Consider the following 138,838-nt stretch of genomic DNA (forward strand, 5'->3'; position numbering starts at 1 on the left):
TGCCAACACACACGCACACGCACACAGAAGGAGAGGCAACAGGGAACCAGGCCGCGCCGCACAAAGAATGACACGGGGTGCAGCCGCCGCGCCGTGGTTTCAAACTACCCGCAGGGCTCCAGTGCGCAGGCGCTTCCACCGCGGCCCCGCCCACAGCCTCCGGAGCCTGCCCGCCGGGCACGCCCCCACTGACGTCATCCACGGGCGCCGGAAAGCGCGCTCGCCGCGCGCCGCCGGCGCTGGGAAAAGGAGGTTGGCTTCCGAGCGGCCTGGGCTCGTGGAAGAAGGCCGCAGGTGGTCGCGGCGGCCGTTTGGACGAGCGGAGGGCGGCACGATGGGAGACGAGATGGACGCCATGATCCCTGAGCGGGAGATGAAGGTGAGAGACTGACCGGGGCCTCCCTCGCTCCCCCCCACCCGGGCGCTTCGCGGGAGCGCGGTGCGCGGAGCACCCTCGAGACCCCCAACCCCGGGCCGGGCGGCCGCGGACGCGCCCCTGACTTGCCGGAGCCACGTTGGGGTGGCGGGCGTCGTCGCGCCGTTAGCTGACCCCTGTGTGCCGGGCAGTGCCGTGGAAGTCATCGCCAGGAAGTTGGTGGGTCCCGAGCTCCCCTGGACAGGGCTGTCCACCCAGCCAGCGCGTGCGGGGCTCTCCTCGTCCCTGACAGGCTGCTGTGGGCGGTGCAGGCCTGCCCAAAGACCCTGCAAAAATGGGTTCGTGGGGCGAGGCGGCCCGGAAGTCACCCTCAAGTCCGGGACTGAAGCGAGGGCCGAGGTCCCGCGCCTGTGCTTGTTGTAGATGTCCATGCCTGGCTCTGTTGTACCGCGTGACCGTACGCTACGCAGAACGTGGTGGGGAGGAGAGGGCTTCATTGTTGCAAGTCCCTGGGGCTTGAACTCTGGGCCTGGCCACTGTCGCTGAGCTCTTCAGCTCAAGGCTACCACCCTACCCGCTTGGGCCACAGGCCCACTTTCACGCATAATTTAATGCGTTTCGTTGTTCTGTTTTCTTTTCTTTTTTGAACACTTTATTTTTTTTTTTTTATCAATCTAAGGGCTTGAACTCAGAGTCTGAGCAAGGTTTTCTCGAGGCTAGAGCTCTACCACTTGAGCCACAGCACCACTTCTGGCCTTTTCTATGTATGTGGTACCAAGGAATTGAATCTGGGTCTAGACCCATGCATGCTAGGCACTCACTTTACCACTAGGCAAAACTACGGGCCCTTTATTTTTCTATTTATTTTATTTTTTATTGTCTGGGTAATCTATAGAGGGGTTACAGTTACATTTGCCAGGTAGTAGGTGCGTTACTTCTCACATATTGATATCCTTTCTCATGTTTTTTCCCCATTTCCCTCTCTTTCCCCGTCCCCCTTGCCCCCAGTATTTTCTTTTCTTTAAGCTCAGGGCCTGAACATTGTCCTTAGGCTTTCTCTCAAGACTAGTGCTTTACCACTTGAGCCACAGCACCACTTCTGGCTTTTTTTTTTTTTTTTTTTTTTGTGGGTCATGGAGCTAGAACTCTGCCTGGGTGCCTGGCACCATCCCTGAGCTTTTCAGCTCAAGGCTACCACCCTACCCTTGAGCCAAGCCTCACTTCCCATTTTCTAGAGGTTAACTGGAGATAAGAATCTCAGGTTCTTTTGTGCAGCAGCTGGCTGGCTTTGAACCTTGATCCTCAGATCTCAGGCTCCTGAGTAGCTAGGATTACAGGCGTGAGCCACCATGCCTGGCCACTTCTGGCTTTTCTATGATAGGTATGTGATACTGAGGAACCAAATTCCAGTCTTCATGTGCTAGGCAAGCACTCCAACACTAGGCCAAACTCCTGGCCCCATCATTGTTCTGTTTTCATCGTTGTACATAATCATTTTCACCCATATCCAACCTCCGTCCTTATTAGCTAATCCCTCCAATCAGTACCCACCCACAAGTGAGTTTATTATTTTCATATGTACTTGCAATATATTTCAAAGTTATTCTACTTTTTTTTTTCTGTACCAGTTTTGGGGCTTGAATTCAGTCACTTGTGTGCTTGCTTAGTTTTTTTCTGCTGCTAAAGTATGGAACTCTACTACTTGGTGTACACCTCTACTTTTGTTGACTGATTGTAGGTATATATCTCATAAATTTGTCTGCCACGGCTGGTGTTGAACCAGGATCCTCAGATAGAATTATAGGCATGAGCCACTGATGCCTGGCTCACCCTCTTTTTTCTCTCCCTACATCTCCTCCTCTTCCTAAATATTAGCCCCTTAGTTCAATTCATAGAGAATGAGTGGTTTTAAACAACAGCTAAAAACGATTTTCAGCAAGACTTTAGGCACTCATGTGAGCAACGGATCACAAAATGCACATGGGGATGGTAATTGGTACCACGTTTCACAGTGCTTCTCTCTTCCTTTTTGAGTGCTTCTGCTTGAGGGAACCACCTAAATGGGATGTCCCATATCCCTTGGGAAGCACAAACTAAAGGTGACAGTTTCCCTTTGAGTTACTAACCATACTAGAAAGAAAAGCTCTTCTGAGCCTATTTATCCAAGTAACCAAGACCAGAAAGGATAGTTGGGATTATCATAATGAGAATCTCAAAAAAGGAAGTTGGAGGAAGTCAGCAGAATGCTAGGCAACATATAAAGCATCAGGTACAGAGTTTGAGTCCTGATCTTGTAACAACAAAAAGGAGAATCTCAAAAAGACAAAATTTTGACTCTGAGGAAATCATACTGATGTCTCATCTGGAAAGTTGTGTGAATTGCTCCTATCATAATCAGTTAGGAATGAGAATATTTCACTTGGGGGCTGGGAGTTTGGCCTAGTGTAGAGTGATTGCCTAGCATTCATGAAGACCCAGGTTTGATTTCTCCGTACCACATACACATTAAAAAGCTGGAAATGGTGCTGTGGCTCAAGTAGTTCTAGCCATGAAGAAAGACCAAGGACAGTGCTTAGGCCCTGAGTTCATACCCAGGACTAGCAAAAAAAAAATATATATATATATATATTTCACTTGGTCTATATTAAATATAGATTGTTAGGAGAGGTGGCTCAAGCTTGTAATCCTAGCTTCTTGGCAGGCAGAAACTGAGAAGATTGATTCCCTTCTCCCCCAATGAAAAAGGTGGGAGTAGTGGCATGCACCTGTCATCCCAGTATCTTGGGATATGAGAATAGGAGGATCACACATAGGTGATCTGAACAAGAAAAAGGTAAGACTTTACTTGAGGCCAGATGCAGTGGCTCATGCCTATAATGCTAGCTACTCAGGAGTCTGAGATCTGAGGATCGTGATTCAAAGCCAGCCCGGTTCAAAACCAGCAAGGGCACGAAAGTCCCTGAGACTCTTTTTTTTTTTTTTTTTAATTTTTTTTTAAAGTTTTTTTTTTTTAATGATGTACTCTTTTTTTTTTTTTTTTTTTGAGCCTCAGCACCACTTCCAGCTTTTTTCTATGTATGTGGTACCGAGGAATCGAACCCGGGTCTTCATGCATGCTAGGCAAGCACTTTAACCACTAGGCCAAACTCCCAGACCACTAGGCCAAACTCCCAGCCTGAGACTCTTATCTCCAATTAACCACTAGAAAACCGAAGTGGCACTGTGGCTGAAGGGATAGGGTGGTAGCCTTGAGCTGAAGAGCTCAGGAACAGCATCCAGGCTGAGTTCATGCCCCATGACCAGGAAAAAAAAAGAAGAAAGGTAAGCCTTTACTTGAAAAATAAAGAATGCACAAAGAGCTGGCATAACTCAAATGGTAGAGCTCGTGCCAGGCAAGTACAAGGCCCTGACTTCAAACTCAGGTACTGCTGCAAAGGAAAACAAATAGAGAGTTAAAGGAAATTATAATGTATATTAGAGACACTGTGTGAAACATACCATAAAGTGCCAGTGTACAAAGTAAAGCCCATTAAGAAAAAAAAAACTGTCTTTGGCTTTTACATTTTTATTTTAAATGGATTCATTTTCCCTCCCCGTTTTTTTCTATCCTATGTGTGAACTCAGTATTGTTCTTGCTAGGCAGGTTACACCTCCAGCTCTATTTACCTGTTCTTTAAATAGGACTTCCCTTTTTACCCAGGGCAGTCTGGACTCTGACCAAATAACTAGGACAGCAGGCATATGCCACCATGCCCAGGTATTGTTTGAAATGTTGTCTCATTGATCATGATTCTCCCAGTCTCTGCCTCCTGAATAGCTGGGATTACAGCTGTGTGACACCAAACCCAGCTGGCTTCACATTCATTCCACTAAAACTGTCATCTTAAGAAAGATTTGGGGGCCAGGAGTTTGGCCTAGTGGTAGAGTGCTTGCCTAACATGCACCAAGACCTGGGTTTGATTCCTCTGTACCACATACATAGAAAAAGCTGGAAATGGTGTTGTGGCTCAAATGGTAGAGCTCTATCCTTGAGAAAGCCCAAGGACAGTGCTCAGGCTCTGAGTTCAAAACCCAGGACTGGCCAAAAAAAAAAAAAAAAAAGGAAGATTTGGAGTTGAAGAAAAATAGTGCTCTATAGTACAGGTCAGTCAAGTGATGGGTAAACTTATGAAATCTTTTTACCAAGAGTCAGTACACACTCAAAATTGTTGAAAATGTGTAGATGAATTTGTAGAAGCCAGTGTGAGTAGGCATTGGGAGGCCAAGGAAGGCATTCACTTCGGTTAAGTCTGAAAGTTCCAAGGTACTAAGGAATTGGAAAGTGCAGGAAGTAATATGTCAGAGGGGAGTGGGCAGCATGTGGGAACGAGCATTCTGAACACAAATTCTTGGGCCATGCCGTACCTGGTTCTGGAGCCTGTAGTAAGGATTTTGGACTTGAGTTTTCAATACTGAGAAATTGGCCATATCCATTTCTTTTTTGGTTGGTTGTGGGGCTTGAACTCTATCTAGGCTTGGGCGCTGTCCCTGAGTTCTGTAGCTCAATGCTATTGCCCTACCCTTTGAGCCACAGCACCACTTCTGTTTTTCTAGTGGTGAATTGGGGATAAGAGTCTCATGGACTTTAGTGCCAGAGCTGGCTTTGAATCACGATCCTCAGATCTCAGCCTCCTGAGTAGCTAGGATTACAGGCATGAGCCACCACACCCAGCTAACCATATCCTTTTCTAAAATAGGATTTTATTAAACATTTGATGCAAGAAAGCCCTGTGATTGTGTAGCCCTATACCAGGTCATGAGGCAATGTGATACCATGGACCAGGACAAGACTATAAATAAGATGTGGCTATGTGGTGATGCTGATGAGAAATACAACTAGGAATTCAGAAAAGGAAAAGAAGCTGGATTCAGCCAGAAAGGCTTCCACAGATTTTTTCTTCAGTATTTCATTTAACCTATTAACAAACATTATGCCAGGTGTTGCCACAGCACTGGAGACAACAAAGATAATCAGTTGCCTGGGGTATAAACATGTCTTCCTTACACTGAAATTGAGTCCATGGAATACAACAACAAACATTAATTTTGTTTTTAATCTCCAAAATAGGATTTTCAATTTAGAGCATTGAGGAAGGTAAGAATCTTTGACACCCCTGAAGAGTTGCCCAAGGAGCGCTCGAATCTGCTTGCCATATCTAACAAGTACGGTCTGCTCTTTGCTGGAGGAGCCAGTGGGTTGCAAGTTTTTCCTACTAGAAATCTTCTTATTCAAAACAAGCCTGGAGATGACCCCAATAAAATAGGTAAGTTCCTTGATACCTGTTGTATAGCTGACATAGGGACATGGTGACATCAAATGGCTTTTCCCCCAAGGCATCTAGTGTTAAAATTGCTGAGGTCCTGAGGTAGACTCTGAGGTGATTAGGGCCTGGTAGGATGCCAGAAGTTTTTTTAGGTTGTCTCTGCTTCTCTGAGCTCAGAGGAAAGAATTAACCAATATTTTTGCTCTGTGGAGCTTGAGCTCTTTGGCTCTCTGTGAGAAACCTCTCTGTGGCTATTTACATTTTTAAGATGGCATGGCAGAACCTTCCAGGAAAATGGGAATGTGTAGTAGCAAGAATATTTTCAACAAAGGTAACAGTCACAGTTGCCCCTGTTGCATGAGGAAGAGTCCCTGAAAGTGCTTCACTATATATCTATAAGAGTAAAATTCAGCTGGGTACCAGTAGCTCATACCTGTAATCCTAGCTACTCAAGAGAACTGAGATCTGGGGATTGTAGTTCAAAGCCTGCCCAGGCGGGAAAGGTGGTCAGACTATCTCCAGTAAACTACCAAAAAGCCAGAAATGAAGCTATGGCTCAAGTGGTAGAGCAATAGCCTTGAACAAAAAGCAGCTCCAGGCCAGGAATTTGGCCTAGTGGTAGAGTGCTTGCCTAGCATGCACGAAGACCCAGGTTCAATTCCTCAGTACCACATGCATAGAAAAAAGCCAGAAATGGTGCTGAGGCTCAAGTGGTAGAGTTCTGACCTTGAGAAAGTCCAAGGACAGTGCTCAGGCCCTGAGCTCAAGCCCACAACTGGCAAAAAAAAAAAAAAAAAAAAAAAGCAGCTCCAGAACAGCACCCAGGCCCAGAATTCAAGCCGCAGGACCTCAAAAACAAAAATAAATAAACAAAAAGTGAGATTTATTTGCGTGCTTAGGCATCTAGGGGCCTATATTTATAAGAAGCAAAAGTTGTGACTGTAGGTTTTGTCTTTTTCTTTCCTCTTTCTTCCTTCCTTCCTTCCTTCCTTCCTTCCTTCCTTCCTTCCTTCCTTTCTTTGCTTTCACAAAAGTTGATAAAGTCCAAAGCTTGCTGGTTCCTATGAAATTCCCAGTTCATCACCTGGCCTTGAGCTGCGATAACCTCACATTGTCTGTGTGCATGATGTCCAGTGAATACGGCTCCATTATTGCGTTTTTTGATGTTCGTACATTCTCAAATGAGGTAAGCAACTGACAACCTGTACTGCCAGCATCAGAACCAGAGGAGATTTCTTCCTATGAGTTAAAATTTGAAGTTTCTCAAGTTGACCCTTGAAGTCATTCTGTAGATTAAAATAAGCATGAAAAAATGGTTTCTGGGAAGTGGTGCTGTGGTTCAGTGGTAGAATACTGACCTACTCAGTGCTCAAGAGACTCAAGGACAGCATCCATGCCCTGAGTTTAAGCCCGACAACAAAAAATAACAACAAAATGTTTCCTGTAGTCGAGTATGGTGGCTCACATGTAATCCTAGCTACTTAGGAGGCTGATATCTGAGGATCTCAGTTCAAAGCCAACCTGGGCACTGTAAAGCCAAGACATTCTTATTTCCAATTAATCACTAGAAAATGGGAAGTGGGGTTGTGGGAGTGATAGCCTTGAGCTGAAGAGTCAAGGACAGCATGCAGGCTCAAGTTCAAGCCCCATGACCCACCAAAAAAAAAAGAAGAAAAGGTTTTCTGTAGAATCATAGGCCTTTGAGATTGAAAGGTCTTCAGTAAACTATGTGGTTTACTGCCTGTCCTGAAGTGGTGTTATTTGTCCTTTACAAGGAAAATATGTTTAGGTAACCTACCAAAGGCCATAGAGTTAACAGACAAGGTGAGAGGCACTGTGTTTTGGTCTTTGATCTGCTGTTACTGTGCTTTTTATGGAGTTTAAGAATGGTACTAGACAATAATTTTGAGTGTGAATACTGATTGTGTGTTCTGTACTAAGTGTTCCTTCCCCATGCCAACCATAAGATCACTTAGTAGATAGTTATTTTCCCTTGCAAGTAACTATCTAGGAAGCAGAGCCAAGATGTTAGTGTTGTATGTACTGGCTATGGAGTATCCTACATGGATGCATCTCCCAGCCAGGAATTCTTCTGAGCAATTAATTGCCATGCTCCAGTATTGTTGAAATTTGTAGCAGATTGCTGTGACTTAAGAAAACTTGCAGATTCAGTTATTCACTTTTAATATTAAATGCCTATGTTTATTAATTTATTTTTTAATTTTTAAAATTATTTTGTTTTTGTGCATTTACTTTAAAGGCAAAACAGCAAAAACGCCCATTTGCCTACCACAAGCTCCTGAAGGATGCTGGAGGCATGGTGATTGATATGAAATGGAACCCCACAGTCCCTTCCATGGTGGCCGTTTGTCTGGCTGATGGCAGCATTGCTGTTCTGCAAGTCACCGATGCAGTGAAAGTATGCGCTGCTCTCCCTCCCTCAGCAGCAGTCACGTCAGGTGGGTAGTAAAGACGTTCACTCTATAACAAGCAGTGATGTTGTCTGTTTACAAATTAACTTCCGCTGGGCGCCAGTGACTCACGTCTATAATCCTAGCTACCCAGGATGCTGAAAGCTGGAGGTTGTGGTTCTAAGCCAGCCGTGGCAGGAAAGTGTATGAGAATCTTATCTCCAATTAACAGCCAGAAAACCGGAAGGGGCACTGTGGCTCAAGTGTTAGAGCCTTGAGCAGAAGAGCTCAGGGATAGTGCCTCAGCTCAGAGATCAAGCCCCATGACAAACCTTAGAAAAAAAGAAAGAAAGAAAGAAAAAGAAAAATTAATTTCTGGAAGTAAAAGGAATGGTTTGAGTGGGGAATTTTTTGCACAGAAGGGAGGAGGATTTCTTATTTCCATAGTTACTGTCTTTGAAGCCAAACTATGATATGAGTTAATTTGAATGTGCTTAAGTTATCTGGGAAAGAAAATACTTTATAGTGAAAGAGCTCATTTAGAATTAGTTGTTTCTGAATCTGAGGTGGAAGTCATTTTTACCTTCATGGGAAAAGCATTAGAAAAAAATTGAACCAAGATATTTCTAGACATTTGCAAACTCTCTCCATTGTTATTATGGCATCTAACGATCACAGAGGTTTGTGTGCTACACTCTACTCAAAAATCCTTTGTAGCTTCAGTGGCACAGTGACAAGTCATGATTCACTTTGCTGATTAAAATGTGTCTTCTCTGCTCCCTTGGCTCCTCAGCCTCTGCACTGACAGAGGGATGGGAAATGGTGACCATGAGACTGTCAAGTGGCTTAGTCTCACCACCTTGTTCCATTTTCTTTTATCTAAACAATGACCTTCCCTTCTTCCCCAGTGTGCTGGAGCCCAAAGGGAAAGCAGTTGGCAGTGGGAAAACAGAATGGAACTGTCGTCCAGTACCTTCCTGTAAGTCCATGCCTGGCTCAGAATGTCTTGTGGTGTTAGAGCGTCTTTGCTATTGTTTTCTTCCACCCTCCCACAAGTACTATGGTTTGAACTCAGAGCTAAATATACATCTTACCACTTGAGCTATGCCCCTGGCATTATTTTTTTCCCCCTATTGAAGAGTAGTTTGTGACTAGAGATGCAGCTCAGGTTAGAGTGCTTTCTAGAATGCATGAGGGCACTAGGTTTGATCCCTAGCACTCAAAAAAATTAAAAGTAATTTAGGGTGCTGGGAATGTGGCTCAGTGGTAGTGCTTGCCTAGCACATAAACAGAACCACATAAACAGGAAAGGCCAGAAGTAGTGCTGTGGCTCAAGTGATAGAGTCCCTGAGCACAGAGAGGCTCAGAGACACAGCCCAGGCACCGAGTTTAAGCCTCAGGCCTGGCCAAAAAAATGAAAAAGGTAATTTATGCTGGGCACTAGTTGCTCATGCTTGTAATCTTAGTGACTCGTGAGGCTGAGATCTGAGGATCATGGTTCCAAGCCAGCCCGGCAAAGAAAATTTGTGAGATTCTAATCTTTAACCACTAAAAAAAAAACTAGAAGTGGAACTGTGGCTACTTCATTCTCTTTGTTATCTATTTATTTTTGACAGTCCTGGGGTTTGAACTCTCAGGGCCTGCGTGTAGTCCTTGGACTTTCTCAAGACTAGTGCTCTCCCACTTGAGCCACAGCACCACTTCTGGCTTTTTCTATGTATGTGGTACCAAGGAATCTAACCCGGGTCTTTGTGCATGGGCAAGCACTATGCCACTAGGCCAAACTCCTGGCCTCTACTTCATTCTGTGCAATAGTTCATGATGTAAATTCTCCACAATCCATCTGATTATTGATGATCTTCTGTAGTACCATTAATTTTGCTGCTATGGATCCTGTTGTACTGAAGATCCATTATCTTCTCTGCAGTGTCTCTGAAAGTATGCTCTAGAATAGGACCTTTGGAACAGATAGTTTTCTTGTTTTGTTTTGTTTTGTTGGGACTGGGTCTGTTTGGCTTGAACTTACTATGTAATAATCCAGGCTAACCTGAAATGTGTGATCCTTCTTCTTTAACCTCAGTGATGGATTACAGGCCTGTGTATCACACATGCTATATTCTGTTTCAGATGACAGTTTCATTGGTTTAGGGATAAGAGTCCCATGGACTTTCATGCCTGGGCTGGCTTTGAATCATGATCTTCAGATCTCAGCCTCCTGAGTAGCTAGGATTACAGGTATGAGCCACCACACCTGGCTTATGTTTATTATTTTTTTTATTTCAGACTTTACAAGAAAAAAAAGTCATTCCTTGTCCTCCATTTTATGAATCAGATCACCCTGTCAGAGGTATGTACCACTGCTTTCTTTATTGGTTGGTCTGTCATGCTTTGCTGTGTATAGTAAAAACCATTCAAATCATGTGATGCACCCTGTACATATGGTGAGCCCTGGTGCCAGCCTACTGAATGATGCCACTGCATGATGCTACTGTACATCAGCTGGCTAAGTCCTAGTGAACTCTGCACACACCTGTGTCCCCTATAAATGACTTGAAATCCATCCTGACTTTATGAGATCTCTTTTATATCTTGTCCTCATTATAATCCAGCAAGAAAGAGCTATAGCTTTGAATAAATCTGGGCCTCTTGATTATATCTTCAGTTATACTGGTCAGTGAAATCTGGACCTCTGTCAAGCCTGTAATATTTTCAGTATTTACCCATTGCATGTTAACCTTTAGTACAACAGGTGGCTATTCCATTGTCAGGTGCATATTGTTCACCCGGTGGCTGTGATTTGATTACTGATTGGCGGGGCTGGGTCTTCTCAGTTCTAGATGTGCTCTGGATCGGTACCTATGTCTTCACGATTGTATATGCCGCTGCTGATGGCACCTTGGAAACATGTCCAGATGTGGTGATGGCTCTACTTCCGGTAAGCACATGACAGAATCATCTCACAGTGATTTCGGGCCCCTTCTCATGTCTGTGATGGTGCAGATTCAGGTGTAAGGCCTCAGGGCTACACGTGAGCTGGGGACCCAGATCGTGATGTCTATTTGAAGCAGGTTCAGATTTTTCATTATCAGGTAAGAACTGCGCAAAGAAGAGTTCTTTTGTTAGTTTGTTTTCTGGTACTGGGTATGAAAGCCACAAGGCTTTCATGGTCAGCAGGTGCTCTGCTCTGAGGTACATCCCCAAACTCTAAACTGTGACACTTAGTTAAAGTGACGAAAAAATTTTAGAGAAGCAAAAGAATATCTTGATTTTTGAAATTCTTCCACTTTGGGCTGGAGGCATGGGTCAAGTGGTCTTGCATGCATAAGGCCATGGGTTCAATGTCCAGCACCACAGAATTACTTGATGTACTTACAAATGTTTAACATATACAGTATATTAGATATTGCTATAAAGCTGAGTATGCAGAGGTGACTGAGGAAAAGGCTTTGCTCTTGAGCCCGCCCCATGCCGATGCATGTTGGCTTTGGTGAAGGTCCAGAGGCATGAGGAGCAGCATGTGGGGCAGAAGGGACTAGATGCACTGTGGATGTGGTCACTGTGGCTGCGCCCCAGGCGTCACTGGAGCAGGGAACCAGATGGGAGTGAAGGAATGAGTCAACAAGATGCAAAAACCATTACGAAGTTACAATGGCATCTAAAAAACAACTGTGCATGATTAACTTTCAAAGTCCAGAAAAACACTTTAAAACACGGGGGAAAAACTATAAAAAGACATCTTGGGGGGCCAGGAGCGTGCTTGCCCTGGCATGCATGAAGCCCCTGGGTTCCATTCCCTGGTGCCACATACATAGAAAAAGCTGGAAGTAGTGCTGTGGCTTAAGTGGTGGACCACCAGCCCTGAGAAAGCCCACGGACAGTGCTCAGGCCCTGAGTTCAAGTCCCATGACTGGCAAAAAAAATTTCTTGGGCCAGGAGTTTGGCCTAGTGGTAGACGGCTTGCCTAGCATGCATGAAGACTCAGGTTTGATTCCTGGCTACCACATATATAGAAAAAGCCGGGAAGTGGTATTATGGCTCAAGTGGTAGAGCTCTAGACTTGAAAAAGCTCAAGGACAGTGCTCAGGCCGTAAGCTCAAGCCCAGGACTGGGAAAAAAAAAAAAAAAGAAAGAGAAAGGAAAAAGCCATCTTAATTAAAAAAAAAATCCTTTGAATCCTATCACTTAGAAATTACTTGATATTTTAGAACAGTGCCACCTTGTTTTAAATACTTAGTAGTACGTTGAGATCTTTCTCTTATTTTTATGTTATACAGGGGCTTGTAATTGAGGTTGGGGTGCTGACCACTTCGCCTTTTTACTTAAGGCTGACACTAGCATTTGAGCCAGAGCTCCACTTCTGGGTGTGTGTGTAAATGTAAGCACATGTATGTATGCACGCCAGTTCTGGAGTTTAAACTCAAGGCCTGAGCGCTGTTTCTGAACCTTCTTTGCTCTATCACTTGAGCCACCGCTCCACTTCTGGCTTTTTGGGGGTTCATTGGAAATAAGAGTCTCATGGACTTTTTTGCTCAGGCTAGCTTTGAACAAGTCTTCTGATTTCAGCCTTCTGTGTGTCTGGAATTACAGGCACGAGCCACCAACGCCCGGCTATGAATTTTTAGTGAGCTGTGTAAACATTGCCATGGTCTCTTTTTTTTTTCATATTTTTTATTGTAATTAATAGAAGGGTTACATTATATTCGCCAGATAGAAGGTGCATTACTTCACAAACATTGATACCCTTTCTCATGTCTTGGTCCCCATTTTCCTCCCCCCCACCGCCAACCCTCATCTTGTTTCCCCCCTTTCCTATCCAATTTCAAATAACCAAATATGCGTATATCCAATATATCAGATAACAAAGTGAAATGCTGTAACAATATGAGATAACCAAGGGACAGCAAAAGAGATGAGGGATAACATAGTACATTAAGGACAATAATCACTCATTATATGGCTTTTTTTTTTATATCCTAGAGTCCTTTCATTTAGCGTCTTACTGTATGGCCTTATGTATCTAGGTTTTGCTCTGTTGCAAATCTGCTAGGAGAGCCCAAGGTTTCTACTGATTAGTACAAATGAGGGAATCCATTGAGCCTATGTTCCTTTGAGTCTGGCTTACTTCACTTAATATGATTTTTTCTAAGTCTTTCCATTTCCTTACGAATGGGTTGATGTTGTTCTTTCTGACAGCAGCATAGAATTCCATTGTGTATAAATACCACATCTTGTTGATCCACTCATCAACTGAGGGATATCTGGATTGGTTCCATATCTTTGCTATGGTAAATAGTGCTGCAATGAACATCATTGTGCTAGTGGATTTAGAATGCCCTTGTTTCTGGATGGTTGGGTAAATGCCAAGTAGTGGAATTGCTGGATCACAGGGGAGCTCTATGTTTAGTCTTTTGAGGAACTGCCATACTGCTTTCCATAGTGGTTGAACAAGTTTGCACTCCCACCAACAGTGTAGTAGTGATCCCTCCTGGCCACATCCCCTCCAGCATCTGTTGTTATTAGTTTTTTTGATCCTGGAGTGAGGTGGAATCTTAGAGTTGTTTTGATTTGCATTTCTTTTTTTTTGGTCAGTCTTGGACTTGGGCTCAGGGCCTGAGCACTGTCCTTGGACTTTCTCAAGGCTAGAGCTCTACCACTTGAGCCTCAGCACCACTTCCAGCTTTTTTCTATGTATCTGGTACCAAGGAATCAAACCCGGGTATTCGTGCATGCTAGGCAAGCACTCTACCACTAGGCCAAACTCCCAGCCCCTGATTTACATTTCTTTTATGACCAGAAATGTCGAGCATTTCTTCATGTGTCTATAGGCCATTTTTGTTTCTTCTTCAGAGAAGATTCTTTTTAAGTCTTTGGCCCATCTTTTAATGGGATGGTTGTTGCTTTGGAGATTAGTTTTGGAGTGATTCAATTTTTTGAGCTATTGATATATTTTAGATATGAGGCCTTTGTCTGTTGTATGGCTAGTGAAGGTCTTCTCCCATTCTGTAGGCTTCCTAATTAATTTACTAGCTATGTTCTCTGCCATACAGAAGCTCTGCAGTTTAATGCACTCCCAGTTATCCAGCCTTTCTCTAATTTGTTGTGTTTCTTGGTCCTTATTGAGAAAGTTTCGACCTGTGCCAACGAGGCCTAGTGTGTCTCCTATTCCTTCTTGTAAAGTTTTCAGTGTGTCAGCTTTTACGTCAAGGTCTTTGATCCATTTGGAGTTAATTCTAGTGCAGGGTGACAAAGAAGGATCCAACTTTAGTTTTCTGCAGGTGCTTAACCAGTTCTGCCAGCACCACTTGTTGAAGAGGCTGTCTTTCTTCCATTCAATTTTTTTGGCTCCCTTGTCAAAGATTAGGTAGCCATAGGTCTGTGGTTTAATATCTGGGTCCTCAGTTCTATTCCATTGGTCTTCAGGCCTGTTCTTGTGCCAGTACCAAGCTGTTTTGATAATTATAGCTCTGTAATAGAGTCTAAAGTTTGGTATTGAAATTCCTCCTGCGCCGTTCTTTCTGCTAAGAAGTGTTTTTGCTATACAGAGTCTTTTATTATTCCATATGAAATTTTGGATTGCCTCTTCTATTTCTTTAAAGAATGACATTGGGATATTGATGGGTATTGCATTGAATTTTTAGATAGCCCTTGGCAAGATTGTCATTTTCACGATGTTGATTCTTCCAATCCAGGAGCATGGGAGGTTTTTCCATTTCCTCAGTTCTGCTTTAATTTCCTTTTTCAGGGTTTTAAAGTTTTCATCAAAAAGGTCCTTTACACTCTTAGTTAAGATAATTCCTAGGTACTTTATTTTCTTTGGGGCTATGGCAAAAGGAGTTGCTTTCCTGATTGTTGCCTCGCTCCTCTCACTGTTGGCATAGAGGAAGGCAGTTGATTTTTTAAAAATATGTTTTTGTTTTTATTTTTGCCAGTCTGGGCTTGAGCTCAGGGCCTGAGCACTGTCCTTGGTCTTTCTCAAGGCTAGAGCTCTACCACTTGAGCCTCAGCACCACTTCCAACTTTTTTCTACGTATGTGATACCGAGGAATTGAATCCGGGTCTTTGTGCATGGTAGGCAAGCACTGTACCACTAGGCTAAACTCCCGGCCCCAGCAATTGATTTTTGAGGGTTAATTTTATACCCTGCTAGCTTGCCAAAGTTTTGAATCAGCTCAAGGAGCTTGGGAGTGGAGTCTATAGGGTTCTTCAAATACAGAATCTGCCATGGTCTCTTTTAGGTAAGTTGTACCCATTCATACCACCAGTGGTACTTACCTAACATGACGTCAGCACATAGCAGTGTCATCTTTAGTCTTTTTTTTTTGGCTAGGCCTGTGCTTGAACTCAGGGCCTGGCACTGTGCCTAAGCTTCGTTGTTCAAGGCTAGCACTCTACCACTTGAGCCATTGCGCCACTTTTGGCTTTTTCTGTTTATGTGATAGTGAGAAATCAAACTCAGGGCTTCATGCATGCTAGGCAAGCACTCTACCACTAAGGACATTCCTAGCCTTGTCTTTAGTCTTGATCAGTCAGAGAGAATGTCTTGTTTTGGTAACTGTTGAGTTCCTGATAAGTTTGAATTTAAAATCTTGATCTTAGGGATTTTTATTAAATATTGATGTTCACGTATGCTGTAATAAGCTTTCTATGAGACTTCTTTCATTTTGTATTGAGCACTTACTCTGTAGGCTTAATAGATATATTTTACAAATGGAAAAGTGGCTGGGCACGGTGGCTCACGCTTGTAAAGCTGGCTACTAAGGAGACTGAGATCCATAAGATATAAATAGGTTTTCTCAATTCTTAATAAGATTTTCTCCTAAAACTCCATTTTACATTTGAGATGAACTATCTGTGATACTAGAGAAATTGTACATGAGCTATTTTTCTCACTGTGTTTACAGAAAAAGGAAGAGAAACACCCAGAGATATTTGTGAACTTCATGGAGCCCTGCTATGGCAGCTGCACAGAGCGACAACACCATTACTACCTCCACTACATTGAGGAATGGTGAGTGTAGGCCCTCCGCGCTCTCAGCTCGCCCCCCTGGACTGGGTCTCACGAGGGGAGCACGGCCGAGGTGCCCTAACACCTACTCATATCTTCTGATGGCCGCTTCTGTTTCCACAATCTTGACTTAGGTAGAATATGTACTTTCTGAAAAAAAGAAAAAATTATGTATTTTGCCAGGTAATTCTGGCTCATTCTTGTAATCCTAACTATTCAGAATGCTAAGCTCTGGCTTCAAAGCCAACTCAAGCGGGAAAGTCTGTGAGATTGTGATCTTCAATTTACCTCCACACGTTGGAGGTGGAGCTGTGGCTCAAATGGTAGAGAATGCTAGCCTTGAGTGAAAAAGCCGAGGGACAGTGCCTCGGCTCTGATTTCAAGTTCCAGTACTCTCACACACACGTACACACACACACACACACAAATCCACTTTTATCAGTATCTCCAGTGATGACTCTGGAAAGTACTTACATTTAAAGGTCATTCTAGAGGTTTCTTGCTAGAACAGCTTAAGCTTCCTCCTTTTGGCTAGGTTTCTCTGCTTTAGATGTTCTATTTGTTATGAATCTGACTTAATCCTGTCATGTGTGTCCCTTTACCCAGGTAGGCAATGGGCGAATTCCTCAGGCCTTTACCCAGGAAATAGAAAGCTCGGGTGTACATCTAGAATCTTCTTTCTTCAGTCAGATAGGAAGCCTGGCACTGTCAGGGATTACCGTAGCCCTGGGCTTGACTGTAATTGTCATCTCATTGTATTCCCAAGGGACTTAGTGCTGGCAGCATCTGCAGCTTCCACAGAAGTCAGTATCCTTGCCCGGCAAAGTGATCAGGTAAAGTTTCCCTTTGTCACTTTTCTGTTGCAGGATGCTTTCCTGAGAATGATTTGCAGGGATTGACTGTGGCAGAGATTGAGGCAAGACCTCATCCTTATTCCTGGGTTTCTGGGTGAGAGCAGAGCCGACAGCATGATGCCTTGGACCAGAAGGCATGGCTGTTGTAGTGGAGATATGTGGGTGTCAGTGGAGGTCCTTCAGTAGCTTAAAAAAAACACCCTGTAGCTGGGTTCCAGTGGCTCACACCTGTAACCCTCTCTGCCTAGGAGGCAGAGATCTGAGGATTAGGGTTCAAAGCCACTCATTGAGAAAATCTGTGAGATTCATCTCTTGTTAGCCACCAAAAAAGTTGCAAGTAGAGCTATGGCTGAAGTGGTAGAGAACCAGCCTTGAGGGGAAAAAAAAGATGAACAGTGAACGTCCAGTTCAGGTCCTGAGTTCAAGACCCAGGACCAGATCCATTTGCCACCTCTGACAGGTGTACTTGGCTACTCAGGCTTTGCCTGTTCTCTTTTACCCTCTGTGTACAATAAACTATCCTCAGTTACGGAAGAGAAGCCCATGGAGATCTTGTCAGATCATAATTGGTCACAAATCAGATGCTCTTTAGCTTATGATTTGTTACCCAGTAAACTTTGTTTTTTGTTTTTTCATATATTTTTATTGTAATTAATAGAAGGGTTACATTATATTCACCAGATAGAAGGTGCATTACTTCACATACATTGATACCCTTTCTCATGTCTTAGTCCCCATTTCCCTCCCCCCACCCCCAGTAAACTTTGATAAGTCGAAAATGCACGTAGGGCTGGAAATGTGGCCTAGTGGTAGAGTGCTTGCCTAGAATACATGAAGCCCTGGGTTTCATTCTTCACTACCACATACACAGAAAAAGCCAAAAGTGGTTCTGTGGCTCAAGTGGTAGATTGCTAGCCTTGAACAAAAGAAGCTCAGGCACAGTGCCCAGGCCCTGAGTTTAAACCCCAAGACTGGCCAAAAAAAAAGGAGAAAGAAAGAAAGAAAATGCACTTACTACACTGGAATACTGAAATGCTAACTAATAAGTATTAGGAAAACTGTGTTTTCCTTGTAGTCACCAAGCAGGGGGCTGCAACTCACTGCTGGTCTTCCCTGGGGCATGAGCATCAATGGATCTAGGTAATTCAGAGCCTGGTTTTTACTGACTGCTTATCTCTTTCGTCATGGTAATGGTACAGACCAAGAGAGATGTTCTTTTTGTCTCTCCTATTTGAATGGTGCTGGGAGGCTTCTATGCAAAGCTCTAGCCAAACATTTATTTGTTTATTTTCCAGATTAATTGGGAATCTTGGCTACTGGAGGATTCTAGTCGAGCTGAACTGCCTGTGACAGACAAGAGTGATGACTCCTTGCCCATGGGAGTGGCCATAGATTATACCAACCAGGTGGAAATTGCCATCAGTAAGTGGCCTGTGCCTGGGGCAGCAAGGCTTCCTCATGGATATCAGCGCTCGGGAAGGCATCCGGTGTATGTGCATTCAGCTTTGGCAGCTCCTCTCACCCACAGCCTGAGTGGACACTTGCTGATGAAACCACAGCCAGAAACTGTTGTTCATGTACACACGTACCTTAGAATATGGCTAAATAGCTAATATTCAGTGTCATAACTTGGGTTCTCTAACCATGCCAGTTCCCCACTGGCTGCCAGGGAGTGCTACCCTAAGCTGGTACCACATCAGTACTTGGTTGAGGCCTCCGCATGGGGCCTGGCATGTGCTCTGAATGCACCTTCTCCCTACAGAAGTGTGACCTTGTCCTGGCCAGCTCAGCCTATTTGTTCTGGTCCACTTGTTCTAGATTCTGATTCTTCTAAAATCCCAGCTGACAAAACACAAAATTAATATTCAAGTGGGTGAATATGAACTACTTTGGTCTTTTTCTATTCTACTGTTGTTTTACAGGCATTTGTTTTCGTAGTAAATCCCAGCATGTCTGGAGACTTCTGTCTTGGTTAGGGATGTGCTGAACCTGCCTCCTGACAGAGGAAGCATGCTTGAGCATCCAGAGGCCTAGCAGGGTGATGGGGATTTGATAGTAACAGACTTCTTAGAAAAATTTATTCCGATCTGCATCAGCCCACAGACTCTACCGTTAACATGAGACCTTCAAAGCCCTTGTGCAGGGCATCCTTTACCTTTTGGGCCCAGGTCCTTAAATCGACTTACTTCCCTAATCATCCTTGTTTCCCTTTTTAACAGATGATGAAAAGACTCTTCCTCCTGCTCCAGTTCTCATGTTACTTTCAACAGATGGTGTGCTCTGTCCATTTTATATGATCAATCAAAATCCTGGGGTTAGGTCCTTAATCAGGACCCCGGAGCGGCTCTCGTTAGAAGGAGAGCGACAACCCAAGTCCTCAGGTACGTGCCTTTGACTTCCCAGGTTGAAGGGCTTACCCAAGGTGGCCCAGGTGTGTCTCCAATGATGACCATGTAAGGTGCAGAGCAGGTAAGGCCCTGCTCACCTGCCAGGCTGCCTTGTCCAGCACATATAAGCATCCTAGCCTTCCACTGGCAGAGCCATTCTCCAGCTGTTACTTGATTTTAGAGAAAGCCCACAGCTGGTACTCTACCACTCAAGCCACCTGGCTTTTTTTTTTTTTTTTTTGGCCAGTCCTAGGGCATGAACTCAAGGCCTGAACATTGTCCTTGGACTTTCTCAAGGCCAGAGCTCTGCCACTTGAACCACAGCACCATTTCCTGCTTTTTCTATATGTATGGGGTACTGAGAAATGGAACTCAGGTCTTTGTGCATGCACTCTACCACCAGGCCAAACTCCCAGCCCCTACTTCTGGCTTTGTTATTATTTTTACTTTTTTTTTTTTTTTTTTTTTGTGGACCATGGGCTTGAACTCAGCCTGGGCGCTGTCTCTGAGCTTTTCAGCTTAAGGCTACTGCCCTACCCTTGAGCCAAGCCCTACTTCCTAGAAGTCGCACTTTTCTAGAAGTTAATTGGAGATAAGAGTCTCAGGTCCTTTTGAGCCTGGGCTGGCTTTGACTCTTGATCCTCAGATCTCAGCCTCCTGAGTAGTTAGGATTACAGGCATGAGCCACCACTCCCGGCTTACTTCTGGTTTTTTTTTTCCCTCCTAGTCCTGGTGCATGAACTCAGAGTCTGAACACTGTGTCCTTGGGCTTTCTCAAGGCTAGAGCTCTACCACTTGAGCCACAGTACCACTTCCAGCTTTTGTCTACGTATGTGGTACCCAGGAATTGACCTTAGGTCTTGTGCATGCTAGGCAAGCACTCTACCACTAGGTCAAACTCCTGGCCCACTTTTGGCTTTTTAATTATGAGTTGGAGATGGATTTGTCGGCCCAAATTGGCTTCACACCTGAGTCCTCTTAGCCTCCTGAGTAGCTAGGATTTTGGCTTGAGTTATTGGCCCCAGGTAGGATTGCCGTAGATGAGTATGTGGAGGTGGGGTCTGCAAGAGAGGTAGGTTTTCCCTGACTACCAGTGCAGGATGTGCACTACTTTTTCACTGGTGTGCAGTGCCATACTCACCTGCCATATGTTTTTGTGTTACTCAGTTGGGAGTTCACGAGTCCTACTCTAGTGTCAGATCTCTTTCTCCACCTCCTTACCCTGCAGAGTTTCCCTTAGGAAATCCAGCATCAACTCTTGTGGCTTCTTTGTTGTCATTCTTGTTGGACCATTTCTTCCACCACAAACCCCGTTCTGCTTACTGTCTGCCACATGGACTGCCCAGGCACAGTGTTAACCTTTCCTTCCTCTTTCTCCTTGTTTCACGTTGCAGGAAGTACTCCCACCACCCCAACCTCCTGCCAGGCCCCACAGAGACTTGATGCCTCTGCAGTGGGAGCCCCATCCTCCCTTGCCCCTGTGACCCCTGCTGCTCCCATGGCCACTTTCCCTTTGCCATCTGTTGGGGGGTCCCCAGCCATATTCTCCTTTGGCTCTTCATCCTTGAAGTCACCTGCTTCTGTCACCGGGGAGCCCCCTCCACATCTCAGTGGCTCTGACTGTTCCAAAGCAGCCCCAGGGCCAGGCGCCTCCACCTTCTCCTTTGCCCACCCTTCCAAGACGACCCTCGTCCCAGCCGCTACAACGTCACTCATGGCCCCGTCAGCCGCCTCCTTCTCCTTCGGATCTTCGGGTTTTAAGCCCACCCTGGAAAGCACACCAGTGTCAAGTGCACCTGGTCCAAGTACGGGAATGAAGACCTCCTTCTCACCTTCAGCCTCTGCCGTCAAGGTCAACCTGAGTGAAAAGTAAGTCATGTTGAAGCTTTGATTTTCTGTAGGATGGATTCTTGCTGGAAGTAGAGTCACCCACTATAAGTGGGGTGACTGAATAGATTTTTGTTGTTGTTGTTGTTGTTTCCCTGAAGTAATACAGGAAGGTAATGCTTGACCAGTGTAAAGGTTTGAATTGCTTGCATTAGGTCTTCTTAGATTTTGTATTTTTGACTACTGGAGATTTACATTTAGATACTGATTTAGCTCTTTCAAGCATAGAGGTAGAAGGTGGACCTTTTTTTATTTAGATATAATTTTATTGTGTTCACTCTGTTTTGTAATGTGGACAGTCTTAGGTCCATCTTGTCCCCCATTGGCTTCTCATTGCTTTTCAAGCAAACTCTTGACCATGGTGTCTGATTTCCTTTGGATCTAGTTCTGAACAGCTCACTCATATCTTATTTATTTACCATTTTATCTGCCTGCTCCAGTCTTCTCACTAACTGAGCCCTTTCCAGTGGCTCCATATCCATCTATCCCTCCCACCAGCTTTTTGTATACTGTCCTTGTTGACTCTGTTGTTGGTAGTGGTGGGTTTTTGTTGTTGTTGTTTTGTTTTGTTTTGCCAGTCCTGGGGACTGAACTTAGGGCCTGAGCACTGTCCTTGGGCTTTCTCAAGGCTAGCTCTCTACCACTTAAGCTGCAGCACCACTTCTGGCTTTTTCTGTGTATGTGATACTGAGGAATTGAACCTGGGTCTTAGTGCATGCTAGGCAAGCACTCTACCAGTAGGCCAAACTCTTAGACCCTGTCCTTGAGCTTTCCCAACACCAGCACTCTACCCTTGAGCCACAGCACACTTCCAGCGTTTTCTGTGTATGGGGTACTGAAGAATTGAACACAGGGCTTCATGTATGCTAGGAAAGCACTCTGCCACTAGGCCACACTCCCAGCCCTGCTTTGTTTGTTTTTGATTTTACTGTGGCATGAACTCTAGACCACACACTTGCTAGGCAGGTGCTCTGCTGCCGGAGCCACAGTCCCAGTGCTGCACTCTTGTTACAGGGTATGGTTTCGCCGTTGTTAATATTGAGTCAGTACACTGGTACTACTTAGCATTCCATTTTGTGGGGCGAACCAAATTTATTTGGCCAGTCAGTACTGGATATTTAGTAGTTTGGAAACTTGCCTTGTTTTGTATTGTGATACTGAGGTTTGAACTTGGGGCCCTATACTTGCTAGGCTGTCACTGTACCATTTGAGTCTGGTGCTGTCTCAGCCTTTTGCTGGTTATTTTGGAGGTGAAATGTAACAAACTCTTTCTGCCTGGGGTTGCCTCAAGCAGCAGTCCTCCAAATCCTAGGCTGTTGAGTACAGGAGTACAGGTGTAAACCCAGAACTTGGCTCATACTTACTCTGGTTTTATACTCAGTAGGTAGAATTGACTTTGTTGGATGGCACAGTGGCTCACGCCTGTAATCCTAGGTACTCAGGAGGCTGAGATCTGAGGAACGAGGTTCAAAGCCAGCCCAGCTTGGGCACTAAAAGACCTAGAGACTCTTATCTCTAATTAACCACTAGAAAACTGGAAGTAGTGCTGTTGCTCAGGGACAATGCCCAGGCCTAGTTTAAGCCTCATGGGGGGGCGGGGGGAAACGGGGGTGGAGAATTAACTTTGTTGTATACTCCTTAGACTGGAAACATCCTAAATATGGTGACCTATTTCATTTGTCACTCTCCCGAGGAGTGATCACTCCAGAATTAGTTCTCGTGATCCCCGTCAGTCCCTTTCTCCCTTAGCATGATGGACTAGGAAGACAAATTGTTTCATAGCATGGTAAACTTAGTTTCACTCTCACATCAATTCTTCCTCAGAGCTTTGGTTGAAAGGTAATTGCTAAGTAAGCCGACAATGAATATTTCCTTGTAGGTTTTACCTTCTATATGTGAATAATACCTGCAACCTTTATGTTCATGACCAGTAGTAGGCTGTTGTGACACAGTAGCACTGTGGTTTTCAGGTTCACGGCTGTGGCCTCTACTGCTCCAGTGCACAGCTCCTCCAGTGTGCCCTCCATGCTGCCATTCTCTTCTGCCACCAAGCCAGCAGCTTCTGGTCCACTCAGCCACCCTGTGCCTCTCCCAGCCTCATCCAGCTCCTTGCCTTTGAAGTCCTCAGTCTCTCTCTCACCATCAGGTGCGACTTGAAGTCACAAGCTGTAGTTTTCCATCCTCCCTAATATCTTTTAGTGTGTTAAGAATTTCGTGGAGGAGGGGTGGCGGGGGGTGGCGGGGGGGGGTGGGAGCATGGTCTAGTGCATGAAGCCCTGGGTTCACCTAAACCACATACACAGAAAAGACATAAGTGGCCCTGTGACTGAAGTGGCAGAGCATTAGCCTTGAGCAAAAAGTGTCCAAGGACAGTACCAAGGCCCTGAGTTCAAGCCTTAGGACTGGCAAAAAAAAAATTTACTGACATAAGGCAAGTACAGTAACTCGTGCCTATAATCCTAACTACTGTGCTAGGGGAGAGCTGGGGAGAATTGCTGTTTAAGGACAGCCTAGGCATGAAGTTCATGTGATCTCTCAATCAGTAAACCAAGATATGGGGCATGTCCCTGTCAGCTTAGCTCTGTAGGAAATGTAAATAGGAGGATTATGGTACAGGTTGGCTCAGAAAATCTCAACATCTGATTAGAAAAATAAGGAAAGTAGAAAGGGCTAGAAATACAACTCAAGTAGCAAGCTCAGGGCCCTGGAGCTCCCACCAGGTTCTTTGGACAAGACTGCGGTTTTTTTTTGTTGTTGTTTTTGTTTTTTATTTTTTGTTTTTGTCAGTCCTGGGCTTGAACTCAGGGCCTAAGCACTGTCCTTGGACTTTCTCAAGGTTAGAGCTCTACCACTTGATCCACTGCACTATTTCCGGCTTTTTCTATGTATGTGGTAACCGAGGAATTGAACCCAGGTCTTCATGAATGCTAGGCAAGCACTAGGCCAAAGACTGTGGGGTTTTTTTGTTTTTCTTTTCCATGAGACTTCTGGTGTCTCACACAAGCATACTGTGGTTGGTTGAGAAGATGCAGTGCCTTTGTTTTGCCAGGCTTCTCCATTCTCTGACACATCTCACAGAGATTCAGAGAAGCGTCTTGTGGCTGCATTAATGTGCCTTCTGGCATGGCCTGACCTGGGAAAAGGGCAACACTGTGCAGCTCTTACAAGCAAATGAGGAAGGATGAGGTGTAACTGAGAAAGTGCTCCTGCTCCTGCTCATGGTGACCATGGTGGGTTTTTACACTAGCCATGCTGTCAAGCTCGTCAACCAAAGATGAATCATGGGAGTCTTCATAGACAAGGGAAACGGAAAGCCTGTGAGAAAACTCCACAAGCAAATGTCCCTAGCCAATCCTTTATCTTTCTGTCAAGACATCCAGAGAGACTACAAAAACTGTGTGATGGATGCCCAGTAGCACCTGCCAGCATTTTGCAGATCACCTTCTTTCTTGTTTTTAATCTCAATATTGTTTTTCTGAAACATTTGAGAGTTGGTTGTGGACATCATGAAATAGTTCATTCCTAAAAATTATTGTGTATCTCCTAAACAAGGATATATCAAAAACTAGTAGGCTCAAGACACATAACAATTATCCAAAGGAAACTGGTCACCTTCCTCAGTGGCCCCAGGAGTTTCCTCCTCCAATCCGGGAGTCAGCTGATGATCACACACTGCCTTCCACTTTGTCCCCTTCGTCTCCGTGACTTCTCAGGGGCTTTGGTCTTTCTCTGCATTGAACATTGTAAAAAGGTCAGGCTACTTGTCTTGGGGACTGAACCTCAATTTGAAGATGAAAGAGTTTGAGCAATTGCAGCAGCCCCTGTGCCTCATTCTGTCATGACAGGTGACAGCAGGCTGTTTACCTGGGTAAGCGGGAACTCCATTTTGAATGGCTGATCTTGACAGCAGGAATATCTAGATGACTTATTTGCATCAGCACCTGGATTTTGAATGTCAGAAATTATTTTGCTTTTTTTTTGTGGGGGGGGGGGTCAGGCCTGGGGCTTGAACTCAGGACCTGGGCGTTGTCCCTGAGCTTCTCCTGCACAAGGCTAGCATTCTACTACTTGAGCCACAACACCTCTTTGACCTTTAATGAATTGTTTACTGGAAGATGAGTGTGTCATGGACCATGGTCTTTCCTGCCCAGGCTGGCTTCAAACCACAGTTCTCAGATCTCAGCCTCCTGAGTAGCTACGATTACAGATGTTTGTGTGGTTTTGAAAGAAACTTCCTATGCATCCCAGTCTGGCCTAGAACTCATTGTGTAGCCTGGCTGGCCTAAAAATCTCAGTTCTCCTTTTACTTCTTCAGTGCACTGATTATAGGCACAAGTACCATGCCTACATGTCACTCTTCAATAAGGACTGTGACAAGCCAGGTGCCGGTGGCTCACGCCTGTAATCCTAATCTACTCTGGAGGCTGAGATCTGAGGATTGCAGTTCAGAACCAGCCCCAGCACAAAAAGTCTGTGAGACTTTTATTTCCAATTGGCCATCAGAAAACTGGAAATGGAGCTGTGGCTAAAGTGATAGAGTGCTAGCTTTGAGCTGAAGAGCTCAAGAATAGTGCCCAGACCCAGAGTTCAAGCCCCATGACTGCCCCCCCCTAAAAAAAAAACTGTGAAGTAGAATGGGAACTGTATATCACTTACATTCTTAGATTTGGGAAGGGAGTTTGAGCCAGGAGAAATGATGGGAATAAATCCTGTTTATTATAACTGACTCCTTCTACCAATAGGAAGACCTGCTCAAAGCAGTCCAAGTCCAGTGCCCTCAATGGTACAGAAATCTCCAAGGATAACCCCTCCAGTGGCCAAGGCAGGTTCTCCTCAGGTATGCTTATGTCTGGGGAAAATGCTCATGTCTGTTGATTGACTGTAGCTGTGGTGATAAAGTGTTAGAATTCAGACCTTGGAACTGGTGGTTAGGACTGTGTAGCAGAAAATGCCAGTATGGTGACTTGACTATTTGTAATGTATGCATAGAACCCAGTCATCTCTTTCATATTTTTCATTGAGATTTGCTTTCCATAGAAAGCTTGCGGCCAGGAGCATGGCCTATTGGTAGAGTGCTTGCCTAGCATGCACAAAGACCCGGGTTCGATTCCTTGGTAACACCCACATACATAGAAAAAGCCAGAAATGGTGCTGTGGCTCAAATGGTAGAGCTCTAGCCTTGAGAAAGCCCAAGAACAGTGCTCAGGCCCTGAGTTCATGCCCCCGAACTGGCAAAAAGAAAGAAATATGCATGCAACACACACACACTCACACTCTTCTCAGTGGGCTTGTCACCAACTGAACACTGCTTGCAGTCACCACCAGTTCTGAGGAACAGAACGATGAGCACCCATAATTCCTCCTCTGTCTCCTCCAGAGTCACCCACCATTCTGGTATCTAGCAGCCTACCTTAGTTTACTCTGTTCGTGCCTTCCATCAAATGGAAACATGTAGCATGTTATTTTGTTTGTGGGGTTTTTGTTTGTTTGTTTGTTTGTTTTTTGGTGCTGGTCCTGGTGCCTAAACTCAGGTCCTGAGTGCTGTCCCTGAGCTTTTTTTGCTCAAGGCTAGTGTTCTTTGACTTGAGTTACAGTTCTGCTTTTGGCTGTTTTGGTAGTTGAGATAAATCTCATAAGCTTTCCTGTCTGGGTTAGCTTTAAACTGTGATCTTCAGATCTCAGCCTTCTGATTAGCTAGACTTACAGATGTGAGCTACCACGCCTCTCTAGCATGTTTTCTTAATGGCTGGCTGTTTTGTTAAGTGTGATGTGTCAGTATGCCCCCGAGCACTGGAACATGGTCCATCCTATCACCTGTCTCTACTCTGTGGAATATTCCTGTGCACAACAGATCTGGTAAGCACAGCTTGAGAGAAAATGGAATGCTGTTGTGAGAACACCACTCCTGGTGATAGGCACTCACGTAATAAATAGCCTTTAGAAGATAGAACTTACAGTACAAAATGAATTTGTAAACCTTAGTCTTACATTTCAGGTGAAGTCGCTTCAGCCTCCTGTCACAGAAAAGCAAGGACATCAGTGGAAAGAGTCGGATCCTGTAATGGCCGGAATCGGAGAGGAGGTACATGTGTTCCTTAGGATTCTAGACTGGCCCAGGGTGCCACCATCAACATGTCATCCATTCCTATACTGAGAACTGGCTCGTCTCCATAGTTGTATACTCAGAGTCATTTCCTTCTTGCCTCCTGCAGATTGCCCACTTTCAGAAGGAGCTGGAGGAGCTGAAGGCCCGGACTTCCAAAGCCTGCTTCCAGGTGGGCACTGTGGAGGAGATGAAGCTGCTGCGGACTGAGTCAGACGACCTGCACACCTTCCTACTGGAGATTAAGGAAACCACGGAGGTTTGTCTCTGTGGGTCTTTGGCCCTGGGTAGAACTGTACTTTTAGAATTGGGTGTTGGTCTTCCTGCTGCCAGTGCTGCAGTCGGTGGTTGTGGGGGGGGGGGGTTAGTTTACCTAGAAGTACCTGGCTTTAGCTGTCCCTTCAGGGTTGATGACAGATCAGCCACTTAGGGGACTGCTCTGTTCCAGTTTCGTCTGTAAAGTAATGATCTTCGTCTTTGATTTAATGTAACCTTGGAGGATTTTATTTACTTTTTGCTATACAGGGATTTGAACTGAGAACCTTGTGCTCTCAGTTGGCTTATTTGCTCACAAACTGGTATGTTACCACTTGAGCCACGCCTCTAGATCTGCGTTTTGTTGGTTGATTAATTGAAGATAGAGTCTCATGGACTTTTCTCCCCAGGCTATAGCTTTGAATCATAATCTTCCAGATGTTAGCCTCTCAATTAGCTAGGATTACAGGCATGAGTCATTGACATTGACCTTTAGGTATATTTGAAATTTTGTTTCATAGTATCAGATTTTTAAAAAGAGAAAGAGGGCATATGCAATATAAAAATATCAAGTTATTTATTATTAGTGGCAGCATTTACTATTAATGCTGTTTCTATTTAGCACTTGGCATTCCTGAGTTCAAGCCCCAGGACTGGCTAAAAAGAAAAGTTAAACATTTTTTAAAATCCCCACTTAGGAGTGATATTCCGGGATCTTATTTTAGACTGTTTCCAAATTTCTAGACTTCAATAATAATGCTTGGGAAAAGAAAAGTCTCAGAGGTTAGCAGTGATTGTCTTCAGATAGTGGAATTATGGATACTTTGAGGACTGTTCTTGCTTTCCAAGTGTCCACAACACTTTTGTGATTTGGGTTTTGTTTTTGTTTTTTTCCAGTCCTCAGGGCCTGAGCACTGTCCTTAGGCTTTCTCAAGGCTAGAGCCCTACCACTTGAGCCAAGCACCAGTTCTGGCTTTTTCCATGTACCAAGGAATCGACCAGGGTCTTTGTGCATGCTAGGCAAGCACTCTACCACTAGGCCAAACTCCCAGCCCCTTGTTTTTATTTTATTTGTTCTAGACTACTTCCATTTTACAGATATATATTTAGCTTATTTTTATTTTTTTTCCAGTCTTAGGGCTTGAACGGGGCCTGGGCCCTGTCCTTGGGCTTTCTCAAGGCTAGAGCCTAGGAGTTGAGCCACAGCACCACTTCTGGCTTTTCCATATATATGGTACCAAGGAATTGAGCCTGGGTCATCGTGCATGCTAGGCAGACACTATACCACTAGGCCAGACTTGAGATCCTGGTGATTTTTTTTTTTCTAATCATACAAAAAAAATCAAGAACTTGAATACCTTTCCTTCCAAGGAATGATTTTTTTGTTGTTGTTCTCTTTTTGGAGGATAATTTATATATATTCAGAGATTTCTTCAGGTTAAATAGTCAAGAGATTGTACCTTCCTTAATCTACACAGAGAGCTTTTATTGTTTGGAAACTCAGTTTCTATGTGCATATATCCTGGTCCCTTTTCTAGTCTCTCCATGGAGACATAAGTACACTGAAGACAACATTGCTGGAGGGATTTGCTGGTGTGGAAGAAGCCAGAGAACAGAATGGAAGAAATCATGACTCTGGGTATCTACACCTCCTCTACAAACGACCTCTGGATGCCAAGAGCGAGGCTCAGCTTCAGGTAGGACAAGCAGAGCACACACCCTTGGCTGACCTTTGGTTTGTTTGGCCTCTTGCTTGTCAGTCAAGTCCTATGTGCCCCCTTGACCTACATTTTCAGTCCTTTCCTCGTCAAATGGTAGCACCTTAGAGAGCTGTTGATTTTCTACTAATAATTTACCATACTTTTCGTGAAACTCCTTACCTGTGGGCAAAGAAAATGGCACACTTTACAACTTAATTTTTTGTTGGTGTTTGTGCTGGCCTTGGGTATTGAACTCAGAGCCTGAGCACTGCCTCTTATCTTTTTTCCCCAAGGCTTGCACTCTACCACTTGAGTCGAGTCACAGCTCCACTTTGAGCTCTTTGGTATTTAATTGCAGATGAGTCTCATGAACTTTCCTGCTCCATGCTGGCTTTAAGCTGTCATCTCAGATCTCAGCCTCCTGGGTAGCAGGGATTATAGGCATGAGTCACCAGTGCTCAGCAACTTAATGGTTTTTTTTTTTTTTTAATTTAAATTCATAGATTTTTTTTGTTAAACCTTAAGTTTCACAGAGAATACGCTCTGCTGAAACAGGTGTTTATAAATGAAATCATGAATAGTAAAGTAACAACTCTTTATTTAATGCCAGGTAGTCTGCTAGATGTTTTAACACCTTACTTCTGATCCTCAAAACAGCGGCTTTGAATAGCAAGGGCTATTAAACCCAGTTGTGCAGATGAAAAATGGATCTTTCTAGGCTGAAACACTCCTGTTGGCCATTCAGAGTAGAGCAAGGGTTCAAACCCCCTATGCCAGGACTTTCCTGTGTGCCGTGTTCTACACAGAATTGCTTTTCCTGATAATTTTTATGCTTTATTTCTTCTTGAGCCAATAGAGTTTGATTTTCCACCTTCTAGTTTACTCCACGTAGCCTTAGTGTAAGGGTTGTCCTCCCCTCGCTCCCATTTGTCTCAAATTCTGGAAAAGGACAAGTAGGCAGCACAGACCCAGTCTGGGTGTTGTGAGTACCCTGCTTCAGAGACCCTGGAGCTAGACTGCCTGCCCACCCTCTCCATCCACTGTGGGAAAGCTCCCAGCTCCAGGAAGCTGAGGGTGGTGGCCCGGCCCTGCCCTACTCTGCAGCCCTCAGCTCTTTTAATTATGGTAAAGTTGGGGGTTTTTTTGTTGTTGTTTTTGTGTATTTTTTGCTGGGCCTGGAGCTTGAACACTGAACTTGGATCTGTCCCTGAGCTTCTTTTGCTCAAGATAGGCACTCTTACCATTTGAGCCATACCTCAGTTTCTGGTATTTTGGTGGTAATGGGAGATAAGAATTCTCATAAACTATCCTACTTGGGCTGGCTTTGAACCGGGATCCTCAGATCTCAACTTCCTTAGTAGCTAAGGTTTATGAGTATGAGCTACTATTGCCCAGGTTCTAAGGTTTTGTTTTTTTGTTTTTGTGGGGTTTTTTTGTTTTTGTTTTTGTTTTTTGTCAGTCCTGGGCTTGAACTCAGGGCCTGAGCACTGTCCCTGGATTTTCTCAAGGCTAGGGCTCTACCACTTGAGCCTCAACACCACTTCTGGCTTTTTGCTATGTATGTGGTACTGAGGAATGGAAACCCAGGTCTTCGTGCATGCTAGGCAAGCACTCTACCACTAGGCCAAACTCCCAGCCCATATAAGGTTGTTTTTTTTTTTTTTTTTTGCCAGTCCTGGGCTTGAGCTCAGGGCCTGAGCACTGCCCTTGGACTTTCTCAAGGCTAGAGCTCTACCACTTGAGCCTCAGCACCACTTCCAGCTTTTTCTATATATGTGGTACCAAGGAATCGAACCCGGGTCTTCGTGCATGCTAGGCAATCACTTCAACCACTAGGCCAAGTTCCTGGCTCCCCATATAAGGTTTTAATGACTATGTTGAATTGTATTTTCCTTATTTCTAGCAGTTCACATTAGAAATATTGCAAAAGAATTTTGACTGTTTTTGATAACATCTTCCTTCAAGCTACTTAAGATGTGTTACTTAACCTTCTGTTTTCCTTTTTTTTTTTTTCTTGGTGGTAGGACTTAAACTCTAGGCCTGGGTGTTGTCCCTGAGCTCTTCAGTTCAAGGCTACCACCCTACCCCAGGAACCACAGCACCACTTCCAGTTTTTTTCTGGTGCTTAATTGGAGATATGAGTCTCTTGGTATTTTAGTGCCCAGGCTGGCTTTGAACCTCAATCCTCAGGTCTCAGCCTCCTGAGTAGCTAGGATCACAGGTGTGAGCCATCGTGCCTGGCTAACTTTCTGTTTTCTTGTAGGAAATTCGGCGCCTTCATCAATATGTGAAATTTGCGGTCCAGGATGTGAACGATGTCCTAGACTTGGAGTGGGATAGGCATCTGGAACAAAAGCGAAAACAAAAGTGAGTGTGGGTCCTCATCTCCTGTGCAGCATAAGCAGAGCTGTTGCTGTGTTAGGAGTCGCTAAAGAGACCTAGCATGCTGTCTATCACAACCCTCACACCCCATGCTTGCACAGATGGACCTGCGGTGCTGCACTGTTTACCATGGTGTAAACACTCAACCTTGTTACCTGAAAGGCAGAGCATCACATGTAATGTTTTCAGGTTACATGAAACTGTATGATGATATCACTAATGATTAGATATAGCATGTAAAATAATCTAAGATGATAAAAAGGCATTTGGGAGTGATCTCAGTGTGACGACACAAACATGGAACATGGAAGAGGTTGGAAGTATTAATATATATCCATTTATGCATATATTCAATTTTCTTACTTGTCCGAATATTCCGAAATTCCAAGTTGTCTCTTCTCTCTCCCTCCCATGGGTCACAAAGCTTGAGCTCGGCCTGGGCACTGTCCCTGAGCACTTCAGATCAAGGCTACCGCCCTACTCCAGAACTTGAGTGTTAGTCCTAAGATCTTCAGCTCAAGGCCACCATCCTACCCCTGGAGCCACAGCCCCACTTCCCATTTTCTAGTGATTAATTGGAAATAAGAGTCTGGTTCTTTAGTGCCCAATCTGGCTTTGAACCTTGATCCTCAGATCTCAGCCTCCTGAATAGCTAGGATTACAGGCATGAGCCACCTTGCCTAGCTTTTTTTCTTTCTTCCTTTCTTTCTTTTTTTTGCCCTGCTTCTTTGCTATGCAGGAGCTGTGTCTGAGCAGCTTTTGCTCACCGCCAACACTCTACCACATCTCCACTCTGACTTCTTGGTAGTTTTGTGGAGATGGTCTCGTGGGCTTTCCTGCCCAGGCTGGCTTTGAACCATCTCTGAGTAGCTAAAGATTATAAGCATGAATCAACAGGACCCAGGACCCAACACCTGATATCTGATCTCTTTTTTTTTTTCTTTTTTTCTTTTTGGTCATGAGAGTTGGACTCTGGGCCTGAGTGCCTGAGTGTTGTCCCTGAGTTCTTTAGCTCAAGGCTCATGCCTTACCCCTTGAGCCACAGCACCATTTCTAGTTTTCTGGTGATTAATTGGAGGTAAGAATCTCACGAACTTTTTAGTGCCCAGGCTGGCTTTGAACCTCGATCTTCAGATCTCAGCCTCCTGAGTAGCTAGGATTACAGGTGTGAGACACACCACCCCGGATGTTATCTGGTCTTTTTGCTTATTTATAAGCCGTGGGATTTTGAAGCAGGACTAGAATGAACTTATAGCCACAAGTGATAGGCTGAGGGAAAAACCCCAGAGCATCTCAGTAGAGCAGAGTTATAGAATTAGGGTAGGCTCCCCATCTCTTATGCCCTTCCAGAAGAGGGTCCATTGGATGGAGCCATTAGAAACATCATAGCCCACTGTGCTGGTTGGTGCTCCTGTTCATTGCTTGTGCTGTCCTCCGCCCCACTCTCTGCACCAGTGTGGCCTGAGCTGGTAGTGCTTGTTAGCCAGTGGGTATGTCCAGAGTGCACAAGAGTAGCTCTCTTCCTGTGTGGTTTCTTGGTGCTCTCACTTCCCTTTCTGCAGTCCACATTCTCATATATGTACTGATTGCTCTTTCATTTTGATTGGTATGTGTGTATGTGTGTTTCATTTTGGTTTTTGTGTGTGTTCGCTGATACTGAGCTTTTGCTTGAGCTTTTCCACTCAGGCTCTCACTTGACTTTTTTGCTCAAGGCCAGCACTCTACCATTTGAGCCACAGTTATGCTTGCACCTTCTTGTTGGTTAACTAGAGATAAGAGTCTCACAGGTTGGTTTTCCTGCCTGGGGTGGCTTCAAACTGTAATCCTCATATTTAGCTTAGCTTCCTGAAGATCTAAGATTACAAGAACTACTACCCGTTTTGTTTTGTTGGTTTGTTGTTGTTGTTGTTTTTTCATTTTCTGTTTTATTAGCATTTCCACTTCAGCCTTTCTTCCGAAGTATAACTTGGATCTAACAAAAGACTTTTTTTTTTTTTTTTTAATTTTTTTGTCCTGGGCTTGAGCTCAGGGTCTGAGCACTATCCTTGGTCTTTCTCAAATCTAGAACCCTACCACTTGAGCCACTGCACCACTTTTCTATGTTTGTAGTAACAAGGAATTGAACCTGGGTCTTCGTGCATCCTAGGCGAGCATTCTAACAAGAGGCCAATCTCCCAGCCCCACAAAGACTTAAAGAAAATATTTGTGTCTCTGTCATTGGAGGACATCTGGGACTATTTGAGGAGCTATTGAGACAAGAGGAAAGAAAACAAAGTTTCTGTTCAACAGAAGTAGCTTTCATTCTTTGATTAATGAAGAAATACTCAATTTAGATAGATACATTCATACAAATATAGATATAGATGAAATGAAGTAACTATATACATACATAAGCATACACATGCATACGTATATACATGATTAATACATATATACTAAAAAACTTGGTTGGTGTGTGACTGTTGAAGGATCACTTTTTTATTTGGTCAGTTGTGTGGCTTTGAACTCAGGGTCTGGGCGCTATCCCTGAGCCTCCTTGTGCTCAAGACTACTGCTCTACCACTTGAGCTACAGCACCACTTCCAATTGTTTTGTTTTGTTTTGTTGGGTTTTTTTAGTGTTTTGTTGTTGTCATCATTGTTGCCATCGTCGTTGTTGCTTTGTTGTTTTTTGGAATCAAGAGTCTCACAGGAATTTTTCTGTCCAGGCTGGCTCTGAACCTCCAGCCTCAAATCTCAGTCTTGAATAGGATTGTAAGCGTGATCCACTGGTACCCAGCCACATTTTGTTTTTATTTGTGTAAATTTTCCTCGAGTTAATAGAAAAACCTTCAGAGATACTCGGGGCTTGGAATAAAAGCAGAAGCATATAGACAGAGCTGTCTGACCTTGAGCCTGTGGCTCGGTTGCTGCTCCTGCTGCCTGAGCCTTTCAGCTTGTTAGGGCAGAACAGCTTCCTGATAACCCCTCTCTGTCTCTGCTTCCTGCTTGACAGTCAGCTTCTGTGTACTTCCAAGGAATGTCTGCTTTTCTTTCGTGATTGAGTATAAAAGGTTTACAAGCATTTAAAAAATTACAGGCCGTCCTCTGCTATAGGTGCAGCCTGAAGCTGTTTTCCCCACTCATCGTCTCCATTGGCCTTCCGTTCCTCGTCTGCTTTCTCATATCTTCTGGGCATTTTTTTTCTAGCATTGTTTTTCACTGTATAATTATAGTCCTATTTGGGGAGTCCAGTGGGTTTCTTTACTAGAGTCTTTCACACATAATTCTGCCAGCAGGCGCCTACTTGTGCCGGAGCGAGAGACACTGTTCAACACCCTGGCCAACAACCGGGAAATTATCAACCAACAGAGAAAGCGGCTGAATCACCTGGTGGACAGTCTTCAGCAGCTCCGCCTTTATAAACAGACGTCCTCGTGGAGCCTGCCATCTACCCTCCCCACCCAGAGCAGCACTGACAGGTACGCAGGGCTTGGAGCAGAGCATGAGTAGAGACTTGGGAGCAGCATAGGGTGGACTTGGCGTGGTTTATGTGCAGGCTTGACAGTGACCAATGAGCCAGCTGCTGTGGCTCATGCTTGTAATCCTAGCTACCCAGGTGGCTGAGATCTGAGGATTGTGGTTCAAAGCCAACCCAGGCACTAAAGGCCGTGAGCCTCATCTCCCATTAACCACCAGAAAACAGGAAGTGGCGCTGTGGCTGAAGGGAGAGGGCAGTAGCCTTGAGCTGAAGAGCTCAGGGATAGCTCCCAGGCCCAGAGTTCAAGCCCCATGACTGACCCCCACCCCCACCCCACCCCCCAAAAAAAAGTGACCACTGACCAAGCTGGGTGGTCAGGTCCCTCTCCCTCTACAGCAACATCGAGCATTGAGCTTCATGACATAGTGCTCACTAGGCCACAGTAGCTCCCATAGCAATAGTGTTTTATTGCCAGTTTACTACCAGGGTTAGTGGACTGCCTTGGTTGAGAAGCTCCCATTTGCCTTTCTGCTTGTGGGTTGAAATTCAGGTCATTGCAATTAGACTGTTTGCCCTGAGGTTTCCAAGGCAAATTTGTGTTCTCCAGGCCACCAGTGGATTTGAGTCTCTGTCCACTAGCATGCCAGTGATGTAGTTGGTGTGAGTCGTGTTGTACAGTCCTGAGCTGTCCACCTCTCCATTTACACCAGTTGATCAGATGGCATGTTTAAATATTGAGTGTGCCCTCATCTCTTGCACTTAAATGTAGGAGAGTCGTGTACCCCATGTAGCCTCAGGTTTCTTAGCCCTTAGTTGGTTGATTTGTAATGCTGTTGTGTCTTAGTTTTGACAGTGACCTGGAAAGCCTACGCAATGCTTTGCTAAAAACCACCCTAGAGTCTCATTCCAAGCCTTGGCCCAAAGTACCAGGTAAAAGCATCTTTCACATCTTCTGTCTCCTGTTCTCATTTGGCTTCTCATATCTTAAAAGCTGAATGGGCTGGTGACTCAAGGCCTATAATTCTAGCTACTCAGAAGGCTGAGATCTGAGGATCACAGTTCAAAGCCAGCTCCGGCAGAAAGGTTTCTGTGAGACTTATCTACAGTTAACTCTAAAACCAGAAGTGGTACAATTGGTAGAGCACTAGCCTTGAGCACAAAGGCGCTCAGGGACAGTGTCCAGACTCTTAGTTCAAGCCCCACAACCGAAAAAGGGGGGGAAAAAAAAAGCTGAGTCATAAGCATTTATGGCTTCATGAATTTCTTGCAGCTAAACTGTCCCCCGTGAAACAGGCTCAGCTGAGGAACTTCTTGGCCAAGAGGAAGACTCCACCCGTGAGGTCCATGGCTCCAGGTAACGTGTTTTGGCATAACCATGCAAGGACATGCTGTGGATTTGTGGTTCTGGTTTTGATAGGATATCACCATCTTATCCCCTTGGAGACGCTGGACCAAGCAGCAGCATGCATGTTCTGTGGGAAGCAGCTCTTCGCCGTTTGAGCTCTGCACTGCTTTCTGCAGGCCCCGCATACGCAGCAGTGATTCACAGGCCCTCTCCCAGGCCGAACTACACCCCAGCCTCATTGTTTTTACACTCCTCTATTGCATTCGAGAAACTGATTCCTCTATACATTGCTTTTCTCATGCATATGTGTATGCACACGCACGTTACCAGTACTGGGGCTTGAACTCAGGGCCTTCATACTCTCACTTACCTTTTTTGCTCCAGGCTAGCATTCTACCATATAAGCATAGCTCTAGTTCCATTGTGTAAACATTTATAATTATGAAATGTAGTCATATATGTTGTGGAAAATACGTGACAGTAAACCCCGTCTCCCAGATTTACAAACAGCATTGCCACCCTACCTCGCTTGGGCACTGTCCCTGAGTTCATGGTCTCATGTTCTTTAGTGCCTAGGCTGGCTTTGAACCGCAGTCCTCAGATCTCAGCCCCCTGAGTAGCTAGGATTGCTGGCATGATCCACCATGCCCTGCTCACCTTTTTTTTTTTTTAATCAGTTATAGGACTTGAACTCTGGATCTGAGCACTGTCCCTGACTCTTCAGCTCAAGGCTAGTGCTCTGTCACTTGAGCCACAGCACCATTTCTGGTTTTCTGGTGGTTAATTGGTGGTAAGAATCTCATGGTCGGGGCCGGGAGTTTGGCCTAGTGGTAGAGTGCTTGCCTAGCATGCATGAAGACCCAGGTTCGATTCCTCAGTACCACATACATAGCAAAAAGCCAGAAGTGGTGCTGTTGCTCAAGTGGTAGAGCTCTAGCCTTGAGAAAATCCAAGGACAGTGCTCAGGCCCTGAGCCCAAGCCCAGGACTGGCAAAAAAAAAAAGAATCTCATGGTCTTTTGTGCCCAGGGTGGCTTTGAACCATGATCCTCAGGTCTGAGTCTCCTAGTAGCTACAGTTACAAGTGTGTGTCACCGGTGCCCAGCTATTTCACCTTTTTTTTTTGGATACTGTTTTTTACATATTGTTTTAGAAAAATTGAAACCTCAAATGGCAAAAACAGTGTGAACAGACCCACTTAACTCATCACATGTACATGAAGGCTCTTGACGCACAGTTAGGTTAGCTCATGAGCTTCCACTTTGGCGTTCAAAGGTGTACCCAGGCAGACCGTCATAGAGACTCATTCCTGTGATCCCTGCCACTCCGGAGGTAAAGAACCAGAGGATTTTAGTTAAAGACTGGACCAGCCTCAACTCAAGGTTTTAACCATGCTGATCTCTCACCTGGAGGCTCTGGAGAAAATTTGCAAATCATAAATGGGCTGGCAGAACACAGTTCCTTCAGTGGTGGGATGAGGCTCTTGTCTCTGCTCACTCCTCACCCCTCATCTGCAGCCCTCATCCCGCAGGGCTTCTCTTACTTGGCATCTCTGGGTATGCGTCACCTTGCTGCTCTCCCAATTTTGGTTATATATTTTCTTCTCCCAGCCCCTTCCCTTCCCCATGGTAGAAAGTACCATGCCCTAAAGTCTGGCTTCATAGTTTAAAGAATGCCGGGGGGTGGGGGGGAAACAAGCAGAACAGGCTAGGATAAAAGGTGTGTGTGTGTGAGCCTACTCATCAAGTCCGAGGAATCATTGGGTTATTGGACTCCACTGGGAGAGTCGCTGTTGGGCAGCTGGCAGGATGACTTTCTGCCCTACTACTTCCCTCCCGAATCCCTCCTCTACGGGTGAGAACGCCAAGCTGACAGTGCCCGTTTGTTTGCCAGTCCTAAGGCTTGAACTCAGGGCCTGAGTAATGGCCCTGAATTGGTGTGCTCCAGGCTAGTACTCTACCGCTTGAGCCACAAGCTCCACTTCCAGCTTTTGTGGTGCTTCATTGGAGATAAGACTCTCACAGACTTTCCTGCTTGGGCTGGCTTCAAACCATGATCCTCCGCTCTTAGCCTCCCGAGTGGTACTTTTTCACATTCTTCTTTGTGACAGTTAGGATATCCTTATCGTCCATAGCTCAGCTCCCAGAAATAATTAAACTGGCTCTGTCTCCATCTCCAGAGAAGACTACATAGCTTTTGGATTTGCTACGAGTTGTCTAACTTGTGCTTTGTTGGGCTTCTATAGCCAGCCTATCTCGCTCAGCCTTCCTGTCTCAGAGATACTACGAAGACTTGGATGAAGTGAGCTCAACATCCTCCATCTCCCAGTCTCTGGAGAGCGAAGATGCCCGGGTGCTCTGCAAGGATGAGGAGGCGGTGGTCCAGGTCCCTCGGCATGCGCCCGTGGTCCGCACTCCTTCCATCCAGCCCAGCCTCCTGCCTCAGATGACACCTTTTGCCAAGTCTCACCTGGCCCATGGTTCTTCCCCTGCTGCCATAGGAGCGTCCAGTAAGTCAACAACAGAGACAGGAAGTTTTCTCCCTGGTAGGTTTCTTTTTACCAGAGGATTTTAGACAGTTACACTAGGAAAGCTCCAGCTCATTTCACCTGAAAGTAGAAGTGTGAAGAATAAGAAGCCTCCCTGGCATTGTATTCTGCACCAGCTTCCCTGTGGAGTCCACCAAGCGCTTGTGGAAGCAGGGCTTTTTCAGGACAGAGGGAAGGGGTAGGCTTTTTACCTCACTGTAAAGCAATATCCTTACTCCGGCTTTTCAGATCCTTCTCACTTCAGCCTTCTAGTACATTCTTCTATCATAAAAGCACCAGCTCTGGTGCTGTTCAGTATTGCTGTGACACAGCCTGTACTGTGCACCCTTCATGCTCTGTTGGGCTCTGCATACAAGCTAAGAGGTGATCGGGGCATTGGCCTAAGGCTCCACTGAAATGACCTGGCATGTGATGGAACAGACATGTATATTCCTCGTATTCTCACCAGCTGCCCATGGGCCCCTGCCTTTGTTGATAACTTTGTTGGATCCACAGTGATGAATATTCAGCAGCCCCTGGCTTGGAGAAGAAAGTTGTCTCCTATCAGTCACAGAGGACATGAGCGTGTCAAGTGTTACAGCTGCTAGTGGAGATGGGCAGGCACACTGTCCAGTGTCGTTGACAGTTTCAGGTGCCAGCCTGTCAGATCACTGTTGAAGCTTAAGAACAGAGCTTAGCGTTTTCCTTGTGGCCCACCATGGAGAAGTGGTCATTTAGCTTTGCTGTGCTCCCCTCCCCTAGCCTGGCCTTACCTAATGTTCCTTTGCCCTCAGTGTCTACATCCACAGGCAAAATCATTCCACAAGGGGCGGACAGCACGATGCTAGCGACAAAAACTGTGAAGCACGGTGCCCCAGGCCCTTCCCACCCCATCGCTGCCCCCCAGGCAGCAGCCGCCGCCGCAGCCCTGAGACGCCAAATGGCCAATCAGGTGCCAGGTAAAAATTGTGCCCCCACCTATGACAGACTGAGTGAGCTGTCCAAGTCCCAGCTAAGATGGTAGGTGGCAGAAAAACAACTGGCTCTCTCTCTTCTCTGTGGCTCAGGAGAGGGGTCTGATATGACCCCTCTCCCTATGGGAAAAGAGTCGGGAGACGACTAGGTTTGAACTCCTTTCGTCTTGAGGGGAGGTGTTTGATCTGCCACCTTTAGTTAAGAGGGAAGACAGTGGGCTTTTAAATGATGTTGCTAAATTTGTAATTTTGAATGGTGTTTGTTTTGAGCCCTAAGCAGTTTCTTAATTTTTTGTATTCTAGTCCTGGGACTTGAACTCAGAGCCTGGGTGCTGTCCCTGATCTGTTTTGCCTCAAGGCTAGTGCTCTACCACTTGAGTTGCAGCTTTTTAAGGGATACATGGATTTTCCTGCCTAGGCTGGCTTCAAACTGTCTTCCTAGGATGTCAGCCTTCTAACTATCGGGATTATAGGTATGAGCCATGAGTTACACTGGCACCATCTCCTAGACAGTGTCTCAAAGGCGCCAGCCACCGTGGGAGTGTGCCCATTGTGTGTTTCAGTACCTTGAGAATCGGAGAATGAAGGTTGCATAATCAACCCTGTGTGTGTTCTGATTCAGAATAGATTTTCCTTGACATTGGCAATTTAGCCTCTGCGATAGAGACACTAATGGATGACTCCACACAAACATTTTTGACAGTTTGTTATCCAGAATGGTCTACATTAGAATTCTGCAGTCCGGGTAGTTGGCTTCAAGGATTTTTGTCCAATTTTCTTTGGTGTGTAAGCCAGACAGTTGAACAGATTATTTGTAAAATTAATCTCTTGGGATCTGGGGACAGTTCACCCAGCAGGAGGTGCTGTGCTCTCCTTTGTCAGAGCAGAGTACAGCTTTCTGACATGCAGACATCTAGAATCTGTGCAGTTTTAGTCACAAGGTTTTGGTCACTCTGAGGTGGGAAAGCGTCAGCAGTGTCCCACCAGGCCACCTGGGCTATAGAAATTTCACTTGGGCCAGCAGTGTGGCCTTTCTTACTTTCTTCCTTAAGACTAGACACAGAGAGCTGTAGAAGTTGATGGGTAAGTTAGGTGGTTAAGTAGGCTGCCAGTATGTTCCTCTTGACACCTTCTCTGAGCTCTGTTTTCCATATAAATTCATTGAGTCTGTCTGTTCTCACTAAGCCATGAGCTCCTTCAGTAGCAGCTATATTTAAAGACAGTGACGCATTCTTGGGAAAGCAAGGAGGATGTCCTGAGCCCTGCTGGCCTTTGCTGAGATGAGCCAGCAATGCAGTGGTCCCTCGTGGTCCCTCAAGGCAAGGCTGCCCAGGACCCTGCCTGTGCCCTAGTCTGCTTGGTCATCTGCATGTAGCCCCTCTCCCTGACCTTTGTTGGTGGAATGGCCCAGGGTTGCACCCATCACATGCTGAGCCCCTTTCTCCTGTGTAAGGTGACAGTCTGCATGAGGACATATCCTAGTTATTCCTTACAGGCTAGACTTTCTGATCCTTTCTGGAATTAATGCTGCTCTCTCCTCTCTACAGCTGTGAGCACTTTGACTGAATCAACTTTGAAGACTGTCCCTCAAGTGGTGAACGTGCAGGAGTTGAAGAGTACCCCTGCAGTCCCGTCTGCAGCTGTGGGGTATGTTGTGCCACTCTGGGCAGTGGGTGTTTGTGCAGGGAGAGTACAATGCCTGTCACAGTGGCATTTTCCTGGCTTAACCAGGAAAGGATATTGTCTTTTTCTTTTTCTTTTCTTTTTTTTTTTTTGGCCAGTCCTGGGCCTTGAATTCAGGGCTTGGGCACTGTACTTAGACTTTCTCAAGGCTAGCGCTCTGCCACAGCACCACTTCCTGCTTTTTCTGTGTATGTGGTACTAAGGAATTGAACCCAGGGCTTTGTGCATGCTAGGCAAGCACTGTACCACTAGACCAAACTCCCAGCACAGATGTTGCCCTTTCAACCTCCCAGGACCAGGCATTGCCTCATAGGCCTGCAGCCTGTCTCAATAATATCTACCTGTTTTATTCCCAAGTGTGTCTTAAGTCTGCAGAGAATAATAGCCCATAGGTTATTAAATCAGGTGTGGAGTTGAATTTAGTTTTGTTGTTGTTGTTGTTTTTTGCCAGTCGTGGGGCTTGAACTCAGGGCCTGAGCATCGTCCTTAGACTTTTCTCAAGGCTAGAGTTCTACCACCTGAGCCTCAGTACCACTTCCAGCTTTTTTCTATGCGTGTGGTACTGAGGAATTGAACCTGGGCCTTCGTCCATGCTAGGCAAGCACTCCACCACTAGCCCCTGAATTTGTTTAATTTTTAATGCCCTCAAGTTTTCCAGAGGAGTCTGAATACTCCGATGATCTCAAGACTCACAGTGATGGAAGCTGTCAGCACTTAGCCATCATGTTAGGCAAGTGACCCAGCCTAGGTCAACCACGGGGAGAGGCCCTACTTCCCTTACTATAAATGTCCTAACAGTCACCTTGAGCTTCAAAGGCGATGTTCAGACAGAAACTGTTTAACTTCATCTTTTCGGGGGGTCATGGGGCTTGAACTCTGAGCCTGGGCTCTGTCTCTGAGCTCTTTAGCTCACAGCTACTGCCCCACCCCTGGACTTGGGTATTGTCCCTGAGCTGAGCTTTTCAGCTCAAGGGTCCCTAATTACCCCTTGAGCCACAGCCCTACTTCCCGTTTTCTAGGGCTGGCTTTGTACTGTGATCCTCAGATCTCAGTCTCCTGACTAGCTATGATTACAGGCATGAACCACTGCTCCCAGCTTCATTTTTAATCTTCTTTACTCAGTTATACAGGAAATCAGGAAGCACTTTGAATTTACATGCTCTTAAGCATTAATCACAAAGTCCAACATTAGAAGGAATATTTAGTAAAGATTAGTTGCTTGTGATAAATGACTGTTGCTTATTTTCTATTTTTCCAATCACATTTTCTGATCTATTTTTTATGATTACTGTTTTATTATATTTTATTGTGCAAAGATCTTGTATGATTGTAGTGCTCACACGTAATAAATTTTAGTTTTAGTGTTAAAAAAAGACTGATAGCCGGGAGTTTGGCCTAGTAGTATCGTGCTAGCTTAGCATGCACGAAGACCCAGGTTTAATTTCTTGGTACCATATACATAGAAAAAATTTTAAAAAAGACTGATAGTCACCTTTACTTTCCAGTCATTGCTGTTCTGTTTACATCTCTTCTTTATATACAGAGAAAGTGTTCTAGAAGCTAGCAGCAGTGTTTGCAAACCTTCCCCTTCTTTCCATGCCTCAGAGGGCAGGATGGCTGCTGCCAGAACTCTGTCTTTAGTCTACTTCAGAGCTCAGGATGTAAGGGACCAGCATTGTGTAGCCACATCCAGCCTTCCTGTGCCTGGTGGGGACAAGGTGAGGGTCTTTCCCAGCTTGTGGATTGAGCAGTGTCTCTCAGGGAGTTGGTGTCTGGGATTCACTCAGAGTTCAGCAAGATGAACAGCCATGCCCCTGTGGCTGGTCATGTCCAAGGTCTACAGCCCCTGCAGAGCACTCCAGTTGTCCAGTAGCCCTACTTCTCTGTCCATCATCACTGCCTATTGTGGAAAATTGTTTAGTTATTTTAGGCCCATATTAACCACCAAAAACAATCTTACCTTCCTTCCTATCTCGGTGACCTTGAAGCTGAGGCGTACTGTGTAGACCAATGTGGTATTTGTGGTTGTTGTGACCTTGTCCAGCACGCTGCTTTAGGGTCTAGGAACTGTAGCCAGATCTCGATCCTAAAAGACAGCATGTTTTATGAGGCAGGAACACATGGCATGGACCGTACCTCTTAAGCCATTTTAGCAGTTACTGGGCTGTGGCTATCTCTGAGCTTCACTACTCTTGCTCAGGCATGGTCTGTCCTGGCACAGCCAGGTCTATCCAGCCTGGTCTCTGATAATAGCATTTTCTAGCAGTGTAACTTTTTTTTTTTTCTTGCCAGTCCTGGGGCTCGAACCCAGCGCCTAGGCACTGTCCTTGAACACTTTTTGTTCAAGGTTAGTGCTCTGCCACTTGAGCCACAGTACCACTTCTGGCTTTTTCTGTGTATGTGGTACTGGGGAATTAAACCCAGGGCTTCATGCATGCTAGGAAAGCACTCTACCACTAGGCTAAACTCCCAACCTCTGAAGGACTTGTTTTCTAAGTGCATTGGATTTGTTATTACAAGTTGCATTTAGCTTTTTCTGAGTGTGTCTTGGGGACACATTACAGAACAGGCTTCCATATTTGTGTTAGAGGACTAGCTGAGGCTCACCAGCATCCCCATCCTCTGTTGACTGGCTGCATGTTTTATGAAGGTGGGGGGGGCGGGCAGAGCCTGGCTCCCAGGCCAGTCACGAGCTCTGTTGTGCTCAGTGTCTTCCTCAGCAGATTCCCATTCAGTGGACATCTATGATGGGGATTAGGGAGATGACAGTGGAGAGTCCGAGCCTTGACCTGCTCCCCCAGCATTGAGATCCCAGCAGGGATACAACGCTGAAACTGCCCCATTCCCACTTGGCTTAGTTGCAGATTAATAAAACAGCAAATAGTTGGTCCTTACCTTTTTTTTTTTTAAGAATTTTTTGGGGCCAAGAGTTTGGCCTAGTGGCAGAGTGCTTGCCTAGCATGCACGAAGACCCAGGTTCCATACCTTGGTACCACATACTTAGAAAAAGCCGGAAGTGGTGCTGAGGCTCAAGTGGTAGAGCTCTAGCCTTGAGAAAAATCCAAGGACAGTGCTCAGGCCCTGAGCTCAAGCCCAGGACTGGCAAAAAAAAAAAAAAAAAAAAAAAAAAGAATTTATTAACATTGATTTTTATATCATATTTCAAATGACATGTTTAATAAACAAGTATTCAAGAAGAGAATCTCTATATACAATAACTGGGACTTAGTTTTTAGAACATAATCAAAATTAGGCTAAGGCTTTGTATATCATAGATACATATTTATGTAATAAAACTATGTCTATAGAGTCATAGGTTTTTATGTCTATGTAGTTGTGCTTATATTTCCAATACCATATCCACAGTATTGGGTATGCAAATATTGAGTCCTCGCTCTTGTACTGTTTGGATCTAATAGCCACATATTAAGGGTACCATGCGCCTTTTGTTCCTTTGGTCTAGATTTGTCTCACTCAACATGATTTGCTCTAGATTCATTCACTTGGTCCTTACTCCATCTGACAATCTGTGATGTTTCACTGGATGTTTAGGCCATTTAAGGCTGGTGTATTAACATATTCAGGTTTATATCTATACATTGCTGTTTTTCTTTTTGTGTTCCTATTCCCTTTTTTTATTGTTGTATTAGAGATTGAATTAAGGCCTTGTATTTGCTAAACAAGCAAGCCACCTCTACTCTTTTTACTTTTGGGGGGTTTTTTGTTTGTTTGTTTTTCACCTGAGGTATTACTAACATTTGTCTGGGCTGTCCTCAAACTATGATGATTCTCCCATTTCTCTCTCTCTCTCCTGTAGCTGGGATTATAAGACTTTTTCATCATACCTAGCCCCTTCCTTTCCTTTGACTTGAGTGGTTTTGTTTTGTTTGCCAGTCCTGGGGCTTGAAATCATGGCCTGATCATTGTCCTTGGGCTTTCCTCAAGGCTAGCACTCTACCACTGAGCCACAGCACCACTTCTGGCTTTTTTTTTTCACTTCTGGCTTTTCTGTGTATGTGGTACCAAGGAATCAAACCTGGGTCTTCATGCATGCTAAGCAAGCACTCTACCACTAGGCAAAACTCCCAGCAAATTGAGCGTTTTTTATCTTTTTGTTGACTTGGGGGGGCGGTAAGAGGGGTATCAGTTGAGCCTGGACACTATCCCTAAGCTGTTTCACTCAAGGCTAGCCACAGCTCCACTTGTGGTTTTCTGGTGGTTAATTACAGATAAGTGTCTCATGGACTTTCCTGCTTAGGCTGACTTTGAACCATGATCCTCAGATCTTAGCCTTCTGAATAGCTAGGATTATAGACATGGGCTAAAAGCACCCAGTGTGTTTTTGTTGACTTACTAACAATCTTGCTAATTGCACTAGACTGTGTCATATGCATCTTTGACCTAGTTTGTCTTCAATTGATATGCTGCTGAAGAACAGTGAGAGTCTTCCTTTGTGCTTCTGCTGTATATTGTCTTTCTGCATGAAATACAGTGTCACGAAATCCATAATGCATCACTCCATATAGTTGACTGTCTTGTCAGTAGATTTCAATCAGAAGAAAATACCTTTCTGCTTATACAGAGCAATCCTGTTCTATTTTGTCCTGGCTCTCAGATATTGTTTTCATCTGCATGAAGGACCTCATTTAGTGTTCGTCTCAGCAGATCTCAATCCTCCTAAGTTTGATATGACTGCTCAAGACTTCATTTGAACTCATGCCTGGGCAGACAAATCTGAGAGACTATTGTCAATCAGCAAAAAGCTAAAAGCTGGGTATGACCCCAGTCTGAATGAAAAAGTTCAATAAGAGCATGGAGTCCTGAGTTTAAACCTCATTATTAGGGCATGCTCGCGTGTATATGCGTGCACACACACAAACACACGCACATACACAGAATTCTAACTTGCAGGGTGCCAGTGGGCCATACCTATAATCCTAGTTACTCAGGAGTCTGAGATCTGAGGAGCATGTTCAAAGCCAGCCCAGGCACCAAAGTCCCTGAGACTCTTATCTTCAATTAACCACCAAAAAACAAAATGGCACTATGGCTCAAGTAGTAGAGCACTGTCCTTGAGCTGAAGAGCTCAGGGACGGCACCCAGGCCCAGAGTTCAAGCCCTACAACCAACAGCAACAGCAATTCTAGGTCACCATTTTGTTTTCCTTTTGCTGATTCTACAAGTTCCTGGGGGCAGGTGGGGAAGAAGACACATAACATAGAGAGTATCATTTCTACTGGGAGAAAATGAAAAGCCTTCACTCTGGGAGGTCCTGACGTCCATCAATAGAGATATTATTTTTTTAATAGAGATATTATTATTGGTTTTTATGTTTGTTTACTCTTAGTAGGTGGTCCTTTTCCTTCCTATTCACACAATGATTAACTATAGTGACATGCGTGTCGGGTCTGATCTGCTCTGTTAATGAAATAACAAAGTCAAACCTGACGGAGTCTCTGTCATTTTTAAGTCCTTCCTTTACCACATGAAAATAGATGAACGGCCGTATTCATGACTGTGAAGTAAAGTTCATTTGGATTGATGGGACCACAGAGGAAAGAAACTGTGCCTCCCCGTCTAATGGCTCAGGACCTTGGGTGTGAGTAAGATTTTGAGTTTAGGGACTCATGTGCTCAGGCAGATGATCTACTGCTTGAGCAAGATCACGAGCCCCATCTTGGCTTTGGTTATTTCTGAGATAAGATCTTTCTTTTTTGCCCAGACCAGCCTCGAGAACAATCCTCTTGCTTGCTTTTCAAGTTGATAGGACAGGTACCCACTGTATCCAGCCTACTCTGTTGAGATGAGATCAGACAAACTTTTTTCCTTGCCTGGCCTTAAACCTCAATCTACCAAGTAGCTAGAATTTTAGTTGTAAGCCACCACACCAGCTCTGGAAACAAATTTTTTAATTGTGCCACTTTCTGCTTATGTTCCTTTGGTACCTGTTTTCAGTTGTAAAACTGAGTATGTAAATGAACTTGTGCTGTCTTTTGGTGTTGTACTTGAAAATAGATACTCAAGCCAATGACCGCTGTTGCTTTGGCTGTGGTTATTCTGCATGTCTGGGGCATGTCTACTTGTTTCTCTGTTTTCCCTCTTGTGTTTCGGTGGGTATTTCTTCTGCCCTGCACACTGTCCCCTGGGATGGAGTGTTGGTACTGCGAATCTTTGCTTTGTGTGTTTGGGATTCAGCATACCCTGGGGACACATCGCATCATCACGAGTAAATGGAATGGTAATTGGCCTCAATCTAGTGCTTGCATGATTTCACTTATATCATGTTGTAACTAAATTTCAGGTTTGAGAAGCTTCCCAAGATGGGGGTAAATTGCTAGTCTTATTCTTATTTTTAGTTTCTTTTTTTGTTTTTGAGAGAGCGTAAGAGCTTCATTTCCCTTATGATTCTTGCCAGCTCAAACTGTTTCTCTCAGCAAATCTGTGTCTGCCCAGGGATTGTTGGGATCCCAGCAGTGTGTTTTTGCACATTCCTTCTTTCCTCGGAGACTTAGCCGAGCAGAGGGCGGGCATCAGGCACTCATTGTACCTGCCGTTCCTGCCACCTGCCTGGTCGGTAGTGCAGCACCACAAAGGGTCTCTCCTCCAGAGACCCACAGGGCTACTATTCCTGCAGCTTCCACAGGAGGAGCTTAACAGTCATTTGTTAGAAATACGTACTTTGTTGTTGCTGTTCTCTCTAAATCTAATAAGGTCTATTTGGAAGGTTCCTGTATTCTTCTAACAGAGAATCCCAAGTTGTTTTAATAGATTTTGATATGGCATGGACCTCTTCATCTTTCCTCACCAAGTCAAGTTTTTGATGGAAATTTTTTTTGGGGGGGTGGTTTGTGCGCACACACACACACACACACACGCACTCGCGCACGCGCGCACATGAAACAGTACCTGTTTGCTCAAGACTAACATTCTACCCACTTGGACCACAGTTCCATTTTTGGCTCTTTACTGGATTAATTGGAGAGTCTTGAAGATTTCTCTCCCCAGGATGGCTTCGAACCTTAGTCTTAGATCTCAGCCTAATGAGTAGCTAGGATCCCAGGCATAAGCAACCTTGGGTTAATGGGGAATAATTTTGGGGGGGTGAGGGGTAAGAGTGATGTGCAGAGGAGTTACGGTTACATTTGTAAGGTAATATGTACATTACTTCTTGAATATTGTTACCCCTTCCCGCTTTTCTCCCACTTTCCCTCCTCACCCCCTCCTAAGTTGTAAAGTTCATTTCCAGCATTTTTCTTGTGACTATCACTGTTATGCTGGTTCATCATTTGTCCTTTGTCTCATCATCTTGTTTTCCCCCTTGATGCGAAGGTTTAATACTCCTCCCTAAGTCTGGTGACCCTCTGCCTCTGACTGAACACGGTGCTCAGGGGGAGCAATAGATCTCCAAGGAGGAGTGCGCACAGGGCCAGCTTGGAAACAAAACCCCACATGTCCTGACCCGGCAGCCCGGGGCTCTGGGGATAGCTGCTTCTAGAAGCTCTGAGCTCTTTGGGTAACACCTTTGGGCTGTCTGTGACAGCTATTCATGTATCATATCCATGATGTGTTTTTTAGGTTTGGAAAAAAGTATCAGAAACTGTCCCCATGGTCCAGATGGGGAAGGGATGAGAAATGGAAGGTCTCTCTTCAGACTGGAGAACCATCCAGTTGTGAATAGCTGCAAGTAATTGTCTATGACTTGTTCAAACACATGGATTTTAAAGTCACTGCTTTGATCTTTATGCTAAAAATTCAAATGTTGTTTAAAAGACGATTCTTCAATAAAATATTCAGTGCATTTGGGTGTATTCTGCTCCCAGCTGGCATTGTGTGTGGAACTGAAAGCAGGCTCAGGCTCGGGGATGTGTGTGCTTTTCTCCAGTGTGCCTCTTTGTGAGTCCATGCTTTGTGTTTTTCAGTTCTTCAGTGCCATGCTCCACAGCCAGATCTCCCCACCCAGTGTTAGCCGCCGTGGCTTCCAGCCAGGCCAAGCAGGTAACCTTCCAATTTCCACTTTGACAGTCTACACTCTTTCTTGGTACTGGTTTAGTCCTGTCTCTGTTTCAGTGAGCCACAGTTCTGATGAAGGCTTGGGCCATGGTTAGCCAGGCAGGACCTGCCATGTCTTCACAGGTGCTTTGTCATTCTACACTAGAACTTGGCATTCTAATACCCTATATTTGGCTGAGGAGTTTTGGTTTTCAGTTTATTCCATTTCACATTATCTCAGCTAATCAAGAGCACGGGGTGTCTAGATATGTCCCACTAATGAAGCAACCCTGGTTCATGCGAGCTGTGCAGTCACCAGTGGCCAGGCAGGCCAGAACTGGACCCTAACTGCTGATATCCAGTCCTTTGCTGGCTGTTGTACTGTAAAAGTGTCCGTGGATGGGTGGCTTATTTTTTTTCTTATTGTCTGTTCTCAGAGTTTCCATATTTCCAATAATACTATGTCTAGCTTTGCCTTTTTGGATGGTAAAAACAACTTCTTCCAAAGTAGGTTACGTTGTCGGGGCCAGGAGTTTGGCCTAGTGGTAGAGTGCTTGCCTAGCAGGCATGAAGACCCTGGTTTGATTCCTCAGTGCCACATAGTGGTGCGGTGGCTCAAGTGGTAAAGCTCTAGCCTTGAGAAAGCCTAAAGACAGTGCTCAGGCCCTGAATTCAAGCCCCCAGGACTGGCAAAAAACAAAACAAAACAGTACATTATGTTGTGAACATTAAACCACATGGAAAAAAATAGCAGGAGATGCCTGGAAGGTAGATGGGAAGAAAATAACAGGAGATGGCTGGAAAGAGATGGTACTCCTGAAATTTCCCCTAAGGAATTCTGGTTTATCCCAACTCTTACATCTGGTCTTTTTTTGGAGGGCCTGTCCTGAGGCTTGAACTGTAGGCCTGGGCATTGTTCATGAGCTCTTTAACTCAAGAGCCACAGCCCCACTTCCCATTTTCTGGTGCTTAATTGTAGATAAGAGTCTCAGGTTCTTTAGTGCCTGGGCTGGCTTAAAACGTGATCGTCAGATCCTCAGATCTCAGCCTCCTGACTAGCTGGGATTACAGGTATGAGCCGCCATGCCCAGCTTGTCCTTGGGCTTTCTCAAGACTAGAGCTCTACCACTTAAGCCACAGCAACACTTCTAGCTTTTTCTATGTGTATGATACCAAGGAATCGAACCTAGGTCTTCGTGCATGCTAAGCAAGCACTCTACCACTAGGCCAAACTCCTGGCCCTATTCAAGGGCCTTTTTGTTTTGTTTTTTTTGCCAGTCCTGGCCCTTGAACTCAGGGCCTGGGCACTGACCTTGGGCTTTCTCAAAACTAGAGCTCTTCCACTTGAGCCACAGCACCATTTCTGGCTTTTTGATAATTATGTGGTACCGAGGAATCAAACCCGGGTCTTAGTGCATGCTAGGCAAGCACTCCACCACTAGGCCAAACTCCCAGCCCTCAAGGGCCTTTTATTTGCCATGCATAGCACTGTACCCTAGAGCAAATAGCCATATGTCCAACAGTCGCGCCTGCCTTCCTGCAGTTCATGGAGCAATCCTTTTTTCTCCCGCATGATCTCACCTTCAGTGAAACTTTGTTTTATCTTCCTTTTCTTGGCTTGAGTTGAATGAACTTAACATATCACTTATTTATGCTTGTTTACTTTGTTTTCATGTTTACATTGTACTTGCTCCTGTATTCCAAGAATGACTAGTAGTTTAGCATAAACAATTTTCTTATGTTCTGTTTTAGGGCTCTCTGATAAATCCCCTAAAGCCCTCGGGCTCCATGCCAACATCCAGTCACTTGTCCTCTGGTGACAAAGCCTCAGGTCAGTGTGCATTTGTGTGTTAGTGCAAATAAAAATGAAAGAAATGTCTTGTAGATCACAGCAGCAGATGGAACAGGAAATAAGAACAGAGGTTATCTTCAAGGTCATCATCTTACTGATGACACATGAATAAGGAAGTGGTAAGGCAAGGCCTTCAGCAGCTTGGGATTTTGAATTGAATTTGAAAACTCTAGGACTAGTAGAAAACTTGATATTCTTTTGGTCAATCGTTTGGCTTAAGACTCTGGGCCCAGGCGCTGTCCCTGAGCTCTTCAGCTCAAGGTTACCACCTTACCCCATGACACACCCCCTACCCCTTGAGGCACAGTGCCACTTCCGATTTTCTAGTGGTCTTTAGTGCTTGGGCTGGCTTTGAACCAACATCCTCAGATCCCAACCTCCTGAGTAATAACTAGGATTACAAATATGAGCCACCAGGGCCCAGGGCTCCTTTTGAAAAAGGACCAATAAAGCCAGGTACTGGTGGCTCACACCTGTAATCCTAGCTACTCAGGAAGCTGTGCTCTGAGGATCACAGTTCAAAGCCAGTGCAGGCAGAAAAGTCCTCATGAGACCCTTATCTCCAATTAACTACTCAAAAAGCACTATGGCTCAAACAATAGTCTTGAATGAAAGAGCTCAGAGACAGCACCTAGGCCTGGAGTTCAAGTCCCACAACTGACCAAAAAATTAAAAGGGAACAATAACAGGGTCTTCTGCCTTACTGGATGATTATAGTGTGGGAGGTGTGGACTAGAATGCCCGACTCTCCTGTCTATAGATAAGAGTCAATATTCTCTTGTCTGTGAGTGAGAAATCACAAGCTTATATCGCTTATAAAATATAGAAAGTAGAAAGGATTGTTGTGATGTAAGATCTCAGAGTAAATGCACTGAGTCACAATAGGATTTTCAGGGCCTCCCAAGTGCCTATAGCTCTCGGCTGTAGGCATTCATATTGATACAATGTTTTGATCATTGTCCATACTGCTCTGACACCCTTCTCCTGGGGTCTCCTTCAGGTCTTCTTGCCAGCTCCTTTTTCATGACCCTCATGTGGCTTCTGTAGCATCCCTACTAAACTGCCCTAGCTTCCTGGGCTCCTCGAGTTTGACAATACCCAAAGCAAGCCTCTAGCAAGTCTGTTAGAGACTGACCCTTCTCCATTAGCTTCCCAGTTCAGCCATCCTGTCATCCAGGTCCTTCTGACTGAGTGTCTCTTATATGCAGGGAGGACACTGGGAGAGAGAGAGAGAGAGAGGGAGAGGGAGAGGGAGAGGGAGAGGGAGAGGGAGGGAGGGAGTTTTACTGTGTGTAGGCAAGGGTATATTCGTATATTCTAAAAGTTGGATTAATATGGAGCCGTAGTTGGCATCACATACAACTTGTGTGAAGAAGGAAGAGGAGGAATGTGAACTTTTCCACTAGTGCCTTAAGCTTAGTGTGGACAGGAAATGCTTCATGGTATCATCAAGACTTTTCAATCATTTAAGAGTCCATCTATTTCTGGCTACTATTTCAGGAAAAGTTTGGAAAGGTCATTTAGCCTAAATTCTTATAAAGATCTCATTGCAGAGCTCCCTGTCACTCTGGAAGTTAAGAATCAGGGAAGCCTGAGAGACTTTGCTTCCTCAGTGCCTTAGGTGGCTGGCCGGTCAGTGATGGACCTGGTGCTTGTTTACTTGTTCTCACTTGCTGGACAGCCAAGGTTTAGAGCAGGAAAAACCTTTTTCTCCTGGAAGGAAAACTTCTCTAAAAAAAGATCATCTGAATTTGTTCAATATTTCTTTATCCCCAGGCCTGGGGGGCTTATACTCTGGGCCTAGCTACTGTCCTTGGTACTGTCAGCTCAAGGCTAGTGCTCTGTCGTTAGTTAAGCCACAAGATCACTTCCAGCATTTTCTGTGTATGTGGTATCAAGGAATCAAAGCCAAGGTTTCATGCATGCTAGGCAAGAACTCAACCACTAGGCTAAGCTCCTGACCTGTACAGTATTTCTTTAAAAAAAAAAATCCAAAACCTATATAGAATAGTTCTCTTATTTGTTCATAGTGAAAATAACGTTGTTTTTCTGATAATGAAATGGTTCCATATTCATAGCAATGCCTGTGATATAGAGGCACAGAATGTAGCAAGTGAGAGGTGGCGTGCCAGTGCCCTTCTCGGCATTTCAGATACATAGCTTGGATTACAAGGTTGTTTTTTTTTTTGTTTGTTTTTTTGCCAGTCCTGGGCTTGAGCTCAGGGCCTGAGCACTGTCCTTGGACTTTCTCAAAGCTAGAGCTCTACCACTTGAGCCTCAGCACCACTTCCGGCTTTTTTTTCTATGTATGTGGTACCGAGGAATCGAACCCGGGTCTTCATGCATGCTAGGCCAGCACTTTAACCACTAGGCCAGACTCCCGGCCCCAAGATTGTTTCTTTAAACAAAAACACGCATCCCCTGCTTATGCTGGGGTTTTATTTATCTGTTGGGTTTTTGTGTGTGCGTGTGTTGCCGGGGGGGGGGGGAGGGGGGGTCTTGGGGCTTGAACTCTGGGCCTGGTCACTGTCTCTGAGCTCTTCAGCTCAAGGCTACTGCCCTACCCCTTGAGCCACAGCCCCACTCCCAGTTTTTTAGAGGTTAACTGGAGTTAAGAGTCTCATGTTCTTTAGTGCCCAGGCTGGCTTTGAACTGAGATCCTCAAATCTCAGCCTCCTGAGTAGCTAGGATTTCAGAAGTGAGCCACCTCACCGGACACTTATGCTGGTTTTGTCCCCTGGCTCCCTTGTTCTTCTTGCCGTGCAATGGGCCTCCTGTCCATCTTACCAGATCGCATACAGAGCCACTGTGTCGTTTTCATGTAGCCCTCGTTACACTTCCACAGTGTTCTACTCACAGTTCCACAGTTCCTCTCTTGTGTCTTGAGCTGCACTGAACATGCTTGCAATGCTATATTGTATTCCAGGCATTTCAACACTATTGACTTATACCCCTATATTCCTTTAAATAAAAAGAATTTTTTAAATTATTGTTCACTTGGATTGGAGCTCTTAAAATACAGTTTTCGGGTGGGGGAAAAGGTTACCATGTTCAAGAAGTAATTTACTCACAACCTTACGTATGTAACTATAACCCTTCTATACATCACCCTGACAGTAAAATAAAGTGATAAGTAAAATCCTGGCTTAATTAAAATTTACAAAGTACTAAAGTTTAAAAAAATAATAATAATTTTCCTTTTCCCTTCCATCCTCCCACTAAAATATGCCAGGGAGAAGTAGCTAATGAGGTTGACTATGGGAAGGATGATGACTTCCATTTAATTAAAAAAGGGAAACTTATTTGTTCAATACAAAAACTTAAGAAAAATGCAGAAGTGTGTTAAGAAATCACTACTTGGAAATATTTAGCACAGTACTCTGTTTATCTTTGGATTTTTATTCCCTTTTCGTCAATATGTTGGTTTCAAATACTGAAAAGCTGCATCTCCCCACCCTGTCAGCATCTCCCCGCAAATGGAGCTAGGCTGTGAATGTAAGTGCACTAGAGTCCTTTCCCGGAAGGGCAAGTGTGGCATGCATTGTGTTGTTGTGGACTTGGAGCTGACCAGCAGGCTCTGACCCAGGGCCCACATCAGGAAACATACCAGCTATTACTTGTCAGAGGAGCCTGGGCTTCTAAACCTGAAGGGACCTCTTTAAGCACCGCCACCTTTTCTAAGAGCAGGGAATTACAAACTGGTGCTTCAGACTGACTTTTTGAAATGTCCTCATTTTCTATGTTGTTGTTTCCCATCACTTTCAGGGCCAGCCAAGACAGAAGCAGCTGTGACCTCCACTCCATCTGCCGTGGGACAGTTCAGCAAGCCTTTCTCCTTTGCTCCCTCGGGGTCAGTGATAAACTTACATTTTGTGGTAAATCACTAGTTTCCCCAAGTCTTGGCTCAGATCTGTAGGACTGTGTTCATATTTATCAGACGTGCACAAAATGCTATTTCTTTCTTACTCCGCGGGCAGCATCTGCCATCAATGGCCAGCATTCTAAGCACTGGGTGTTCTAAAGGTCCCTTTCCCCTTTCCCTTTGGAGTTTTGACTCTGCTTGCATTCCTACCTACTCATTCATTTTATTTTTCAGCTAAGCCGCATTTTCTTTGGTATGAAGTCATTTAAATTTTCTGTTAAAATTTTAAACCTGTCGTCAGTTTTCTTTTCTTTTTTGCCAATTCTGGGGCTTGAACTCAGGACATGGACACTGTCCTTGGATTTTCTGAAGTCTAGAGCTCTACACTTGAGCCACCAGCACCACTTCCAGCCTTTTTTCTGTGTATGTGGTACTGAGGAATGGAACTTAGGACTTCATGCTCTCTAGACACACACTCTACCACTAAGCCACATTCCCAGCCCTGGCTAAACCTTCTTTACTTGTGTGCAAAGGAATACAGCTGCCATTTCAAAGTTTTGTTTTCATATCAGTTGGATGGTGTGTTTCATTTTATTATGATATACTTCCAGCTACTCAGGAGGCTGAGATTTGAGGATCAAGGTTCAAAGCCAACAGGGGCACAAGAGGACCTGAGACTCTTATCTCCAATTAACCTCTAGAAAATGGGAAGTGGGGCTAGGCTCAAAGGTAGGGCAGTAGCCTTGAGTGAAGAGCTCAGGGACAAGGCCCAGGCCCAGGGGAAGGATAGTAGCCTTGATCTGAGGAGCTCAGGGCCAGTGCCCAAGCGAAGTTCAAGCCCCATGACCCACCAAAAAAAAAAAGAAAGAAAGAAGTACTTCCAAGCCAAGTGCCAGTGGCTCACACCTGTAATCCTAGCTACTCAGGAGGCTGAGATATGAGGATCACGGTTCAGAGTCAGCCCTGGCACTGAAGTCCATGAGACTCTTATCTCCAGTTGCCCACCAGAAAACCAGAAGTGGCTCTGTGGCTCAAGTGGTTGAGCCCCAGCCTTGAGCTAAATTGCTCAGGGACAGTACCCAACCCAGAGTTCTAGCCCCACGACCAACAAGAAAGAGAGAGACTGACAGACAGACAGACTTTTAGGTGCCAATGCTTCACACCTGTAATCCCCGCTACTCGGGAAGCTGAGATCACAGTTCATAGCCAGCTCAGGCAGGAAAGTCTGTAAGACTCTTTTCTCTGATTTTTTTTTTTTCTTTTTTAAATCAGGCTAAGCACCAGTGGCTCATGCCTGTAATTCTAGCTACTCAGGAGCCTTAGATTTGAAGATCAAAGTTCAAAGTCAGTTCAGGCAATAAAATCTGTGAGACTCTTCAATTAACTACCAAAAATCTGGAAGCAGAGCTGTGGCTCCAGTGTTAGAGCACTCACCTTAAGCATAAAAGCTCAGACACAGTGCTCAGTTCCTGAGTTCAGGCCCCACAGCTGACAAAACGAAAAGCCACTTTCAGCCACCTAGTGGCTTCTATCTGTTAATCCTAACTAGCTACTCAGAAAGCTGAGATCTGGCAGATCTGGTTAGAAGCCACCAGAAAGTCCTCAAGACTTCATCTCTAACCAGCAAAAAGCCAGACTAAAGTCCTGGTACAAGTGGGTAGAGCCCTACTCAGCTCTCCATGAGCAAGTGCAAAGCCTGGAGTTCAAGCCTTGCACTGACTGAATACTCTTGAGCATTTTCAGTTTTGTGTTGGATGGCTGGAACCCCCAGCCACACCCTTCTCTCCTATTTTAGAAATGTCCTTCAGCCCAACATGGGGAGAAAAGAGGAAGGACATTATCTGTTGTCTATAGTTTTGATAGAATTCCACTACTTCAGTCTAAGCAGCTGTGGCTGAGACATGGCTTCTATTATATTCTATCCAGCCTCTGGCTCAGTAGGTTGGGGCTCACCTGTCATGCCTCTTGACTTTTTTTTTTTTGGTGGATCATGGGGCTTAAATTCTGGGCCTGGGCACTGTCCCTGAGCTCTTCAACTCAAGGTTACTACCCTATCCTAGAGCCATGGCTCCACCTTCCGTTTTCTAGAGGTTAGTTGGAGATAAGACTCTCAAGGTCTGTAGTGCCAGGTTGATTTTGAACTGTGATCCTCAGATCTCAGCCTCCTGAGTAGCTAGGATTACAGGCGAGAGCCACTGCACCTGGCTAACAAGATGATTCTGAGAAGACTCTATGGTTCTAGTTTGCTGCTGCTGCTGCTGCTGCTGCTGCTGCTAGCCAAACTTCTCCACTCCTGCACTAGGCATCTGCCCTAATTTCTATTTTAGGGCATGTTCCTGTCCACTGCTGCTCTTCTGTTCTCCTTGGAATCAATCTCCACCCAGGCCTCTGCATCGGGAAGCCCACCACACTTCCAAGACCCTCCCCCACAAATTGCATCCCCTCCTTGAAGATATTGGGGTGGCTGTATTGTCCTCAACATAATGTCCTTTAGCACCATTCCTCCAAGGCAGATCATCTGAAGGAATAGTAGCACACAGTACTAAGAGGAAGATGTTGTGCCTTTGATTTGTTGCTTTTTAACTTCTCTTTTTTTACTTGCCAGGGCTGGCTTTAATTTTGGGATAATCACACCAGCAGCATCTTCTAATTTCACTGCCACCCAAGGTATAGTCTCTGCGTCGTATAGATCGCTTTTGTGTTTCCCTAAACGAATGCAGTTATTTTTGTATGGACAAGGCTTCTTCAGCCTTTGGGATAAGGCCTGGGGTACAGCTGGGCACTTGCTGGTGTGTGCCACTGTCCTGCAGGGTTCTGTATAAGACACCGACACAGCTGGCCACTGCTCTGCAATTAAGAGGTGGGAGAGGATTTGTGTCTGGAAAGTCAAGGCAACACGTTAGCATTTAAGTGTTAATGTTAAGATAGAACTTTTATTGTCATTCTGTAGGGTAAGATAGATACAGACTATAGAAATCCAGACTCAAATTTTTCTACTCTGGGCATTGTCACTGGCATGCTTTAATGATTCACTATGAGGCCTCCTGGAAAAGAATTTATTTGCTAAGTGCCCACAAGACACAGTCTGGATAATTAAATATATTCTCTTATTTTAATAAGGCAGCACAAGGATGCTGGTGGCTCAGACCTGTGATCTTAGCCCCTTAGGAAGCTGAGAACTGAGGGTTACAGTTCAAAACCAGCCCAAGCAAGAAAGTCCATGCGACTCTCATCTGTTAATTAACCACCAAAAAGCTAGACGTAGAGCTGTGACTCAAGCGATAGTGTTGGCATGAGCAAGAAAATCTCAAGGGTAATGCCAAGGCCCTGAGTTGGAGCTCCAGGACCAGCAATGCATTCTTAGTGAGGAAAGACTGAAAACGTAGAAAAGCATGACATTGTTGGGATCACACTTTGCCCTCCGTTGTAACTCTGTACTCCCATTATTATTTCTTTGAGGTGTTTGACCTTTTTTTTTTCATTTAACATAATGTTTCATATGGCTTTTCCGATATTGAAAGTCTTGTATGAATGTCATTTTTAATGTCCTCATAATTCTATCGTAGGGTTGGGCTACCCTTTATTTAAGTACCCACCTACTGGGCCGGTTACTTCCAGGCTTCCAGATCATAAATAGCAGTGACCATCTTTCTTTTTTTTTAGTTAGCTTATATTAGTTATATAGGGGAGAATGTTGCTATTAGATTTTCACATCTGTTTATAATGTATTGTAATTAATCTAGCCACTCCTGTCATTCTACTCATATTTTTCCCTCAGTAAATCTTGTTTTTTTGTGGTTTTTTTGTTTTGTTTTGTTTTCAAGTGATAGAGCACTTTTTTTCATATATTTTTTAAACCTTTTGTTTTTATTCGCTTATTTTTATTCTATTATTAGATAGCAGAATTCTATTGTGGTCAAGGCTGTTATCCAATTCCTGAGTTCTAATGATATTCCTGCCTCAATAGAGCCTGGGACCGTAGGCATGCACTATAGTGCCCAGCAGACAAATGCTTATATTTTATTTTATTTTTACTTTTCTGCCAGTCCTGGGGCTTGAACTCCAGGGCCTGGGCACTATCCTTAGGCTCTCTCAAGGTTAGCACTCTACCAGTTGAGCCAGAGCACCATTTCCAGCTTTTTCTGTGTCTGTGAAATCAAACCCAGGGCTTGGTGCATGATAGGCCATCACTCTACCACTAGGGCATATTCCTGGACCACTTTTCTTAATGATTATTAGAACACTCACAGTGTTAGGTAGAATAGAAACACTTTACATTCAGAGGGGCTAAGAGCCTGAAACCATAGCAGACACATCTTGACCCTAGCCTGAGTGTGACCCTGAAAAGGTCAGGAATTTCATTTTATTCTTTGATGAGCAGAAATTTGTAAGGTCTTTTGACCATTGTCCACTAAAATGTGGCAAAACTCCCTTGAGGCCTACTTCCTCCCTACTCAGATAAATACCAGTATGATAAGATTAGAGATGAACAAAATCATTGTCAAAAATAGTAAGGAGAACACAGGTACCCACCTGTAATCCTAGCTACTCACTGTTCAAAGCCAGCCCAGGCACTAAAGTCCACGAGACTTTTATCTCCAATTAACCACTGGAAAATCAGAAGTGGTGTTGTGGCTTAAGGCATAGGGCAGTAGATTTGAGCTAAAGAGTTCAGGGACAGTGCCCAGGCCCAGAGTTCAAGCCCCATGACCGACAAAAAAAAAAAGTAATGAGGGCTGGGAATTTAGCCTAGTGGTAGAGTGCTTGCCTAGCATGCACGAAAACACTGGTTCAATTCCTCACTACCACATACATAGAAAAAGCCAGAAGTGGTGCTGTGGCTCAAGTGCTCAGGCCCTGAGCTCAAGCCTAGGACTAGCAAAAAATGAAATAGTACAGAAAGGCCGAGAGTTTGGCCTAGTGGTTGTAGTGCTTACCTAGCATACATGAAAACACAGATAAAAGCCAGAAGTGGTGCTGTGGCTCAAATGGCAGAGCTCTCTATCCTTGAGAAAGCCCGAGGACAGTGCTCAGGCCCTGAGTTCAAGCCCCAGGACTGGCAAAAACAACAACAACAAAAAAAGATACTTGTTTCTTCCTAGTAAGATGGCAGGCCAGAGTTAATGCTTCCATGGGGAAGTTTTCATTCATCTACCTCTTCCCCACTCCCAGGAAAACGCCACTATTAGAACAGCTGCTCTAGGGGCCGGGAGTTTGGCCTAGTGGTTAAAGTGCTTGCCTACCATGCATGAAGACCCGGGTTCGATTCCTCGGTACCACATACATAGAAAAAAAAGCCAGAAGTGGTGCTGAGGCTCAAGTGGTAGAGCTCTAGCCTTGAGAAAGTCCAAGGACAGTGCTCAGGCCCTGAGCTCAAGCCCAGGACTGGCAAAAAAAAAAAAAAAGAATAACTGCTCTACCATGGAGGAGAGAGAAGCCAGCACCAAAATACAGTCAGTGGAAACTTGGTAAGTGGTGTTTTGCTAAATCTAACCTGTGTCTACATTTCTTTTTCTTGCTAGGGGCAACACCAGTTAGCAAAGAGTCAAACCAGCTGGAGCTGTTCTCATTGGGCGGGGGAGGCCAGCCTTTCTGTGAGCCCATTCCTGAGGGCTCCCCTCCCACTGGAGCCCAAGAAACCGAGTCACTGCCATCCAGCAGCAGGCCGGCTGCCCCTGCTGGAGCCACCCTGTCCTCTGCTTCCAACAAGCTGGAAACACCGTCCAAGTGGGGAGAACTGTTATTCCCAAGCTCTCTGGCTGGGGAGACACTCGGCAGCTTCTCTGGCCTGCGGGTGGGCCAGGCCGAGGACTCTGCAAAGCCAACCAGTAAGGCTTCATCTGCCAGCCTGTCCAGTGCCCAACCAGCCAAGTCCAGCGTCTCCTCGGGCTTCAGCTTCCCAGCCTCGGCAGCGTTAGGGAAGCCCATCGAGCCCCCTGCCACCTCCGCGCCCACCAGCACAGCTGAGCCCAACACCAGCAGTCCCTCCAATGCAGTCTTTGGCAGCCTGCCCCTCAGCAGCCCAGGACCCTCTGGGGTGGCCAGTTTTGGGGGGATGTCTCTGGGTGGCAGCAAGTCTAGCTTTTCATTTGGAAGCCCGCAGACCAGTATCGCAAGCTCATCACCTGCCTCCCTGCCGGCCTCCACAACCCCTGTGCTCCCAGCGCCCTTCCCCACGCTGTCCTTCAGCGGCCTCCTGAGCTCGCCAGCTGCTTCCCCCCAGCCCCCGTCTTCTGGAAAGAGCCCAGAGGAGCCCCTGGCATTGGCTGTGCCTGAGAAGTCAGGCCATGGTGAAGCCTCGGTGCCCACAGCCTCGCCCCTAGCACAGCCCATGGCCCCACAGCAGCCTCAGGCTCCGCCACAAGCCTCCGACGCCAGTAAAAAAGAACCCGTGCTCTTGCAGCCAGCAATCGACAGTGCAGCCACAGTAGCATCTGCTGCCAACCACACTGCACCCTCTGCTGAGGCCACCCCAGCAGCTGTGGAAGTCCCTGACGTCAAGACAGAGGCAGGCTCTCCTGCCTCCACCTTCGCCACACCTGCACAGGCGGCCATCGGAGCAGCTCCTCTTCCAGCTGCGGGCCCAGTGGTCATTGAAGCCACAAGCACACCTACCAGCAGCAGCACCGAGCCCAGCACTGCCCCCGGCCCTGCCACAGACACAGCAGTGTTTGGCACGGCCACTTCTGGCTCCTCAGTCTTCACCCAGCCACCTGCTGCCAGCTCCAGCTCAGCGTTCAGCCAGCTCTCCAGCAACACAGCCTCTGCCCCCTCAGCCAGCCCTGTGTTTGGCCAGGCAGCGGCCAGCACTGCACCAAGCCTATTTGGGCAGCAGACAGGCAGCATTGCCAGCACAGCCACCACCACACCACAGGCCACCAGCTCAGGGTTTGGCAGCCCTGCTTTTGGTGCCTCAACTTCAGGGGTTTTTGGACAGGCGACGTTTGGCCAGGCCCCGGCCTTTGGACAGACAACAAGCAACCCTGCCAGCGGCTTCTCCTTCAACCAGCCTGGGTTCGGTTCTGGGCCTGCTTTCGGCCAGACCGCGTCCTCCGCCCCCACATCCACCACAGGAAATGTCTTTGGTGCCTCCTCGAGCACCAGTAGCTCTGGCTCCTTCTCATTCGGACAGTCTTCTGCCAACACGGGAGGGGGTCTTTTTGGCCAGAGCAACCCTCCCGCATTTGGCCAGAGCCCTAGCTTTGGGCAGGGAGGCTCTGTGTTCGGTGGCACGTCGGCCACAACGTCCACAGCGGCCCCCTCAGGGTTTAGCTTTTGTCAAGCTTCAGGTAAGAAGTCACAGGGGCTTGCTACTTTGTTCCCTCGAGTGGTTTGGAACACTGGCAGCCAGCTTGAAAGAACAGAACAGGGAACAGGAGCGCATGGGGGGCTGGGCAGCGCTCTTGCAGCACCACTATCTTGGGAGATCTCTGGCCCGGGGCCAGGTCTCAGGCTCAGAGTAGCCCCAGGTGTCTTTCTTCTCTCCCCCCCCCCACCCCAGCAAGGTTCACTCCGCTAACCACCCCACCCCACGGCCACTTTCATGGGGAAAAACCAAGTCGTGGCAAGTCCCTTAGTCGTAAGGAGGAAACGTTCAGTTTGAGAGGCTGTGCTGTCCCCCATGAAGGCCCCCAAGGCTAAGCTCAGTGCGCCAGTGTTCCTCATTTGCTCTGTGGGCCTTTGTTTCCTCTGGCACCATCTTGCTGGAAGAGTGGATCCTGCCATTTGAGAGCAAGTTCTCATTGTTTTCAGTATTATATATTTTTAAATTTTCACTATTTTTCAAAGAACAAAACTTGCTTCATCGTGATATCTCCAATTTTAGTGTCTGTGTTTACTTCTAAATGCCACTGGAAGATAGCAGTGTCCAGACCTGTTCTAAGCATGGTTTCTGATACTTCCATATTAAAAGGCAGCTTTTTAGCAGTTAAACTTGGGTGGAGGTGGGGGGTATAATCAGTGAAATGTTATTTTTTTATTATTTTTATTTATTTTAGTGGATCTTGGGGCTTGAACTTGAACTCTGGGCCTGTCCCTGAGCTCTTCAGCTCAAGGCTGCCACCCTCCCCTTGTAGCCACAGCCCTACTTCCCGTTTTCTAATGATTAATTGGAGATAAGAGTCTCAAGGTCTTTAGTGCCCGGGATGGCTTTGAACCTCAATCCTCAGATCTCAGCCTCCTGAGTAGCTAGGATTACAGGCATGAGCCACTGCGCCTAGCACCAAAATGTTACTCATTCTGTGGATGATAATTTGTTCAAGAGTGATTTTGAGGTTTTTTTCCTAATACTCAGGGCTTTAACTCAAGGCCTGAGCAATATCCAAGGCTAGTGCGCTACCATTTGAACCACGGCACCTCTTCTAGCTTTTTTTCCCTGCACATTGTACTAAGGAATTGAGCCTAGGCCTTCATGCATGCTAGGCAAGCACTCTACCACTAGGCCACTGTCCCTGCCCTGGCTTAGCATTTATTTGGATGGAAATGTTTTCCCTATTTCAGTGCATATTAAGCTTTTGCAAAGGTCAGCTGTAATGAGGACACAGTGGTAAAGAGATAGTTTATGGTTTACCCAACGTCCTGAGATCTAAGATAGAGTAACTTGCCTCCTGAGATGGGATGATGTGTCCCCCTGTGAAGACAGCTGAAAGGTCCAAGGTGCCCTGCAGTGCCTCTGTCTCATACACCATTGGTCCTGCAGTCAGATCCCAAGAAAATCTGCACAGCAAACCAGGTGACCAGATTCACAGCCCCTGAAGGGATTGTCCTCTTCCCTTCAGCACTGTGCACAGGGCTCCCTGAGCTGCCTCCAGCCTGCTTGAGGAATTGAGATCTGCCCAGGCTCACTCTCCCGGTCAGTGTCAGAAACAGCTCTTGGTTGCAGCGAGTCATTCTGCCAGAGTTGTCCTGGCCCTCATCAGTCCGAACTCTCCACTGTGCGGTCTGTCACCTGCGAGGTTGAGGTGCGGACAAGCAAGGAAGAAAAGTGTCCGTAATGTTAGTGATGGCTGAGAATCCAGGAGAAGCTCCTTTGAGACTGTGCCATCTTACTAACACACTGGTAGAAGAGAAGGGTTTTTATGAAAAGTTAGCCAGGCTGGGAGTGTGGCCTAGCAGTAGAGGCCTTGCCTAGCAGGCACCAAGCCTCAGTACCACATGCGTAGAAAAAGTCAGAAGTGGCGCTGTCGCTCAAGTGGCAGAGTACTAGCCTTGAGCAAAAAATGTCCCAAGGACAGCACCCAGGCCCTGAGTGCAAGCCCCAGGACTGGCAAATAAATTAAAAATCATGAAGTCAGCCCGCTGTATTCCATAGCTATAGATATCACTATAGAACAAACATAATTGACCAAAATCCAGCTGGGCTGACATGCAGGCTTTTTCTTGTCATTATTCCTTAAATAAGGTATAAGAACCACTTAGGGCCGGGCGCAGTGGCTCACGCCTGTAACCCTAGCTACTCAGGAGGCTGAGATCTGAGGATCAAAGTTCAAAGACAGCCAGGGGCACAAAAGGAGACTCTATCTCCAATTAACATCTAGAAAACAGGAAGTGGGGCTTGGCTCAAAGGTAGGGCAGTAGCCTTGAGCTGAAGAGCTCAGAGACAGAGCCCAGGCCGAGTTCAAACCCCATGACCCCAAAAAAAAAAAAAAAACCACTTAGGCACCATTTATGTTGTACTGGGCATCGTAAGTAAGCCAGAGATGAGTTACAGAATGTGACGGGTGGTGCAGGCTTTCTATGTCACAGGGTCTAGAGAGCACAGGAACACGTGTTCACACTTGGGGTTTTCCCAGTAAGGAAGCCGTTTCATTCAGAGGTTGATTAGTAGTAGAGTAACCTAGCATACCTGAGTGTGGGTTTTCTCTCTCCCTCCCTTTCTCCCTCTCTCTCTCCCCCTTTTTCTCCCTTTCTCCTTCTCCATCTTTCCCTCCTTCTGTCTTTTTGCCAGTCCTGGGGCTTGAGCTGAGGGCTTGGGCACTGTCTTTGAACTTTCTCAAGGCTAGTGCTCTACCATTTGAGCCACAGCACCACTTCTGGTTTTTTTCTGTGTATATGGTACTGAGGAATAGAACCCAGGGCTTCATTCATGCTAGGCAAGCACTCTACCACTAGGCTACACTCCCAGCCCTGGTTTGTTTTTTTTTGTTCGTTTGTTTTTTTTCAAGCCTTTACTGTTGAAGACTCATCCAATTTGAGCTTCTGTTTTCCTTGTGTTTTGTAGGGTTTGGATCTAGTAATACTGGTTCTGTGTTTGGTCAAGCAGCCAGCACTGGTGGAACAGTCTTTGGCCAGGTAAATACATTCTGTCTCCATTTGTGTCGACATATTTTCCTTTCTCCCCAGTGTAATGTAGTCAGCTGTGTGGCCAGGTCCAGCAGACAGCCCTGAGGGCACACAAGCTGCCACCTTGCATTACAGAGAGCCAGCCACCAGGACTTCATCTGTTGGTAGTCCTGGGGGAAGGACTTGCCTGCCTTCAGTCAATCTTTTGCCTGTTTTTATTAGGCCAACAGTTGGCAAACTGCAATCCTCAGGCCAAGTCTACCCATAGGCCTTGTTTCATTTAAAGAACTTGAGCTTAGAATGGCTTTTGCATTTTTTAGCGGTTGCTGGGACTGGTGGGAGAAGAATACACAGCGGAAACTACATGGGGCCCTATACTGAAAGCAGTCCCGGGGCCTCCTTGGGTGCCCTGAGCTGCTGTTTGTGACCGGGCTACAGCCTCTGCATGCCAGCAAAGCCTGTGCATCAGGTGTGAGTGAGTGCCTTGTTGAATGACTCATCTCACAGCACAGCTGCTATGGGGACAGCTGCGATTGTTGCCCCCATTTGAAAGACACAAACAGTGAAGTCCAGAGTGGTTGGGATTTCTCTTGCACCCTGACTGCCTCCTAAGGAGCCCTCCCTTCAGAGGAAGGTGCTCTGAGTTGTCAGGTGCCTGTGGCATGGAAAGGGGAAGCAGCTAGAAGGGCAGTTAGGGCACAGGACTGCAGGGCAGTGAGGGCTGAGGTGGTAGGCAGGGTGGATGTTCCTCACACATCTTCCTCAGAGGTCGTCTTTGTCAACCCCTGCCTGGCAGATAAGCTCTGCCCTAGTCAGTGATGTTTCCTAAAAGACAGAAATGAGGAGCCAGGAGTGTGGCCTAGTGATAGAATGCTTGCCTAGCATGCACAAAGATCCAGGTTTGATTCCTTGGTACCACATACATAGAAAAAGCCGGAAGTGGTGCTGTGGCCCAAGTGATACAGCTTGAGTCTTGTGAAAGCCCAAGGACAGTGGCCAGGCCCTGAGTTCAAGCCCCTAGGACTGTCAAAAGAAAGAGAGAAATGAGCTAGGCAGCAGTGGCTCGCACCTGTAATCCTAGCTACTAGGGAAACTGAGATCTGAGGATCCAGGTTCAAAGCCAGAATGGGCACTAAAGTCCATGAGACTCTTATCTCCAATTAACAGCCAGAAAAATGCAAGTGGTACTGTGGCTTATGTGTAGGGCACTAGCCTTGAGCTGATGAGCTCAGGGACAGTGCCCAGGCCCAGACTTCAAGCCCCACATCCCACAAAAAACCAGAATGGCTAAAATAGAGGAGGTGACTTGCTAAGTTCTGGAGAGGAAGCAGAGCTGCTACCTCCATGGGTTGCGGTAGTGTGTGCACGTGTGTGGACTCCCCTTGGGAAGCCACCTCGCAGTGTCACAGCTCAATGGACTTGGGTCCTGCTGACCCACAGATCTGCTTCACTGCTCACCAAGAGACCAGAACGCTTGTCATCACCAGAAGACGAGCTAAATCGCTAAAACCAGGAAATAACCCAAATCTCACAAGTTGGAAAGTAGACATCATGAGTTGTACTAAAACAATGAAATGAGACCTACTGCTTCTATACAAAGCTCCACGGCAGCAGCATATCACACACAGGCACCTGCAAAGATGAGGTAAGAGGAGCCTGCAGAGAGCATTACTGCAGGATGCATTTACCCTATGCTAACAGAGCCATAAGTCACTAGAGGTGAGAGGGAGACATGGACAGCTCGGAAAATGTGATTTTTTGTTTGTTTTTGTTTTTATTTTTGCCAGTCCTGGGCTTGAGCACTGTCCTTGGACTTTCCCAAAGGTAGAGAGCTCTACCACTTGAGCCACCGCACCACTTCCGGCTTTTTTCTATGTATGTGGTACTGAGGAATTGAACCCAGGTCTTCGTGCATGCTAGGCAAGCACTCTACCACTAGGCCAAACTCCCAGCCAAGGAAAATGTATTTAAGATGGTAAACTTGAACCTTACAATTGTAAAGCCAAAATTGACTGAGCTCTCTACACACAAAGTGTGAGAACTTAACAACAACAACAACAAAAAGAAAAAAAGTAGAAAGCAAATAGGCAAAAGAAGCAGGGTGGTGGCTCACACCTGTAACCCTAGCTACTCAGGAGGCTGAGATCTGAGGATCAAGGTTCAAAGCAGACCAGGCTTTAAAGGACCTGAGACTCTTATCTGCAATTAACCACCAAAAAACCCAGGGCCTGGGTACTGTCCTTGAGCTTTTGTGCTCAAGGCTGTACGGCTGAGCCAAGGCTCTACTTCTGGCTTTTTTTTTTTTTTTTAATAGTTAATTGGGGATAAAGAGTCTCACAGGCTTTCTTGCCCAGGTTGGCTTCAAATTGTGAAGCCTCTTATGTAGCTAGGATTATTGACTTGAGTCAATAACCAGTACCCGGCTTGCAATCCGGTTTTTTAGATTAGATAACAACCTAGATATAATCCAAATGATAGACCTAGAAACAATGACGTTTAACTGCTGTGCTCCAAAGTTTACAAGGAAATAGTGAAAGCAAACCATCTCAGCAGAGATTTGGAAGTTTGAAAAAAGAAAATAATCTGTGTTTGGAAGTTTAAGTCTGCACCTTTTTTTTTTTTTTTTTTTTTTTTTTTTGGCCAGTTCTAGGGCTTGAACTCAGAGCCTGAGCACTGTCCTTGGGCTTTCTCAAAGCTAAAGCTCTACCACTTGAGCCACAGCACCACTTCCAGCTTTTTCTATGAATGTGGTACTAAAGAATTGAACCTGGGTCTTTGTAAGCAGTGTACCACTAGGCCAAACTCCTGGCCTTGCACTTTTTCTGCTTTCTGCCATTTGAACTTTAAAATGCCTCTGTTTATTTCCATTGCAATGAATGGGATTCGGTGTAGTGCACTTATGGTGCTGGTCCCATTTCTTCAGTGAAGTATGCTCAGGCCTGTCCCGCTCATTTCTGTGGATAGCCATAGAAGACTGCGCTGGGTTTTTAGGGTATATGTCTGTCTCTGCATTCCCAGCCCAGTGTGCTGTCTGTTCGTACCTCAGTTGCCATGGTTTCCGTCCTTACAGAGGCTGCTCACCAGTTATCAAAGCCTTGCCTTTGATGATTGGATTCTAGTTGTAAAACTCTCCTACTTGTCCCCAAGTGGCTGCTTGAATTCCTGTTGTTTTTAAGAAATCTAAAGAAAAGGAGTCTGAAAGAACATTAGGACTTTGGCTAAGGCAAGAGCTAGTTTGTCGTGTTTGGGGTCCAATAGACTGCTAGTATGATTGTGCTACCTGGGGGTGGGGTTGGAGGGGAGTCGGGAGGGATCTTGGCACTTGTGAACAGAAGTGAGGATGGACCTGCCCACGCAAGTTACGCATTGCCTAGTCTCGGCCCAAGGTGACTGTTGGGTGTAGCAGGCTGAGGAGGATGAGATGGAGTCCCTAGCACACAGACTGTACTTTATCACTGGCCCTTTGCCATCCTTCTGACCAGCAGCCAGTTTTGTGTTCACGTACTGCTCTGGAAGGTACTTCATCTCTGAGCTCATTTGGTTCACTCTCCAATCTGTGGTGGGCGGTGTACTAACCCCACCTGACAGCATTGCTGCCCCCGGGATCACCTCCCACAGACGCATGCACCGATGCTCATTGCAGGCCCAGCAAACCTGCACTATCAGCCAAGGAGAGCTCAGCTTCACTGAAGGATCCACCTCCTCAAATCCCCTGGATATCCTTAAAAAGCCAGTCTCCAAATAACTGAAGTCTGCTACTTGGCAGCTCAGAGTCAGTGTGCCCAGAGTTAGTGTCCAACAGTGGATTTTCCTACCACGCTGACAGAGCTGTCATGAATCCCATGTGCAGATTACAGAAATGACGTCCACTGCCAATGAGTTGAGCCAGACATCAGAGGAAACAAGTGGTGCTCTGATGGTCTAAATTATTCTCCGACTTCTTTATTTGGTGAAGTTCTTGTGGGATTGCTCTGCCCGCCCCTGGCATGGTATCAGACACAACAGAGCAAAAGCAACACAGATAGTTCCCACCTACTATGCACAAGCTTGGGAACTGCCCTGTCCAAGGCCCAGCTTCTCCAGGGTTGTTGGGGTGTCCCCTCCAAAGCTGATCAGAGTTCTCTTGCTTTTTCCCTCCTGCCCACGGATGTGGCCTGTCATTTCCCTGTGACCCTCACCCTGCCTTACTTCCTGCCCTTTGTTTTCCAGCAGTCCCCCACTCCCAGTGGGAGCGTGTTTGGGTCTGGAAACACCGGGAGAGGGGGAGGCTTCTTCAGCGGCCTTGGAGGAAAACCCAGCCAGGACGCAGCCAACAAAAACCCCTTCAGCTCGGCCAGCGGGGCCTTTGGATCTACAGCCACCCCAAGTAAGCCCCCTTTCTCCATCCCGTGCCCTGCTCCAATGTCATCCCTGGGGCAGTGTCAAAGCTTCAGCGACAAATTTAAAGGGTCCAAAGGTTCTAGAAGGCCCATTTAAAATCCTGCTGCAAAGCAAGAGTGGTCCAGATTGGGTGGAGGAGAAAGGGATTTGAATTGGAGCCTGGCACTGTGCCTAGGCTCTTCTGCTTAAGGCTAAGCCTCTTCCACTTTGAACCACAGAACCACTTCAGTTTTCTGGTGATTAATTTGAGATAATAGTATTACAGATTTTTTTCCTAGGCAAGCTTTTGTTGTTGTTGTTGTTGCTTGGGGGTTTTGGGTGGTTGTTGTTGTTTTTTCCAGTCCCAGGGCTTGAACTCGTGGCTTGAGCTTGGGCTTTCCCAAGGCTAAAACTTTACCACTTGAGTCACAGCACCACTTGCAGCTTTTTCTATGTATGTGGTACCAAGGAATTCAGCCCAGGTCTTCATGCGTGCTAGGCAAGCACTATACCATTAGGCCAAACTCCCGGCCCTAGGCAGACTGAATCTTCAGATCTCTGCCTTCTGAGTAGCTAGGCTTACAGATATGAGCCACCACCACTAGGCTTGGTTGATTTGAGTTTTTTGTTCTTATAGTTGATCATGGGTCTTGAACTCAGGGCCTGGGTGCTGTCCCTGAATTCTTTTGCTCAAGGCTAGTACTCTACCACTTTGAGCCACAGCTCTACTTCTGGTTTTCTGGTGGTTAATTCGAGGAGCTAAGAATCTCACATACTTAACTGCCTGGGCTGGCTTTGAACTGTGATCCTCAGATCTCAGCTCCTGAGTAGCTAGGATTACGGACATGAGCCACCAGCTGTTTTGATTTTTGATAAGATGCACTCTATAATCATGAAATAAATAGGAGAGCTGGGGGAGAGGCTCCGCATGTTGAGCTGGCCTGCCTTTTCTCCCCAAAATCCCCATCTTTGTCTCAGTGTCCTCTGAGGTGCCCTGAAGCAAGTGCAGGCAGACAGCAGAAGCCATGCACATGGCAGGGGCTTGTATCTGCATCGCATTCTGCGTTTTCTTTGAGCTCCAGCTGTGGGGAAGCTGGTGCCTTTAGTTCTCCTCGCCTACATTTTTTTATTGCTTTTTATCTGAATCTGTATCTCCTGGCACTTGCTTCTACAACTGGTTTTTGAAACGTTTTCTTAAGTATGCATTCATCTGCTGCCGGAGGTTGCAAGTTTGAGCTGTTGTCTTCCTCTTGGCTTCTCTCGTTGAATGTCTGCATCTGCAGCTGCTGTGCTGCGCAAGACCTCAGCAATCCCGAGCCGATGTTGTCCCACAGTGGTGAGTTTGCCATGGAACTCCACCCTGCTGTGTTCTTCTCGTCACTAGCTTGTTCCTTTGATGGCCCTGTTCGCGCCAGCAATCTCCAGGTGAAAGGTTGTTTGCTCTGAGATGCAGTCCTCTTTACACGTGAAATTACATAATCAGAATTTGTTATTCTTCAGCCCTTAGTCTGCCGAGAGAGATGTAGAGCCCTGGAATGAAGGGATCCAAGAAATCAAATCTAGTAGGCTGGGAATGTGGCTCAGTGGCAGAGGGCTCACCCAGCATGCATGAAGCAGCCCTGGGTTCCATTACTTAGTACCACATACACAAAAAGAGCCAGACATCGTGCCATGGCTCAAGGGGTAGAGTGCTACCCTTAAGCAAAAGAAGCTCAGGGACAGTGCCCAGTGCCCGAAGTTCAAGCCCCGAGATTGGCCAAAAAATAACCATACACTGTTTAAGCAGAATCCTGATAAGTAAAACAAATAAAAGGGGGTTCATGCTGAAGCAGAGATGGGGAACCCAAATGTTCAAAATCAGAAAGTGGCTGATCCAAAACTCACCTAGATCGCATGGTGACACACCAGCACCGTGTCTGACACTGCTGACACTCAATAGCATGTGCAAGTCTGTCATGGGCCTCCTAGCTCCTCCCTTAGAAGGCAGCTAGAGCTGGCACACACCACCAGCTCACGAGCACCACCTGGGCCTGCCCCCCCACCCCCAGGCCCATGTTCAGTGCTACCACCTGGGTAGCCTCAAGCCAGAGGTGGAAATGGAACAGCACTGTACCCCAGGACTCCTTCCATCCCCAGACTCTCTAGTTCTTCAACACCAGTCACCCACTGGTTTTCATCTTCAATATGTTCACTTGTAACTGTACTTAGTACTCTTTTTTTGTTTTTTCCCCAGTCCCAGGGGTTGAGCACTGCCCTTGGGCTTTCTCAAGGCTAGATCTCTACAGCACCCTTTCTGGCTTTTTCTGTGTATGTGGTACCAAGGAATCGAACCCAGGTCTTTGTGAATGCTAGGCAAGCACTCTACCACTAGGCCAAACTCCCAGCCCCTGTACTTAGTACTCTTAGCTGACTTCGTTGTGCACTAACAATGGATGTGTTTGCAGAAAGTTTTAAGTGCATTTGAAGGGATGAAGGAAAGTGCACGAGTGTAGATGGGTGTGGGTGAACGTGCACACCAGTCCTAGGCTTGAACTCTATTCCTGAGATTTTTATGCCAAGGCTAGCAGTCTATTTGAAGCTCCACCTCCAGTCTTTCTGGTAGTTCATTGAAAATAAGAGAGTCAGTTAATTGGAGAGAAGATTCTCACAGCCTTTCCTGGCTGGGATGGCTTTGAACCGCAATCCTCAGATCTCTGCCTCAAGGTGTGAGCCACCGGTGCCCAGCAGAAAAGACAGGCCAGGAGGAGGGAGCAGTGGGTGGGGAGCCAGGGGAGTAGCAGAGATGGGTATCAGACAAAAAATGCTGCAAGTAATGTTGTGGCTCAAGTGGTAGAGTGTCCAGACACTGAGTTCAAGCCCCAGGACCTGCAGGGGGTGGGGGGGGGGGTCAGGCTGGGATCTAAAGATACTGGTTCAATGCTGACCCAAGCTGAAAAGTCGATGAGACTTTTTTTTTTTTTGGTGGGTCATGGAGGAACTTCTCTGAGCTCATCAACTCAAGGCTAACACCCTTCCCTTGAGCCAAGCCCCACTCCCCGTTTTCTAGAGGTTAATTGGAGATAAGGGTGTCAGGTCCTTTTGTACCGGGCTGGCTTTGAACCTTGATCCTCAGATCTCAGCCTCCTGAATAGCTAGGATCATCGTAGGTGCAAGCCACCATACCCAGCTAAGTCTGTGAGATTTCCTCCAAAAAGTCTTAAATGTAACTGTGGCTCAAAGTGATAGAGTGCCAGCCTTTAGCGAAAAAGAAAAAGCTAAATAGGAGCACATGTCCCTGAGTTCAAGCTCTCCCCGGGCACCTCTCGAGTGAGAGGATGTGCCCTCCCCCTCCTTTCCGTCATTGCATGCTGCAGGCACTTTGCCTCTGACTCAGGCCAGTGTCTTTGGTGTGCCCAATCTCTGGCTACCTTCTCCCTGCCCTGTCACGGTGTGAGTGAATTCTAACAAATCTCCTGTGCAGAGAGAGGTCTGAAGTTAGACAGTCCTGGCATTTTGCTCAGCGACGGTCTCCACGTGTGATTGTCAGGTCCTCATTTCTGCAGCAAACAAAAGAAACCATACACACACCATCCTGTGGAATCAGTTCCTTCTTCCCTTCACTCCTTGGAGCCCATTCCACACTCACCACAGGCAGAAGGGCTTCACTAAACCCAGATCCAGGTCCAGGGCCTTGGTGAACCTCTTAGAAAGAGAAGAGGCGTGGGGCCCAGGCATGACGCTGCTGCTTCTGCTGACCAGAGCTGGGAGTGCAGGGCCCCTTCTCCAGCATCCTTCCCAGCAACTCCAGCTTTCGTGTCTCTGACTGGCGAAGGAAGGCAGAGAGTCCTCCAGGCCCTAGGCCTGAGGCAGACCCGTGGCTCTGGTTGCCCCTGGGATGAGGGCCCTCCACAGACCCTTTCTAGTGAGGCTTCCTCTCCACTTAAAGGGTGCTGGCAGAGTGAGGCCAGCATGTCCTGGGCTTGGATGAGAATCGGAAAGCTGCCATGCCGCCCAGCCACTCCAATGCCTCTTGCCGGGGCACCATGCCTGTGGGTCTTATGAGAAGTAACTCATGTCCTCTCCCCACAGACACCTCCAACCTGTTTGGAAACAGCGGGGCAAAGACCTTTGGTGGCTTCGGCAGCTCGTCGTTTGGAGAACAGAAGCCAGCCGGCACATTTAGCTCTGGAGGCGGAAGTGTGGCATCCCAGGGCTTTGGCTTCTCCACGCCCAGTAAAACAGGTGCTCACACAACTCCCGGTGTGCCGTGTGTGCCCTTACACCTAGGTGTCCAGGAGGGGTGAGGAGCTGCAATGGGAGGGCTTCTCTGCTCAGTTCCTTCTGCACTTCCTGAGCATCCGCTTCATTCCCGACATGCGTGGCTAGAAAGTGGGACTGTGTGAACTGCAGCCCTGAGAGCGAGCAGACAGTTACAGAAGCTCCCAGAGAAAGCGCACACAAGAATGCACCTGATGGGCTGGGAGTGTAGTCTAGCGGTAGAGTGCTTACCTAGCAAGCATGAAACCCGGGTTCAATTCCTGGACACCTCATACACACAGAAAAAGCTGAAAGTGGTGCTGTGGCTCAAGTGGTAGAGTGCCAGTCTTGAGTAAAAAAGCTGAGAGACAGCCCTGAGTTCAAGGACTGGCAAAAAAAAAAAAAAAAAGAACTCACCTGATGGCCCCTGGTGCTCACACACACACAGTTGTGCGTGTGCTTGCACGTGCATGTGTGTGTGTACACAAACCAAGGAATTGAACCCAGGTCTTCATGCATGCTGGGCAAGCACTCTACCACTAGGCCAAACTTTCCCACTAGGCCAAACTTCTTGTGTGTAGAATCATAACCAGCTGCTTTGAGAATCTGGCTTTTCTGCGCTGGAGGACAGGACCCTCCTCCTCGCATACAGACTGGGGTCTGGAGCAGGAAGGGATCCGTGGGGTCTGACGTGGGGTGATTGCTGTCCTCAGGAATGTGGGCGTGTGGAGGTGGGGTGGCCTCTCCCAGGTTCTTAGCCAGTGCTGCTCCTGCGAGGGGGTGTGACAGGTGCCGTAGCAGTGGGTCCACAATTTCACCTTGGAGCTTCATACCAGGCTCCGAGTCTCCCTCTAGTAAACTCACCTCTGAATTGCCATCGCTGCGGGCCAGGAGGGGAGGACAGGCCAGTACCAACTGACTGGCCGTGGCCTCACGGGGTCTGGATCCCTGCTTTATCCCCAGAGGCATTGGGCACAGTGGGGTGAGAGCTGACTGGGATCCCACAGACCTTCCAGTTCAGCTGTAACACTGCACATGAGAGGGGTTCTGAGCTTTGAGTCCTCTGGAAGAAGCTTGAGAAGCTCCTGGCCACCCCACTGCAGGGCCAAGACCATGGTAGCTGACAGAGTATGTCCATCCAGTCAAACTGACCACCTCATACCATGAGGAGTGAGTCACATGACTCCAGAACCAAGCCCAGAGTGACTGCCAGCACAGTGTGTGTTTGTTAGGTGCGCGAGTGTGTGTGTGTGTGTGTGTGTGTGTTCTCCTGCACAGGTACTTTCTATATTGTGACTTCTCAGTTTTCATTCCCTTTCCACAACGCAGGCCTGTGTGTAACCAGATCTGTGTCAGTCCTAAATAATTCAGCTGGGAGGGGTTTGGCGCGTTTTGTTTTTTCCAGCCTGTTGTATTTGTAATGTGCCAGTCTCCACTGTCGTGGCTTGGAATTTCAGCAAGGGGTTTAGAACAGCATGTGAGCCTCAGCAGAGCCTAGGTGCAAGATAGCAGCTCGCTAGAGAGTTCACCAGGAACCTTTGCACACACAGTGTCTGGCCTTTCCTGGTCTGGTGGGGAGGTGACACCTCCATAGGCCAAGAGAGGCCGGCTCTTGCAGGTGGCGGAGCCTCTTAGAGCAGCCCCAGATCCTGACCACCTGACCCTCTTCTGTGATGACCAGAAGTAGCCCTGCCAAAGGCACCTGGACGCTCACGCCATACCCGCAGTTGAGGGTCACTTGATTAAGAAGAGGTTCAACCCGCTCTCCACTGATGGCCTTAGACTAGAGAGAACAAGCATTTTTAGAAAGGCTTCTGTGCCAAGAAAGAGGGCCAGTGGTGAGAGGTGGGCAGCCACCAGGCTGGAAATAAACAAGAGGTGCCTGGCCAGGGGCCAGGCAGCGTGCGTCTGCCATGACCCAGGTCGCTGGCTCTGGCGAGGCAGCTGCCCACCTCCAGTTCCATAATTTGGGCTTCTGTGAGGTCTGGAGCCAGCCGTGGTGGTGAATTTGGCATTTTGCCACTGGGTTGGGACCCCAGCGTTTGAGGGCCATGTCACAGTGGGGGTCCCGGCAGCTCCCGGCCAGGAAGGGCGCCTGGTGCTGGACCCGCTGCAGGAGAAGAGTGGCAGTGTCTGGAGACCAGGGGTCCGGTGCGGCAGGACTGCTGTGCTCTGGTTTAAGTGGGGGCAGGGTGGCCCTGTTATCATTTCTGGTGTTCATCTCTAACGTGCCGTTTCCCTTTCTCCCTTTTTGATTTGCTTTCTGACTGCTCACGTCCTCTCCTCCCGCTCCTTTCCTCCTCCCTGTTTCTGTTTGTTTGCCTCTGTTTTGCTCAGGTGGCTTCGGTGCTGCTCCAGTGTTCGGCAGCCCTCCTACTTTTGGGGGATCCCCTGGGTTTGGAGGGGTGCCAGCATTCGGTTCAGCCCCAGCCTTTACAAGCCCTCTGGGCTCGACGGGAGGCAAAGTGTTTGGAGAGGGCACTGCGGCCGCCAGCGCAGGAGGATTTGGGTAAGTGCCTTGGGGCGGGCGGGACACAGCCACTCACACTGCCTCCGGCCCAGCCGGCCGCCTGGCTCCAGAAAGTAGCTTCCTGCACTTTCAAACTTGGGACCAAGAGCTCAAGGCCTTGCCTCGGAACAGGGAGCCAGGCTACGTGGAGCACACACGGTGGCTGTCAGCCATTGCTGGCCGCTGACCACCAGAGCCCTGCTCTCCCCCAGACCACAGCACCTATGTTAGTGGGGTGGCATCACAATTCCCACTCACCTCTCAGGGCCAGCTGGCACTGAGTCACCCGGATGTTCTCACAGTTGCCCCAGCCCTGCGCATTCTCTCCAGGAAATGATGGGGTAAGGGGTGGGCTGCTTCTGAGGACCCCAGAATTGCAGTTCAGCCGCTGGAACCTCAAGGAAAACCAGTGTTTACCACACCCAGATGTGTGTGGTTGTTGAAGGAGAGGACACGGAGATATCCCAGCTTGCCGCTCCCTCTGCGCCAGCTCAGGGCGGTTGTGGAGGGACTGGTGGCAGCTGCTTTTTGAAAATAACGTGTATCCTTTGTCTTGGCAATGCCAGGCCCTTGGTACTTGCTAGGCAGGTACTCTTCCACTGGGCTGCCTGTCCCCTTTTTGCTTTAGATTGTTTTCAGAGTGTGAGTTTTTTGCCAGGGACTGGAGTCCACAGCCCTCCTCCCTCCCAGTTATCTCAGGTATAGCTGGAAATACATGTGCACACCGCCGCACTTGGCTCGTTGGTTGAGATGGAGTCTTGGTAACTTTTGGCCTCAGCTGGCCTCACACCACAGTCCTTCCCCTTCTACTTCGGGTAGCTGGACTACTGGCATGCACTGCCATGTCTGGGTTCTTGTATGTTCTTACCCCTGCTCTCCGCAGACGTGCTGGCTACTGAGGGGAAGGACCAGCTGGATAGGTCGCTCCCTCCGTCTTTGACCTTTCTCTCAGGAAATCCCATGAATCAAAGTTCTAGAGCAGGGTCTAGTTCTAGGGTCGGCTTCACCAGAGCTCCAGCAGGGTGGACTCACTTCCACACAGCCCTGCAGAGCTGGAGAGCAGCAGTTGACTGGTACAAAAGACTCCTAATCCCACACCAGTCCTGTCTGGCCAGCTCCATCTTGTCCCAAGTGCTAGCCAGGAGTTGAATCTCTGTCGAGGGCCCTGCGGTATCCTGGCCAGCTCTGGTGGGATCTCAGTGGGGGTGGAGAGCTGGCCCCAGCCTGCGTGGATGTCCCGCCTGACTCCAAGTACGAGGGTCCTGCACGCCTATTTTCAGTAGCTCTCCTCCCACTTGCCCATCATTCCCCAAAGACGTGAACTCCTCTGCAGCCGGGTGTCCTCTCGTCCCCAGAGCCCTCCCCCGTCCCAGCTGAATCCCTTGTGCGCACACACTCGTGCACATGCTGCCAGGGTTGTCCCAGATAAGGACTGAGGCAAGACAGGGAGAGCTGTTTGTATGGCACTTACTCATCTCTGAAATTACCTGAAAACTGGCTCTCCTGTCTCCCCCCCCCCCCCCCAAAAAAAAAGAAGCAACAGCTATATAGGGTGATGATCTTTGCATGCAAAAATCTTCTGCCTCGATGCAAGCAAATGGAAGTCTGATACCAATGGCTCACACTTGTAGCTTTTCCAGAGGCTGAGATCTAAAGATTGTGGTTCAAAGCCAGCCCTGGCAGGAAAGTCTGAGCTCCAGTTAAGCATCAAAAAGCAGGAAGTGAAGCTGTGGCTCAAGTGATAGCGCATCAGATAGGAACATAAAAGCTCGGGGCCCTGAGTTCAAGCCCCAGGATTAGTACACAAAGGAAAGCAAATCGAATGGCACTGTTCGCTGGCCTGTGGTCCCAGCCCTCAAGAGCCAAAGCGGGAGGATTACTCGACTGTGGAATGTGAGACCCGCCTGGCTTGACATAGGGAGACTCCCAGCAAAAGTTCATTGGACCAATGCATAGAAAGTCACTGGAAGGATAAGTAAGGGCAGGAAGATGGCCTCCAATGAGAAATAGTAAACAGCGACTGAGGACTGGGGAGGAAAAGCCCAATACTGCTGCCTGCCCTGCCCAGCTCTTCTGAGAGGCATGGGTCCAACGATACCTGTCCCCTGCTGGCTTCTGTGCTGGCACACATCAGACCCATCCTGGGCTGGGGAGGGGCCGAGGCCGCACTGACCAGAGCCCCTCTGGCCGGCACGCAGGTTCGGGAGCAGCAACAACACCACTTCATTCGGGACACTAGCCAGTCAGAACGCACCCTCCTTCGGATCGCTGTCCCAGCAGACCCCAGGGTTTGGGGCCCAGAGCGGCGGATTCTCCGGCTTTGGATCAGGCTCTGGAGGTAGGCAGCCTTTCCCTCCCTCCTGCCCTTCCCTTGGGCCAATTGTGTCTTCTCCCCCAACGGGAGGACCTCTGTCTGGTGGCAAGTTTAGTGTTGTAGAAACAGATGGTGATAAAGGAAGCCTGGTTTCTAGATCTTAATTGCACCTACAATGTTGTGCCATTTCTGAGCAAATAATAAAAATACTGACATTTCCTTTCAGAGTTTGAGAATCCCAAGTAATAACAGCCTTAGCAGGCTCTGTTTAAAAAGTCAGGCAAGGGGCCGGGAGTTTGGCCTAGTGGTTAAAGTGCTTGCCTAGCATGCATGAAGACCCAGGTTCGATTCCTCGGTGCCACATACATAGAAAAAAGCCGGAAGTGGTGCTGAGGCTCAAGTGGTAGAGCTCTAGCCTTGAGAAAGTCCAAGGACAGTGCTCAGGCCCTGAGCTCAAGCCCAGGACTGGCCAAAAAAAAAAAAGGCAAGTTGGGCGAGGTGGCTCACACCTGTAATCCTAGCTACTTAGGAGGCTAAGATCGGAGGATTCCAGTTCAAAGCCAGCCCAGGCACAAACGAACCTGAGACTCTTATCTCCGATTAACCTCTAGAAAAGGGGAAGTGGGGCTTGGCTCCGGGGTAGGGTGGTAGCCCTGAGCTGTGGAGCTCAGAGAAAGAGCCCAGGCCCAGTTCAAGCCCCATGACCCACACCCCTCCCCCCCCCAAAAAAAAAAAGCCTGGCGAGCACCCTGGTGCAGCACATGGAACTGTGTTTGTGCAGCTCTGCATCTTCACACCTGACACGGGCTCCTGTGTCCTCTCTGTGCCTCCAGCTCTACCTAAGATCGGCCAGGGCCAGAGCCACGGCTGGGCATGGCCAGCCATGCCAGTGGGGGACTCCTGCCAGTGCTGTGTGCACAGTGCTGCTGGGGAGGGGAGCGGAACCAGGGCAGGGGGTAGGGAAGACCTCAGGTACTCTGGCTTGTGTGTGCCTCTGTCCACCCTGCACATGGAAGAGGGAGCCCTGGGCTTTACTCTGACCTTCCCTGACCTTCCCTCTTGTCTGTTTTCAGGCTTTAACTTCGGATCATCCAACTCGTAAGTGGCACCTCCCATTTTGAGTCTGTCCGTCATTACTAAATGGAGGTGGGGGGGTGGGAAAGCAGCACACCAGTCGTTCTGCTGCAGCTTGGGGGATCCCCTACTCTCCCAGTCCTCCCCTGTATTGTCTGAAGCTTCCAGGCCTGCGTGGTGCTTCTGGGAAGTGTGGGTTTCTCGGGGAGTCTGGAAACCAGGCCTGTGGTGGGTTTTGGAGCCGGGGTGGGGGATGGGGGGGCAGGCGCTGACACCCCCACTCCCTGCAGGTCTGTCCAGGGCTTTGGCGGCTGGAGAAGCTGAGTGCAGCTCACATTGCTTGCAATTCTGTGACGGGCTGCGGGGACCCGGGATGGGAATGTCTCCGGGAAACAAGAGACCCAAGCCTGGCAGATGTCTATTCCTGTTGGTTTTCCCTGCTATTAAACCATTTGGGCTGTTTCTGTTCAGAATGGATGTGAGTTTATTCAGGTCACAGCCCAGCAGAACTTTCTCCACCTCAGTGGTATCTGCCCCCCACTGGGACCAGAGCCCCACCCGAGAAGAGGGGGTGAAGGTCTCCCACCCACAGCCTCAGTTCAGTCCCAGAAATCACAGTGGCACACCAGCCATGGGCCAGGCTGGCGGTGGTCACAGTGTGGCTGACGCTGGCACGCCCTCCCCCAGCGCAGCGTCCTGGGAGGGACAGGCCACGGGACAGAACTGGGGGCGGGGCCTTGGTTTAGAATTCTGCATATTGGGAAGTTGTATTTTCAAGGTTTTAATAAAAATTTGATACAAGCCATGAGTTCCTTGTGGAGGCAGTGTGATTTCCTCGTGCTGTGGGCTCGTTTGGGTCGTCGTCGTGGTGCCACACCATGCCATGGTCTGCCTGAGGGTCCCGGGCTCACCGGGGGTGGTGTGGTGCGGCCACACCCTCCGTGGACGGCACTAGAGCTGTGTGCTCAACTGGCGTGTCAGCAGTTTCTCTGCTCCAGCCTCATCCTTGTGCCCCTATGGGCACAGGTCCACAGGCTCTGTTCCCGCGTTACCACGTCTGCACTTGCCTCTGGGAATGACCGCTGGTGCAGCCAGAGGAGGGGAGGGGATGGTGCCAGCCTCAGGACCCCTGCTCCCACACAGACTCCCGTTTGTGGATGCGGGTCTTGGTTTTGGCTCCTGGGCCTCCCCAGTGCTGGTATTACAGGACTGCACTACCATACCTGGCTTAGGACTCTGGATGGGGAAATGCATAGATGAGGTCAGAGAGCTAGGTTCTGCCCTTCACATGTCCTGTCGACCGGCACTCCCCAGAGCAGTGTAACCCACTTTCCCTGCTTCCCCCTGCACCCCCCCCCCAGCTCTCCTCCCCTCACCCTGATCCCTCTATAAATAGAAGCTGGTTCCCTCAAACCCTTGACCTTAGATTCTGCTAATCCTCCATTGAGTGGCATGTGACATTTCTGCACATAGCCCTATCAGCTGTACTTGCCAGAGACACCCCACCAAGACATGCCAGGACCCCGGGAATGTGCTGCCTCCGTCTACCCCCTCCTGGTTCTTTTTTTTTTTTTTTTTTTTTTGCCATTCCTGGGGCTTGGACTCAGGGCCACTGTCCTTGGGTTTTCTCAAGGTAGAGCTCTACCACTTGAGCCACAACACTTCTGGATTTTTCTGTGTATGTGGTACTGAGGAATTGAACCCTGGTCTTCGTGAATGCTAGGCCACATTCCCAGCCTCTTTTTGTTGTTGTTTGGGGTTGGAGTCACTTGCAGTGGTGGATAGCAGGGCCAGCTGAGCCTCCCAGCCAGCTCACCGCCTGGCATGCCTCCCGAGGGTCCCTGCCCTGCAGAGCCGGGCTGGCTGAGAGAATGCGCGGATGGAGCACTGGGCTGCCGACAGCTTCCTCATCTGCCTGGAAGAGGAGAAGGCAGCACCGGCGAGCACGCGTGACACATCAGGGAGAAAATGGGGCTCCCAGCTCCAGCTCAAGCTGCCCCTTGGGACCTGGTCCGTGTTTCCAGGACCCCCACTGCCTTCGAAGCGGCCCCTGCCCACCTGTGCCAGGGGCATCCGAGCTCCCACCCAGCTGTCGACTACAGCAACTCCTCCCCTCCCTCCGCTGCCTCCCCCTGTTTGCGATCCCCCAAAACTGCTGCCCAGGAGGGAGATTGAGGGCAGAGGCCTGGCCCACTCTGCTGGCACAGATGGCTGGCTAAGGGCTTTCACAGCTGGCCCGCCCTTCCTTCTGCCACTCCTGCAGAGTGCTCCTGAGACCCCCCCAAGAGTCCCCAGGGGTCAGGCCAGGGACCCATCGAGGCCGCAGTTGCTCTTATAAATAGATGCCATCGATACCACGACCCTGGCCAGAGATTCTCTGCATTGTTTAGGGGGGCAGCGGTGCCGGCTGCAGAGCAAGACCCACGGTCCCCCCAGCAGCTTTGCACCTGGTGGAGCCCTCCCCCACCCTGCAGGCCTCTAAGGATGCAGACACAGCGCTCTGCTCCAGTTGATCAGACACCCTGCCTTCCACCAGCCCCACAGGGGCTGCTTCCTCCACCCACACCCACACCGTTTCTCTCAAGGGCCTTCTGTGCCCAGGGGTGCAGGTCTAGGCCCTCCCCACCTTGCCTGTGCTGCAGCTCAGCGACTGCGAGGCTCACAGCACAATTACTCTTTTGCTCTTGGAATTATCCACATATTGTGTCCTTGACTGACCAGCCTGCTCCATCCTCAGCCCCTGGCACACTTCCCGCACCCCAGCACAGGATGCCTCACAGTGGGCCAGCAGCCACACACTCGCCCCACACTCTTCTGCCAAGGTGTGAGTGATGGACGGGGCCTCATTCCTTAGCCCAGGACTTGGGGCCCAGCACAGGCTCCAGGCATCTGCTGCTCCTTCCCTCACCCCAGGCCTGGCTAGCCGCTCCCTTTGGAAATGGGGCCCAAGGACCCCCACGGGGAGACACCTCCTCCCCTGCCCTCCCAGTCCATTTTGGAAAGGACCTTGTGTGTCCCCTGGGCTCGGAGCCCCTCTCCTCCCAGGCTCCAGCTGGCCTGGGGCGGAGCAGGAAGGGGGGCGATGTTGAGTCATGGTGTGGCTTCAGCAGCAGCCAGCTTTTCCAGAAGGAACTAGAAATCCCAACCCCGGGGCTGCTGGCTTTTCTATTGCTTTCCTTCTGTTTTAGGGAACACGGATTTGCCCAGGTCTGGAGACGTGAACCTGCTGGAATAGCGAGGGAAGCTTCTCAGTGGGGGTGGCTCTTGGCACAGCCCGGGCCTCTCGCCAGCCCCGGGCCTGGCTGCCCGGAGCCCAGCACCTCCTCAGAACAGCAGCAGGTGAGTCGTGGTCTGTCTCCCACCCCCACGTCATGTGAAGCCCCTCTGAAAAAGAGTGGACACCCGAGACACTCAAGCCAACTGGTACCAGCTCCACAGACGGCAGGACCAGCCTCACCTCCCTGCACGCCCCCCCTCGGTCTCCACAGCACACTTCCTGGGAACACCCCTGGGCTTTTCCCTGTTACTGGCCACCACCTGGTCACCAAGGAGCCATAAGCGGTCAACCAGCCCCCTTCCTTACCCCCCACCCCAGGGAAGGAAAGGGTCTCTAAAGAATGTGGGACACTTATCTCCAGGTAAGCACTAGAAAATGGGAAGTGGAGCTGTGGCTCAGGGATAGGGTGGTAGCCTTGAGCTGAAGAGCTCAGGGACAATACCCAGAGCTGGAGTTCAAGTCCCATGATTCACAAAAAAGAAAGAGAGAGGTGCTGGGCAAAATGTGAGAGAAGCAGGTCTCGTCTGTGGTACTTGTTGGATGTTTGTAGCTCACAATCAGCCAGGGCTAGCAGGTTTATAAGAGCCTTGCACCTCCCATGAACCAGCACAAAGCCCGAAGCAGAGCCCGAAGCAAGGCTGCACCCAACTGCATGGCTACAGCTCCACTTCTGGTTTATTGTTGGTTCACTGGAGTTAAGAGTCTCCCGGGCTTTTCAGCCCAGGCTGGCTTCCAGATCTCAGCCTCCTGAGTAGCTAGCATGACAGACATGAAGCACCAGCAGTCACCTCTTTTTCGGATTTTTAAGAAGACATCCTGGCCTCTATTTCACTCCACTCTTTAGGAAATTCTAATCTAGTTGATGAGATTCAGGCCAGGTGTACAGGCCAGGTGACCATGTGGGTCTGAGTCTCTTTCCCCACCCATCCCACCCTACCCCCACCCCCGCCCAATGGGGCCTCACTCAGCAGGACAAGTGGCAGACAGGAATAGCGCAGCCCAGACTGCGTGTCACCCGCCAGCCAGGCCACCCTTCATCTGTCTGCTCAGAAATGTCTGATAAAATAAAGCCCACTGGGGAGCTAATCCTGTCTCTGCATTCCAACTGGACTGTCCCAGGGACAAATGGGCAGAGCTGGGCCCAGGTGAGGACTCAGCTGGCTTTTGTCAGATCTAAGTCAGATGCAGTTAGAGATGGGTGGACTTCGCCACTCACGCACCTGTCCTTGTACTTCAAAGTTTCCACTGCTGGGCACTGGGCACTCATGCTGAGATCCTAAGGCTGAGATCTGAGGACTGGGGTTCACAGCCAGCCTGGGCAGGAAAGTCTGTGAGCCTCTTATCTCCAATTAAGCACCAGAAAACTGGAAGTTAGATCTGTGCGCAAACTGATAGAGCACTAGCCTTGAGTAAAAAGAGCTTAGAGAAAGCTCCCAGGCTCTGAATTTAAAGCCCCACAACCAAATAAATAAATAGATCAATAGATATCAAAATATAAAGCTTGTAGTATTTGCCAGAGGCCAGGCTCATGCCTGTAATACGAGCTACTCAGGAGGCTAAGGTCTGAGGATTGAGGTTTGAAACCAACCCAGGCAGAGAAGTCCATGTGACTTTTCTCTCCAGTGAACTACCTAGAAGCCAGAAGTGGAGCTGAGGCTCAAACAGTAGAGAGCCAAACTTGAGAGAAAAAATTTAAGTCCCAGCTGGGTGCGGTGGCTCCGCCTGTCATCCTAGCTACTGGGGAGGCTGAGATCTGAGGATAGGGGTTCAAAACCAACCTGGGCATTAAGAACCTAAGACTCTTATCTCTAGTCAACCTCTAGAAAATAGGAAGTGGGGCTGTGGTTCAAGGGGTAGGGCAGTATCCTTGAGCTGAAGAGCTCAGGGACAGTGCCCAGGCCAAGTTCAAGCCCTATTACCCACACAAAAAAAAAAAAAAAAAAAATCAAGTCCCAGTGAAACGTTCAAGTCCCAGGACCAGCGTTCAACAAGACTTGTGTGTACCAGCAGGCTCCATTATGCCCCAGGCTGCCCCAAGACCTGCAGTGCAGAAGGAAGGCAGAGCGAGCTGAAAGCCTGACTCTTGCTGTCAGCCCCACTCTGCAACTTCCTCACCAAGTGACCTTTAAGCAGGCCTTTAGTCCTTTCTGAGGCTCAGTCCTTGTCCAAGAAAGAGGAAGCGCAGCCCAACTCCGTCTTCAGCCTGGTGGCTGAGATAAGGGTCTTCTCAGTATCCTGACACTGACACTGACCTGGTAGGACAGCTCTTGGATAATGTGTGAACCACCTCAAATGCTTGCCTCAGGTGCCCGGACCCCCACCAGGTAGAAACAGGGTCTATAGGAGATCAGAGTGAAATAGAGGGCAACCAAGAGATAGATAGAGCCAGAGGAGACAGAAAGTACCCAGGCTGGTCCTGCATTACTCAGAGGCTGAGATCTGAGGATTGTGGTTCAAAGCCAGCCCTGGCACTAAAGTCCATGAGACTCTTATCTCCAACTAACGTCCAGAAAACTGCAAGTGGCGTGTGGCTCAAAGGGTAGGGTGGCAGCCTTGAGCTGAAGAGCTCAGGGACAACGCCCAGGCCCGGAGTTCAAGTCCCACGACTGACCAAAAAAAAAAAAGAAGAAACTGCCCAGACCAATAGACAGATGCAAGTATTTGAGAATTCCATGGCCACCACTGTCCCCAGTGACACTGTCACCTTGTGGGACCCCGTGGGCTTTCCTCTGTGACCCTATTGCCTAGCTTATAGCGAGGCTTTGTGCCCTTTGAGAAGGGGCCAGGCCCCAGTGTCTGGGCAGGAGTGAGCGGCCGTGGGTGTGCCAGGCTGTGTGGGGTTGTGGAGCAGCTGTTTCCTGCAGACATCTCATGGCGCCCCACCCTGCACCCAGACAGCTGGGCCCCGGAGAGGGGACCTGGCCCAGCCAGGTCCAGCCTGTGTCCCTCAGCCCAATCTGGACTGCTAAATTTAACCCACTATCAGTTTGCAGAGCTGGACAATTTCCAATGTGAGCAAAGAGGACACTGGGGAGCTGCTTTCCTCCACGCTGGGCCCCATCCTGCACATTCTGCTCCCCAAACTCCCACCCTCGCACAGCTGCTGGGCACAGGAAGATCTGTCTTCGTCCTGGCACAATCAGGCTATTTCCTGTTGGTACGTGTGTACACACACACACACCCCTTCTAGACAGTACTGAGGGACTGACTCCTCCACAAGCCAATGCCATCCATGCCAGTGATGTGCCACCCAGATGGCTTCTGGGTAGAGGGTGCAGCGAAGCCCATTGTGTCACTTCCAGCTTCAGTAACTTAAAGAACCAGGAAGAAACCAGTGCTGTCACTCAGCATGAGTGGATGGGGACTTCCTGTCCCCCACAGGGCTGCAGAGTGGCCCCAGCTGGCCCTGAGCTTGCAGGAGACCCCGCTGCCCCTCATTAACCACCTGGGTTCTCTGTGAGCCATGAAGCAGCCGGCAGACTTCCGGGAAGTGGGCGGGGAGAAAGGCATTTCCTGCCCGGAGGACCCAGGATGGGTCAGGAAAGGATGGATTCTGCCGATTCCTGGAGGAAATACATTGACTCCTCACAACCCACTGAGCCTCTCCAGCTCAGTCTGAGTGGTAACTGGTACATAGTTCTGGCTGCTCAATTGTTATGCAGGTGCCAGCTTGTAGCTTCCCTGAGCTGTGGTCCACCTTCAAGGCTCCGCCCTCACCTAAGCACATTCTGATTCCAGGAAGCCGTTCTCCCCTCCCCCTCCCAGCCTTGGCTTCCCCGGCTGCCGCAGGGCCGAGTGCTGACTTCACCTGGAGACCCCACAGGTGTGCAGGTCCACGGGTGTGCAGGTCCACAGGTGTGCAGGCCCGTGGGTGTGCAGGTCCATGGGTGTGCAGGTCCACAGGGCAGGCCCGCAGGTGTGCAGGTCCACAGGGCAGGCCCGCGGGTGTGCAGGTCCATGGGTGTGCAGGTCCACAGGTGTGCAGGCCCGTGGGTGTGCAGGTCCACAGGGCAGGTCCACGAGTGTGCAGGTCCACAGGGCAGGTCCACAGGTGTGCAGGCCCGTGGGTGTGCAGGTCCACGGGTGTGCAGGCCCGTGGGTGTGCAGGTCCACGGGTGTGCAGGCCCGTGGGTGTGCAGGTCCATGGGTGTGCAGGTCCACAGGGCAGGCCCGCAGGTGTGCAGGTCCACAGGGCAGGTCCACGGGTGTGCAGGTCCACAGGTGTGCAGGCCCTTGGGCGTGCAGGTCCACAGGTGTGCAGGTCCACAGGGCAGGCCCACGGGTGTGCAGGTCCACAGGTGTGCAGGTCCACAGGGCAGGCCCACGGGTGTGCAGATCCACAGGGCAGGTCCACGGGTGTGCAGGTCCACAGGTATGCAGGCCCTTGGGCGTGCAGGCCCACAGGTGGTCCAAAGTATCACTCTCCACCCAGTTCTATTTGTCAACACGCCAAGCCCTCCCCCTCCCTTCCCCAGCTAAGCTGCCGCTTCCCCCCCCACCGCGAGGCGAGGCACAGGACTTTGGTCGTAGAGGGGCCCGTGATGGAGGTGGCAGTGAAGGTGCCAGAACCAGAGTCCCCTCACCCCCAGAGCACGCACGCCAGGCCGCCCCACCAAGCCATCCACCCAGACGGCCGTCACACCACACCCGGGGACTGGGCCTCTTTTAAAACTCATTTTATTTCTTTTTATCGTTGTGATTTTATCTTAAATAAAAACCACCAGGCTCACGGTCATTGTCCAGAGAGCCTCGTGCCTCCTGGCGCAGACACCGGCTCCGATCACAGTACCGTCCCCAGCCGACTCGGGTAGCCTGGTTCTTATTGCTGGAAGGAGGGGTGAGTGCCCGCACTGGGACAGGTGTGGGGGTGTCACAGGGACGGGGCCCCAAGCGGGAAGCCTGGGGTCCGTGCTTGACATCAGGGCACGGAAGTGGAAGACCCTGGAGGAGGGCGGGTGGGGCATGCAGGGGGCGGAGTCTCCAGAAATGCTGGTGCTGGGGGCCCCCTGTGCTCTGGGGCCCAGGACTCCCACAGCGAGAACCCCACGCCGACCCTCCTGGGCCCCTCTCTTTAGTGCAGTAAAGACCTGAGTGTAGAGAAAGGGCTCTGGGGAGGGGGGCTGGGACCCCCCATCCTCCACCCGGGGCTCCCGAAGCACCACCCCCACACACACGTAGAGGGGGTCCCACCCTTGAGGAGTGCTCCGGGGACCCCAGCACCACACCATTCTGGGGAAATCCAGGGGTGCGTGGTGAGGGGCAGGGCAGGGACGCAGGCCGGGGCCCCTGCCGCCGCCCCCGACACCCCACAGTGGCTCACTGCAGTAGAAAGGGATTCTTTTTCTCACAGTTTTTCTGTGCTTGGTTCTTACAGGTTGGAACAAGGGGTCTGGGGCTGCAGATGGGGGCTGGCAAGCGGGGTGGAAGCGTGGCGTCCCCCAGCACCACTGCTGACCTGGGCCACCTGTCCATCCTGGGCCTGGCTTGTAGAGGACAAACAGCTGGGGGGCCACTGGTGCCCCCCAAACTTCCGGGCCACAGTGTGGCTGCCACAGGAGCTGCAGCACAGGCGCAGAGCCTGCCTGCAGCCCTGCCCGGGAGCCCGGGAGCAGCATCCCCTGAGAATGACCCGGAAGCCCTGCCCTAGCCCAGTCCAGTGCACCAGGGAACAGCCAGCCAGGGGCTGGAATTCCGGATTCAAGTCTTCACAGTGCAGGCTCAGCTGGGTGAGAGCAATGCCTCCATCTCCAACCCCAGTCTGTGGCCTGGTCCTCAGCACGCAGGGCCGGCCAGGCTGGGGAAGGAAAACCTGTGCAGCAGGGCTGGGTCCCCAGGGGAAAGGGAGAAGGTCTCCCAGGGCCTTCCCTGCTCCCAGAACCACCTGAGTGAGATAGGCTGTGGGGGGGGGGGTGGGGGGGGGACTGCAGATCCACACCCCCGATCACAGCCTCTGGGAAACAGGGAGAGCTTGTGCCTGGGATGGAGAGAAAGCTCTTCAAATGGCTATGGTTTTGTCTTCTGCCAAAATAAAGGAATCACAGCTGGTTCGAAGCCTGAGTCCCCCCACCACCCCTGGCCCCCCACGGCAGGATGCCCAGGAGCAGGGGCTGCCATGGGTCTCCCTCCACCTTCGGCAAAAGATGGAGAGTAGGGCAGGAAAGCAATCCTATGTTCTTTTTCTCTTTCTTTTCCCCTCAACTCAGCTTAAGGCAAAAGTTTGGCAAAGCAAGTGTACGTAAGGCTGAGTGGCAGAGGATGGGGGAGGAGGGAGGGAGGGAGGGAAGGAGGGCGGGCAGACCCACAGCGCCAATGCATCCCCAGTGCAGGTCAGGCGGATGGAAGCCAAGGCTTCATGCCTGAGCCCCAAAAAGAGGAGCTGGGGGGGGGGGACAAAAAGCAGTATTGCAGGGAGTCAGCTGCAAGTGGAGAAGAGGGGAAGGAGGGTGCCCTTGAGGGGGGGACGACCCACAGGGGCTCCAGCTCCCCACGGGGAGGCAGGTGGGGAGCCGGGGAGCCGGGGAGCCGAGGGGTGGGGCGGCTAGCACAGTGAGACCCCAGCTGGAGAAGGTAGAATGGTTGTATTTGCTGAATGAGTGGTCCGGCCCGCGCAGAGCCGCGTTCCTCCAGTCTGACCGAGCGGGCGCGCGGGGTTACCGGTGCTTGGGCGGGATGACCACAAGCGGCTGGCCGTACTTGGGCCGCCACATGAGGACCTGGGCGTCGTTGGCGTTGGGCTTGACCAGGGCGCTGGGCGGGATGGGCTCGTTCTTGCTCAGGATTTTGGGCTGATCCTGGGCAATGGGCTCCCGCAGCCGGGCACGCTGGCCCAGGGGCCGGTTGGGGTTCACCTCGATGCTCAGCTGCATGCGCCAGTGCAGCGTCTGCAGGATGATCATGTCGTTGGTGGAGGTGTTGGTGGCCACCAGCCACGTGGTGAAGCTCTGATCCCGGTAGATGTTGGTCAGTTTGGCCACGTTGCTCTCGCTGACGGGCACGGCCCACGTGACGCTGGGGTAGAAGTTATCGTTCATGCTGATAATGAACTTGGAGTCTCTCTTGGTGGGGCCGACGATGGTGCAGGTTTCGGTGGTGTTGCCGTACCAGGGGTAGTTCACCCCGTCCGAGTCGCTGATGGCCTCGATTTTGCCCTCCTGGAGGTCGGGGAGCTCCCAGCTGGACCTGTGGAGAAGGCAGGCAGACTGGGTCATGCGACTGGACTGGCCACTCAAGTGGACATCCGTGTGTTCTCCTAGGGGCCTGGGGTGTGGCCCCAGCCCTGCAAGAGCCAGTCCACTTCTGGCACAGGTGGCACAGGTGGCACCTGAGGCCCGCAGTGCCCCGGGCCTGGCTCTGCTAGGCAGCGCATGGCAGGAAAGCACTGTGAGCCCCTCCTTCCCCAGCACGGGGAGGCTGAGGGCCTGCCCGAAACCTCAGGGTACAGGTTTCTGCCTGCCAGGGTCCCGGCCCTGCAATTCAGAAGGTGCCCCGCGCTCATCTGCCGGACAGGCATTTTTCAGTTTGTTTGTGGGGGTTTTTTTGTTGGTGGTGGTGGTGGCAATGGGGTTTGAAATCAGTCTCATGCTTTCTTTTTTCCAGTCGTGAGCTTGAGCTCAGGGCCTGAGCACTGTCCTTGGACTTTCTCAAGGCTAGAGCTCTACCACTTGAGCCTCAGCACCACTTCTGGGTTTTTTCTATGTATGTGGTACTGAGGAATTGAACCCGGGTCTTCGTGCATGCCAGGCAAGCACTCTACCGCTAGTTCAAACTCCTGGCCCAAGTCTCCTGCTTTCTTGATGTGCTTGCTCAGCTGCTGCAGCTCTACCACTTGAGCCACACTTCCAGCATGGCTTTGTTTGCTGGTTATTTTAAAGGAAAGAGTCTCACAGACTTCTGCACAGGCTGACCTGTAACTGTGACCTTCTAGATCTCAGCCTTGGCATCTGGCTTGTACAAGCATTTTTAGTGCTTTTGTTTGGACAGTGGTGGGGACTGAACCCAGGGTTTGAGGCTTGTCAAGTAAACGCTCTACACCGAGCCACACCTCAGTCTAGACAGAAATGTGTTATGCAAAGGTACTACTGTCTTAGTTCTGGCCAGTAAAGAGCTGGGCTTTTAGTTAAATCCTCACCTCATCACAACCACTCAGACATCAGCCCCCAGAGCCCAATCCCTGCCCCGTCACAGCCAGGTGACAGTCCCTCATGAGCCGGCTGCCAGCGGTGTCTCATGGGAGAGGTTACTCAGGCCTGGGAACCACCCCAGCAGTGCATTTTGGATCACAAGGTCTGTCCGTCTCTCCGGGTGGGAGGGGCGTGGCCTGGGGCAGGGTGGGAGGGGCGTGGCCTAGGGCAGGATGGGAGACCCAGCCTCAGACCTGGCCATTCATTCATCAGCTCTACCCCTCAGCAGCCTCATCCCACCCACCTCCCCAGCCAGCTCAAGGCTGGATGCCTCAACACACCCCAGCTGGCTCAGACAGAAACCTCCGGAGACCACTGGAGGGAGCAGCAGCTGGAGGCGCCTCTGAACTGACCCCAGGTTTTTGTTTTGCTTAAACTCAGGGCCTCCCACTCTCAACTGGCTTGATTATTCATAGCGGGTGCTCTACTACTTGAGCCAGATCTCTACTTCCAGCCTTTTGCTGGTAAACTGCAGATGGAGTCTCACTGACTTTCCTGCCCACGTTGGTTTTTAATCATGATCTCCAGATCTCAGCCTCCCGAGTAGCTAAGTCTACAGGCATGAGCCATGAGACACCAATTTATTCTTTTTTTTTTTTTGGCCAGTCCTAGGCTTGAGCTCAGGGCCTAGGCACTGTCCTTGAGCTTTCTCAAGGCTAGAACTCTTACCACTTGAGCCCCAGTACCACTTCTGGCTTTTTCTCTGTATGTGGTACAAAGGAATCTAACCCAGGTCTTCATGCATGGTAGGCAAGCACTCTACCACCAGGCCAAACCCCTGGCCCAAAGTCTTATTTCTAACGTCATTTTTCCTATTTTCTATTACATAAGCTTTTCGTGTGATGACTCTCTCACTGATACCTCCTGTGTGAGGGCCCATGTTATATTTGTTCTGAATGACCTTGAGCCACAAGATAGACCTTGCTACCTGTAGTCTCTGCTACAAGGGCAGAGGGCTAGACTCGGACCCCAGCCCTGCATATGCCGAGCCTTCACAGTGTGTGCACGATCCTGCACACACCAAATCTTCTTCAGGTGTACACAGTGGGCCACTGTGGGTGCCACCCCACAGCTCCCATGTGCTCCTGCCACCAAGGGCCTCGCCTGCCAGGCCCACAAGGCCTCCAGCCCACGGGCAGTGTGCTGCTCCTCCTCCTCAAGGATATCTCCCCCCAAGCCCCAGGGCACCATGAGTACTGACCAACGCCCGCCTCCTCACTGGCTTCTCCTGGTCCTTAGGGCAAGACTGGTGACTGAACTGTGGACTCCATGCAATGCAAGACCACAAGCACTTTTGCTCAAAAGGTAAGGACTTCAGGCTGAGTGCTGGTGGCTCACACCTGGCTACTCAGGAAGCTGAGATCTGAGGACTGCCGCTAGAGGCCAACCCAGGCTGGAAGGACTTCCAGATGAGACGCTCATCCCCAGTTAACCAGAAAAGACATCTGGAGGTGGAGCTGTGGCTTCAGTGGTAAAGTGTCTGCTAAGAGGCAGCAAGCACCTCAGCCTCAAGTTCAAGTCCTAGTACAGGCACAATAACAAAACCAACAAGAACCCGTTTCCTAGGCCATCGGGAGAGGCCAGTGCCATCACCTGTCACACACGGTGACCTTCAGGGCGTGCACCCTACAGACAGCAGCCGAGAGCCAGTGGCCCCTTCACTTGTCGGTGGCCTGCATGGCTCCCCTCCAGTCCCTGCTCCTGTCACCCACCCCGCTGGCAAACCTCCGCAGAGCCCCTGCCACACTGAACACCAAGTCCAGGAAAGGACACACAGAACCTCCACTCCACGGGGGAGAGGGGAACCTGCACCCAAGGCCCCCCTAAGGGTCTTCTCTTCCTTTGCGTTCACCCTGACCCGGGACCCCCGAGCCCTGCCTGGTCTCCCAGGAGCTGCTGAGATATCCAAAAAACACAAAGCTGATCACACAGCTCTGGTCCTGTTGTACTTAATATGGTTCTCCATTGCCTATGAGTATAGACACAGGCATGCGCACGCGCGCACACGCACACACACACACACACACAGGCTCTGAGCAGTATGATGGACAGCATATGAGCCTTCAAACTCACATTCTGTCCATTGTGCTGCTCAGAGTCAGGCTTTCCCCGGGGGGGGGGGGGGTTCATAGACTGGAAGTGGGTCTTCCTCGTGGAGGCCTCAGGGCAGGTGTGACTTGCCACTGTGACCTCAGGCCAGGTTGGCTACCCGGGCCCGCTTTCCTGTCTCCTCCAGCCAGTGACCCAGTGCTCCTCGAGTGCGGAGTGTGGAGGGGCCTCAGGGTGTGGCTGCAGGCCTGGATGTTTCCAGGCAGGTGCAGACTCCCCTCCAGCTCAGGGCTCTCTGACTACAAATTCCAGTCCTGGACTCTGGAATTGAGAAATGGCAGCCAACACCATTCCTGGGCCAGAATTGACCAAGCACCACATGCATCTGTCATCCTGCCCATATGTCTCTCCTGGCTTCTTATCCACTTACTGTCAATGGCCCTTCACCAGGATAGGGGCACATGCCTACAATCTTGAGATAGCCGGGCTTCCTATCAAGATTCTCTAAAAATAAAATAGCAGATCACACTTCAAAGCCCTGAGACTCTTATCTCCAATTTACCAGCAAAAACCTGGAAGTGGAGCTGTGGCTCAAATGGTACAGTGCCAGCCTTGAGTAGAAAAAAAGCTAAGGAACAGCGTGCCCAGGCCATGAATTCAAGTCCCAGCACCAGCCACCCTGCAACAACGTAACACCTTTCTCCTGGTGGAAACATCTAGTGTCTCCCTGGTCACCTGCCCTTTAGACTACAATTCCCCAATTCTCCAGCCAGGAACCTGGGGTTGTCCAGGGCTCCTCATTCCTAGCAGTAGTGAAGAGTGGGAAGGAAAAAAAAAAATCCCCCTACAAACAAGCTGTCCCAGCAACTTCCCCCAACACTCATCCATCCACTTGTGTGCTCAGAGGGTGACTGGATGGCTGAACAAGCTAGGCCCGGGTTGGGCACCAGGGCTCTGTGGATCCTCATCTACCTGCAACACAGCTGAGTCCGGAGGCCAAGTCTACTTGGCAGAAGCTGCCTCCAGCCAAGGGACCCTGGGTGACTCTGCCCTGCCCAAGCTCCCAGAGCTGCAGCTTTTATGTTCCACCCAAGGGAGGTGGACAGCCCAGGCCTGGGCCATCCCCCACTGCTTCCTCCACACACACAAAAAAGCCTACAAACAGGGACTTCCTTCTCCCATACCCGCCCACCCTGGCCTCTGCTGGAGCCTCCGCCTGAGCCCACCACACCACCGAGGCCGCCTTCCGGAGAGGAAACCCAGGCCTCAATTGTTCTGTGCGAGGGGAGTGCAACGCTCGGGCTCCAGCTTCAGGAAGAGGCCACGTGGTTGGCAAGGACAATCCTCCAGGCCTGTCTCCAGAGCTGCAGGCCTCCAGTAAGCTTCCTCACTCCGAGATCCTCAGAGAAGGGGGAGGGGGAGAAGACTCTCCAGGCTGCCTCTTCCGGTTCTAGGCCGCACTGGGGAAGCCTAGCCCGTGGCAGCAGATGTAGGCACAAATACGGGCAAGAAAGACCCACGAGGCCTCCTGCTGTCCTACCACAGAGGGAACAGGAAACAAAGGAGAAGGGCGAAGGCCACGCCTTAGCAATGCAGCCATCTTGATGTTGCCAAGCAGGGCAGAGTGGTGAGTAATCACGGGTGATCGAGATTCATAACCACAGCACTGAGAGCTACGGAGCATGGAAAGCTACGCACTCATTCCACACGATGCAATGCCATCTGCCATGTGACGCTGCCATTCCTACCACTGCCACCCAGCACGGCCAGTCCACAGAGGGGCTCAGGGAGCTGGGAGTTGAGGATCACAGTTCAAAGCCAGTGCAGGTGGAAAAGTCTGTGAGACTCTCCTCCTTCAGTTAACCACCAGAAAACTGAAAGTGATACTGTGGCTCAAAGTGCTAGCCTTGAGCTTAGGAACAACACCCAGGCCCTGAGTTTGAGCCCCACGACAGACACAGACACACACCACACAGAGAAAGTAGAAGGCTCTGAAAGTTTAACAGACTTGACTCAGGGCTGCCTGGCACTGGTGGTTCACGCCTATAATCCTAGCTATGCAGGAGACTGAGATCTGAGGATCGAAGTTCAAGCCAACTTGTGCAGAAAGGTCCATGAGGCTCTTATCTCCAACGAACTACTAAAATAATAGCCAAGTATAGCACAAATAGTAGAGCAGTAGCCTGAGTGAAAAAAAAAAAGCCTAAGGGATGGCGCCCAGGACTTAAATTCATGCCTCAGTACCAGTACACACACATACACACAAGTGTGGGGGCAGGATTCCCCCTCAGGCTGGGCAGGGGCACAGAGAGACCCTCTCTCTATGTGAGCCCCTGCTTCCACAGCCTGGCCTTAGCAGTGGGCCAGGTTCCCTGGGAGTTCGGGAAGGACAAACTAAGGATAAACAGCACTTTTCCCACCCTGGCAAGAAACAGGGACTCCTCACTCAGAAGGCTGAGCGGCAGGTGGCAGGCGACAGCTGAGGCACAGCACAGCTAGCAGGCAGGTCTCCCACAGTTTGCAGGGAGGTTGGCTTCAAAAGCCACGGGGGTTGGACCCAAAAATTCTTAAGAGTTCTGAGGGGCTGGTGGAGAAACGCCATCTTACAGCTTGCCCGTGGAAAGCTATGGCTGCTGGGGAGGTGCTGGGGTTTGCATTGCTGCATTTCTTTTTTTCTTTTTGCCAGTCCTGGGGCATGAACGCAGGGCCTGGGCACTGTCCTTGTGCTTTCTCAAGGCTAGCGCTCTACCACTTGAGCCACAGCACCACTTCCGGCTTTTTTCTGTGTATGTGGTGGTACCGAGGAATCGAACCCCGGTCTTCATGCATGCTAGGGTGCCCGGAGGTTGAACTAGTGGTGGAGTGCTTGCACTGCTGCATTTCAAACCCCAGAATGTCACGCTAACAAGTTCACCCTCTGGCTTGGAGATTAATTCCAAGCCGGGATAATGTTTGGGGATATTAAGGATTTCAGTTAAGTATTTGGAATTAATATTTTTAATACAAGCCCATTTCCAGAGAACATAAGCCCTAATCTAGCCTCAGCTGCCTGGCTGTCCCCTCCCCAAATCGCTGGTGTCCGGGCTTGGGTTTTACTTTAATGATTCAAGTGATCTGGGGGCTCAATCTGGTGATTCTCAACCAGGGAGCCCTGGGCCACGTGTGGACATGTGTGCCCCACCCCCACCCAGGCCAGCCCCAGCAGGAAGAAGCATCCACAGCCAGGCAGGTGGAAGGACAAGGCTGGCAGAGGTTTCTGCTTAATGTCACCCACGCAGGAAGTCTGGGGTAGGGAAGACAGGAAGGCTTTTAAATCCCATCGAAATGCTTCCACTTGCATTCAGGAAGAAGCTACTGTCAGGCTGCAAATGGCCTCCTGGGGCCCCCTGGGAGCCCCCAGCCACTGCAGGCTGGTGTCCCTTGCTGGCCATGCTGGGAGCCTCCACCTCTGCCCCTCCCCCATCTGGTCCCACCCCACCTCAGCACACCCTGAGAAGGCGCTGGAGACACGCCGGCCAGAGCCAGGGGGCCGGCGGGGCAGATGGCGCCCAAGGAAAATGGCTCTGCTTTTAGTCACTTCAACCGGCTCTGGATTATGCTATTTTTAAATTTTAAAAATTACAGTAGAGAGTGGGGTTCTGACAGCTCGTGTTTATAATCCTAGCTACTTAGAAGACTGAGATCTGAGGATCATTGATTCAAAGCCAGCCAGGCAGACAAATCCGTGAGACTCTTATTTCCAATTAACTGGCAAAAAGCCACAAGTAGAGCCGGGGTTCAAGTGGCAGAGTGCCAAGCCCTGTGTACAAAAGCCAAGAAAGAGCTTGAGGCCCTGAGTTCGAGCCCCAGTCCCCGCACACACATCCGCTGTGTATGGCGGCCACTATGTGGATGAGGAGACAGCTGGGCTAGGAAGAAAATGCACTGCAAGATGACAGCTGTCCTGTCTCAGACAATATAAATTCCATGGCTTCCACCAGAATGACAATGCCAGGTTCACGGAGGATGGCCACTTGCACTCTGGACTCACCTGAGCCTGCCCAGGACTCAGGGGTTGTCTGAGTAATTCCCGCACTACTGCATGGGCAGGGACTCTGGTCAGACCACAGTCACACCCGGGGAAGTGGCAGAGCCTGGCTGCATGCCCGCAGGCCACGGTGCCCGGCTCATCTAACCAACACGGTGCGGGAGGTGAGGCTGCCCAGCTCCCCGCCGCTCGGGTCAGCTGCGAAGACACCGTGCATGACACCACACTGCCTGAAACCCAAGGAAAACTTCTGCTTTTCAACAACTGCCCTCAATGCCCTGCAGGACCAAGGAGGTTTCTGGGTTACTAAGGCTTCTTGGGGAAAGTTTCCCCTTCTCCCAAATAATGGAACCCCCAACACCCTGCTTCTCTACACAAGCTGCAGGGTCCTTCTGAGAGAGAAAGGCTCAGGGGTGAAGACACAGCTCTTTTATGTGGGGGGGGGTCCCCACATGCCCTGTGGGCGTCCACCTGCTTTGGGGACCTTGGTGACAGGCACGTTTCTGTTGTCCCATCTTCCTGTTTCCCTTGGGATTTAGAGTTGCTAAATGGGGAAGACCACAGTCCAGAAACAAGTGGCCCAGAATATTCTTCTGTTGGGGCTAGGATCTGAATCCCCCATATGTAGAGCTTGGAAGTGAAATTGTAAAGGGCACTCCCAGTGCAAGAGGGACTCTGGGACAGCGTCCAGAGTGTCATGGGCTCAACTGAGAATTTCCCTTGGGACCTCAGAGCACATACACACACTCCCCGAATCCCCGTAGCCCTCAGGAAAAGCCATTTCCTAACCTCTGTCCCCCAGTGGTCTTCCCACAGCTATCCTGCGCTCATTCCACACTGGACACAAGCCAAACCCCAATCCAGGGTCCTTAACATCCCAGGAACATTCTAGAGACCAGGCTAAAGAGAAACAGCCAGTGGGCCGTTCTGAGGAGGGTCCCCTGGAGGGGGATGACCACCGACCTCTGACATGTGCCTCCACATCTCAGGTGACCTCCCTCCAAACACCTCCGCCATTTTCCACAATGAACACCCCCAGGTCCACCCCCACAGACAAGTGCAAGCAGGAGCACAAAACCCAGGACAAGAACGTCTGGAGACCTAAGAGGCCCTGAGTGTCTACCATGTGTGCCGATGGAGGCCTGGGGGACTGAGCAGTGGCCTCTTTGTTGACCCCAGATGCTCTCTTCAGGCCCAGGGAAAACTTGCATTTCCTTCAGAGACAGGAACCTGGGGGCCACAGACCAGGGAATGACCTTGATTCTAAGTAAGGCAGCCAGGAACTGGTAGTTCACGCCTGTAGTCCTAGCTACTCAGGAGGCTAAGATCTGAGGATCAAAGTTCAAAGCCAGCGTGGGCAGGAAAGTCTCTTGAACTCTAATCAGCAGTGGCTGAAGAGTTAGAGGAGCCAGAGACAAAGGGACAGTACCCAGGCCCTAAGTTCAAGCCCAGCACAAGAAAACAAAACAATTCACAGATGAATTCCAGCCGGGGCAGCCCCCCTCCCTCCGCCCCCCCTCCCTCCGTCCCCGGGGGGCAGAGTGGGGGTGCTCACATGCCCTGCTCCCCATACTGGTTGTAGAACTCCATGTGGCTGCACGCCTGAATCCAGCCCACGATCCACGTCTCCTTCTTGGGGATGGGTGGCATGACCACCTGGGCTGAGGCCCGGAAGTGGGGCGTCCGGTAGCGGAGCACCACGCTGGAGGACTCGTCGATGCTGGTGGGGATGGGGTCGATGGAGGCCTTCACGTCGATCACGGTGATGCCTTCCCGGAAGACTCTGGCTTTGCCTCCGATGCTCTGAATACAGCCCATGGCACACAGGACCACTCTGATCTCCAGGGAAGGCCAGCAGTCCCAGGGCAGACAGGGCATTGAAAGGGCAGAGGCCGCAGAACCCAGTGTAGACGGGTGCAATCCAATCTCAACCCTCAAGACCGAAATCCATAGGACAGACGGCTCCCGGGGTGGAGGGCGCCGCTTATAAATAGGGATCCCGCTGCATCTCAAGAGCCCTGGCTCCCGGCTCTCCTCCTTCCAAGTGGACAAAAATCACCGATACTCTTTGGGTTAAAAAAAGAGAAACGTCTGGAGTTTATGGAGCTTAGTGGGTGAGCATGTCGTGACATCCAGGCGCGGGGACCGCAGCTCGCAGACTCGGGCTCAGGTGCTCCACGGCGGCCGGCGAGCGTTGGCGGGCGCACCAGGGAGGAAGGCCGGGTCCCCGCGCTCGGGCCACCCTCGCCGCACCGCGCCGACTTCCTGCCGCGCCGCCTTCCGCACACGCGAGCTCCGGGGGCCACCCGCGCGCGCCCGGCGGGGCCCGATCCGCCCGGGGCCCGGCGCCCACACCCGCGGGGCGCGCCGCCGTCCGCCGTCCGGGGAGCCGCGGGGCTGCGCTCGGCCGCCGAGGACCTGCGGGGAGGTGGGGGGGGACCGGGCGTCAAAGTTGAGCCGAACTTCTGCTGCGGGGGGCGGGGGCGCGGAGGCGGCGGCGCGGGGCGCGGGCGCGGAGCTCCCGGCGCAGCTCTGGGCGGTCTCCCCGGAGGCGGCGCCCCCGCCCGCCGCCCGCCCCGTCAGGGGCCGCCGCGCCGCCGCGCGCTCCAGCGAATAATCGTCGCCGTGACATCGCCGCCGACGCCCTGCGGGCGCCGGGGCGCGCGGGTGCGGGGCCGCTGCGGAGGGTCCCGCCGCCCCCGGCCCGCTCCGGCCCCCGGGGGCGTCCGACTGGGCGCGCACGCCTTTCGAGGGCCGGGGTCGCGGTGCCCCCCGCCCCGCTCGGCCGGGTCGGGCCCCGACTCCGGCGCCCCGCCAGCCCCGCGCGCCGCGCCGGCCGCTGCGGGAACTTTGGCTCGCGCGGCCCCGCCGGGTGAGCCGCCGACTCACCTGCCGGCCCGGGGCGCGCGGCGCCCGGCCCCACCGTGCGCACGTTCCCGAGGGGCGCTCGCGCTGCGCCGGGGCTCCCGGGGCGGCCGGGGGCGGAGGCCGAGCCGGGCTGCCGCCCCGCCCGCGCCCGGCCTCTATTTGACGGTCATCGCGCGCGTGCGGCCGCCGCTCGGCTCCCCCGCCGCGCCCCAGCCCCGCGCGCGTCCCGCGCCGCCCCGCGCCGCTGCGGCATCGGCCAAGCGACCCGGTCAAACTTTGCCGAAACTCGGCCCCCGGCGCCGGCCTGGGCCCCGCAGCCGCCCGCAGCCGCCGGCCCGCGGGAGGCAGGTCCGCAGGCGGCCGCGGGGCGCCTCCCCCCGCGCCCGGCCCGCACGCGGCGCGCCCGCCCCCTGGCGGCCCCGCTCCCCGCTCGGCGCTCCGCGGCGGCGGGTGGGGGGAGGGGAGCCCCACCTCCCCGGCAAAAAAAAAAAACCGACATTTCCTCCGAGGCCGGCGGGGATTGTGGGTAGTGTAGTCCGGCGGCTGCGCGGGCCGGGGCGCGGCGGGGGCCCTGGAGCTCTGCAGCCCCCAGGTCTTCCCGGGATCAGGGCCGGGCCGGGGCGGCGCGGGGAGGAGGCCGCACCCCCGGGCCTGGGCCCTGACAGCTGACAGGTGGCCCACGACCTGCGGGGGACACAGCTGTGATGCTTTGTGAAAGGTTCACGGGTCATGGAGAGGAGGCCTAGACCTTCCGCAGGAGGGGACCCGAGGCCCCCTGCCCGCTGTCCGCCCTGCCCTGGCCTGGGGCCGGCCCGGGGGAGCGTGGTCTTGTACAGGCAGCCCCTCTCCCGATCCCTCTCCCCATCCAGCCCCCACCCCACACAAGTCCAAGGGAGTTGTGACATCAGGAAAGTCAGGCAGAGGAAGTGGGGCTGTGGCTGTGGGGTAGGGCGGTAGCCTTGAGCTGGAGAGCTCAGCGACAGCGCCCAGGCCCAGAGTTCAAGCCCCAGGACTGACAAAAAAAAAAAATAGGCAGGGAGCAAGGCTCAAGGGGGAAGACTGCCAGCCTGGCAAAGGCCGAGTTCAATCCCAATCTTGCCAAAAAAAAAAAAAAAGAACAGAGCCCAGAGTGCTGGGAGCAGAGAGGAGCTGTTCTCACTCCAGGGTCTCTCCTTGGAGGTGGCCAATCAGGGCAAAGGTTCAGCCAATGCAGGTGGCTGCTGCCTTTCTGCATCCTGCCCTCACTTCTCCCTCCTGGCCTTTGGCTCACATCCCTAGTTCTGAGAGAGCACACTCCTTCCATTCAACTAGGACATAGCTATGCCCCATCTTGCCAACTCAGACCAAGAATGGCAGGGTGGCCAAGCCAAGGCCACAGAGACAGCCCTCGTGGACGGTTTGCTTACCACACAGGAGAACCACTGAGACAACTCCGGGATTCCCCGAGAGGCCCTTTCAAACTGACTTCTAAGTTGTCATCCTTGGAACTCCTGCGGTCTTCATCGTCTCCTGTGACAGCAGATAATTATGAGGCCACTGTTGGTAAGGATGGCATTGACTTTTAAGTTGCCCATCTCAGCAGCCTTCTTCCCATGACCCTGATAGCCTGGCACAGAGCCAGACCTCACAGCCAGGGCATGCCTCAATGGCAGTGCTGCCATCCTGGTAACAAAATTGGGGGCATTGAGTAAACACGTTGGGGAAGATACAGAGGCCACAGCCCTAAGTTGATAAGCAGAGATGTCCCTGGAGGTAAGTTCTAGGGGGCTCTCCTCACTGGAGCGCTATCACTCCCCGGAGGCCTGGGCGTGGCCTGGCCCTGAGTGGCAGTGATAAAGCATGTGGTAGGTGCTTGTGAAGCCAGCTTTGTCTTCTTCACTCCCGCCTTCACCCTGGGTGTCAGAAACAACTCTAAGGAGAGAAAAGCCAGGGGCAGAGGCTTCTCCGAATCTGATCACAGCCCCCAGCCAGCCATTACCACCCAGCACACTGCCCTAAATGACCAGGGTTGACCTCTTCCAGCCAGGAGGGAAGGCTCCCGGAGCAGGTGCCTGGATGTTCACTGATCAAGACTGGCAAAGCAGAGACTTGCTCATTTCGTGGTTTTGTTTTTTCGGTTGGTCTTGGGGCTTGAACTCTGGCCCTGGGCACTGAGCTGTTTTTGCTCAAGCCTAGTGCTCTGTCTCTTTGAGCCACAGCACCACTTACGTTTTTCTGGTGGTTAATTGGAGATAAGAGTCTCATGCACTTTCCTGCTGTGGCTGACTTTGAACCTCGATCCTAAAATCTCAGCCTCCTGAGTTGGATTACAAGCGGGAGCCACTGGGGCCCAAGGCTTCCTAGTTCCTACGAACTTGAAAGATTTTTTTTTTTTGGCCGGTCCTGGGCTTGAACTCAGGGCCTGAGCACTGTCCTTGGATTTTCTCAAGGCTAGAGCTCTACCACTTGAGCCTCAGCACCACTTCCGGCTTCTTTTCTATGTATGTGGTACCAAGGAATTGAACCCGGGTCTTTGTGCATGCTAGGCAAGCACTCTACCAGTAGGCCAAACTCCCGGCCATTGAAAGATTTTTTTTTTTTTAATGGCCTTGATAATAATTAGCTGTGGAAAACTATCCATCCTCCCTCCTCCACTCCCCTAGATTAGACTCAACCACACTGAGTCTTATTGAGCTAGACTGCAGAAGATTTTGTGGTTTCTACTTTGAGTAGCTAAGATCCTGAGCCACCAGCACCCAGTTATAACGTGCTCACGTTCACATGAAGACGCTGGCTGTGCAGTGCAGGGAGCAGACCCAAGGTTGGTTTGCCAGGCTCCAAGCTGAGGTACAGCTCTGCCAGGGGCAGCTCTGACAGACAGAGGATCTGAGCAAGCTGGGCTGTCTTGTGTAGCCCCTGGAAGTCACTGCCTCTCGGATCTTCCTGCATGCCACATGACCCTTCCTCCTGCTCAGAGTGGTTGAGAGAGGGCAGCATTCATGGAGGGTGAGGGGTGGGCCAGCTGTCACAAAGCACAGACCCTCGCTATGCACTGTCAGTAAATGGCTCTGTCTGGCATGTTATCGGAGGTGGAGAAGGTCCCCAGTGTCTCTCCATTCCTGATACTTTGATGCAGAGAGGTTGTGAAAAACCAAAGCTACAGAGTGAGTCAGAGCAGAAGCCATGGTGGGGCTGCCAGCTGGGCTTGCGCACAGAACCTAGAACACATCTATGCGCTGCACAGACTACAGCGGGAGCCCGTGTGGCTCCTCCGTGCCAAGTTGCCCTTGGCAGCCGGAGTTTGACACATACTTCATGGCTCTGTCCAAATATCATTCCACAATCTACTGATGAGGGCATTGAGCCCCAGTGGGCAAAACCAAGCAGCCTGGTGCAGAGACCCAGGGGCTCTATACAGCAGCAGGCACCCTGACCACTGCTCTCGGAGATGCAGGGACATGTTTAGGGGTCACCAGAGAGAGCTCTGAGGTCATCATCTCTTGGGCACCAACCTGAACCCAGAACCATAGGGGTCCCCAGAAAGTTCCCCACCTCCAAAAGGGGAAAGTAGGCAGAAAGGTGTTTTTGCATATGAAACAGGGCCTTGATCTGCAGAGGACAATGTTGATGCTGAGATTCTATTGTCCTGACTGTTCTAGGCCAGGTCAGACTTAGGGACACTCTACCGGCCTCCCCACCACCCTAAACTTGTTTGCTGCTTTACTATTTTACTCATTTAACCAGTCCTGAGACTTGAACTCAGGGCCTGAGCACACTCCTTGAGCTTTCTCAAGGCTAGGGCTCTACCACTCATCCACTGCACCGCTTTCTGCTTTATCTGTATATGTGAAACCGAGGAGTCGAACCCCGGTCTTCATGCATGCTAGTCAAGCACTGTACCACTAGGCCAAACTCCCAGCTCTTACTATTTTATTTTTATGTGCAGGTCCTCAACTTGAGGCCTGCACACTGTCCCTGAGCTTTTTTGCTCACGGCTAGAGTTTTACCACTTGAGCCACAGCTCCACTTCTGGCATTTTGTGGCTAACTGGAGATAGGAATCTCACCATAGGCTTTCCTGCCTGGGGCTGGTGTTGAACCATGAGCCTCAGATCTCAGCTTCCTGAGTATCTGGGATTACAGGTGTGAGCCACTGTACCCAGCTTCCTTCTTTACTATCGATGGAACATTCCACTGGGCCTAGTACTCAGAAGAGCTTGTGAACCTTGGCTCCAGCCAGACAAGCAACATCGCTTAGTTCCCTCAATGCCAGCACTGCACTAAAGGTCCCATAAAAGAGATGAATGAAGACATCAAACCAGTCCTCGGAATGGCTGGGAGGAAGCGAGGATGACTCTAAATCAGGAGGTAGATGAGTAAGTTGTTTGGATGTGTGTGTTCAGGGTTGCCTGAGGGAGGAGGAGGTGAAGGTGTCCAGGGACTAGGATATGAGCTGGATTGTGTTGGTGTGAATTCATGTGTTTTGTCCTTGACTCTGTTCAGGAGGGCATGCAGAAAATGTAACGTGTGAGCAAGCACAGGCCGTTGTGCACTCACTGTGTGGCTGTGTGTGTCATGTGAGGGTGTGTGGTGGTTGTGTGTGTTTCTTTCTGTGTGTGTGGTGGCATGTGCCATGAGTGTGAAGATTGTGTCTGCATTCGTGCAAAGGTGTGAGCTGAGGGAGGTGGGGGCTGGCCAGAGGCAGGCCAAATCTTTGTGTCTCACTCAGTTTCTGTGTGGGTTGGTAGGGGTGTGTGTGTGTGTGTGTGTGTGTGTGTGTGTGTGTGTGTGTGGTGTGGTGTGGTTTTGTGCTCAAGGCTAGAACTTGAGTCACAGCTTCAGTTCTGGCTTTTTTGTTGATTTACCTGGAGATGCGTTTCTTGGTTTCTCTGCCCAAGTTGTATTTCATCCCCGATCCTCTGATCTCAGCCTCTGGAGTAGCTAGGATTCCAGGCGTGAGTGCCAGTGTTGGTAAAGGCTGAGTCCCCAGACCTGCAGTCCAGAGCACAGGTGGTCTCAGAGCGGGGAGCCTGTAAACATGCAATCACTGTACCTCCCTGGCCAGGCCCCCAAGTCAGGTGCCAGCACTGGTATGCATGCTTCATTCTGTACCCCTCTGCGAGTCTCTGCACCCCTCTTCTTCCCCTCTGACCAGGGGTAAGAATCCCATATGCAGGCAAAGTAGTAGGGGTCACAACTGCCTCGACCTGAAAGCTCCAAGGGTCCTATCCAGGTCTGGGGTGCACGCCAGGAGAGACCAGGGGGCGGCCCCGAGCTGGAGCTGGTGCAACCCCCCCCCCCCCCCGATCCTGAGCAGGGGGTTGGTGGGGGCTGGGGAGCTCACCAAGGGGTTAAAATAAATGGGTAAAGCATCAGGTTTCCCTGAACAGAGTAACCCAGGAGCCTCTTAGAAGAGTGGGGAGAGCCCTCCCCAAGCAGGCCCAGCACAGGAGCCAGCAGGACCTCCTGGCAAGGACCCCAAACTTGGTCCCTCCTGCTGCGCTCCAGCTTTTCACCCACCTCTGTTTGAAGCCTGGGCAGGAAAGGTTGGAGAGACATTTTTTTGTTTTGTTTTTTTTTTTGGCAGTCTTGGAGCTTGAACTCAGGACCTGAGCACTGTCCTTGGGCTTTCTCATGGCTAGAGCTCTACCACTCGAGCCATAGTACCACCTGCAGCTTTTTCTATTTATATGGTAAAGAGGAATTGAACCTGGGATTTCGTGCATGCTAGGCAAGCACTCTACCACCAGGCCACACTCCTGGCCTATATGGGAGAGACTTTTTTTTTTTTTTTTTTTTTTTGCCAGTCTTGGGCTTGAGCTCAGGGCCTGAGCACTGTCCTTGGACTTTCTCAAGGCTAGAGCTCTACCACTTGAGCCTCAGCACCACTTCCGGCTTTTTTTTTTTTTCTATGTATGTGGTACCGAGGAATCGAACCCGGGTCTTCATGCATGGTAGGCAAGCACTTTAACCACTAGGCCAAACTCCCGGCCATGGGAGAGACTCTTATCTCCAGTTTAGCACAAAAAGCCAGAGTGGAGCTCAAGTAGTAAAGAGTCAGCTTTGGGCAAAAGAGCTCAGTAACTGCACCCAGACCCTGAGTTCAAGCTCCAGGACTAGCACACACACACAGAAGCTAGAAATAGGACTGGGAGTCTGGCCTAGTGATTGAGTGCTTGCCTAGCAGGCACGAAGACCCAGGTTCGATTCCTTGGTATCACATACATAGAAAAAGCCAGAAGTGGTGCTGTGGCTCAAGTGGTAAAGCATTAGCCTTGAGAAAACCCAAGGACAGTGCTTAGCCCCTGAGTTCAAGCTCCAGGAGGCTGGTAGAGCACCAGCCTTAATTGAAAAGCTGAGCAGAGCATAATGTCCTGAGTTCAAGCCCCAGAATGAACATTAAAAAAGAAAAAGGAAAAAAAAAAGGGATCTTGCACATGTTTGTATTGCTAAGTGAAAGGGGAGAATTATACTTAAAAGATGTGTAATGTGGTTGTATTTTCTACTTCCTTCCTTCCTCCCTTCCTTTCCCTTTCTTTCTTCCCTCCCTTCCTTCCTTCCTTCCTTCTCTTTCTTTCTTTCTTTCTTTCTTTCTTTCTTTCTTTCTTTCTTTCTTTCTTTCTTTCTTTCTTTCTTCTTTCCTTCTCTGTTTTTGTGCTAGCCCTCAGACTTAAGCTCAGGGCCTGGGCACTGTCCCTTATGCTTTCTTTGCTCAAGGTTAGCTCTTATATCACTTTAGTCACAATACCTCTGTTGTTTTTTTCTGAGTAATTTATTGGAAATAAGAGTCTCATGGATTGTCCATCCTTGCCTGGCTTCTAACTGCAACCCTCAGATCTCAGCCTCCTGAGTAGCTAGGATTACAGGTGTGTGTCACCAATACCTGGCTATGATTATATTTCCTAATGAATAGTTGTGTGTATGGATATGTGTGATATACATAGATCTTATTTGTTTAATATATATTTCCTGATTGTAAAAATCATATTTGTTATAAAATAGCTTCATAACTAAAAATAAAAGATGTGAATTACTTTGTAACTTGGCCACCCTTGCCTTAGTTTTCTCATAGAAGGATTATAATATAATCTGTATTACATTTTTTTGCAGAAGATGTTGCCTTTATTGCTGCAATAACAAAATATATATTTGAAATATTAGAACTTGCCCAGAACATTTATGCCACTAAACACAAGGACATTAGAAAAATATATGTACATAGCTAACATATATAACGTATTTTTTCTTTTTTTATACTTTTTTATTGTAGTTAATAGAAGGATTACATTGTATTCACCATATAATGTAATTTTTTTGTGTGTGTTTGTGTGTGCTGGTACTAGAGCTGAACTGAGGACCTGCAAAGCCATAGATCCATTAGTTTTTGTTGTTTTTCTTTCTGGCTAATCAGAGCTAACTGTCTCTAACTGTCTTGAGAACTTTTCTTTTTTTCTTTTTTCTTTTTTTTTTTTTGCCAGTCCTGGGCTTGAGCTCCAGGCCTGAGCACTGTCCTTGGGATTTTTCTTTTTTTTTTTTTGCCAGTCCTGGGCTTGAGCTCAGGGCTTGAGCACTGTCCTTGGACTTTCTCAAGGCTAGAGCTCTACCACTTGAGCCTCAGCACCACTTCTGGCTTTTTGCTATGTATGTGGGGTACCGAGGAATCGAACCTGGGTCTTCATGCGTGCTAGGCAAGCACTTTAACCACTAGGCCAAACTCCCAGCCCCCCCCTTTTTTTTTTGCCAGTCCTGGGCTTGAGCTCAGGGCATGAGCCCTGTCCTTGGACTTTCTCAAGGCTAGCACTCTACCACTTGAGCCTCAGCACTATTTCCAGCTTTTGTCTATGTATATGGTACCAAGGAATCGAACCTGGGTTTCGTGCATGCTAGGCAAGCACTTTAACCACTAGGTCAAACTCCCGGCCCCGATGTCCTTGGGATTTTTCAAGGCTAGAGCGCTACTACTTGAGCCACAGCACCATTTCTAGCTTTTTTCTGTGTATGTGGTACTAAGGAATCGAACCTGGGTCTTTGTGCATGCTAGGCAAGCACTCTACCACTAGGCCAAACTCCTGGCCCCTGAGAGTTGTTTTTTTTTTTTTTTTTCCTGCCAGTCTTGGGGCTTGAACTAAGGGCCTGAGCACTGTCCTTGGGCTTTCTCAAGGTTAGAGCTCTACCACTTGAGCCACAGCACCACTTCCATCTTTTTCTGTGTATGCGGTAACAAAGGAATCGAACCCGGGTCTTTGTGCATGCTAGGCAAGCACTCTACCACTAGACCAAACTCCCAGCCCCTCTTGGGAATTTTTCTGCCTGGGCTAGCTTCAGACTTCCATCCTCAGATCTCAGCTTCCTGAGTAGCTAGAATTTCAAGCTTGAGCCACGATACCTGGCTAATTAAAACCATTGCAATAAGAAGAAACATTTGGGTAATAAGAAAAAGTAATGTTGTTGATAATATACTGTTTTATGAACTGGCTATTTTAGGGTTGCAGGAAGACAGCAATGAAAGCACTGGAGGGAGGGAGGGATGGATGAATGAACAGATGAATGGATGGATGAAGCTGATGACTCAGCAGGTAGGATTATGGGCTTTTTGGCAGGCACTTTTTTTTTCCAGTCCTGGACTTGAACTCAGGGCCTGAGCACTGTCCTTGGACTTTCTCAAGGCTAGAGCTCTACCACTTGAGCCTCAGCACCACTTCTAGCTTTTACTATGTGTGTGGTACTGAGGAATCAAACCTGGGTCTTTGTGCATGCTAGGCAAGCACTCCACCACTAGGCCAAACTCGTGGCCCCTGGCAGGCACTTTTAAAGGGTCATGATTGAGGAATGGCTCTTGCCTCTCAAAGGTGGCCAGGGTCATCCCTGCTGACAGGAGAGTAGCCAGCCTTGGGTTACAAGGGTGCCAGTGCAGCCTACTGGGCTGGGTCAAGTCACCACATAACCCCCCCCACCCTAGGAGTCAAACCAGATGGGGAGAAAGGATTGAGGATTTGCCTACGGTGGCTCCACTGGACATCTCAGCCAGGGTGCAAATGTCTGCAGAGCCCATGTCTTAGCCACAGCTGGAGTGGAACTAAATTAGACTATGTGGCCTCCCCAGAACTCACTGGTAATTGGAGCCAGAGCAAAATGCTGACTGCACCTCTGGGTATTAATAGTGCCAGCTAGTGAGTCCAGGGCTGCGGCTGAGGCCAGCTCCAGCCACGGCTCCACCCAGGGAGGGTAAGGTGACCACTCTGGAGAAGACCTGAGTAAACCCTTCCAGAGGTCTGTGGTCAGAAGGCCTGTCTGGTCCCAGCCTGATTCCCCGAGACCCAGAGGGCCTCGACAGACAGGCTAATGCCTGTCTGAGACTCAGCTTCCTCATCTGTCAAACAGGGTCATCACAACTAGTTCTTGGAAATGCTGGTTAAACACAACTAGGTCAAAGTCAGCAGAGCACCCTTCCCGCCTTCCACCCATCCATGCCTGGGGGTCACTTGTCTGGGATACAGGGTGACCTACACATGTCATTACACATACAAGAGGGAGATGTAGAGCCGTTTCCCTCTCTCTTCTCAGCCTGAGGTGGAAATCTCTAGAAGGGAGGAATGTTAGCCCAGCCAGTTGCAACAGCCAGTTTCTTTATGCCTGCCTGCCTGCCTGCCTCCCTCCCTTTTGTCTTTTGATGTGTCATTACTGAGGCTTGAATTCAGAGCCTTCCACTTTCAGTTGGCTTTTTCTGCTCAAGGCTGGTGCATTTACAAGGAACCCCACACTCAGGCTGTGGGATTCTGGTCTCACCTGAGCCCTGTCCTCAGGAGGGAGAGAAAGCTGGGCTTTGCCAAGGCCTAGGGGATTGTTATATGATAGGGATGGGACCCTGCTCAGCTTTATTTTTCCTTGCCAGTCCTGTGGTTCAGGGCTTATTTATTTTTGTTCAAGTAGTGCTCTACCAGTTGAGCCTTCACACCTCCACTTCTGGCTTTCTGGTGGTTAACTGGAGATGAGAGTCTCATGGGCTTTCCTGCCTGGGCTGGTTTTGAACCACCGTCCTCGGATCTGGGCTTCCTGAGTAGCCAGGGTTAACAGTGTGAGCCACGGGAACTCAGCCCCTGCTCAGCTTTTTAGGGACCTCATCTCCCCCTCCAGGCAGCAGCCCCTGGGGCGTCCTGCCCCCGGCACAGCAAGCCGGCCATCCTCCCAGCCCAGGACCTGGGGGAACGCACGGTGCCCTCCACTGAGTGCCCGCCGAGCTGTGCGCCCCCAGGGGCTGGCAGCCGAGGCTTTGCCTCTGCAGTGCCCGCGGTGTGCGCGGCTCCCAGCCCGGCCCGGCCCCGGTGACTGGCAGGCTGCGGGAAGGCTCTGGAGCGCTCCGTGCCCAGAGGGATCTCCAGTGACAGATCTATTACGGACCAATGATGAGCCCTTCCTCTAAAGGAAAGCCAGCCCCGCCCCCGCCATGTCGCTGGATCGTGATGCTCGGCACCGAATTCAAGCCTGGCACTGAAAGGCAATGAGAAGCTAGCCTGGGGGTTTCATGAGATGGCCGAGGGAGGAGCCGGCCTGGCCCCGGGGCTGCGGCGGGGGAGGCTCCTGGAGACGGGTGCCCGGGGCCGCCCTCCTCCCGTCCCCGGGACTGGGTCCTCGCCGCCCAGGCCGGGGGCAGCGGCCGGTGGATCCCAAGAGGCCCAGCGCGGTGAAGCCGGGGTCGGAGGCCGAGCCCCCCGCCCCCCGCAGAGCCCGGGTCAAGCGGGACTACATTTCCCAGAGTTCCCCGGGGCCGGACGTGCCGTGGGCGGGTTTACGTGGCGCAGCGCGGGCGGCCGCCCGGCGGCGCCCTCGGCGCAGGCCCCGCGCGGTGGGCTCCCTGGCTGGCCCGCGGGCGCTGCCGTCCCGCTCGGAGCGCGGTGGCCGCCGGAGGTGACCAGCCACGCGGAAGCGTCCTCTGCGTATTGAGCAGGCGGGCCGAGCCGTGGCCATGCCGGCGTCCCAGAGCCGGGCCCGCGCCCGGGACCGCGGCGGCGTCCTGCACCGGGCCGAGTTCCTGTCGCTGAGCCAGCCGCCCCGGGGCGGGCCCGAGCCGCGCGCGCCCCGCCGGGCCCCGGGGCCGCCGCCGCCGCCGCCGCCCGCGGGCCAGCCGCCGCCGCTGCCCGAGGAGGACTGCATGCAGCTGAACCCCTCCTTCCGCGGCATCGCCTTCAACTCCCTGCTGGCCATCGACATCTGCCTGTCCAAGCGGCTGGGCGTGTGCGCCGGGCGCGCCGCGTCCTGGGCCGGCGCCCGCTCCATGGTGAAGCTCATCGGCATCACGGGCCACGGCGTCCCCTGGATCGGGGGCACCCTCCTCTGCCTGGTGAGGAGCAGCACCCTGGCCGGCCAGGAGGTGCTCATGAACCTGCTGCTCGGTGAGTGCGCCCGCGGGGCCCGAGGGACGGGCTCGGCGGGAACGGGGCCTCGGGAGGCTGGGGGCCCAGCACCACGCAGGGAGGCAGGGGCCGGACCGCGGTGGCCCCAGCTCGGCGTGCGGCAGGGCTGGAAGCTGCCCCGGCCACCCCTCCGCGCTGCCTGGTCAGGAGGGCCCGGCCTGAGCCGCCCCGGCGCCTTACCTGTCGGTCCCCAGGGGAACGGGTCACTGGAGGAGGGGCTGGTCCTTGCTTTGTTTTGCTGGGCTGTGCCACCGGCCCTTCAGCCTAGCACTGCCCTGTGCCAGTTGCCACATGGGACCGACGGGCAAGGCCAGCTACCCCAGACACCTGGCAGTGACACCCAGCCCCCATCCGCCTCAGAGCCCTCCTGGCACCTCTGGGTCCTCGGGGTGCCAGCCTCCAAGCCAGGACCACGGTGGTGGCGATTGCCCTGCCCTGCCCTTCCCGGCCTGCTCATCATTGGGGGACAGGCAGGAGGGAGGTCACAGGCAAGGCAAGCAGGAAGAGAGGGTGAGGGTTAGATCCCCAGGAACTGTTCCAGAGTCACAGCGGAGCTGCCTGCCACAGCAGCCTCGGAAGAAGCAAGCCGTCAGATCTTAGTGAGGAGGTCATCCATCTGTTATGTCTTAGTAGGTTATCAATATTCTATTCTTTTTAATTTCGTCAGAGGCTGGTGGCCCCCATCTTCCCCTTACACTGGCAGTTCATTATACCGGAAATCAAGCAGCCTGGCCTAGCATCCAAACTTGAAGCTACAGAGGCCTCTGTTAGCCACTGGTGCCATACCTGGGCCTTGGGAAGAAGAGGCAGAGGTAGGGAGCAGAGCCACTGGGCGAGAAGCTTCCAGCAGAACCTGCTCCCATTATCTGAAGTGTCCCTGGTGCCCAAAACCACCTTGGGGGTGGGGCAGGGGAAACGGGAAAGCTGTGAGGCTGTGTCTGTGATCCTCACTACTCAGGAGGCTGAGACCTAAGGATGGATATTCACAGCCAGCCCAGACGGGAAGACCATGAGAATCTTACCTTCAATTAGCCAGCAAAAAGCTGAAAATAGAGCCGTGTGTGGCTCAAATGGTAGCCATGAATGAAAAAGCCAAGCAAGAGCACAAGGCCCTGACTTCAAGTCCTACTATTCACACACACACACACATGAAGGAAGGAATGAAGCTGTATGGGAGTCAGGCTGTTGTCAGAGACGGCGCAAGGAAGTTCATCAAGCCTATCTCTGTTCCTTCTAGCTTTTCTGGTGTGATGATAGAAGGAGGGGGCCATGGCTTATTGAGAGTTTGCTATATGCCAAGCTGTACATAAGCTGTTTCTGATCTTCACCATGATCCCCCAAGTATGGTGCTGGAATAGCCCCTCCCATGCACATTTTTGTTTTGTTTTGTTTTTTGGTGCTGGTATCAGGACTTGAATTCTAGACTTCCTCCATTTGCTTGTTTTTTTTTTTTTTTTTTTTGCTCATGGATGGTGCTTTACCACCTGAGCCATGCCTTTAGTCCACCACCTTGCTGGCTAATTGGAGATGGACAGACTTTTCTACCTTGACTGGCTTTGAACCACAGTCCTCCAGGTCTCAGCACTCTGAGACCTGATTATTATATGAGACCCCAGCTCTCAGCTTTATTCCTCCTTTAAAGAGAAGGAAACGCGGGGCCGGGAGTTTGGCCTAGTGGTTAAAGTGCTTGCCTAGCATGCACGAAGACCCGGGTTCAATTCCTTAGTACTGCATACATAGAAAAAAGCCGGAAGTGGTGCTAAGGCTCAAGTGGTAGAGCTCTAGCCTTGAGAAAGTCCAAGGACAGTGCTCAGGCCCTGAGCTCAAGCCCAGGACTGGCATTATCCAAGCAGGGGCAGAGAGAACCTTGTGCTCTTGAGAGCTTCCTGTGGGATGGCGCTCCAGCAGGGGTGAGCTTCCAAGAAAAGGAAGTGTGGAAGCCAGCATCATCACTGTCCAAAATAGCTCCACCTTCGTCCGCTTTGTATACACCAGCATCCAAGCATGTTTAGACGAAAGCTGCCCCTACCCCCAGGCATCAAAAAATTTTGCAACTCTTTTTTTTTTTTTTTTTTTTTTGCCAGTCCTGGGACTTGATCTCAGGGCCTGGGCACTGTCCTTGGCTTTTCTCAAGGCTCTACCACTTGAGCTATAGCGTCACTTCCATCTTTTTCTTTTTTTCTTTTCCTTTTTTATTTTTTTTGGTTATGGGGCCTGGGAGCTGTCCCTGAGCTCTTCAGCTCAAGGCTATCACCCTACCCCTGGAGCCACAGCACCACTTCCAGTTTTCTGGCAGGTTAACTGGAGATAAGAGTCTCATGGACTTTGGTGTCCAAGCTGGCTTTGAACCAAGATCCTCAGATCTCAGCCTCCTGAGTAGCTAGGATTACAGGTGTGAACCACCATGCTGGGATCCAGCTTTTTTTGTGTATGTGGTACCAAGGAATTGAACCTAGGTCTTCATGTGTGCTAGGCAAGCACTCCACCACTAGGCCACACTCCCAGTCCTTGCAACACGTTTATTAGAATGAAGTTTCTGGCTCTCTCCAGCAACCTGCTGCCATGAACACAGAGGTGTAAAGAAATGATTTGAGATTCCTTTTTTTTCTTTTTGTTGGTTGCAGGGCTTGAACTCAGGGCCTTGGCCTATTTGTGCTCAAAGCTAGCACTCTACCATGTGAGCCACAGCACCACTTTCGTTTTTTGTGTGGTTAATTGGAAAGTCTCACAGGGACTTTTCTGCCACAACTGGCTTTGAACCATGATCCTCAGATCTCAGCCTCAGCTAGGATTACAAGTATGAGCCATGCACAGTTATTTCCCTGATTGGAAATTACAGTATCTTTTTTTTTTTTTTTTTTTTTTGCAGTGGTGGTACCAGGGTTTGAACTCAGGGCTTATGTTTGTCTGGTTGGTGCTCTACTCCTTGAGTCATGACCATGCCTCGAACCCAGAGTTTTTGCTAGTTATCTTAGAGGTGGAGTCTCATGGACTTTTCTGCCTGGGCAAGACCCTCCAATTCTCAGTGGCATGGGCCACTGGCTTCCTACTGACAGTAACCTTTAAATTTTTTATCCTTTTTTTTTTTTTTTGCTTTGCTTTATTTTGTTTTGTTTTCTTTCTTTCTTTTTTTAAACTTTTAACTTTAAGAACATTGTCCATGGAGTGCAACAAATGGTATGCCTTCCCGTAACTTTCAACAGTGAATGTCAGTACATCCATTTTACAGAGTGGTAAACTGAGGCTGGAGGACCAAGCAGGGGGCCCATTGCTGCATGCCATGGAGCTGAGGTAGGGATGCGCAGGGAGTTGTTGACAGATGATGACCAATGTCACTGTTGGGGGAGCTGGAGGGCCTGGAGGAGTGGGAGAGCCCTGGGCAGACCTGTCCCGGCCCCCTGGGCCCAGGGCTCCTGGCAATGCCCAAGGCTGGACCATTGATACGGCTGGGATCCAAAGGCACAGCTTAAGAGCTGTGAGAAACAGGATCTGGGCCTAGGAGGATGTCAGCAGGCCCGGCCAGGTTCCCGTGTGCTCTTTCTGCCTCCTGCCCCAGGGCACACAGCCAAGACTGCAGAATGCAGAGCCAAGGGTTAGCAGCGGGCAAACACTGAAAAGCAGCCAGACCTGGGGGCAAGTCCCAGGCTTGGTGTGACCTTGGGCAAGTGGGCTCACCTCTCAGAGCCTGGCTTTCCTCATCTGCCAAGTGGGACCTTTTTTTTTTTTTTCCCGCCAGTCCTGAGACTGAACTTATGGTCTGAGCACTGTCCTTGGGCTTTCTCAAAGCCAGAGCTCTACCGCTTGAACAACAGCACCGCTTCCAGCTTTTTTCTATGTATGTGGTATGGAGGAATGGAACCTGGGTCTTCATGCATGCTAGGCAAGCACTGTACCACTAGGCCACACTGGGTCTGGGCTCTTTTCTGAAACGTAGCACAGAGCACTTGTCACTGGTAGGAGGCTGTCCCATGGCTGCGAGGAAGCCCTGCCCACCTCCCATCAGCCCACCCCTCCTCCAGGCTCCAGATGCTGCTGAAAAGACCCCTTCCCGAAGCTCCATAACCCCTGCAGCCTGGGCCTAATCCCAGCGGCAGGGGGCAGTGGCCCACAATTCCAGCCCGCCTTCCTCCTGGGCTGTCCGATGGTGAAAAAGCCCTCTTGTCTTCTTCCCATCTTCTGAGTTCTTTCCTGAGATCATCGTGAACGTGAAAGCTCAGTGGTTTTTGGCTAGGTATGGAGGGTCGGGCCTGTAAGCCTAGTTCCTTAGAAGGCAGAGCTAGGAAGATGGTGGTTTGAGACCAGCTGTGGCAAAAGCATTAAGACCTGATCTGAAAAATAACTAAAAACAGTAGTGTATGGCTCAAGTGGTAGAGTGCCAGCATAGCAAGCCCGAGATCCCGAGTTCCAGCCCCTCTTCATTCACTCCCTCTTCCCCTGGCTCCTGGCAGCCACCTCTACTTTCTGTCTCTGAATCTGATGAAGCAGGGAAGGGGGCCTGACTCATAGCATTTGTCTTCCGTACCTGGCTTATGTCACTTAGCTTTATATCCTTAGGGCTCATCTATGATATAGCAGGCATGAGAATTCTTTCCTTTTTATGGCTGAATACCATTTCACCATGTGGCTAGACTACATCATGTTTTGTTGTTGTTTTGCCAGTCCTGGGTCTTGTACTCAGGGCCTGAGCACTGTCCTTGGGCTTTCCTGAGGCTAGAGCTCTACCACTTGAGCCACAGCACCATTTCTGGCTTTTTCTATGTATCTGTGGTACCGAGGAATAGAACCTAGGTCTTCGTGCATGCTAGGCAATCACCCTACCACCAAACTCCCGGCCCTCTGCCCAGTATTTTATTGGTTGATATGAGGTCTTCTTAGGCAAGATTATACAGAAACCAAGGTTTTCAAGTTTGAGTCTTAGAGTCTTTATTAAATAGCTAGTGACTGCATGGCGGATTCTTGTCCCAAAGTCCAGCAGCCAGAAAACACACTCAATACAGTTAGGAAACAGGCCAGAGATGACGAAACAGCAAATACGATACCTGCAAGACAATTCAGCCCCAAAGGAGAGCTGAACTGGGATGCCATGGTGACCTAAGAATAGCCAGGAGACAGGACCCAAACACAGAGACATGTGGCTTGGTGTAATGGCACCTGAGCTGGTTCAGGCCTGAATAAGTTCAGGGCAGCGGGCAGAGTCACAGGAAGCTCCCTGGCCCAGGTACTGGACTGCAGGTCTGATAACCTGTCAGCCAAGTGCCCGCCTCTGTCTCCAGGGTTGCAGGTGGGAGGGGGCTTCACCTTCCTCACCATGAGGACCAGAGCTAGGTCTTAAATCACCAGATGTAAGGCTTTCCTGAGGCTGTATTTTCTCAGGAGCAGCGCCTACCCGCTCACCTTGAGAGTAGGCCTCTGCATTTAATGAATATCCTCTTCTCATCATTAGGCTTTCCAGCACTCGGTAAAGAATTCTTCCCCCCTCCCCCCCCAGTAAGAGGTACCAGAATGGCTGAGGAGCCAGCAGCCCCCAGCACCTGGCCAGGCAGTGGCATGACTTAGGCTTAGCTACCTTACTTCAGTCTCACTAACTTCTGCCCTAGCAGGCTTTGAACCACAATCCTCCTGCTCACTGCCTGAGTAGCTAGCATTTCAGGCATAAACCACCACGTCTGGCTACTCCTTTTTAGAGTAAGAAATGATTCAAACATCACAGTGTCAATGTAAGCAAGAAAAAAAAAATTGGGAGAGAGGACCCAGTCCTCAAAAGTTTGCACCTGCAGTCCTAGCTACTCAGAAGGCTGAGAAGTGGAGGATCCTAGTTCAAAGCCCTCCTGGAGAACAAAAACTGAATGACTCCACTCCCAGAATAAAGAGAAAAACCCAGGCTGGAGGCATAGACTAAGCATCAGAGCACCTATGGGCCAGAAAGCTGAGCAAGAGTATAAGGCAGTATTCCTTCCCCCCCCCAAAAAAAAAGTTCGTGGAGATTCTACAAAGGATTGTAAACTGTAATTGGGCACAGCCAACTTTGTGCTAAGAACACATAGGCTCTAGTGAATGATGGGACGCTAGAGAGTGAGACGTCAAAGGACAGATTCACCAGGACTGCAGCAGGCAGGCCTCTGAATGTGACCCCTGGCCACATGACCAACGCCCCATGCAGGAGACCAGCGGTATTGGTACAAGGCTGGCCTCAAGTCCCCCAAGGCAGCTTTTGTGACCAAGGCTCTGGGGGCTCCAGGCTGGCTGTGTGGTGGCGGCTGTGCAACTCTGGCTTTGGAAGTAGTGTTGTGGTTCAAAGTGGTCAAGCACTAGCCTTGAGCAGAAAAGCCCACAGACAGTCCCAAGGCCCTGACTGAAAAGAAGAAGAAGAAGACGACCAGGCCCAGTGGCTCACGCCTGTAATCCTGGCTACTCAGGAGGCTGAGATCTCAGGATCACTGTTCAAAGCCAGCCCAGGCACTAAAGTCCATAAGACTCTTATCTCCAATTAACCACCAGAAAACTAGCAGTAGCACTGTGGCTCAAGGGTAGCCAAGGGTAGCCTTGAACTGAAGAGTTCAATGACAACATCAGATCCAGAGTTCAAGTCTCATGACCGACAAAAAAAACGGGGGGGAGGGGGAGGCAGGAGTATGGCCCAGTGGTAGAATGCCTGCTTAGCATGCATGAAGCCCTGAGTTTGATTCCCTGGTACCATCTACATAGAAAAGGCTGGAAGGGATGCTGTGGCTCAAGTGGTAGAGCACTGGCCTTGAGGAAGCCTAAGGACAGTGCTCAGGCCCTGAATTCAAGTCCCAGGACTAACAAAAAAAAAAAAAAAAAGAGGAGGGGGCAGGAGTTTGGCCTAGTGGTAGAGCGCTTGCATAGCATGCACAAAGACCTGGATTTGATCTTTGATACCAAATATATAGAAAAGGCCAGAAATGGTGCTGTGGATCAAGTGGTAGAATTTTAGCCTTGAGAAAGCCTAAGGACAGTGCTTAGGCTCAGAGTTCAAACCCCAGGACTGGAGGAGGAGGAGGAGGAGAAGAAAGAAAGAAAGAAAGAAAGAAAGAAAGAAAGAAAGAAAGAAAGAAAGAAAGAAAGAAAGAAAGAAAGAGAGAGAGAGAGAGAGAAAGAAAGGGAAAGGAAAGGAAAGAAAGAAAGAAGAAAAGAAGACCACGACCAGACCACGACGCTACTGGGGCCGGATGTTTGGCCTAGTGGTAGAGTGCATGAAGACCCAGGTTTGATTCCTCAGTACCACATACACAGAAAAAAGTCAGAAGTGGTACTGAGGCTCAAGTGGTAGGCCTCTAGCTTTGAGAAAGTCCAAAGACAGTGCCCAGGACTGGTGAAAAAAAAACCAGCCTACCCCAAGAGCAGGCAGTGTCAGCATGTCAGCAGTTCAGGCCCTGTGCTCTGTTGGCACACACTAGCTGTTTGCACAGCTGGGTCCTGACTCTGTTGGGCCTTGAGAGACCAGCTCTACTGTATGCGGGGTCCCAGTCCATTCCCCCAGCCCCCACACTGAGCTAAGCAAACCTATATTTCAGCCCAAGCCCCTGACCAGCCCCTCGGCCAACTTCCCAGACAGGTGAGCCCTGCAGCCCGTACCCAGCCTCCTGATCTGGTGGACAGCCGAGGAGCTAACCCTTCCTCCAGGCTTCAAGCCCTGTGTGGGGCTTAACCCAAATCACCAGTCAGACACATTTCTGCCCCTAGTGGCAGGCTCCCACCCCTGCCAGCTCCCTACAGGGTTCAGCTGTCCCCAGGGCTCTGCCATACAGCATGGAAAACAAGCTGCCCATGAGAGGGGCAAGGCAAACAGGGTCTGCCGAGCCAGGGCTGGGGTCCATGGTCTGGTAGTACTGGTGACAGGTTGACATCAGCCCTGGTGTCTTCATGCGGGTGAAGAGTCCTATAAGGCTGGTGGGGGCACCAAGGCCTCATGCCTGCACCCAGGCATCAGGGGTGAGCTGGGCACTGCACTGAAGCCTACCTGCCAGTGCATAATGGACTCTGGGTATGTGTGTATGCATGCACGTATACAGGTATGCATGCCCATGCAGTCACAGTCTCCATGTGTACAGATGACTAATACACATGTGGAGGCATGTGCACATAACACAACCCATGAGTACACACTTGCACATACACACAACACTTAGACAGTAGAAGAACAAGAGCCCTAGGATTCTACCCACCCAGCCTCCTGCTCTCCAGAGCTGCCCACTGGCTCCTGAAATAACCTTTCTCTGTGTGTGTGCATACACGCACACACACACATACACAATTATATATGATTCACACATACACATTTCTTTTTTTATTTTGTGCCAGTTCTAGAGCTTGAACTCAAGTGCTGTCCCTTAGCTTTTTCACTCAAGGCTGGAGCTCTACTTCTTGGGATCTTTTAGAGGTTCATTGAAGATAAGAGTCTCACAGACTTTCCTGCTTGGTGTGGCTTTGAACCATGAGCCTCAGATCCTAGCTCCCTGGGATCTAACAGCTAGGGTGACAGCCGTGTGATCTGCTGACACCGGTTCATTTCAATCTTCTCTTCGGCCATGAGCACTGTCCTTGGGCTTTCTCAAGGCTTCAGGTTCTACCACTTGAGCCACAGCATCATTTCCGGCTTTTTCTGTGTATGTGGAACTGAGGAATCAAACCCAGGTCTTCGTGCATGCTAGGCAAGCACTCTTCTATTAGGCCAAAGTCCCGGCCCCTCAGTTCAACCATTTCTAAGTGCACAGTTCGGGGTTTGTCATTGGCAATGACCTGGGGTGCTTGTTGTCTAGACTCCATCAGCCACATCTGTCTCACCCATTGCAGGTTTTCAGGATTGTGAATAATTCTGCAGTGAGCATCCTTGACCAAGAGTCTGGCGTTAAGCACATCTATACCGTGGCACAGCCATCATCACTGTCCTTATCTCGAAGAACTGAGTCTGGCCCCCTGAGGCATGAAGGCCACTGCTCCCCAAACCCAGCTTGTCCCGTGACTTCCCTCACGGAAGTGGACTCCAGCACTATTTGCACTTTAGGGAAATACCTTATTAGATGGGTACTGGTGACTCACACCTCAGTCCTAGCTTAGGATGCTGAGAGTGGAAGAGGAAGATCACAGTTCAAAGCCAACCCAGGCAGGGAAAGTCTGTGAGATTTCTGTTGTTGTTGGGCTTGAACCCAAGGCCTGGGTACTCTCTGAGCTCTTTTGCTCAAGGCTAGTACTCTACCACGTTGAGCCATAGTGCCACTTCCAGTTTTTTGAGTGGTTAGAGATAAGTCTCCTAGGGACTTTTTTGCCTGGGCTGCTTTGAACCACGATCCTCAGATCTTAGCTCCTGAGCTCGGATTACAGTGTGAGCCACCAACCCATCCGGAGACCCTTATCTCCAGTTAGACACTAAAAAAGCCAGAAGTGAAGCTTTGGCTCAAGTGGTAGAGCGCCACTTTTGAACACAAAATCCCAGGGGGCAGTGCCCAGGCCCCTCACTCAAGCCTCAGCACTGGTGTTCGTGCACACACGCGCACACACACACAGTGCACAAGTAGTGCGTGTTCAAGGTTAAATATGTATTATGTATTATATGTGTATGTACGCAGAATTAGACACTTAGCGCTGGGGCTGGGAAGGGGCACTATGACCCCGCAGGGGCGCTCTTCCTGGATGGCGTCCATGCTCTGCCTCTCCCTCTGGCAGTCCTTCAGTGCTATGAATGTGCCCAGCCAGGCCCGGCCCTCGCTGTCGGCACTCCGCAGTCTCCAGTGCAGTTGTCTGGACTCAGCTGCCGCATCGTCTCCTGTGAAGGGCACCAGGGTTATAAATAACCCTGCACTGCACAGCCTTGAGCCTCCCTTCACTGCCAGCCACGACCAGCAGGGCCTTCATTGCTCAGGTCCCCAGCAACCCAGCCTCAGCCCCATCTTCCCAGCCCGGCTTCCCAAAGCCCTGCCCGGCCACGCTGGCTTTAGACTGCATTGTCCAGGGACCCAGTGCAAAAAGGAGCTACATGAGGCCTCTGGCGGATGGTGGTGCAGCAGTGCTCTGTGTCCCTGAGGGCCGCTGGGCTGGGGAAAGGGAAACACAGCCCCGGAGCAGCCGAGCTTCTACCCTGGGAGGCTCCGCCACTGGATCCGAGGGTAGAGGTGGTAGTGTGCTGGTGCCCAGCCTTTGAAACGCTTCTTGGCTTGAGCTGGCCTCAGCCTGTGACCCTCCTAATCTCTGCCTCCCTAGTAGCTGGAATGACAGAGATGTACCACCGTGACCAACTGCTAATAGAGATGAGGTCTTGAGTTTTTTATTTTTTGCCTAAACTGGCCCCAGACTGTGAACCTTCCTTCCATTCCCTGCCTCCCAGGTAGGTAGGATTATGGGCAAGAGCTACTAATCTGGGTGCTGGTGGCTCACACGTGTAATCCTAGCTACTGAGGAAACTGATCTGAGGGTTGTGGCTTGAAGCCACACCGGGCAGGAAAGTCCTTCAGACTCTTTTCATGACAGTCCTGGGGCTTGAATCCTGGGCCTGGGCACTCTCCTTGAGCTGCTTCTTTTTTTTTCCTTAAGGCTCTACCACTTGAGCCACAGCGCCACTACTGGCTTTTTGTTTTTAGTAGTTTCTGAGTGTCATGGACTTTCGTGCCAGGCTGGCTTAAAATCGTGATCTTTGGATCTTAGCCTCCTTAGTAGCTAGAATTAGAGCCATGACTCACCAGTACCTAGCTTCCTTGAGACTCATCTCCAGTTAACCACCAAAAAGCTAAGGTGGGACTGTGGTTCAAGTGGCAGAGTGTTAGCCTTGAGTGAAAAAACTAAAGGATGGTGCCCAGGCACTGGCACAAAGAGAAAAGACAAAACAGGAAAGAAAGCTGTGAGGAAAGCTGTGATGAGGCGAAGCAGGGTGAGGGAGGGACAGACACGGAGGGGCGTCGAGGGTGGAGGGAAGGGCTGTGCAGAGGTGCAAAGCCCGCTGCATGTCTGAGCACAGTGTGCAGGGGCGGCTGGGACAGGGAGGGTGGTGGCTGGGGTGCTGATGCCCTGGGTCCCCGTCTCCCGCCCACAGCCCTGCTCCTGGACATCATGACCGTGGCCGGCGTGCAGAAGCTGATCAAGCGGCGTGGCCCGTACGAGACCAGCCCCGGGCTCCTGGACTACCTGACCATGGACGTGTACGCCTTCCCCGCCGGGCACGCCAGCCGCGCCGCCATGCTCTCCAAGTTCTTCCTGAGCCACCTGGTGCTGGCCGTGCCGCTGCGCGTCCTGCTGGTGCTGTGGGCCCTCTGCGTGGGCCTGTCTCGCGTCATGATCGGCCGGCACCACATCACCGACGTCATCTCCGGCTTCATCATCGGCTACTTCCAGTTCCGCCTGGTGGAGGTGGTCTGGCTGTCCTCCAACACCTGCCAGATGCTCATCTCTGCCTGGTGAGCCGCCGCCCTCGCTCACTTCCCTGTCTTGGTTGGAGGCTGGCGAGGCCAGGGGGCCTGCTTCTGTTCTTGAGCCCTGAGACACTCAGGGACCAGGGCCACCCACAGGGACAGCTTTGTCCCCGTGGAGCCTCTGCAGACAAGAACAAGACGGCGGACGGGGGCTGAGTCTCCACTGCCTCGCCTGCTGCATTCTTGGCTGTGCCCACATGCCACAGCATGATCCCCGCAGAGTGCCCCAGTGTCCCCAGCACGGGTGTCATCGCCGTCTGTGATGCTCACATCCAGAGCGGACCCTGGTCTGCCCGGTGCCTGGAGCGTGGGGAAGGGCGATGTGGTCCAGGGCATTTGGGCAGGGCTGCACACTCTGCCGCCACCATGGACGTTCTTGAGGGCTGTTAGTACTTTATAAAGGCCTGGACAAGCCTGCAAAGTCCTGCTGCTCAGCCTCTGGTTTAGCTTCATGCTTCCTGTTGAACCTTTTCTCAAGAAATAGCTATTATTAAAACCCCCTGCCCCCAGGAACTGCTAATTCCCAAAACTTTGTGTGGAGAGGGGGACTGCTGCCCCCCCTGGGGCTTGACCTGGCAGGGCGCAGAAGGAGTCAGGTGTGCCCTGTAGGTGTCACTACATCTTTGCCCCCTGGGGGCCTGGACTCTGTGGCCTAAGAGATCCTTCTACAGCAGCCATGTCATGTGACAATACAGGTGATATGCAAAACTCCCTGTCCCGTGTGGGGTTCTTATGGTTTTGTTTTCCTGCTAGTAATGGGATTTGAACTCAGGGTGTTACTGTTCCAGGCAAGCGGTCTATGGCTGAGACACACCTCTAGTCCATCGTGTGGGTGTGGGTATGGGTGTAGGTGTGACTTTGCTTTTGAGTCTCACAAGGACTTTTCTGTCTGGGCCAGCTTTGAACCATGATCCTCCGATCTCAGCCTCCTGAGTTGCTAGGACAGCAGGCTTGGACCTCCAGTGCGATTGCGTTATTTACGAGCTAGCCAACCTTTGCAGCCCCCACCTACCACAGTCTGGGAGCTGGGGCTGGGACTGCATCTGAGATCATGGTTACCAGTGACAGACCCCAGGGGGCGCGTCCAGGCCCGCCGGGGAAGCCAGGACACTGAACATCATGTGGTCACTATGGGGAACAGCTCGGGCCCCTCGCAGGCTGCAGCCTCCCTTGGAGAGGGGTGGCTGGGGACATGTGTTAGGGAAAACAGTGGCCAAGGGGCACATGCTCACAGGTGCACCCCTGGGTCCTGGGTCCCGGATCCTAGATCCCCTGGGCTTCAGAGTGCCAGCCACACTTGCCTGGCCAGTTGTTGGTCCCACAAAACACAAATGGGAAGAAACTCACTTTCTGGACCTTGTAGAGCCATGTGACCTCGGGGTCCTCCCTTCAAAGCACATGGGACAGGGGTCACCCAGGGCTTCGTGGCCTCCTGTCAGCCACAGTGGGCCACGTTTGGACTTCTCAAAGGCTTTCGGGGTTATAAACCCAGAGATGGGGATTGACCCCTCTGTGTTCATTGCCTTGGCAAAAATTCCTGAAAATGAGAAATGAAGGCCAAAGACATTGTATGCCGTCCCTAGCCAGCTCTGCTGAAGGCCAGCCCCCCACCGTGGGAAAATCCCACCATGGGAAATGAGAGACACCTGGAAGCCACTTAGGTAGGAGTGGCTCATGTCTATCATCCTAGCTGCTCAGGACACTAAGATCTGAGGGTGGCAGTTCAAACCCAGCCCAGGGAAGATAATCCCAGGGGCTTATCTCCATTTATTCTCCCACACACACAGCTGGAAGTATAGTTGTGGCTCAACTATACTTGAGCAAAAAAATACTCAGGAAAAGTACAGACCTTGAGTTCATGCAAGTCCCAGTGAGTACAGTGGCTTCCCTAGTGGTCACTTGTCAGCTCAGATGAGCAGGGCTGAGGTGACTCAGGTCTCTGGGGCCTGGCAGCACAGTCCTGCTCTGGGAAGCTGGGGTAAAAGCCCTGGAGAAGCCAGCCCCTCACTCTGCCTCAGGGCCAGGGTAGCTGCCGTCCATATGAAGTCTGCATTCTGGCTCTGAGACCCGGAGGAAATGGGGAGGGCCAGGGGATGGCGGGAGCCAGAAGAGCCACCGACTCTGGCATCTGCTGCCCTCTGGCTCCAGGAAGGAATGAAACATCTGGCGGGGACTGACAGCTCCAACTTCCCAGAGGTTATGTAACTCAGGCATGCGCACAGCACGTGGTCACCGAGGCTCACACAGCCCAGCGCCAGCCCACCATTCCTAGCCTGTTTACAGGAACGTGGTCATCAGGGGGCAACCGTTGGGTGGGGGAACAGTGTCACAGCACTGCACCCAGCAGAGACCAGGGCTCAGAGAGCACACACACAATGTACATATGCATGTATGTGCAAATGCACACATATGTACCTCTGCACCGTGACCTGAGCTCAGAAAACACATGCATGCACACACGTGTGTCTCGCACTAGAACACCTTGACAGGCACCAGGAGATCCACAATTGATTTAACGAATAAATGTACAGTAAATGTACAAAATGCACCGGTGGCCAGCTCAGGAGGCTGCGATCTAAGAATCATAATTCAAAGCCAGCCAGGACAGGAAAGTCTGAGAGGTTTATTTTCATTTATTTGCTTTTTTTTTTTCTAGAGCTCTACCACTTGAGCCTCAGCACCATTTCTGGCTTTTTTCTATGTATGTGGTACCAAGGAGTAGAACCTGGGTCTTCGTGCATGCTGGGCAAGCATTCTACCACCAGGCCAAACACCCGGCCCCATTGGTGAAATTCTTATCCCCAATTAAACACCAAAAGCCAGAAATGGATCTGTGGCTCAAGAGGCAGAGCACCACCAGCCTTGAGCAAGAAAAGTTCAGGGATAGCACCCAGGCCCTGAGTTTAAGCTCTAGGACTGACTATCTATATGTACAAAATGTGACACTTCAAATTAGTCACTTAGCTCGGCGCCGGTGGCTCATGCCTGAATCCTAGCTACTCAGGAGGCTGAGATCTAAGGATCCCAGTTTAAAACCAGCCTGGGCACGAAAGTCCAGGAAACTCTGATCTCCAGTTAACCACCAGAAAACCGGAAGTGGTGCTGTGCCTCCAGTAGTACAGCACTTGCCTTGAGCTGAAGAGCTCAGGGACAGCACCCAGGCCCCACAACCAACAACAAAAAGAGTCACTTTATCTGAAGTTCAGTTCCACATCCTCTTTTATTCCACAACTCGGAGGCGAATGGGTGCATGCTCCGATGGCGGGAGGGCTCTGGGGCCTAAGCTCGTCCATCTTGTCAGGAGAATGTCTGCACTTCTGCTAATGAGATCCACACGTGCTTCCTGACAGCATCCACAGGAAGAAAGAGTCATGGGTGGCTGGGTCTCCAAAGTTCCCCACCAACTGCCCAGCTGGGAGGCCTGCATGCAGCCCCAGCCTCCCAACCCCACTCATATGGCAGAGCCTAGGGCCAGGCCAGCAGAAAGGGGCTCTGTGGCTGGGCTGAGGAAAGCAACCTGAGCTCCCAGAGGCCACTTGGCCACTCTCGCAGCCATAGTAAGAACGAGGGAGCCTTGAGACCTGACTTCCTTACCCAGACCCTCTGCCATGCAGCAGGAAGCTAGGCTCTGGGGCCCAAGCCTGGAGAGAGGGGGTTCCGGATGAGAGGGCTGGGGCCTGCCCTACTGCCAGGGCCAGATCACTGACTTCCTGACCTAAGAGAGCAGAAGTCTGGCCTGCAGCTCTAAGACAGTTTCATGAGGAACCAGGTGAGTTTACATGAGAAATCCATTCCAGGGCCCGGGAGTTTGGCCTAGCGGTTAAAGTGCTTGCCTAGCATGCACAAAGACCCGGGTTCGATTCCTCGGTATCCCACATACACAACCAAGCCGGAAGTGGCAGAGACGAGACTGCAACAAAGCGACAGAGAGCGAAAGCAAGCAAGCGGAGCCCAACAGAGTGGTGGCCGGAGCGAGCAGGGCCGGAGCGAGCAGGGCCGGAGCGGAGCGAGCCGAGCCAGAGCCGGCGAGGCCGGAGCGAGCGGGGCCAGAGCGAGAAGGGGCCGGAGCGAGCAGAGCCAGGAGCAAGCGAGAGCTGGCCGGGCCGGAGCGAGCGGGGCCAGAGCAAGCCAGGAGCAGGGCCGGGCCGGAGCGAGCGGGGCCGGAGCGAGCGGGGCCAGAGCGAGCGGGGCCAGAAAGAGAAGGGGGCCAAAAAAGAAAAGAAAAGAAAAGAAATCCATTCCAGGCTGGTGGCTCACACCTGTAATCCTAACTAATCAGGAGGCTGAGACCAGAGGATCATAATTCATGAGACTCATCTCCATTTAAACATCAAAAAGTCAGAAGTGGATCTGTGGTTCAAATGGTAGAGCACCAGCCTTGAGCAAAAGAAGCTAAGAATGTGAGGCCTTGAGTTTAATCCCCAGGATGACACATCACACACCACACACACACACACACACACACACACACACACACACACACACACACACATTTTTGACCAGGTCTTGAGCTCAGGGCCTGAGCACTGTCCTTGGACTTTCTCAAGGCTAGAGCTCTACCACTTGAGCCTCAGTGCCACTTCCAGCTTTTTTTTTCTATGTATGTGGTACCAAGGAATTGAACCTGGGTCTTCATGCATGCTAGGCAATCACTCTACCACTAGGCTAAACTTCCGGCCCCATTTTTTTCTCTCTTTTTTTTTTTTATTGTAATTAGTAAAAGGGTTACATGATATTTGCCAGATAGAAGGTGCATTAATTCACATACATTGATACCCTTTCACATGTCTTGGTACCCATTTCCCTCCCCCCCCACACCCCCCACCATTTTTTTCTCTTACCTTCAGGTTTTTTTCCGCATTTTGATAAAACTCCCTGGTGTTCTAACCTTTTCCACCCACTCATAGATCTCGACCCTGACTTGTGGAAACCACCTGTAATCCACTATTACCTTATTGTGTTTAAATTCAGGTGAAAAATCTCGTACGAAGTTAATTATGAAGCCTCTCACAGAGTTGTACAAGCTCCATCTCCATCCAATTCTCTCTCTCTCTCTCTCTCCCCCCCCCCCCCCCCGCCCCAGTCCTGGGGTTTGTACTCAGGGCCTGAGCCACTTCGGGCTTTTTCTATGTATGTGGTAGTGAGGAATCGAACCCAAGCCTTCATGCATGCTAGGCAAGCACTCCCGACCACATTTCTTATTCTTTGTTTTCTGAAAACAACTTTTTTTTTTGTCAGTCTTGGGGCTTTAACTCTGAGCCTGCGTGCTGTCTCTGAGCTCTTCAGCTCAAGGCTAGCGCTCTACCACTTTGAGCCACAGCAAAGCTTCCTGAAAACAATTTTATTTTAAGGTAACGTAGCTCCTGCCTGGCACTGGTGGCTCACAACCTGTAATCCTAGCTACTCAGGAAATTGAGATCTGAGGATTGCAGTTCAAAGCCACTCTGGGCAGAAAAGTCCTTGAGACTCTTATCTCCACTAAAATACTCAAAAAAGCGAGAAGTGGCATAATGGTGGAGTGCCTGCCTAGCATGCACGAAGCCCTGGGTTCTATTCCTCAGTACCACATAAACAGAAAAGTCCGGAAGTGGCGCTGTGGTTCAAGTGGTAGAGTGCTAGCCTTGAGCAAAAGGAAGTTCAGGGACAGTGCCCAAGCCCTGAGTTCAAGCCCCAGCATTGGCAAAAAAAGAAAAAAGAAAGCCAGAAGTAGTGCTGAGGCTTAAGTGGTAGAGTGCTGGCTTTGAACACAAAGAGGCTCAGGGACAGCGCCCAGGCTGAGTTCAAGTCACACAACCAAAACCAAAAAACAAGCCAGATACCCTCTATCTCCCTTGTGTTTTTATTTGTGCAATCTCTTTCACTGACCCACACTGGTGGAATTTGTTTTACGTATGTTTTCACGGGTAGAAGCTGCTTCCCTTCCTTCTGCTTGTCCGTGGTTCTTACCCTTCCTGCACTGCCTTTGGCCAGCTTCATCATGGGGCATCTGGTTTCTTGGTGAGGTAACACATGAGCTTTTTACCTTCTCTTTGCTTACAGCACTAGGGCTGGGACCCCAGGCTGGGCCCATGGCAGACAGGTGCTGGACCACTGGACCCCATCCCCGCCCTTCTGAATCTGAGCCGTGTGTGTGTATGTGTGTGTGTGTGTGAATATGAATTCATCTTTGTGAGGTTATGGCTTGACCTTTCACCAAGCTCGATCGTGTAGTGTTAGAGTAGCGGGGCAGGGGGAGGACTTACTTTGCTTTTGCCTGTTGTCGGGATGTCTACTCAAGGCTCAGTGCCAACCCAGTGCCACTCACACGCTCCAAACAGTTTGTAGTTCAGGTTCCCCCCACAACTACTGTGTTGCCATGGAAACCCGGCCTCCAGCATTCCTGCTCATGTGGATGCTGGGAGGGGCAGACCCATCTCCTGCTCCTGGACCTCAGGTCACCCCTGCCCTGACTTCCCCTCTGCCTCTGGACCCACCACCCACTACCCAGGGTACACTAGTCGGGGCTGTTGTGTTTGTGGTTGAGTTTCTGTTCATCTGGGATGGGGGAGGGCTGTTGGAATTTAACCCGAGAGGTGGGTGGCCCAGGGACAGGTCTGCCCCTGCTGTTCTCATGACCCATGTGTAGCCAGAAGCCCACAGCCACAGTGGTGGCTAAGACCTTCCTAAGAGACACCTCGAGGCCAGCCAGTGCCTCAGGCCAGGTGCCCCCAACACCGCATGGCCTGGGCCTCTCTGCTCTGCCAGCGTTCTGGGGGTACTTGTGCCCCAGTCTTTACTGCCTCACCCGCAGCTCTGCGTTCTGATCCGCAGAGGCTGGGGAGGCCTGTACTTGAGGGGTTGTGCGGAGACAAAATACCCAGCTTCTGAGAAGGGTCTGGCAGCCTTGTGAGCAGTGGGCAGAGCAGCGAGAGCCACCGCTGGACGTGCCAGGCTGGCTTCCAACTGCAGTCCTCAGACCTCAGCCTCCCGAGTAGCTATGATTGTATGTGTGAGTCTCCAGCAGCTGGCTTTAAAGGGTTCTTACAATAGGAAGCCATGGGGACCGGGAGTTTGGCCTAGTAGGTAGAGTGCTTGCCTAGCATGCATGAAGACCTGGGTTCGATTCTTTGGTACCACATACATAGAAAAAAGCTGGAAGTGGTGCTGTGGCTCAAGTGGTAGAAGGCTAGCCTTGATAGTGAAAAGCCTGAATTGGAGGCATAGCTCAAGGGATAAAGAACTAGCCATGGGCAGACACGGCCCTGAGTTCAAGCCCTGGTACTAGCAGAAGAGAGAAAAAGAAAGGAAGAAAGCTGGAAGGAAGGAGGGGAGGGAGAGGAAATCAAGTACCCCTATAGCAGGGGTGACAGGCGTACACCACCCGTTCCACCTTTTCTGTGGAGATGGGGTCGCCCAAGCTCTCGGGGACCTGATGGAAGTTCCTCACTGCAGCTCTCCCGTGCCCTCACCAGGGGTCCAAGTAAGGTGCTAGGCCTAGAACAGCGGTGGACCCCCGGGCCACTGAGAAAGGTGCTGGGACACCCTCCCTGCCCAAGGACCCTCCCAAGAAACCAGCTCCTTCCCAAGATGCATCCTGGCTCCTGGCCTCCCCGGCCCTGGCCCCAGGAGGGGGTCCTTGAGCTGAGGTTCCTTCTGGGACTTGAGGACCTGTGAACCTCAGTGCTTTCTCAAGCTGGCTGAGGAACAGCCTGGCGCCGGGGCTTCCTGCTGAGGTTACTCCTTCCTCCCAGGACGCCCCCTCCCCAGCTGGCCAGAAAGGAAAGCGGTCAGCAGGGCTGGAATGTGTCCCCTGATAGCAGGCTGGGGACAGGATGGACGGCTAGCAGCAGCCCCCCCCCCCCAGCACTGGTCGTGCTCCCTGATTAGGACTCCACACCCAGAGGCAGGACTGGGGGAGGGGTGGTGTGAGAGGGAGACCCAGAAGGTTCCCAGGGACTCCTAGGCCAAGGGACAGGAGCAGAAGATGAGCATGTGAAGAGAGGAAGGTGGGGCCAGGAGAGTGCCCTAGTGGTAGAGTGCTCGCCTAGCATGCACAAAGCCCTGGGTTCGATTCCTCAGTACTACATACACAAAAAAAGCCAGAAGTTGTGCTGTGGCTCAAGTGGTAGAGCACCAGCCTTGAGAAAATTCAAGGACAATGCCCAGCCCCCAGGACTGGCAGAGAGAGGCGGGGGTGGGGGGAGAAAGGGGGAATGTGTCAGCTGTGGCATTCTTGTGTTCACTCAGGAATGCTTTCAACAGATCCTATGAACGGGGCACCGAATGAACAGTACAGAGCTAAATAGAGGAGGAATGCCAGAGCTGGGGGTGGCAGGACATGGGCTATAATCCCAGCACTCTGAAGGCTGAGGCAGGAGGAGGTTTGAAAATTCCAGCCAGTTTAGATGATATAGGGAGACCTTATCTTTTTTTTTTTTTTTTTTTTTTGCCAGTCCTGGGCTTGAGCTCAGGGCCTGAGCACTGTCCTTGGACTTTCTCAAGGCTAGAGCTCTACCACTTGAGCCACAGCACCACTTCTGGCTTTTTTCTATGTATGTGGTACCGAGGAATCGAACCCGGGTCTTCATGCATGTTAGGCAAGCACTTTAACCACTAGGCCAAACTCCCGGCCCAGGAGACCTTATCTTTAAAAAATAATAATAAAATTTAAAAAAGATGGTGCTGGTAGCTCACACCTATAATCCTGGCTACTCAGGAGGCTGAGATCCGAAGATCATAATTCAAAGCTAGACTGGGCAGAAAAGTCAGTAAGAACTCTGTGTGTGTGGTGTTGGGGGGGGAGGTGTCCTGGGACTTGAAACTCAGGGCAGAGGAGCTGTCACTGAGGTTTTTTTTTTTTTGATCGTCTAGCACTCTACCACTTGAGTCACAGCTCCACTTCTGCTTTTTTTGTTGTTGTTTGGGGGGATTTTTGGGTGGTTCATTGGAGCTAAAAGTCTCACAGACTGCCTGGGCTGGCTTAAAACTGTGATCCTCACAGCTCAGCCTCCTGAGTAGCCAGGATCAGGACTACAGGAGCAAACAAAGCAATTTCTAGAAGAGCAGCCCTGGTGTTTTAGCTTCAGACCACGCAGGCAACCTTCCTTCAGGACTTCTCTGCCCAGGGTTGTATACTCCCACAAGAACCAGGTCAAGTGACCTACCAGGCCCTGCCAGGCTCAGGGCCAGCCTGGTGGGCTGTGTGGAGGGAGGGCAGGAGGGAGAGGCACTGGGAGTCAAGACTATCTCTGCCATGCTCAGCCTTGAGTCTTGTGATGCTGAAACTCAAGAGCCCCCTGAATCAGCAGGCTATTAATAACACTGGCAGGCTCACAGGGGTCGGCTCTGCCTGGGGCCTGGGCCAGGACTCCTACCCCTGGAGCCTGGGCCTTCCTCCCCGGTTCCAGCATGGGGAAGCAGCCTGTGTGGGGGCTGAGCGCTGAATTCAGTCTTAGCTCTCATTTTTATTGTGGTGACTTGGGATAAATCACTGGTTAGTGCTTAATCTGCAAAATGGGAGCCTTACTGGAGGACCCCCAGAAGTTTTCTGTGAAGACCCAGTGGGGAAGTTATCTCCATGCCAGGCCTGGAAGGAGAGCCTGTCATCATCTGTCAGTCATGGCCACCTGCCAGTGGAGCCTGGGTTTTGCCCCACAGCGTCGTCTTGTGGTCAGAGGTTGTCATTGCAGGGGCTCCCATGCAGGTTGCAGGAGCTTCACAAGATGAACGATTCACATCTCAGCTCCTCTTCTGCAGCCTGACAGGTTGGAAACTGGAGAAGGATGGACTGGTGTCCCAGTATTGGGTCCTGCTCTCTCCTGCTTAGGAAAGCACCTCCATCTCTGAACTCTAGAATCTTTGAAAAAGGGTCATGAGGCTTTCCCATGGCTAGTACTGGGGAAGGGGCAGGAGAAGCCAGGAGGAGATTTGTGCATGGGGGATGCTAAGGAGCGGCAAAGGCCCCAGAGATCCAAGGGCTGGCACTGACCCGGGCAGGGAGTGCAGGGGGTCTGCACTAGGCACACATGAGGACCCCTGACCCGGGTGGCCAGCAAGGCCTACTGCAGCCCGGCCCCGCCCCTAACACCCTTTGTGGTCTGCGGCCAGGCCTGTTTCCCCATCCGCAGTGTGAATTTGCTGGCCTCACTGCAGCAGCTTCTGTTAATCTCTCACTCTCAGCCAGGGCTGGGGCCTGGCTATACGCTGCCTAGAGACCCCTTTCACCCTAGGCTGGCTCTAGCCTCTTGTGTGTGCTGTACTGGGGCTTGAACTCAGGGCCATGCTACTCTGAGCTTTTCTGATCAAGTCTGGTGCTCTACCACTTGAACCATAGTTCCACTTCTGGCTTTTAGCTGGTTAATTGAAGATGAGTCTCACAAACCTGTGAGAAGTAATGCACCTACTACCTGGCAAATGTTACGGTAACTCCTCTATACATTACCCCAACAGCTAAAAGTCACAAACTTTCCTGCTGAGGCAGCTTCAAATTCTAGGCATGAGCCACTTGTGCTCAGCTTTGATTTGATATTTATTTATTGCTATACCTAGGCACTGTCCTTGAGCACTTTTGCTCAAGGCTAGAGCTCTGCCACTTGAGCCACAGCACCACTTCTGGCTTTTTATGTATATGTGGTATTGAGGAATGGAACCCATGGCTTTGTGCATGCTAGGCAAGCACTCTTCCACTAGACCACATTCCTGGCCCTTGTTTTTATTTTTTGGTGGCACTACAGATTGCATTCAAATTGGTGGGGGGTAGGGGTCAGTTGTGATGCTGGAACTCTGGGCCTGGGCTCTGTCCCTGAGCTCTTCAGCTCAAGGCTACCGGCCTACCCCTGGAGCTACAGTGCCACTTCTGGTTTTCTGGTGGTTAATTGGAGATGAGTTTCACGGACTTTAATGCCTGGGCTGGCTTTGAACTGCGACCTGCAGATCTCAGCCTCCTGAGTAGCTAGGATTACAGGTGTGAGCCAGCACACCTGACTAAAAGTTAACGTTTTAAAAGTTGAAAAGTCTTACTGAGGTTAGGGAGTGGCTCGGGTGGTAGAATGCCAGTCAATGAGCAAAAGCATCTCAGGGCCCAGGTACTGTCCCTTACCATTTTGCACAAGGCTGGCGTTTTCCCACTGGAGTTATATCTCCACTTCCAGCTTATTTATTGTTTTTGTCACTCCTGGGGCTTGAACTCAGGGCCTGAGCACTGTCCCTGGCCTTTCTCAAGGCTAGAGCTCTACCACTTGAGCCACAGCACCATTTCTAGCTTTTTCTATCTATGTGGTACTGAGAAATCAAACCCCCATCTTCGTGCATGTTAGACCAGCACTCTATCACTAGGCCGAAGTCCCAGTTCACTTCCAGCTTTTTTTGTGGTTAATTGGAGATCAAAATCTCAAGGACTTTCCTACCCAGAGTTCAGATCTCACTTCCTGAGTAGTTAAAGTTGCAAATAGGAATCATTGATACCTAGCTCCTTGCTTGCCTCCCCCCTCCACCCCACCCCATGAATTTAGAGTCTGGGTGCTGTCCCTTTTTTCCTTAGGGTTAGAACTCTACCATTTGAGCCACAGCTCTACTTCCTGCTTTTTGATGGTTAATTGGAGATGGAGATGGGTCTCAGACTTTTTTTTCTTTTGCCAATTCTGGGGCTTGAATTCAGGACTGGGGCTGTCCTTGGGTTTTTCTCAAGGCTAGAGCTTTACCACTTGAGCCATAGCACCACTTCCGACTTTATGTATGTGGCACCAAGGACTTGAACCTGAGTCTTCGTGCATGCTAGGCAAGCACTCTACCACTAGGCCAAACTACTGGCTCGATCTCAGACTTTTCTGCTTGGACTAGTGTGGTGAGCAGGCAAAATAATTCACCAATAGGCAGATAATATGATGCAACAGTTTATTGATTTCACATAGCTTAGGAGAGTTGACACTGAATTCTAGTTCCTATCTTCTAGTCCTAACTTACCTGATCCTAATCTGCCTCTCCAGCACACCGCTGGACTCATCTCTCCCACATCTCTTAGTCCCGAAGTGGAACAGGGCCTGTCCATCAGATGTTAGACCCAGCTCCCAGTCCTGCGAGCTCCAGGGCCGCCCGACAAGTCTCGGTTTTCATCAGTCTTCTCAGGCAAGGAGCAGCTTCTGCATGGCCAAAGATCCTCCAACCACAGTCTCAGCTAAGACCCTCATTCTGGGTTCTTTGCTTATATTGGTCCTCGGCCTGCTCCTCTCCTGCCCAAATTCCTTCTTTCTTGATTTGGATTGGTTACGCCTTGGTTCTTGCTTGGTCATATCATATTCAGTTAGCATTCCACAATATATTCATCGTGTACCATTTTCATATTATATTTATTATATCCATCATGCTAATATTTTCACCCTATTAAATGTTCACAACAACTAGTTTCTGTGATCGTCAGATCTCAGCCTCTCAAGGAGCTAGGATTACAGATGTGAGCTACCAGCATCTGGCCTCCCTTTTAGGCTTGAGCCACAATGCCATTTCCACCTTGCACGTATAGGTCTCAGGAAACTGTGTGTGTTCCTGAATGTGTGTGTGTGTGTGTGTGTGTGTGTGTGTGTGCTGGTTCTGAGATTTGAACTCAGAGCCTGCACTCTGTCCCTTAGCTTTTTCACTCCAGATTGGAACTCCACTTAAGCCACAGCTCTGAAACTGGATCAAAGCTTGGCCCTGTAGCACTGCCTTCTGGCCAAACTGGTATGTAATGTGCCAGTCACCACCTATCAGCTCCAGAAGCCCAAGAATGGTTGTCGGCTGGAGAGTTATGGCTAGGGTGAGGAGTGTCCAGGTATGAGGAGAAGTTGGCCTGTGCATGAGTCTGAGGTTAATGGAGACCTGGAGATGTGTCATCTCTGTGTGCCTGGGGGAATCCCCAGGGTTGGGGAGTGGGAGAGAAGTCATCCCGCTAGCTGTGGACTTCTGCCTGCAGCCATGTTGAGATTAGGGCTCCAGAGTTGAGGAACAGCCATGGGCTGCTTAGATCTGGTCTTAGTGCACAAGGTAAGAAAGCAATTATGGGGCTGGGAGCATGGCCTAGTGGTAGTGGTAGTGTTTACCTAGCATGGATGAAGCCCTGGGTTTGATTCCTTCACTATCTCATGCTTGCTACACAGATGTGCTACCATCCAAGCCACAACTCTAGCCCTTTTTGTTTGTTTTTTTGTTTTGTTTTGTTTTGCCAGTCCTGGGCTTCAGCACAGGGCCTGAGCACTGTCCTTGGACTTTCTCAAGGCTAGAGCTCTACCACTTGGGCCTCAGCACCACTTCCGGCTTTTTTCTATGTATGTGGTACCAAGGAATCGAACCCCGGTCTTCATGCATGCTAGGCAAGCACTCTACCACTAGGCCAAACTCCTAGCCCCACTCTAGCCCTTTTTGCTCTGTGTATTTCCCCTGGTCAGCCTCAGACCTTAATCTGCCGACTTCGCCTCCCATAGAGCCAGGATTACAGACGTAGGCAGTTGTGTACCCCAACCACTGGCTTATTAGTCGAGTTGGCGGGGGAGGGGTCTCATTAACTTTTTCCCTAGCCTAGCCATGGACTACAAACTATGATCTTCCTGCCTCCACCTCCAGAGCACATGTACCACCACACCAGTCCCATTACCGAGATAATTTATATTACTGATTTGTACAGTCTTTAATAGATTACACTCCCTCTCCCAAACCTATTTTAATTTTTTTGTTATTGTTGGTCATGGGGCTTGAACTCTGAGCTTGGGTGCTGTCCCTGAGCAATTCAGCTCAAGGCAAACCCTTTTTTACTTGAGCCACAGCGCCACTTCTGGTTTTCTGGTAGATAACTGGAGATAAGAGTCTAATGGACATTACTGCCCGGGCTGGCTTTGAACCGTGATTCTTAGATCTCAGCTTCCTGAGTAGCTAGGGTTACAGGCATGAGCCATCAGCACCCAGCTCCTATTTTAATTTTTTTTTTTTTTGCCAGTCCTGGGCTTGAGCTCAGGGCCTGAGCACTGTCCTTGGACTTTCTCAAGGCTAGAGCTCTACCACTTGAGCCTCAGCACCACTTCTGGCTTTTTTCTATGTATGTGGTACTGAGGAATTGAACCCGGGTCTTCATGCATGCTAGGCAAGCACTTTAACCACTAGGCCAAACTCCCGGCCCCTATTTTAAATTTGTTAGGGAATATGGGTGTTTGCGATGCTCCCCTTCCTTGTCTTTCCCACAGTGAAGGTTGATCTAGAAGCCCGAGGGTGGGCTCCATGGTGTGCAATGCATGTGTGATGGGCTGTGTTTTCATCCACTGGGACATGTGGTTATCTGACATTCTCTTTACTCGGAGTCTTTGTAATGTTAGCAGACATGACTATTTGGTGGCTTGTTTTGACTAGTAAAGATCATCCTCTCTGATGTTGGATGTCAATTAGTTCTGACTTATAAGATATAACATTCTTTTTTTCTCCTTCTTTCTCTTTCTCTTTTTGGTGCTGGTCCTGGAGTTTAAATCTGGCCTGATGTTTTTATTTTGCACAAGGCCAGCACTCTACCCCTGGAGCCACAGCTCAACTTCTGGTGTTCTGGTGGTTAACTGGAGATAATAGTCTCAAGGACTTTCCTGCCTGGGCTGGCTTTGCACCACGATCCTCAGATCTCAGCCTCCTGAGTAGTTAGGATTACAGGCGAGAGCCACCAGCGTCTTGCTGGCTGGTCATATTTTTTTTTTTTTTTTTTTGCCAGTCTTGGGCTTGAGCTCAGGGCCTGAGCACTGTCCTTGGACTTTCTCAAGGCTAGAGCTCTACCACTTGAGCCTCAGCACCACTTCTGGCTTTTTTTTTCTATGTATGTGGTACTGAGGAATCAAACCCGGGTCTTCATGCATGCTAGGCAAGCACTTTAACCACTAGGCCAAACTCCCGGCCCCCTGGCTGGTCATATTTTTACCTAGGCCAAAGTACAGCTCCTTCAGTGTGGCTTTGGAGGGCCGAGAGGGTTTACATGCAGCACTTGGGCATTATTTATTATTATTATTATTATTTTATTATTCATTTCCGGCCTGGCACTGGTGGCTCACTCCTGTAATCCTAGCTATTCAGGAAACTGAGATCTGAGGATCCCGGCATGAAAAGTCCCTGAAACTCCACTCTCCAACAAACTGCTCTGAAAAAGCTCGAAGTGGAGCAGTGGCTCAAGTGGTAGAGCACTCGCCTTGAGCAAAAGCTTTGGGGCAGTGCCCAGGCGGTGAGTTCAAGCCCAGGACTGACGGTCAGACAGACGACAGACAGACAGACAGACAGACACACACACACACACACACACACACACACACACAAGTTCAAGCCCAGGACTGACAGATGGACAGACAGACAGACACACACACACACACAAGTTCAAGCCCAGGACTGACAGACGGACAGACGGACAGACAGACACAGACACACACACAGACACACACACACACACACACACACACACAAGTTCAAGCCCAGGACTGACAGACGGACAGACACACATACATACAGACACACACACACACACACACACACA

At 50.0% G+C, this 138,838-nt stretch overlaps 3 protein-coding genes across 7 annotated transcripts; 2 read left to right on the top strand and 1 right to left on the bottom strand.

The window, feature by feature from the left end:
- Positions 1 to 236: 236 nt before the first annotated feature.
- On the top strand, positions 237 to 80,934 carry Nup214 (nucleoporin 214). Of its 5 annotated transcripts, none has more exons than XM_090330827.1 (36): positions 237 to 379; positions 5,484 to 5,679; positions 6,714 to 6,865; positions 7,940 to 8,138; positions 8,999 to 9,069; positions 10,374 to 10,437; positions 10,922 to 11,025; positions 15,992 to 16,098; positions 16,862 to 16,928; positions 18,245 to 18,371; positions 19,169 to 19,330; positions 20,731 to 21,205; positions 23,194 to 23,369; positions 25,966 to 26,060; positions 27,219 to 27,305; positions 27,436 to 27,585; positions 29,120 to 29,278; positions 31,545 to 31,648; positions 34,938 to 35,123; positions 35,967 to 36,052; positions 36,393 to 36,476; positions 38,712 to 38,975; positions 39,788 to 39,952; positions 41,515 to 41,614; positions 49,570 to 49,645; positions 51,392 to 51,470; positions 55,257 to 55,341; positions 57,959 to 58,020; positions 60,876 to 62,642; positions 65,573 to 65,643; positions 69,844 to 70,000; positions 74,062 to 74,214; positions 76,567 to 76,738; positions 78,937 to 79,076; positions 80,126 to 80,150; positions 80,417 to 80,934. In XM_090330827.1, exons 1-36 carry the CDS (start codon positions 335 to 337, stop codon positions 80,448 to 80,450), a joined length of 6,246 nt encoding a protein of 2,081 aa, XP_090186953.1. In that variant the 5' UTR covers positions 237 to 334; the 3' UTR covers positions 80,451 to 80,934. The 5 variants fall into 5 exon arrangements, with proteins under 5 accessions (XP_090186953.1, XP_090186955.1, XP_090186954.1 ...); XM_090330829.1 differs by having other exon boundaries at positions 69,847 to 70,000; XM_090330828.1 differs by having other exon boundaries at positions 34,941 to 35,123.
- A 9,028-nt stretch (positions 80,935 to 89,962) lies between these two features.
- Positions 89,963 to 100,191, bottom strand: Fam78a (family with sequence similarity 78 member A). Its single transcript, XM_090330832.1, has 2 exons — positions 99,215 to 100,191; positions 89,963 to 90,582 (listed from the first exon to the last, which is right to left on the bottom strand). The coding sequence occupies exons 1-2, from the start codon at positions 99,535 to 99,537 to the stop codon at positions 90,054 to 90,056; spliced, it is 852 nt and encodes a 283-aa protein (XP_090186958.1). The 5' UTR covers positions 99,538 to 100,191; the 3' UTR covers positions 89,963 to 90,053.
- An 11,143-nt stretch (positions 100,192 to 111,334) lies between these two features.
- Plpp7 (phospholipid phosphatase 7 (inactive)) lies at positions 111,335 to 124,044 on the top strand. The gene is made up of 2 exons (XM_090330833.1): positions 111,335 to 111,895; positions 122,961 to 124,044. Exons 1-2 carry the CDS (start codon positions 111,469 to 111,471, stop codon positions 123,323 to 123,325), a joined length of 792 nt encoding a protein of 263 aa, XP_090186959.1. The 5' UTR covers positions 111,335 to 111,468; the 3' UTR covers positions 123,326 to 124,044.
- The last annotated feature ends 14,794 nt before the right edge of the window (positions 124,045 to 138,838 follow it).

The sequence above is a fragment of the Megascapheus bottae genome, chromosome 3 (genome assembly GCF_031878675.1).
Source record: "Megascapheus bottae isolate mThoBot1 chromosome 3, mThoBot2.hap1, whole genome shotgun sequence".
In the NCBI taxonomy this organism is placed as follows: domain Eukaryota; kingdom Metazoa; phylum Chordata; class Mammalia; order Rodentia; family Geomyidae; genus Megascapheus; species Megascapheus bottae.

Bases quoted from the DNA above. Each gene is read 5' to 3' on its own strand.
- Nup214 (XM_090330827.1), top strand. From the start codon at position 335: ATGGGAGACGAGATGGACGCCATGATCCCTGAGCGGGAGATGAAG. The intron at 18,372-19,168 runs GTAAGTGGCCTG...CCTTTTTAACAG, and splicing joins CCAGGTGGAAATTGCCATCA to ATGATGAAAAGACTCTTCCT. The intron at 19,331-20,730 runs GTACGTGCCTTT...TTCACGTTGCAG, and splicing joins GCGACAACCCAAGTCCTCAG to GAAGTACTCCCACCACCCCA.
- Fam78a (XM_090330832.1), bottom strand. From the start codon at position 99,537: ATGCCCTGTCTGCCCTGGGACTGCTGGCCTTCCCTGGAGATCAGAGTG. The intron at 90,583-99,214 runs GTGAGCACCCCC...CCTTCTCCACAG, and splicing joins CAGTATGGGGAGCAGGGCAT to GTCCAGCTGGGAGCTCCCCG.
- Plpp7 (XM_090330833.1), top strand. From the start codon at position 111,469: ATGCCGGCGTCCCAGAGCCGGGCCCGCGCCCGGGACCGCGGCGGCGTC. The intron at 111,896-122,960 runs GTGAGTGCGCCC...TCCCGCCCACAG, and splicing joins GCTCATGAACCTGCTGCTCG to CCCTGCTCCTGGACATCATG.